This window comes from Phyllobates terribilis, unplaced genomic scaffold (genome assembly GCF_046119375.1).
Source record: "Phyllobates terribilis strain yellow unplaced genomic scaffold, ASM4611937v1 Scaffold_99__1_contigs__length_5935540, whole genome shotgun sequence".
NCBI classification, from domain to species: Eukaryota; Metazoa; Chordata; class Amphibia; order Anura; family Dendrobatidae; genus Phyllobates; species Phyllobates terribilis.
This window is the reverse complement of record NW_027362859.1, coordinates 309,089-450,908: the sequence shown is the minus strand read 5'-3', so window position 1 is coordinate 450,908 and position 141,820 is coordinate 309,089. Positions and strand designations below refer to the sequence as shown.

The 141,820-nt window shown below is 54.0% G+C and overlaps 2 protein-coding genes across 4 annotated transcripts; one reads left to right on the top strand and one right to left on the bottom strand.

Moving 5' to 3' along the window:
* Positions 1–86,299: 86,299 nt before the first annotated feature.
* Positions 86,300–137,043, bottom strand: LOC141198693 (uncharacterized). 2 transcript variants are annotated; one of them, XM_073663098.1, is made up of 4 exons: positions 136,823–136,866; positions 92,214–92,311; positions 88,412–88,503; positions 86,300–88,329 (listed from the first exon to the last, which is right to left on the bottom strand). In XM_073663098.1, exon 4 carries the CDS (start codon positions 88,039–88,041, stop codon positions 87,046–87,048), a length of 996 nt encoding a protein of 331 aa, XP_073519199.1. In that variant the 5' UTR covers positions 88,042–88,329; positions 88,412–88,503; positions 92,214–92,311; positions 136,823–136,866; the 3' UTR covers positions 86,300–87,045. The 2 variants fall into 2 exon arrangements, with proteins under 2 accessions (XP_073519199.1, XP_073519198.1); XM_073663097.1 differs by lacking the exon at positions 92,214–92,311 and having other exon boundaries at positions 136,823–137,043.
* Positions 92,016–116,096, top strand: LOC141198692 (uncharacterized). Of its 2 annotated transcripts, none has more exons than XM_073663095.1 (7): positions 92,016–92,076; positions 94,704–94,842; positions 94,972–95,151; positions 95,235–95,358; positions 95,442–95,539; positions 95,738–95,828; positions 114,184–116,095. In XM_073663095.1, exons 1-7 carry the CDS (start codon positions 92,051–92,053, stop codon positions 115,854–115,856), a joined length of 2,331 nt encoding a protein of 776 aa, XP_073519196.1. In that variant the 5' UTR covers positions 92,016–92,050; the 3' UTR covers positions 115,857–116,095. The 2 variants fall into 2 exon arrangements, with proteins under 2 accessions (XP_073519196.1, XP_073519197.1); XM_073663096.1 differs by lacking the exon at positions 92,016–92,076 and adding an exon at positions 93,638–94,453 and having other exon boundaries at positions 114,184–116,096.
* Positions 137,044–141,820: the final 4,777 nt, after the last annotated feature.

Below are 141,820 nucleotides of genomic sequence, written 5' to 3'. Positions count from 1 at the left end.
TTCGAGGTGTACGGAGTGGAGCAGCGTGTGTACGGAGCAGAGCCGCGTGTGTACGTAGCAGAGCCGCGTGTGTACAAGGTGTACGGAGCGGAGCTACGTGTGTACGAGGTTTACGGAGCAGAGCAGTGTGTGTACGAGGTGTACGGAGCGGAGCCGCGTGTGTACGAGGTGTACTTAGCGAAGCCTCGTGTGTGCGAGGTGTATGGAGCGGAGCCGTGTGTGTACGAGGTGGTGTACAGAGCGGAGCCGCGTGTGTACGGAGCAGAGCCGCGTGTGTACGAAGTGTACGGAGCGGAGCCGCGTGTGTACGAGGTGTACGGAGCAGAGCTGCGTGTGTACGAAGCGGAGCCGCGTGTGTACGAAGCGGAGCCGCGTGTGTACGAAGTGTATGGAGCGGAGCAGCGTGTGTACGGAGCAGAGCCGTGTGTGTACGAGGTGTACGGAGCGGAGCCGCGTGTGTACGAGGTGTACGCAGTGGATCCGCGTGTGTACGAGGTGTACGGAGCGGAGCCGCGAGTGTACGAGGTGTATGGAGCGGAGCCTCGCGTGTACGAGGTGTACGGAGCGGAGCCGCGCGTGTACGAGGTGTACAGAGCAGAGCCGCGCGTGTACGAGGTGTAAGGAGCGGAGCCGCGCGTGTGCGAGGTGTACAGAGCGGAGCCGCGCGTGTATGAGGTGTAAGGAGCGGAGCCGCGCGTGTACGAGGTGTACAGAGCGGAGCCGCGCGTGTACGAGGTGTAAGGAGCGGAGCCGCGCGTGTGCGAGGTGTACGGAGCGGAGCAGCGCGTGTACGAGGTGTAAGGAGCGGAGCCGCGCGTGTACGAGGTGTACAGAGCGGAGCCGCGCGTGTACGAGGTGTAAGGAGCGGAGCCACGCGTGTACGATGTGTACGGAGCGGAGCCGCGCGTGTGCGAGGTGTACGGAGCGGACCCCGTGTGTACGAGGTGTGCGGAGCCACGTGTGTACGAAGTGTATGGAGCGGAGCCGTGTGTGTACGAGGTGTACGGAGCGAATCCGCGTGTGTACGAGGTTTACGGAGCAGAGCCGCGTGTGTATGGAGCAGAGCCGTGTGTGTACGAGGTGTACGGAGCGGAGCCACGTGTGTACGAGGTGTACGGAGCAGAGCCGTGTGTGTTCGAGGTGTACGGAGTGGAGCAGCGTGTGTACGGAGCAGAGCCGCGTGTGTACGTAGCAGAGCCGCGTGTGTACAAGGTGTACGGAGCGGAGCTACGTGTGTACGAGGTTTACGGAGCAGAGCAGTGTGTGTACGAGGTGTACGGAGCGGAGCCGCGTGTGTACGAGGTGTACTTAGCGAAGCCTCGTGTGTGCGAGGTGTATGGAGCGGAGCCGTGTGTGTACGAGGTGGTGTACAGAGCGGAGCCGCGTGTGTACGGAGCAGAGCCGCGTGTGTACGAAGTGTACGGAGCGGAGCCGCGTGTGTACGAGGTGTACGGAGCAGAGCTGCGTGTGTACGAAGCGGAGCCGCGTGTGTACGAAGCGGAGCCGCGTGTGTACGAAGTGTATGGAGCGGAGCAGCGTGTGTACGGAGCAGAGCCGTGTGTGTACGAGGTGTACGGAGCGGAGCCGCGTGTGTACGAGGTGTACGCAGTGGATCCGCGTGTGTACGAGGTGTACGGAGCGGAGCCGCGAGTGTACGAGGTGTATGGAGCGGAGCCTCGCGTGTACGAGGTGTACGGAGCGGAGCCGCGCGTGTACGAGGTGTACAGAGCAGAGCCGCGCGTGTACGAGGTGTAAGGAGCGGAGCCGCGCGTGTGCGAGGTGTACAGAGCGGAGCCGCGCGTGTATGAGGTGTAAGGAGCGGAGCCGCGCGTGTACGAGGTGTACAGAGCGGAGCCGCGCGTGTACGAGGTGTAAGGAGCGGAGCCGCGCGTGTGCGAGGTGTACGGAGCGGAGCCGCGCGTGTACGAGGTGTAAGGAGCGGAGCCGCGCGTGTACGAGGTGTACAGAGCGGAGCCGCGCGTGTACGAGGTGTAAGGAGCGGAGCCACGCGTGTACGATGTGTACGGAGCGGAGCCGCGCGTGTGCGAGGTGTACGGAGCGGACCCCGTGTGTACGAGGTGTGCGGAGCCACGTGTGTACGAAGTGTATGGAGCGGAGCCGTGTGTGTACGAGGTGTACGGAGCGGAGCCGCGTGTGTACGGAGCAGAGCCGCGTGTGTACGAGGTGTATGGAGCGGAGCCGCGTGTGTACGAGGTGTACGGAGTGGAGCCGCGTGTGTACGAGGCGTTCGGAGCGGAGCAGGGTGTGTACGAGGTGTACTTAGCGGAGCCGCGTGTGTACGAGGTGTACGGAGCGGAGCCGCGTGTGTACGAGGTGTACTTAGCGGAGCCGTGTGTGTACGAGGTGTACTTAGCGGAACCGTGTGTGTACGAGGTGTACTTAGCGGAGCCGTGTGTGTAAAAGGTGTACTTAGCGGAGCCGTGTGTGTACGAGGTGTACGGAGCGGAGCCGTGTGTGTACAAGGTGTAAGGAGTGGAGCCGCGTGTGTACGAAGTGTACGGAGCAGAGCCGTGTGTGTACAAGGTGTACGGAGTGGAGCCGCGTGTGAACGGAGCGGAGCCGCGCATGTACGAGGTGTATGGAGCGGAGCCGCGCGTGTACGAGGTGTACGGAGCGGAGCCGCGCGTGTACGAGGGGTAGGGAGCGGAGCCGCGCGTGTACGAAGTGTGCGAAGCGGAGCCGCGCGTGTACGTGGTGTACGGAGCTGAGCCACGTGTGTACGAGGTGTACGGAGCAGAGCCGCGTGTGTACGAAGTGTATGGAGCGGAGCCGCGTGTGTACGGAGCAGAGCCGTGTGTGTACGAGGTGTACGGAGCGGAGCCACGTGTGTACGAGGTGTACGGAGCAGAGCCGCGTGTGTACGAAGTGTATGGAGCGGAGCCGCGTGTGTACGGAGCAGAGCCGTGTGTGTACGAGGTGTACGGAGCGGAGCCGCATGTGTACGAGGTGTACGCAGCGGAGCCGCGTGTGTACGAGGTGTACGGAGCGGAGACGCGCGTGTACGAGGTGTACGGAGCGGAGCCGCGCGTGTACGAGGTGTACGGAGCGGAGCCGCGCGTGTACGAGGTGTACGGAGCGGAGCCGCGCGTGTACGAGAGGTACGGAGCGGAGCCGCACGTGTACGAGGTGTACGGAGCGGAGCCGCACGTGTACGAGGTGTACGGAGCGGAACCGCGCGTGTACGAGGTGTACGGAGCGGAGCCGCGCGTGTACGAGGTGTACGGAGGGGAGCCGCGCGTGTGCGAGGTGTACGGAGCGGAGCCGCGCGTGTGCGAGGTGTACGGAGCGGAGCCGCACGTGTGCGAGGTGTACGGAGCTGAGCTGCGCGTGTACGAGGTGTACGGAGCAGAGCCGCGTGTGTACGGAGCAGAGCCGCGTGTGTACGGAGCAGAGCCGCATGTGTACAAGGTGTACGGAGCGGAGCCGCCTGTGTACAAGGTTTACGGTTCGGAGCCGCGTGTGTACGAGGTTTACGGAGCAAAGCCGCGTGTGTATGGAGCAGAGCCGTGTGTGTACGAGGTGTACGGAGCGGAGCCACGTGTGTACGAGGTGTACGGAGCAGAGCCGTGTGTGTATGAGGTGTAGGGAGCGGAGCCGCGTGTGTACGGAGCAGAGCCGCGTGTGTACGAAGCAAAGCCGCGTGTGTACGGAGCAGAGCCGCGTGTGTACAAGGTGTACGGAGCGGAGCCGCGTGTGTACGAGGTTTACGGAGCCGAGCCGCGTGTGTACGAGGTTTACGGAGCCGAGCAGCGTGTGTACGAGGTTTACGGAGCGGAGCCGATTGTGTATGGAGCAGAACCGTGTGTGTACGGAGCAGAGCTGCGTGTGTATGGAGCAGAGCCGCGTGTGTATGATGTGTAAGGAGCAGAGCCGCGTGTGTACAAGGTGTAAGGAGCGGAGCCGCGTGTGTACGAAGTGTACGGAGCAGAGCCGTGTGTGTACAAGGTGTACGGAGTGGAGCCGCGTGTGTACGGAGCGGAGCCGCGCGTGTACGAGGTGTACGGAGCGGAGCCGCGCGTGTACGAGGTGTACGGAGCGGAGCCGCGCGTGTACGAGGTGTACGGAGTGGAGCCGCGCGTGTACGAGGGGTAGGGAGCGGAGCTGCGCGTGTACGAGGTGTACGTAGCGGAGCCGTGTGTGTACGAGGTGTACTTAGCGGAACCGTGTGTGTACGAGGTGTACTTAGCGGAGCCGTGTGTGTAAAAGGTGTACTTAGCGGAGCCGTGTGTGTACGAGGTGTACGGAGCGGAGCCGTGTGTGTACAAGGTGTAAGGAGTGGAGCCGCGTGTGTACGAAGTGTACGGAGCAGAGCCGTGTGTGTACAAGGTGTACGGAGTGGAGCCGCGTGTGAACGGAGCGGAGCCGCGCGTGTACGAGGTGTACGGAGCGGAGCCGCGCGTGTACGAGGGGTAGGGAGCGGAGCCGCGCGTGTACGAAGTGTGCGAAGCGGAGCCGCGCGTGTACGTGGTGTACGGAGCTGAGCCACGTGTGTACGAGGTGTACGGAGCAGAGCCGCGTGTGTACGAAGTGTATGGAGCGGAGCCGCGTGTGTACGGAGCAGAGCCGTGTGTGTACGAGGTGTACGGAGCGGAGCCACGTGTGTACGAGGTGTACGGAGCAGAGCCGCGTGTGTACAAAGTGTATGGAGCGGAGCCGCGTGTGTACGGAGCAGAGCCGTGTGTGTACGAGGTGTACGGAGCGGAGCCGCATGTGTACGAGGTGTACGCAGCGGAGCCGCGTGTGTACGAGGTGTACGGAGCGGAGACGCGCGTGTACGAGGTGTACGGAGCGGAGCCGTGTGTGTACGAGGTGTACGGAGAGGAGCCGCGCGTGTACGAGAGGTACGGAGCGGAGCCGCACGTGTACGAGGTGTACGGAGCGGAGCCGCACGTGTACGAGGTGTACGGAGTGGAACCGCGCGTGTACGAGGTGTACGGAGCGGAGCCGCGCGTGTACGAGGTGTACGGAGGGGAGCCGCGCGTGTGCGAGGTGTACGGAGCGGAGCCGCGCGTGTGCGAGGTGTACGGAGCGGAGCCGCGCGTGTGCGAGGTGTACGGAGCTGAGCTGCGCGTGTACGAGGTGTACGGAGTGGAGCCGCCCGTGTACGAGGTGTACTTAGCGGAGCCGTGTGTGTACGAGGTGTAGGGAGCAGAGCCGCGTGTGTACGGAGCAGAGCCGCGTGTGTACGGAGCAGAGCCGCATGTGTACAAGGTGTACGGAGCGGAGCCGCCTGTGTACAAGGTTTACGGAGCGGAGCCGCGTGTGTACGAGGTTTACGGAGCAAAGCCGCGTGTGTATGGAGCAGAGCCGTGTGTGTACGAGGTGTACGGAGCGGAGCCACGTGTGTACGAGGTGTACGGAGCAGAGCCGTGTGTGTATGAGGTGTAGGGAGCGGAGCCGCGTGTGTACGGAGCAGAGCCGCGTGTGTACGAAGCAAAGCCGCGTGTGTACGGAGCAGAGCCGCGTGTGTACAAGGTGTACGGAGCGGAGCCGCGTGTGTACGAGGTTTACGGAGCCGAGCCGCGTGTGTACGAGGTTTACGGAGCCGAGCAGCGTGTGTACGAGGTTTACGGAGCGGAGCCGCGTGTGTATGGAGCAGAACCGTGTGTGTACGGAGCAGAGCTGCGTGTGTATGGAGCAGAGCCGCGTGTGTATGACGTGTAAGGAGCAGAGCCGCGTGTGTACAAGGTGTAAGGAGCGGAGCCGCGTGTGTACGAAGTGTACGGAGCAGAGCCGTGTGTGTACAAGGTGTACGGAGAGGAGCCGCGTGTGTACGGAGCGGAGCCGCGCGTGTACGAGGTGTACGGAGCGGAGCCGCGCGTGTACGAGGTGTACGGAGCGGAGCCGCGCGTGTACGAGGTGTACGGAGTGGAGCCGCGCGTGTACGAGGGGTAGGGAGCGGAGCCGCGCGTGTACAAAGTGTGCTAAGCGGAGCCGCGCGTGTACGAGGTGTACGGAGCGGAGCCGCGCGTGTACGAGGTGTACGTAGCGGAGTCGCTTGTGTACGAGGTGTACGGAGCGGAGCCGCGTGTGTACGAGGTGCACGGAGCGGAGCCGCTTGTGTACGAGGTGTACGGAGCGGAGCCGCGTGTGTACGAGGTGTACGTAGCGGAGCCGCTTGTGTACGAGGTGTACGGAGCGGAGCCGCGTGTGTACGAGGTGCACGGAGCGGAGCCGCGTGTGTACGAGGTGCACGGAGCGGAGCCGCGTGTGTACGAGTTGTACGGAGCGGAGCAGAGCTGCGTGTGTACGGAGCGGAGCCGCGTGTGTACGAGGTGTACGGAGCAGAGCCGCGTGTGTACGAGGTGTACGGAGCGGAGCCGCGTGTGTACGAGTTGTACGGAGCGGAGCCGCGTGTGTACGAGGTGTACGGAGCGAAGCCGCGTGTGTACGAGGTTTACGGAGCGGAGCCGCGTGTGTATGGAGCAGAGCCGTGTGTGTACGAGGTGTACGGAGCGGAGCCACGTGTGTACGAGGTGTACGGAGCAGAGCCGTGTGTGTTCGAGGTGTACGGAGCGGAGCCGCGTGTGTACGGAGCAGAGCCGCATGTGTACAAGGTGTACGGAGCGGAGCCGCCTGTGTACAAGGTTTACGGAGCGGAGCCGCGTGTGTACGAGGTTTACGGAGCAAAGCCGCGTGTGTATGGAGCAGAGCCGTGTGTGTACGAGGTGTACGGAGCGGAGCCACGTGTGTACGAGGTGTACGGAGCAGAGCCGTGTGTGTATGAGGTGTAGGGAGCGGAGCCGCGTGTGTACGGAGCAGAGCCGCGTGTGTACGAAGCAAAGCCGCGTGTGTACGGAGCAGAGCCGCGTGTGTACAAGGTGTACGGAGCGGAGCCGCGTGTGTACGAGGTTTACGGAGCCGAGCCGCGTGTGTACGAGGTTTACGGAGACGAGCAGCGTGTGTACGAGGTTTACGGAGCGGAGCCGCGTGTGTATGGAGCAGAACCGTGTGTGTACGGAGCAGAGCTGCGTGTGTATGGAGCAGAGCCGCGTGTGTATGACGTGTAAGGAGCAGAGCCGCGTGTGTACAAGGTGTAAGGAGCGGAGCCGCGTGTGTACGAAGTGTACGGAGCAGAGCCGTGTGTGTACAAGGTGTACGGAGTGGAGCCGCGTGTGTACGGAGCGGAGCCGCGCGTGTACGAGGTGTACGGAGCGGAGCCGCGCGTGTACGAGGTGTACGGAGCGGAGCCGCGCGTGTACGAGGTGTACGGAGTGGAGCCGCGCGTGTACGAGGGGTAGGGAGCGGAGCCGCGCGTGTACGAAGTGTGCTAAGCGGAGCCGCGCGTGTACGAGGTGTACGGAGCGGAGCCGCGCGTGTACGAGGTGTACGTAGCGGAGCCGCTTGTGTACGAGGTGTACGGAGCGGAGCCGCGTGTGTACGAGGTGCACGGAGCGGAGCCGCTTGTGTACGAGGTGTACGGAGCGGAGCCGCGTGTGTACGAGGTGTACGTAGCGTAGCCGCTTGTGTACGAGGTGTACGGAGCGGAGCCGCGTGTGTACGAGGTGCACGGAGCGGAGCCGGGTGTGTACGAGGTGCACGGAGCTGAGTCGCGTGTGTACGAGTTGTACGGAGCGGAGCAGAGCTGCGTGTGTACGGAGCGGAGCCGCGTGTGTACGAGGTGTACGGAGCAGAGCCGCGTGTGTACGAGGTGTACGGAGCGGAGCCGCGTGTGTACGAGTTGTACGGAGCGGAGCCGCGTGTGTACGAGGTGTACGGAGCGAATCCGCGTGTGTACGAGGTTTACGGAGCAGAGCCGCGTGTGTATGGAGCAGAGCCGTGTGTGTACGAGGTGTACGGAGCGGAGCCACGTGTGTACGAGGTGTACGGAGCAGAGCCGTGTGTGTTCGAGGTGTACGGAGCGGAGCAGCGTGTGTACGGAGCAGAGCCGCGTGTGTACGTAGCAGAGCCGCGTGTGTACAAGGTGTACGGAGCGGAGCTACGTGTGTACGAGGTTTACGGAGCAGAGCAGTGTGTGTACGAGGTGTACGGAGCGGAGCCGCGTGTGTACGAGGTGTACTTAGCGAAGCCTCGTGTGTGCGAGGTGTATGGAGCGGAGCCGTGTGTGTACGAGGTGGTGTACAGAGCGGAGCCGCGTGTGTACGGAGCAGAGCCGCGTGTGTACGAAGTGTACGGAGCGGAGCCGCGTGTGTACGAGGTGTACGGAGCAGAGCTGCGTGTGTACGAAGCGGAGCCGCGTGTGTACGAAGCGGAGCCGCGTGTGTACGAAGTGTATGGAGCGGAGCAGCGTGTGTACGGAGCAGAGCCGTGTGTGTACGAGGTGTACGGAGCGGAGCCGCGTGTGTACGAGGTGTACGCAGTGGATCCGCGTGTGTACGAGGTGTACGGAGCGGAGCCGCGAGTGTACGAGGTGTATGGAGCGGAGCCTCGCGTGTACGAGGTGTACAGAGCAGAGCCGCGCGTGTACGAGGTGTAAGGAGCGGAGCCGCGCGTGTGCGAGGTGTACAGAGCGGAGCCGCGCGTGTATGAGGTGTAAGGAGCGGAGCCGCGCGTGTACGAGGTGTACAGAGCGGAGCCGCGCGTGTACGAGGTGTAAGGAGCGGAGCCGCGTGTGTACGAGGTGTACGGAGCAGAGCCGCGTGTGTACGAGGTGTACGGAGCGGAGCCGCGTGTGTACGAGTTGTACGGAGCGGAGCCGCGTGTGTACGAGGTGTACGGAGCGAAGCCGCGTGTGTACGAGGTTTACGGAGCGGAGCCGCGTGTGTATGGAGCAGAGCCGTGTGTGTACGAGGTGTACGGAGCGGAGCCACGTGTGTACGAGATGTACGGAGCAGAGCCGTGTGTGTTCGAGGTGTACGGAGCGGAGCCGCGTGTGTACGGAGCAGAGCCGCATGTGTACAAGGTGTACGGAGCGGAGCCGCCTGTGTACAAGGTTTACGGAGCGGAGCCGCGTGTGTACGAGGTTTACGGAGCAAAGCCGCGTGTGTATGGAGCAGAGCCGTGTGTGTACGAGGTGTACGGAGCGGAGCCACGTGTGTACGAGGTGTACGGAGCAGAGCCGTGTGTGTATGAGGTGTAGGGAGCGGAGCCGCGTGTGTACGGAGCAGAGTCGCGTGTGTACGAAGCAAAGCCGCGTGTGTACGGAGCAGAGCCGCGTGTGTACAAGGTGTACGGAGCGGAGCCGCGTGTGTACGAGGTTTACGGAGCCGAGCCGCGTGTGTACGAGGTTTACGGAGCCGAGCAGCGTGTGTACGAGGTTTACGGAGCGGAGCCGCGTGTGTATGGAGCAGAACCGTGTGTGTACGGAGCAGAGCTGCGTGTGTATGGAGCAGAGCCGCGTGTGTATGACGTGTAAGGAGCAGAGCCGCGTGTGTACAAGGTGTAAGGAGCGGAGCCGCGTGTGTACGAAGTGTACGGAGCAGAGCCGTGTGTGTACAAGGTGTACGGAGTGGAGCCGCGCGTGTACGAGGTGTACGGAGCGGAGCCGCGCGTGTACGAGGTGTACGGAGCGGAGCCGCGCGTGTACGAGGTGTACGGAGTGGAGCCGCGCGTGTACGAGGGGTAGGGAGCGGAGCCGCGCGTGTACGAAGTGTGCTAAGCGGAGCCGCGCGTGTACGAGGTGTACGGAGCGGAGCCGCGCGTGTACGAGGTGTACGTAGCGGAGCCGCTTGTGTACGAGGTGTACGGAGCGGAGCCGCGTGTGTACGAGGTGCACGGAGCGGAGCCGCTTGTGTACGAGGTGTACGGAGCGGAGCCACGTGTGTACGAGGTGTACGGAGCAGAGCCGTGTGTGTTCGAGGTGTACGGAGCGGAGCAGCGTGTGTACGGAGCAGAGCCGCGTGTGTACGTAGCAGAGCCGCGTGTGTACAAGGTGTACGGAGCGGAGCTACGTGTGTACGAGGTTTACGGAGCAGAGCAGTGTGTGTACGAGGTGTACGGAGCGGAGCCGCGTGTGTACGAGGTGTACTTAGCGAAGCCTCGTGTGTGCGAGGTGTATGGAGCGGAGCCGTGTGTGTACGAGGTGGTGTACAGAGCGGAGCCGCGTGTGTACGGAGCAGAGCCGCGTGTGTACGAAGTGTACGGAGCGGAGCCGCGTGTGTACGAGGTGTACGGAGCAGAGCTGCGTGTGTACGAAGCGGAGCCGCGTGTGTACGAAGCGGAGCCGCGTGTGTACGAAGTGTATGGAGCGGAGCAGCGTGTGTACGGAGCAGAGCCGTGTGTGTACGAGGTGTACGGAGCGGAGCCGCGTGTGTACGAGGTGTACGCAGTGGATCCGCGTGTGTACGAGGTGTACGGAGCGGAGCCGCGAGTGTACGAGGTGTATGGAGCGGAGCCTCGCGTGTACGAGGTGTACGGAGCGGAGCCGCGCGTGTACGAGGTGTACAGAGCAGAGCCGCGCGTGTACGAGGTGTAAGGAGCGGAGCCGCGCGTGTGCGAGGTGTACAGAGCGGAGCCGCGCGTGTATGAGGTGTAAGGAGCGGAGCCGCGCGTGTACGAGGTGTACAGAGCGGAGCCGCGCGTGTACGAGGTGTAAGGAGCGGAGCCGCGCGTGTACGAGGTGTACAGAGCGGAGCCGCGCGTGTACGAGGTGTAAGGAGCGGAGCCGCGCGTGTGCGAGGTGTACGGAGCGGAGCCGCGCGTGTACGAGGTGTAAGGAGCGGAGCCGCGCGTGTACGAGGTGTACGGAGCGGAGCCGCGCGTGTACGAGGTGTAAGGAGCGGAGCCACGCGTGTACGATGTGTACGGAGCGGAGCCGCTCGTGTGCGAGGTGTACGGAGCGGAGCCGCGCGTGTGCGAGGTGTACGGAGCGGACCCCGTGTGTACGAGGTGTGCGGAGCCACGTGTGTACGAAGTGTATGGAGCGGAGCCGTGTGTGTACGAGGTGTACGGAGCGGAGCCGCGTGTGTACGGAGCAGAGCCGCGTGTGTACGAGGTGTATGGAGCGGAGTCGCATGTGTACGAGGTGTACGGAGTGGAGCCGCGTGTGTTCGAGGCGTTCGGAGCGGAGCAGGGTGTGTACGAGGTGTACTTAGCGGAGCCGCGTGTGTACGAGGTGTACGGAGCGGAGCCGCGTGTGTACGAGGTGTACTTAGCGGAGCCGTGTGTGTACGAGGTGTACTTAGCGGAACCGTGTGTGTACGAGGTGTACTTAGCGGAGCCGTGTGTGTAAAAGGTGTACTTAGCGGAGCCGTGTGTGTACGAGGTGTACGGAGCGGAGCCGCGTGTGTACGGAGCAGAGCCGCGTGTGTACGAGGTGTACGGAGCGGAGCCGTGTGTGTACAAGGTGTAAGGAGTGGAGCCGCGTGTGTACGAAGTGTACGGAGCAGAGCCGTGTGTGTACAAGGTGTACGGAGTGGAGCCGCGTGTGAACGGAGCGGAGCCGCGCATGTACGAGGTGTATGGAGCGGAGCCGCGCGTGTACGAGGTGTACGGAGCGGAGCCGCGCGTGTACGAGGGGTAGGGAGCGGAGCCGCGCGTGTACGAAGTGTGTGAAGCGGAGCCGCGCGTGTACGTGGTGTACGGAGCTGAGCCACGTGTGTACGAGGTGTACGGAGCAGAGCCGCGTGTGTACGAAGTGTATGGAGCGGAGCCGCGTGTGTACGGAGCAGAGCCGTGTGTGTACGAGGTGTACGGAGCGGAGCCACGTGTGTACGAGGTGTACGGAGCAGAGCCGCGTGTGTACGAAGTGTATGGAGCGGAGCCGCGTGTGTACGGAGCAGAGCCGTGTGTGTACGAGGTGTACGGAGCGGAGCCGCATGTGTACGAGGTGTACGCAGCGGAGCCGCGTGTGTACGAGGTGTACGGAGCGGAGACGCGCGTGTACGAGGTGTACGGAGCGGAGCCGCGCGTGTACGAGGTGTACGGAGCGGAGCCGCGCGTGTACGAGGTGTACGGAGCGGAGCCGCGCGTGTACGAGAGGTACGGAGTGGAGCCGCACGTGTACGAGGTGTACGGAGCGGAGCCGCACGTGTACGAGGTGTACGGAGCGGAACCGCGCGTGTACGAGGTGTACGGAGCGGAGCCGCGCGTGTACGAGGTGTACGGAGGGGAGCCGCGCGTGTGCGAGGTGTACGGAGCGGAGCCGCGCGTGTGCGAGGTGTACGGAGCGGAGCCGCGCGTGTGCGAGGTGTACGGAGCTGAGCTGCGCGTGTACGAGGTGTACGGAGCAGAGCCGCGTGTGTACGGAGCAGAGCCGCATGTGTACAAGGTGTACGGAGCGGAGCCGCCTATGTACAAGGTTTACGGTTCGGAGCCGCGTGTGTACGAGGTTTACGGAGCAAAGCCGCGTGTGTATGGAGCAGAGCCGTGTGTGTACGAGGTGTACGGAGCGGAGCCACGTGTGTACGAGGTGTACGGAGCAGAGCCGTGTGTGTATGAGGTGTAGGGAGCGGAGCCGCGTGTGTACGGAGCAGAGCCGCGTGTGTACGAAGCAAAGCCGCGTGTGTACGGAGCAGAGCCGCGTGTGTACAAGGTGTACGGAGCGGAGCCGCGTGTGTACGAGGTTTACGGAGCCGAGCCGCGTGTGTACGAGGTTTACGGAGCCGAGCAGCGTGTGTACGAGGTTTACGGAGCGGAGCCGCGTGTGTATGGAGCAGAACCGTGTGTGTACGGAGCAGAGCTGCGTGTGTATGGAGCAGAGCCGCGTGTGTATGATGTGTAAGGAGCAGAGCCGCGTGTGTACAAGGTGTAAGGAGCGGAGCCGCGTGTGTACGAAGTGTACGGAGCAGAGCCGTGTGTGTACAAGGTGTACGAAGTGGAGCCGCGTGTGTACGGAGCGGAGCCGCGCGTGTACGAGGTGTACGGAGCGGAGCCGCGCGTGTACGAGGTGTACGGAGCGGAGCCGCGCGTGTACGAGGTGTACGGAGTGGAGCCGCGCGTGTACGAGGGGTAGGGAGCGGAGCCGCGCGTGTACGAGGTGTACGTAGCGGAGCCGCTTGTGTACGAGGTGTACGGAGCGGAGCCGCGTGTGTACGAGTTGCACGGAGCGGAGCCGCTTGTGTACGAGGTGTACGGAGCGGAGCCGCGTGTGTACGAGGTGTACGTAGCGGAGCCGCTTGTGTACGAGGTGTACGGAGCGGAGCCGCGTGTGTACGAGGTGCACGGAGCGGAGCCGCGTGTGTACGAGGTGCACGGAGCGGAGCCGCGTGTGTACGAGTTGTACGGAGCGGAGCAGAGCTGCGTGTGTACGGAGTGGAGCCGCGTGTGTACGAGGTGTACGGAGCAGAGCCGCGTGTGTACGAGGTGTACGGAGCGGAGCCGCGTGTGTACGAGTTGTACGGAGCGGAGCCGCGTGTGTACGAGGTGTACGGAGCGGAGCCGCGTGTGTACGAGGTGTACGGAGCGGAGCCGCGTGTGTACGAGGTGTACGGAGCAGAGCCGAGTGTGTACGAGGTGTACGCAGCGGAGCCGCGTGTGTACGAGGTGTACGGAGCGGAGACGCGCGTGTACGAGGTGTACGGAGCGGAGCCGCGCGTGTACGAGGTGTACGGAGCGGAGCGGCGCGTGTACGAGGTGTACGGAGCGGAGCCGCGCTTGTACGAGGTGTACGGAGCGGAGCGGAGCCGCGCGTGTACGAGGTGTACGGAGCGGAGCCGCGCGTGTGCGACGTGTACGGAGCGGAGCCGCGCGTGTGCGAGGTGTACGGAGCGGAGCCGCGCGTGTGCGAGGTGTACGGAGCTGAGCTGCGCGTGTACGAGGTGTACGGAGCAGAGCCGCGTGTGTACGGAGCAGAGCCGCGTGTGTACGGAGCAGAGCCGCATGTGTACAAGGTGTACGGAGCGGAGCCGCCTGTGTACAAGGTTTACGGTTCGGAGCCGCGTGTGTACGAGGTTTACGGAGCAAAGCCGCGTGTGTATGGAGCAGAGCCGTGTGTGTACGAGGTGTACGGAGCGGAGCCACGTGTGTACGAGGTGTACGGAGCAGAGCCGTGTGTGTATGAGGTGTAGGGAGCGGAGCCGCGTGTGTACGGAGCAGAGCCGCGTGTGTACGAAGCAAAGCCGCGTGTGTACGGAGCAGAGCCGCGTGTGTACAAGGTGTACGGAGCGGAGCCGCGTGTGTACGAGGTTTACGGAGCCGAGCCGCGTGTGTACGAGGTTTACGGAGCCGAGCAGCGTGTGTACGAGGTTTACGGAGCGGAGCCGCGTGTGTATGGAGCAGAACCGTGTGTGTACGGAGCAGAGCTGCGTGTGTATGGAGCAGAGCCGCGTGTGTATGATGTGTAAGGAGCAGAGCCGCGTGTGTACAAGGTGTAAGGAGCGGAGCCGCGTGTGTACGAAGTGTACGGAGCAGAGCCGTGTGTGTACAAGGTGTACGGAGTGGAGCCGCGTGTGTACGGAGCGGAGCCGCGCGTGTACGAGGTGTACGGAGCGGAGCCGCGCGTGTACGAGGTGTACGGAGCGGAGCCGCGCGTGTACGAGGTGTACGGAGTGGAGCCGCGCGTGTACGAGGGGTAGGTAGCGGAGCCGCGCGTGTACGAGGTGTACGTAGCGGAGCCGCTTGTGTACGAGGTGTACGGAGCGGAGCCGCATGTGTACGAGTTGCACGGAGCGGAGCCGCTTGTGTACGAGGTGTACGGAGCGGAGCCGCGTGTGTACGAGGTGTACGTAGCGGAGCCGCTTGTGTACGAGGTGTACGGAGCGGAGCCGCGTGTGTACGAGGTGCACGGAGCGGAGCCGCGTGTGTACGAGGTGCACGGAGCGGAGCCGCGTGTGTACGAGTTGTACGGAGCGGAGCAGAGCTGCGTGTGTACGGAGTGGAGCCGCGTGTGTACGAGGTGTACGGAGCAGAGCCGCGTGTGTACGAGGTGTACGGAGCGGAGCCGCGTGTGTACGAGTTGTACGGAGCGGAGCCGCGTGTGTACGAGGTGTACGGAGCGGAGCCGCGTGTGTACGAGGTGTACGGAGCAGAGCCGAGTGTGTACGAGGTGTACGCAGCGGAGCCGCGTGTGTACGAGGTGTACGGAGCGGAGACGCGCGTGTACGAGGTGTACGGAGCGGAGCCGCGCGTGTACGAGGTGTACGGAGCGGAGCGGCGCGTGTACGAGGTGTACGGAGCGGAGCCGCGCTTGTACGAGGTGTACGGAGCGGAGCGGAGCCGCGCGTGTACGAGGTGTACGGAGCGGAGCCGCGCGTGTGCGAGGTGTACGGAGCGTAGCCGCGCGTGTGCGAGGTGTACGGAGCGGAGCCGCGCGTGTGCGAGGTGTACGGAGCGGAGCCGCGCGTGTGCGAGGTGTACGGACCTTAGCCGCGCGTGTACGAGATGTACGGAGCGGAGCCGCCCGTGTACGAGGTGTACTTAGCGGAGCCGTGTGTGTACGAGGTGTAGGGAGCAGAGCCGCGTGTGTACGGAGCAGAGCCGCATGTGTACAAGGTGTACGGAGCGGAGTCGCGTGTGTACGAGGTTTACGGAGCGGAGCCGCGTGTGTACGAGGTTTACGGATCAAAGCCGCGTGTGTATGGAGCAGAGCCGTGTGTGTACGAGATGTACGGAGCGGAGCCACGTGTGTACGAGGTGTACGGAGCAGAGCCGTGTGTGTATGAGGTGTAAGGAGCGGAGCCGCGTGTGTACGGAGCAGAGCCGCGTGTGTACGGAGCAGAGCCGCGTGTGTACAAGGTGTACGGAGCGGAGCCGCGTGTGTACGAGGTTTACGGAGCGGAGCCGCGTGTGTACGAGGTTTACGGAGCGGAGCCGCGTGTGTACGAGGTTTACGGAGCGGAGCCGCGTGTGTACAAGGTGTACGGAGCAGAGCCGCGTGTGTACGAGGTGTACGGAGCGGAGCCGTGTGTGTACGAGGTGTACGGAGCGGAGACGCGCGTGTACGAGGTGTACGGAGCGGAGACGCGCGTGTACGAGGTGTACGGAGCGGAGCCGCGCGTGTACGAGAGGTACGGAGCGGAGCCTGCGCGTGTACGAGAGGTACGGAGCGGAGCCGCGCGTGTACGAGGTGTACGGAGCGGAGCCGCGCGTGTACGAGGTGTACAGAGCGGAGCCGCGCGTGTACGAGGTGTACGGAGGGGAGCCGCGCGTGTGCGAGATGTACGGAGCGGACCCGCGCGTGTGCGAGGTGTACGGAGTGGAGCCGCGCGTGTGCGAGGTGTACGGAGCTGAGCCGTGTGTGTACGAGGTGTAATTAGCGGAGCCGTGTGTGTACGAGGTGTACTTAGCGGAGCCGCGCGTGTACGAGGTGTACGGAGAGGAGCCGCGCGTGTACGAGGTGTACGGAGCGGAGCCGCGTGAGTACGAGGTGTACTTAGCGGAGCCGTGTGTACGAGGTGTAGGGAGCGGAGCCGCGTCTGTACGAAGCAGAGCGGCGTGTGTACGGAGCAGAGCCGCGTGTGTACAAGGTGTACGGAGCGGAGCCGCGTGTGTACGAGGTTTACGGAGCGGAGCCGCGTGTGTATGGAGCAGCGCCGTGTGTGTACGAGGTGTACGGAGCGGAGCCACGTGTGTACGAGGTGTACGGAGCAGAGCCGTGTGTGTACGAGGTGTACGGAGCGGAACCGCGTGTGTACGAGGTGTACTTAGCAGATCCGTGTGTGTACGAGGTGTAGGGAGCGGAGCCGCGTGTGTACGGAGCAGAGCCGCGTGTGTACGGAGCAGAGCCGCGTGTGTACGGAGCAGAGCCGCGTGTGTACAAGGTGTACGGAGCGGAGCCACGTGTGTACGAGGTTTACGGAGCAGAGCCGTGTGTGTACGAGGTGTACGGAGCGGAGCCGCGTGTGTACGAGGTGTACTTAGCGGAGCCGCGTGTGTGCAAGGTGTATGGAGCGGAGCCGTGTGTGTACGAGGTGGTGTACAGAGCGGAGCCGCGTGTGTACAGAGCAGAGCCGCGTGTGTACGAGGTGTACGGTGCGGAACCGCGTGTGTACGAGGTGTGCGGAGCCACGTGTGTACGAAGTGTACGGAGCGGAGCAGTGTGTGTACGAGGTGTACGGAGCGGAGCCGCGTGTGTACGGAGCAGAGCCGCGTGTGTACGAGGTGTACGGAGCGGAGCCGCGTGTGTACGGAGTGGAGTCGCGTGTGTACGAGGCGTTCGGAGCAGAGCAGCGTGTGTACGAGGTGTACTTCGCGGAGCCGCGTGTGTACGAGGTGTACGGAGCGGAGCCGCGTGTGTACGAGGTGTACTTAGCGGAGCCGTGTGTGTACGAGGTGTACTTAGCTGAGCCGCGTGTGTACGAGGTGTATGGAGCGGAGCCGTGTGTGTACGAGGTGGTGTACAGAGCGGAGCCGCGTGTGTGCGAGGTGTACGGAGCGGGGCCGCGCGTGTGCGAGGTGTACGGAGCGGAGCCACGCGTGTGCGAGGTGTACGGAGCGGAGCCGCGCGTGTTCGAGGTGTACGGAGCGGAGCCGCGCGTGTGCGAGGTGTACTGAGCGGAGCCGCGTGTGTACGAGGTGTACGGAGCGGAGCCGCATGTGTACGAGGTGTACGGAGCGGAGCCGCGCATGTACGAGGTGTACGGAGCGGAGCCGCGCATGTACGAGGTGTACGGAGCGGAACCGCATGTGTAAGAGGTGTACGGAGCGGAGCCGAATGTGTACGAGGTGTACTTAGCAGAGCCACGTGTGTACGGAGCGGAGCCGCGCGTGTACGAGGTGTACGGAGCGGAGCCGCGCGTGTACGAGGTGTACGGAGCGGAGCCGCGCGTGTACGAGGTGTACGGAGCGGAGCCGCGCGTGTACGAGGTGTACGGAGCGGAGCCGCGCGTGTACGAGGTGTACGGAGCGGAGCTGCGCGTGTACTAGGTGTACGGAGCGGAGCCGCGCGTGTACGAGGTGTACGGAGCGGAGCCGCACGTGTACGAGGTGTACGGAGCGGAGCCGCGTGTGTACGAGGTGTACGGAGCGGAGCCGTGAGTGTACGAGGTGTAGGGAGCAGAGCCGCGTGTGTACGGAGCAGAGCCGCGTGTGTACGGAGCAGAGCCGCGTGTGTACAAGGTGTACGGAGCAGAGCCGCTTGTGTACGAGGTTTACGGAGCGGAGCCGCGTGTGTACGAGGTTTACGGAGCGGAGCCGCGTGTATGGAGCAGAGCCGTGTGTGTACGAGGTGTACGGAGCGGAGCCACGTGTGTACGAGGTGTACGGAGCAGAGCCGTGTGTGTACGAGGTGTAGGGAGCGGAGTCGCGTGTGTACGGAGCAGAGCCGCGTGTGTATGAGGTGTACGGAGCGGAGCCGCGTGTGTACGAGGTGTACGGAGCGGAGCCGTGTGTGTACGAAGCGGAGCCGCGTGTGTACGAGGTGTACTTAGCGGAGCCGTGTGTGTACGAGGTGTATGGAGCGGAGCCGCGTGTGTACGGAGCAGAGCCGCGTGGGTGCAAGGTGTACGGAGCGGAGCCGCGTGTGAACGAGGTGTACGGAGCGGAGCCACGTGTGTACGAGGTGTACGGAGTGGAGCCGTGTGAGTACGAGGCGTTCGGAGCGGAGCAGCGTGTGTACGAGGTGTACGGAGCGGAACCGCATGTGTATGAGGTGTACTTAACGGAGCTGTGTGTGTACGAGGTGTACTTAGCAGATCCGCCTGTGTACGAGGTGTACCTAGCGGAGCCGTGTGTGTACGAGGTGTACTTAGCGGAGCCGTGTGTGTACGAGGTGTACTTAGCGGAGCCGTGTGTGTACGAGGTGTACTTAGCGGAGCCGTGTGTGTACGAGGTGTACTTAGCGGAGCCACGCGTGTACGAGGTGTACGGAGTGGAGCCGCGCGTGTACGAGGTGTACGGAGCGGAGCCGCGTGTGTATGGAGCAGAGCAGTGTGTGTACGAGGTGTACGGAGCGGAGGCACGTGTGTACGAGGTGTACGGAGCAGAGTCGTGTGTGTACGAGGTGTACGGAGCGGAGCCGCGTGTGTACGAGGTGTACTTAGCAGATCCGTGTGTGTACGAGGTGTAGGGAGCGGAGCCGCGTGTGTACGGAGCAGAGCCGCGTGTGTACGAGGTGTACGGAGCGGAGCCGCGTGTGTACGAGGTGTACTTAGCGGAGCCGTGTGTGTACGAGGTGTACTTAGCTGAGCCGCGTGTGTACGAGGTGTATGGAGCGGAGCCGTGTGTGTACGAGGTGGTGTACAGAGCGGAGCCGCGTGTGTACGGAGCGGAGCCGCGCGTGTACGAGGTGTACGGAGCGGAGCCGCGCGTGTACGAGGTGTACGGAGCGGAGCCGCGCGTGTACGAGGTGTACGGAGCGGAGCCGCGCGTGTACGAGGTGTACGGAGCGGAGCCGCGCGTGTACGAGGTGTACGGAGCGGAGCCGCGCCTGTGCGAGGTGTAAGGAGCGGAGCCGCGCCTGTGCGAGGTGTACGGAGCGGAGCCACGCGTGTGCGAGGTGTACGGAGCGGAGCCGCGCGTGTTCGAGGTGTACGGAGCGGAGCCGCGCGTGTACGAGGTGTACTGAGCGGAGCCGCATGTGTACGAGGTGTACGGAGCGGAGCCGCATGTGTACGAGGTGTACGGAGCGGAGCCGCGCATGTACGAGGTGTACGGAGCGGAGCCGCGCATGTACGAGGTGTACGGAGCGGAACCGCATGTGTAAGAGGTGTACGGAGCGGAGCCGAATGTGTACGAGGTGTACTTAGCAGAGCCACGTGTGTACGAGGTGTACGGAGCGGAGCCGCGCGTGTACGAGGTGTACGGAGCGGAGCCGCGCGTGTACGAGGTGTACGGAGCGTGCCGCGCGTGTACGAGGTGTACGGAGCGGAGCCGCGTGTGTACGAGGTGTACGGAGCGGAGCCGCGCGTGTACTAGGTGTACGGAGCGGAGCCGCGCGTGTACGAGGTGTACGGAGCGGAGCCGCACGTGTACGAGGTGTACGGAGCGGAGCCGCGTGTGTACGAGGTGTACGGAGTGGAGCCGTGAGTGTACGAGGTGTAGGGAGCAGAGCCGCGTGTGTACGGAGCAGAGCCGCGTGTGTATGGAGCAGAGCCGCGTGTGTACAAGGTGTACGGAGCGGAGCCGCTTGTGTACGAGGTTTACGGAGCGGAGCCGCGTGTGTACGAGGTTTACGGAGCGGAGCCGCGTGTATGGAGCAGAGCCGTGTGTGTACGAGGTGTACGGAGCGGAGCCACGTGTGTACGAGGTGTACGGAGCAGAGCCGTGTGTGTACGAGGTGTAGGGAGCGGAGTCGCGTGTGTACGGAGCAGAGCCGCGTGTGTATGAGGTGTACGGAGCGGAGCCGCGTGTGTACGAGGTGTACGGAGCGGAGCCGTGTGTGTACGAAGCGGAGCCGCGTGTGTACGAGGTGTACTTAGCGGAGCCGTGTGTGTACGAGGTGTACGGAGCGGAGCCGCGTGTGTACGGAGCAGAGCCGCGTGGGTGCAAGGTGTACGGAGCGGAGCCGCGTGTGAACGAGGTGTACGGAGCGGAGCCACGTGTGTACGAAGTGTACAGAGCGGAGCCGTGTGTGTACGAGGTGTACGGAGCGGAACCGCGCGTGTACGGAGCAGAGCCGCGTGTGTACGAGGTGTACGGAGTGGAGCCGTGTGAGTACGAGGCGTTCGGAGCGGAGCAGCGTGTGTACGAGGTGTACGGAGCGGAACCGCATGTGTATGAGGTGTACTTAACGGAGCTGTGTGTGTACGAGGTGTACTTAGCAGATCCGCCTGTGTACGAGGTGTACTTAGCGGAGCCGTGTGTGTACGAGGTGTACTTAGCGGAGCCGTGTGTGTACGAGGTGTACTTAGCGGAGCCGTGTGTGTACGAGGTGTACTTAGCGGAGCCGTGTGTGTACGAGGTGTACTTAGCGGAGCCACGCGTGTACGAGGTGTACGGAGTGGAGCCGCGCGTGTACGAGGTGTACGGAGCGGAGCCGCGTGTGTATGGAGCAGAGCAGTGTGTGTACGAGGTGTACGGAGCGGAGGCACGTGTGTACGAGGTGTACGGAGCAGAGTCGTGTGTGTACGAGGTGTACGGAGCGGAGCCGCGTGTGTACGAGGTGTACTTAGCAGATCCGTGTGTGTACGAGGTGTAGGGAGCAGAGCCGCGTGTGTACGGAGCAGAGCCGCGTGTGTACGAGGTGTACAGAGCGGAGCCGCGTGTGTACGAAGCGGAGCCGCGTGTGTACGAGGTGTACTTAGCGGAGCCGTGTGTGTACGAGGTGTACGGAGCGGAGCCGTGTGTGTACGAGGTGTACGGAGCGGAGCCGCGTGTGTACGAAGCGGAGCCGCGTGTGTACGAGGTGTACTTAGCGGAGCCGTGTGTGTACGAGGTGTACGGAGCGGAGCCGCGTGTGTACGGAGCGGAGCCGTGTGTGTACGGAGCAGAGCCGCGTGTGTACAAGGTGTACGGAGCGGAGCCGTGTGTGTACGAGGTGTACGGAGCGGAGCCGCGAGTGTACGAAGCGGAGCCGCGTGTGTACGAGGTGTACTTAGCGGAGCCGTGTGTGTACGAGGTGTACGGAGCGGAGCCGCGTGTGTACGGAGCGGAGCCGTGTGTGTACGGAGCAGAGCCGCGTGTGTACAAGGTGTACGGAGCGGAGGCACGTGTGTACGAGGTGTACGGAGCAGAGTCGTGTGTGTACGAGGTGTACGGAGCGGAGCCGCGTGTGTACGAGGTGTACTTAGCAGATCCGTGTGTGTACGAGGTGTAGGGAGCGGAGCCGCGTGTGTACGGAGCAGAGCCACGTGTGTACGGAGCAGAGCCACGTGTGTACGGAGCAGAGCCGCGTGTGTACAAGGTGTACGGAGCGGAGCCGCGTGTGTACAAGGTTTACGGAGCGGAGCCGCGTGTGTATGTAGCAGAGCCGTGTGTGTACGAGGTGTACGGAGCGGAGCCACGTGTGTACGAGGTGTACGGAGCAGAGCCGTGTGTGTACGAGGTGTACGGAGCGGAACCGCGTGTGTACGAGGTGTACTTAGCGGAGCCGCGTGTGTGCGAGGTGTATGGAGCGGAGCCGTGTGTGTATGAGGTGGTGTACAGAGCGGAGCCGCGTGTGTATGGAGTAGAGCCGCGTGTGTACGACGTGTACGAAGCGGAGCCGCGTGTGTACGAGGTGTACTTAGCGGAGCCGTGTGTGTACGAGGTGTACGGAGCGGAGCCACGTTTGTACGGAGCGGAGCCGTGTGTGTACGGAGCAGAGCCGCGTGTGTACAAGATGTACGGAGCCGAGCCGCATGTGTACGAGGTGTGCGGGGCCACTTGTGTACAAAGTGTACGGAGCGGAGCCGTGTGTGTACGAGGTGTACGGAGCGGAGCCGCGTGTGTACGGAGCAGAGCCGCGTGTGTACGAGGTGTACGGAGCGGAGCCTCTTGTGTACGAGGTGTACGGAGTGGAGCCGCGTGTGTACGAGGCGTTCGGAGCGGAGCAGCGTGTGTACGAGGTGTACTTAGCGGAGCCGCGTGTGTATGAGGTGTACGGAGCGGAGCCGCGTGTGTATGAGGTGTACGGAGCGGAGCCGCGTGTGTACGAGGTGTACTTAGCTGAGCCGCGTGTGTATGAGGTGTACTTAGCGGAGCCGCGTGTGTATGAGGTGTACGGAGCGGAGCCGTGTGTGTACGAGGTGTACTTAGCTGAGCCGCGTGTGTACGAGGTGTACTTAGCGGAGCCGCGTGTGTATGAGGTGTACGGAGCGGAGCCGTGTGTGTACGAGGTGTACTTAGCTGAGCCGCGTGTGTACGAGGTGTATGGAGCGGAGTCGTGTGTGTACGAAGTGGTGTACAGAGCGGAGCCGCGTGTGTACGGAGCAGAGCCGCATGTGTACAAGGTGTACGGAGCGGAGCCGCGTGTGTACGAGGTGTACGGTGCGGAGCCACGTCTGTATGAGGTGTACGGAGCAGAGCCGTGTGTGTACGAGGTGTACGGTGCGGAGCCACGTCTGTATGAGGTGTACGGAGCAGAGCCGTGTGTGTACGAGGTGTACGGAGTGGAGCCGCGTGTGTACGAGGTGTACTTAGCTGAGCCGCGTGTGTACGAGGTGTATGGAGCGGAGCCGTGTGTGTACAAGGTGGTGTACAGAGCGGAGCCGCGTGTGTACGGAGCAGAGCCGCGTGTGTACGAGGTGTACGGAGCGGAGCCGCGTGTGTACGAGGTGTACGGAGCGGAGCCGCGTGTGTACGAAGCGAAGCCGCGTGTGTACGAGGTGTACTTAGCAGAGCCATGTGTGTTCGGGGTGTACGGAGCGGAGCCGCGTGTGTACGGAGCAGAGCCGCATGTGTACGAGGTGTACGGAGCGGAGCCGCGTGTGTACAAGGTGTACGGAGCGGAGCCGCGTGTGTACGAAGCGGAGCCGCGTGTGTACGAGGTGTACTTAGCGGAGCCGTGTGTGTACGAGGTGTACGGAGCGGAGCCTCATGTGTACGGAGCAGAGCCGCGTGTGTACAAGGTGTACGGAGCGGAGCCGCGTGTGTACGAGGTGTACGGAGCGGAGCAGCGTGTGTATGGAGCAGAGCCGTGTGTGTACGAGGTGTACGGAGCGGAGCCACGTGTGTACGAGGTGTACGGAGCAGAGCCGTGTGTGTACGAGGTGTACGGAGTGGAGCCGCGTGTGTACGAGGTGTACTTAGCTGAGCCGCGTGTGTACGAGGTGTATGGAGCGGAGCCGTGTGTGTATTAGGTGGTGTACAGAGCGGAGCCACGTGTGTACGGAGCAGAGCCGCGTGTGTACGAGGTGTACGGAGCGGAGCCGCGTGTGTACGAGGTGTACGGAGCGGAGCCGCGTGTGTACGAAGCGGAGCCGCGTGTGTACGAGGTGTACTTAGCAGAGCCGTGTGTGTACGAGGTGTACGGAGCGGAGCTGCGTGTGTACGGAGCAGAGCTGCGTGTGTACAAGGTGTACGGAGCGGAGCCGCGTGTGTACGAGGTGTACGGAGCGGAGCCACGTGTGTACGAAGTGTACAGAGCAGACCCGTGTGTGTACGAGGTGTACGGAGCGGAGGCGCGCGTGTACGGAGCAGAGCCGCGGGTGTACGAGGTGTACGGAGCGGAGCCGCGTGTGTACGAGGTGTACGGAGCGGAGCCGCGTGTGTACGAGGTGTACGGAGCGGAACCGCGTGTGTATGAGGTGTACTTAGCGGAGCTGTGTGTGTACGAGGTGTACTTAGCGGAGCCGTGTGTGTACGAGGTGTACGGAGCGGAGCCGCATGTGTACGGAGCAGAGCTGCGTGTGTACAAGGTGTACGGAGCGGAGCCGCGTGTGTACGAGGTGTACGGAGCGGAGCCACGTGTGTACGAAGCGGAGCCGCGTGTGTACGAGGTGTACTTAGCAGAGCCGTGTGTGTACGAGGTGTACGGAGCGGAGCCGCGTGTGTACGGAGCAGAGCTGCGTGTATACAAGGTGTACGGAGCGGAGCCGCGTGTGTACGAGGTGTACGGAGCGGAGCCACGTGTGTACGAAGTGTACAGAGCAGAGCCGTGTGTGTACGAGGTGTACGGAGCGGAGGCGCGCGTGTACGGAGCAGAGCCGCGTGTGTACGAGGTGTACGGAGCGGAGCCGCGTGTGTACGAGGTGTACGGAGTGGAGCCGCGTGTGTACGAGGTGTACGGAGCGGAACCGCGTGTGTATGAGGTGTACTTAGCGGAGCTGTGTGTGTACGAGGTGTACTTAGCTGAGCCGCGTGTGTATGAGGTGTACTTAGCGGAGCTGTGTGTGTACGAGGTGTACTTAGCGGAGCTGTGTGTCTACGCGGTGTACTTAGCGGAGCCGCATGTGTACGAGGTGTACGGAGCGGAGCCGCGTGTGTAGGAGGTGTACTTAGCGGATCTGTGTGTGTACTAGGTGTACTTAGCGGAGCCGTGTGTGTACGAGGTGTACGGAGCGGAGCCGCGTGTGTAGGAGGTGTACTTAGCGGATCTGTGTGTGTACTAGGTGTACTTAGCAGAGCCGTGTGTGTACGAGGTGTACTTAGCGGAGCCGTGTATGTACGAGGTGTACTTAGCGGAGCCGAGCGTGTACGAGGTGTACGGAGCGGAGCCGCGCGTGTACGAGGTGTACGGAGCGGAGCCGCGTGAGTACGAGGTGTACTTAGCGGAGCCGTGTGTGTACGAGGTGTAGGGAGCGGAGCCGCGTGTGTACGGAGCAGAGCCGCGTGTGTACGGAGCAGAGCCGCGTGTGTACAAGGTGTACGGAGCGGAGCCGCGTGTGTACGAGGTTTACGGAGCGAAGCCGCGTGTGTACGAGGTTTAAGGAGCGAAGCCGCGTGTGTACGAGGTTTACGGAGCGTAGCTGCGTGTGTATGGAACAGAGCCGTGTGTGTACGAGGTGTACGGAGCGGAGCCACGTGTGTACGAGGTGTACGGAGCAGAGCCGTGTGTGTACGAGGTGTACGGAGCGGAGCCGCGTGTGTACGAGGTGTACTTAGCGGAGCCGTGTGTGTACGAGGTGTACAGAGCGGAGCCGCGTGTGTACGGAGCAGAGCCGCGTGTGTACAAGGTGTACGGAGCGGAGCCACGTGTGTACGACGTTTACGGAGCAGAGCCGTGTGTGTACGAGGTGTACGGAGCGGAGCCGCGTGTGTACGAGGTGTACTTAGCGGAGCCGCGTGTGTGCGAGGTGTATGGAGCGGAGCCGTGTGTGTACGAGGTGGTGTACAGAGCGGAGCCACGTGTGTACGGAGCGGAGCCGCGTGTGTACGAGGTGTACCGAGCGGAGCCGCGTGTGTACGAAGCGGAGCCGCGTGTGTACGAGGTGTACTTAGCGGAGCCGTGTGTGTACGAGGTGTACGGAGCGGAGCCGCGTGTGTACGGAGCGGAGCCGCGTGTGTACGGAGCAGAGCCGCGTGTGTACAAGGTGTACGGAGCAGAGCCGCGTGTGTACAAGGTCTGCGGAGCCACGTGTGTACGAAGTGTACGGAGCGGAGCCATGTGTGTACGAGGTGAACGGAGCGGAGCCGCGTGTGTACGGAGCAGAGCCCCGTGTGTACGAGGTGTACGGAGCCGCGTGTGTACGAGGCGTTCGGAGCGGAGCAGCGTGTGTACGAGGTGTTCGGAGCGGAGCCGCGTGTGTACGAGGTGTACTTAGCGGAGCCGCGTGTGTACGAGGTGTACGGAGCTGAGCCGCGTGTGTACGAGGTGTAAGGAGCGGAGCCGCGTGTGTACGAGGTGTACTTAGTGGAGCCGTGTGTGTACGAGGTGTACTTAGCTGAGCCGCGTGTGTACGAGGTGTACGGAGCGGAGCCGCGCGTTTACGAGGTGTGCGGAGCGGAGCCGCGCGTGTATGAGGTGTACGGAGCGGAGCCGCGCGTGTACGAGGTGTACGGAGCGGAGCCGCGCCTGTACGAGGTGTACGGAGCGGAGCCGCGCGTGTAAGAGGTGTACGGAGCGGAGACACGCGTGTGCGAGGTGTACGGAGCGGAGCCGCGCGTGTACTAGGTGTACGGAGCGGAGCCGCGCGTGTACTAGGTGTACGGAGCGGAGCCGCGCGTGTACGAGGTGTACGGAGCGGAGCCGCGCGTGTACGAGGTGTACGGAGCGGAGCCGCGCGTGTGCGAGGTGTACGGAGCGGAGCCGCGCGTGTGCGAGGTGTACGGAGCGGAGCCGCGCGTGTGCGAGGTGTACGGAGCGGAGCCGCGCATGTGCGTGGTGTACTGAGCAGCGCCGAGTGTGTACGAGGTGTACTTAGCGGAGCCGTGTGTGTACGAGGAGTAGGGAGCAGAGCCGCGTGTGTACGGAGCAGAGCCGCGTGTGTACAAGGTGTACGGAGCGGAGCCGCGTGTGTACGAGGTTTACGGTGCGGAGCCGCGTGTGTACGAGGTTTACGGAGCGGAGCCGCATGTGTATGGAGCAGAGCCGTGTGTGTACGAGGTGTACGGAGCGGAGCCACGTGTGTACGAGGTGTACGGAGCAGAGCCGTGTGGGTACGCGGTGTAGGGAGCGGAGTAGCGTGTGTACGGAGCAGAGCCACGTGTGTACGGAGCAGAGCCGCGTGTGTACAAGGTGTACGGAGCGGAGCCGCGTGTGTACGAGGTGTACGGAGCGGAGCCGCGTGTGTACGAGGTTTACTGAGCGGAGCCGCGTGTGTATGGAGCAGAGCCATGTGTGTACGAGGTGTACGGAGCGGAGCCGCGCGTGTACGAGGTGTACGGAGCGGAACCGCGCGTGTACGAGGTGTACGGAGCGGAGCCGCGCGTGTACGAGGTGTACGGAGCGGAGCCGCGTGTGTACGAGGTGGACGGAGCGGAGCCGCGTGTGTACGAGGTGTACTTAGCGGAGCCGTGTGTGTACGAGGTGTAGGGAGCAGAGCCGCGTGTGTACGGAGCAGAGCCGCGTGTGTACGGAGCAGAGCCGCGTGTGTACGGAGCAGAGCCGCGTGTGTACGAGGTGTACGGAGCGGAGCCGCGTGTGTACGAGGTGTACGGAGCGGAGCCGCGTGTGTATGGAGCAGAGCAGTGTGTGTACGAGGTGTACGGAGCGGAGCAACGTGTGTACGAGGTGTAGGAGCAGAGCCGTGTGTGTACGGAGTGGAGCCGCGTGTGTACGAGGTGTACTTAGCAGATCCGTGTGTGTACGAGGTGTAGGGAGCGAAGCCGCGTATGTACGGAGCAGAGCCGCGTGTGTACGGAGCAGAGCCGCGTGTGTACAAGGTGTACGGAGCGGAGCCGCATGTGTACGAGGTGTACGGAGCGGAGCCACGTGTGTACGAGGTGTTCGGAGCGGAGCCGTGTGTGTACGAGGTGTACGGAGCGGAGACGCGCGTGTACGGAGCAGAGCCGCGTGTACGAGGTGTACAGAGCGGAGCCGCGTGTGTACGAGGTGTACGGAGTGGAGCCGCGTGTGTACGAGGCGTACGGAGCGGAGCTGTGTGTGTACGAGGTGTACTTAGCGGAGCCGCGTGTGTATGAGGTGTACTTAGCGGAGCTGTGTGTGTACGAGGTGTAGGGAGCGAAGCCGCGTGTGTACGGAGCAGAGCCGCGTGTGTATGGAGCAGAGCCTTGTGTGTACGAGGTGTACGGAGCGGAGCCGCGCGTGTACGAGGTGTACTTAGCGGAGCCACGCGTGTACGAGGTGTACTTAGCGGAGCCGCGCGTGTACGAGGTGTACGGAGCGGAGCCGGGCGTGTACGAGGTGTACGGAGCGGAGCCGGGCGTGTACGAGGTGTACGGAGCGGAGCCGGGCGTGTACGAGGTGTACGGAGCGGAGCCGCGCGTGTACGAGGTGTACGGAGCGGAGCCGCGTGTGTATGAGGTGTACGGAGCGGAGCCGCGTGTGTACGAGGTGTACGGAGCGGAGCCGCGTGTGTACGAGTTGTACGGAACGGAGCCGCGTATGTACGAGGTGTACCGAGCGGAGCCGCGTGAGTACGAGGTGTACTTAGCAGAGCCGTGTGTGTACGAGGTGTAGGGAGCGGAGCCGCGTGTGTACGGAGCAGAGCCGCGTGTGTACGGAGCAGAGCCGCGTGTGTACAAGGTGTACGGAGCGGAGCCGCGTGTGTAGGAGGTTTACGGAGCGGAGCCGCGTGTGTATGGAGCAGAGCCGTGTGTGTACGAGGTGTACTGAGCGGAGCCACGTGTGTACGAGGTGTACGGAGCAGAGCCGTGTGTACGAGGTGTACGGAGCGGAGCCGCGTGTGTACGAGGTGTACGGAGCGGAGCCGCGTGTGTATGGAGCAGAGCAGTGTGTGTACGAGGTGTACGGAGCGGAGCCACGTGTGTACGAGGTGTACGGAGCAGAGCCGTGTGTGTACGGAGTGGAGCCGCGTGTGTACGAGGTGTACGGAGCAGAGCCGTGTGTACGAGGTGTACGGAGCGGAGCCGCGTGTGAACGAGGTGTGCTTAGCAGATCCGTGTGTGTACGAGGTGTAGGGAGCGGAGCCGCGTATGTACGGAGCAGAGCCACGTGTATACGGAGCAGAGATGCGTGTGTACAAGGTGTACGGAGCGGAGCCGCGTGTGTACGAGGTTTACGGAAAGGAGCCGCGTGTGTATGGAGCAGAGCCGTGTGTGTACGAGGTGTACGGAGCGGAGCCACGTGTGTACGAGGTGTACGGAGCAGAGCCGTGTGTGTACGAGGTGTACCGAGCGGAGCCGCGTGTGTACGAGGTGTACTTAGCGGAGCCGCGTGTGTACGAAGTGTATGGAGCGGAGCCGTGTGTGTACGAGGTGGTGTACAGAGCGGAGCCGCGTGTGTATGAAGCGGAGCCTCGTGTGTACGAGGTGTACTTAGCGAGGCCGCGTGTGTACGAGGTTTATGGAGCGGAGCCGCGTGTCTATGGAGCCGCGTGTGTACGGAGCAGAGCTGCGTGTGTACAAGGTGTACAGAGCGGAGCCGCGTGTGTACGAGGTGTGCGGAGCCACGTGTGTACGAAGTGTACGGAGCGGAGCCGTGTGTGTACGAGGTGTACGGAGCGGAGCCTCGTGTGTACGGAGCAGAGCCGCGTGTGTACGAGGTGTACGGAGCGGAGCCGCGTGTGTACGAGGTGTACGGAGTGGAGCCGCGTTTGTACGAGGCGTTCGGAGCGGAGCAGCGTGTGTACGAGGTGTACGGAGCGGAGCCGCGTGTGTACGAGTTGTACTGAGTGGAGCCGCGTATGTACGAGGTGTACCGAGCGGAGCCGCGTGAGTACGAGGTGTACTTAGCAGAGCCGTGTGTGTACGAGGTGTAGGGAGCGGAGCCGCGTGTGTACGGAGCAGAGCCGCGTGTGTACGGAGCAGAGCCGCATGTGTACAAGGTGTACGGAGCGGAGCCGCGTGTGTAGGAGGTTTACGGAGCGAAGCCGCGTGTGTACGAGGTTTACGGAGCGGAGCCGCGTGTGTATGGAGCAGAGCCGTGTGTGTACGAGGTGTACGGAGCGGAGCCACATGTGTACGTGGTGTACGGAGCAGAGCCGTGTGTACGAGGTGTACGGAGCGGAGCGGCGTGTGTACGAGGTGTACAGAGCGGAGCCGCGTGTGTATGGAGCAGAGCAGTGTGTGTACGAGGTGTACGGAGCGGAGCCACGTGTGTACGAGGTGTACGGAGCAGAGCCGTGTGTGTACGGAGTGGAGCCGCGTGTGTACGAGGTGTACTTAGCAGATCCGTATGTGTACGAGGTGTAGGGAGCGAAGCCGCGTGTGTACGGAGCAGAACCGCGTGTGTACGGAGCAGAGCCGCGTGTGTACAAGGTGTACGGAGCGGAGCCGCATGTGTACGAGGTGTACGGAGCGGAGCCACGTGTGTACGAGGTGTACGGAGCGGAGCCGTGTGTGTACGAGGTGTACGGAGCGGAGACGCGCTTGTACGGAGCAGAGCCGCGTGTACGAGGTGTACGGAGCGGAGCTGTGTGTGTACGAGGCGTAAGGAGCGGAGCTGTGTGTGTACGAGGTGTACTTAGCGGAGCCGCGCGTGTATGAGGTGTACTTAGCGGAGCTGTGTGTGTACGAGGTGTAGGGAGCGAAGCCGCGTGTGTACGGAGCAGAGCCGCGTGTGTATGGAGCAGAGCCGTGTGTGTACGAGGTGTACGGAGCGGAGCCGCGCGTGTACGAGGTGTACTTAGCGGAGCCGCGCGTGTACGAGGTGTACTTAGCGGAGCCGCGCGTGTACGAGGTGTACGGAGCGGAGCCGGGCGTGTACGAGGTGTACGGAGCGGAGCCGCACGTGTACGAGGTGTACGGAGTGGAGCCGCGCGTGTACGAGTTGTACGGAGCGGAGCCGCATGTGTACGAGGTGTACGGAGCGGGGCCGCGTGTGTACGAGGTGTACGGAGCGGAGCCGCGTGTGTACGAGTTGTACGGAGCGGAGCCGCGTATGTACGAGGTGTACGGAGCGGAGCCGCGTGAGTACGAGGTGTACTTAGCAGAGCCGTGTGTGTACGAGGTGTAGGGAGCGGAGCCGCGTGTGTACGGAGCAGAGCCGCGTGTGTACGGAGCAGAGCCGCGTGTGTACAAGGTGTACGGAGCGGAGCCGCGTGTGTAGGAGGTTTACGGAGCGAAGCCGCGTGTGTACGAGGTTTACGGAGCGGAGCGGCGTGTGTATGGAGCAGAACCGTGTGTGTACGAGGTGTACGGAGCGGAGCCACGTGTGTACGAGGTGTACGGAGCAGAGCCGTGTGTACGAGGTGTACGGAGCGGAGCCGCGTGTGTACGAGGTGTACTTAGCAGATCCGTGTGTGTACGAGGTGTAGGGAGCGGAGACGCGTGTGTACGGAGCAGAGCCACGTGTGTACGGAGCAGAGATGCGTGTGTACAAGGTGTACGGAGCGGAGCCGCGTGTGTACGAGGTTTACGGAGCGGAGCCGCGTGTGTATGGAGCAGAGCCGTGTGTGTACGAGGTGTACGGAGCGGAGCCACGTGTGTACGAGGTGTACGGAGCAGAGCCGTGTGTGTACGAGGTGTACCGAGCGGAGCCGCGTGTGTACGAGGTGTACTTAGCGGAGCCGCGTGTGTACGAAGTGTATGGAGCGGAGCCGTGTGTGTACGAGGTGGTGTACAGAGCGGAGCCGCGTGTGTACGAAGCGGAGCCTCGTGTGTACGAGGTGTACTTAGCGGAGCCGCGTGTGTACGAGGTTTACGGAGCGGAGCCGCGTGTGTATGGAGCCGCGTGTGTACGGAGCAGAGCTGCGTGTGTACAAGGTGTACGGAGCGGAGCCGCGTGTGTACAAGGTGTGCGGAGCCACGTGTGTACGAAGTGTACGGAGCGGAGCCGTGTGTGTACGAGGTGTACGGAGCGGAGCCGCGTGTGTACGGAGCAGAGCCGCGTGTGTACGAGGTGTACGGAGCGGAGCCGCGTGTGTACGAGGTGTACGGAGTGGAGCCGCGTTTGTACGAGGCGTTCGGAGCGGAGCAGCGTGTGTACGAGGTGTACTTAGCGGAGCCGCGTGTGTACGAGGTGTATGGAGCGGAGCCGCTTGTGTACGAGGTGTACTTAGCGGAGCCGTGTGTGTACGAGGTGTACTTAGCTGAGCCGCGTGTGTACGAGGTGTATGGAGCGGAGCCGTGTGTGTATGAGGTGGTGTACAGAGCGGAGCCGCGTGTGTACGGAGCAGAGCCGCGTGTGTACGAGGTGTATGGAGCGGAGCCACGTGTGTACGAAGCGGAGCCGCGTGTGTACGAGGAGTACTTAGCGGAGCCGTGTGTGTACGAGGTGTACTTAGCGGAGCCGCGTGTGTACGGAGCAGAGCCGCGTGTGTACAAAGTGTACGGAGCGGAGCCGCGTGTGTATTAGGTGTACGGAGCGGAGCCACGTGTGTACGAGGTGTATGGAGCGGAGCCGTGTGTGTACGAGGTGTACGGAGCGGAGCCGCGCGTGTACGGAGCAGAGCCGCGTGTGTACGAGGTGTACGGAGCGTAGCCGCGTGTGTACGAGGTGTACGGAGTGGAGCCGCGTGTGTACGAGGCGTTCGGAGCGGAGCTGTGTGTGTACGAGGTGTACTTAGCGGAGCCGCGTGTGTATGAGGTGTACTTAGCGGAGCTGTGTGTGTACGAGGTGTACGGAGTGGAGCCGCGTGTGTACGGAGCAGAGCCGTGTGTTTACGAGGTGTACGGAGCGGAGCCGCGTGTGTACGAGGTGTACGGAGCGGAGCCGCGTGTGTACGAGGTGTACGGAGCGGAGCCGCGCGTGTGCGAGGTGTATGGAGCGGAGCTGCGTGTGTACGAGGTGTACGGAGCGGAGCCGCGTGTGTACGAGGTGTACGGGGAGGAGCCGCGTATGTACGAGGTGTACCGAGCGGAGCCACGTGAGTACGAGGTGTACTTAGCGGAGCCGTGTTTGTACGAGGTGTAGGGAGCGGAGCCGCGTGTGTACGGAGCAGAGCCGCGTGTGTACAAGGTGTACAGAGCGGAGCCGCGTGTGTACGAGGTTTACGGAGCGAAGCCGCGTGTGTACGAGGTTTACGGAGCGGAGCCGCGTGTGTATGGAGCAGAGCCGTGTGTGTACGAGGTGTACGGAGCGGAGCCACGTGTGTACGAGGTGTATGGAGCAGAGCCGTGTGTGTACGAGGTGTACGGAGCGGAGCCGCGTGTGTACGAGGTGTACTTAGCAGATCCGTGTGTGTGCGAGGTGTAGGGAGCGGAGCCGCGTGTGTACGGAGCAGAGCCGCATGTGTACAGAGCAGAGATGCGTGTGTACAAGGTGTACGGAGCGGAGCCGCGTGTGTACGAGGTTTACGGAGCGGAGCCGCGTGTGTAAGGAGCAGAGCCGTGTGTGTACGAGGTGTACGGAGCGGAGCCACGTGTGTACGAGGTGTACGGAGCAGAGCTGTGTGCGTACGAGGTGTACGGAGCGGAGCCGTGTGTGTACGAGGTGTACGGAGTGGAGCCGCGTGTGTACGAGGCGTTCGGAGAGGAGCTGTGTGTGTACGAGGTGTATGGAGCGGAGCCGTGTCTGTACGAGGTGGTGTACAGAGCGGAGCCGCGTGTGTACGGAGCAGAGCCGCGTGTGTACGATGTGTACGGAGCGGAGCCGCGTGTGTACGAGGTGTACGGAGCGGAGCCGCGTGTGTACGAAGCGGAGCCACGTGTGTACGAGGTGTACTTAGCGGAGCCGTGTGTGTACGAGGTGTACGGAGCGGAGCCGCGTGTGTACAGAGCGGAGCCGCGTGTGTACGGAGCAGGGCCGCGTGTGTACAAGGTGTGCGGAGCAGAGCCGCGTGTGTACGAGGTGTGCGGAGCCACGTGTGTACGAAGTGTACGGAGCGGAGCCGTATGTGTACGAGGTGTACTTAGCGGAGCCGCGTGTGTATGAGGTGTACTTAGCGGAGCTGTGTGTGTACGAGGTGTAAGGAGCGAAGCCGCGTGTGTACGGAGCAGAGCCGCGTGTGTATGGAGCAGAGCCGTGTGTGTACGAGGTGTACGGAGCGGAGCCGCGCGTGTACGAGGTGTACTTAGCGGAGCCGCGCGTGTACGAGGTGTACGGAGCAGAGCCGCGCGTGTACGAGGTGTACGGAGCGGAGCCGGGCGTGTACGAGGTGTACGGAGCGGAGCCGCGCGTGTACGAGGTGTACGGAGCGGAGCCGCGCGTGTACGAGGTGTACGAAGCGGAGCCGCGTGTGTACGAGGTGTACGGAGCGGAGCCGCGTGTGTACGAGGTGTACGGAGCGGAGCCGCGTGTGTACGAGTTGTACGGAGCGGAGCCGCGTATGTACGAGGTGTACCGAGCGGAGCCGCGTGAGTACGAGGTGTACTTAGCAGAGCCGTGTGTGTACGAGGTGTAGGGAGCGGAGCCGCGTGTGTACGGAGCAGAGTCGCGTGTGTACGGAGCAGAGCCGCGTGTGTACAAGGTGTACGGAGCGGAGCCGCGTGTGTAGGAGGTTTACGGAGCGAAGCCGCGTGTGTACGAGGTTTACGGAGCGGAGCCGCGTGTGTATGGAGCAGAGCCGTGTGTGTACGAGGTGTACGGAGCGGAGCCACGTGTGTACGAGGTGTACGGAGCAGAGCCGTGTGTACGAGGTGTACGGAGCGGAGCCGCGTGTTTACGAGGTGTACTTAGCAGATCCGTGTGTGTACGAGGTGTAGGGAGCGGAGCCGCGTGTGTACGGAGCAGAGCCACGTGTGTACGGAGAAGAGATGCGTGTGTACAAGGTGTACGGAGCGGAGCCGCGTGTGTACGAGGTTTACGGAGCGGAGCCGCGTGTGTATGGAGCAGAGCCGTGTGTGTACGAGGTGTACGGAGCGGAGCCACGTGTGTACGAGGTGTACGGAGCGGAGCCTTGTGTGTACGAGGTGTACGGAGCGGAGACGCGAGTGTACGGAGCAGAGCCGCGTGTGTACAAGGTGTACGGAGCGGAGCAGCATGTGTACGAGGTGTATGGAGCGGAGCCACGTGTGTACGAGGTGTACGGAGCAGAGCCGTGTGTGTACGAGGTGTACCGAGCGGAGCCGCGTGTGTACGAGGTGTACTTAGCGGAGCCGCGTGTGTACGAAGTGTATGGAGCGGAGCCGTGTGTGTACGAGGTGGTGTACAGAGCGGAGCCGCGTGTGTACGAAGCGGTGCCGCGTGTGTACGAGGTGTGCGGAGCCACGTGTGTACGAAGTGTACGGAGCGGAGCCGTGTGTGTACGAGGTGTACGGAGCGGAGCCGCGTGTGTACGGAGCAGAGCCGCGTGTGTACGAGGTGTACGGAGCTTAGCCGCGTGTGTACGAGGTGTACGGAGTGGAGCCGCGTTTGTACGAGGCGTTCGGAACGGAGCAGCGTGTGTACGAGGTGTACTTAGCGGAGCCGCGTGTGTACGAGGTGTATGGAGCGGAGCCGCTTGTGTACGAGGTGTACTTAGCGGAGCCGTGTGTGTACGAGGTGTACTTAGCTGAGCCGCGTGTGTACGAGGTGTATGGAGCGGAGCCGTGTGTGTATGAGGTGGTGTACAGAGCGGAGCCGCGTGTGTACGGAGCAGAGCCGCTTGTGTACGAGGTGTATGGAGCGGAGCCACGTGAGTACGAAGCGGAGCCGCGTGTGTACGAGGAGTACTTAGCGGAGCCGTGTGTGTACGAGGTGTACTTAGCGGAGCCGCGTGTGTACGGAGCAGAGCCGCGTGTCTACAAAGTGTACGGAGCGGAGCCGCGTGTGTATGAGGTGTACGGAGTGGAGCCACGTGTGTACGAGGTGTATGGAGCGGAGCCGTGTGTGTACGAGGTGTACGGAGCGGAGCCGCGCGTGTACGGAGCAGAGCCGCGTGTGTACGAGGTGTACGGAGCGGAGCCGCGTGTGTACGAGGTGTACGGAGTGGAGCCGCGTGTGTACAAGGCGTTCGGAGCGGAGCTGTGTGTGTACGAGGTGTACTTAGCGGAGCCGCGTGTGTATGAGGTGTACTTAGCGGAGCTGTGTGTGTACGAGGAGTACGGAGTGTAGCCGCGTGTGTGCGGAGCAGAGCCGTGTGTTTACGAGGTGTACGGAGCGGAGCCGCGTGTGTACGAGGTGTACGGAGCCGCGCGTGACGAGGTGTATGGAGCGGAGCCGCGTATGTACGAGGTGTACGGAGCGGAGCCGCGCGTGTACGAGGTGTACTTAGCGGAGCCGTGTGTGTACGAGGTGTACGGAGCGGAGCCGCGTGTGTACGAGGTGTACGGAGCGGAGCCGCGTGTGTACGAGGTGTACGGAGCGGAGCCGCGTGTGTACGAGGTGTACGGGGAGGAGCCGCGTATGTACGAGGTGTACCGAGCGGAGCCGCGTGAGTACGAGGTGTACTTAGCGGAGCCGTGTGTGTACGAGGTGTAGGGAGCGGAGCCGCGTGTGTACGGAGCAGAGCCGCGTGTGTACGATGTGTACGGAGCGGAGCCGTGTGTGTACGAGGTGTACGGAGCGGAGACGCGCGTGTACGGAGCAGAGCCGCGTGTGTACGAGGTGTACGGGGAGGAGCCGCGTATGTACGAGGTGTACCGAGCGGAGCCGCGTGAGTACGAGGTGTACTTAGCGGAGCCGTGTGTGTACGAGTTGTAGGGAGCGGAGCCGCGGGTGTAAGGAGCAGAGCCGTGTGTGTACGAGGTGTACGGAGCGGAGCCACGTGTGTACGAGGTGTACGGAGCAGAGCCGTGTGCGTACGAGGTGTACGGAGCGGAGCCGCGTGTGTACGAGGTGTACTTAGGGGAGTCGCGTGTGTACGAGGTGTATGGAGCGGAGCCGTGTGTGTACGAGGTGGTGTACAGAGCGGAGCCGCGTGTGTACGGAGCAGAGCCGCGTGTGTACGATGTGTACGGAGCGGAGCCGCGTGTGTACGAGGTGTACGGAGCGGAGCCGCGTGTGTACGGAGCGGAGCCGCGTGTGTACGGAGCAGAGCCGCGTTTGTACGGAGCAGAGCCGCGTGTGTACAAGGTTTACGGAGCGGAGCCGCGTGTGTACGAGGTGTGCAGAGCCACGTGTGTACGAAGTGTACGGAGCGGAGCCGTATGTGTACGAGGTGTACGGAGTGGAGCCACGTGTGTACGGAACAGAGCCGCGTGTGTACGGAGCAGAGCCGCGTGTGTACAAGGTGTACGGAGCGGAGCCGCGTGTGTAGGAGGTTTACGGAGCGAAGCCGCGTGTGTACGAGGTTTACGGAGCGGAGCCGCGTGTGTATGGAGCACAGCCGTGTGTGTACGAGGTGTACGGAGCGGAGCCACGTGTGTACGAGGTGTACGGAGCAGAGCCGTGTGTACGAGGTGTACGGAGCAGAGCCGTGTGTACGAGGTGTACGGAGCGGAGCCGCGTGTGTACGAGGTGTACTTAGCAGATCCGTGTGTGTACGAGGTGTAGGGAGCGGAGCCGCGTGTGTACGGAGCAGAGTCACGTGTGTACGGAGCAGAGATGCGTGTGTACAAGGTGTACGGAGCGGAGCCGCGTGTGTACGAGGTTTACGGAGCGGAGCCGCGTGTGTATGGAGCAGAGCCGTGTGTGTACGAGGTGTACGGAGCGGAGCCACGTGTGTACGAGGTGTACGGAGCGGAGCCGTGTGTGTACGAGGTGTACGGAGCGGAGACGCGCGTGTACGGAGCAGAGCCGCGTGTGTACAAGGTGTACGGAGCGGAGCCGCATGTGTACGAGGTGTACGGAGCGGAGCCACGTGTGTACGAGGTGTACGGAGCGGAGCCGTGTGTGTACGAGGTGTACGGAGCAGAGCCGCGTGTACGAGGTGTACGGAGCGGAGCCGCGTGTGTACGAGGTGTACGGAGTGGAGCCGCGTGTGTACGAGGCGTACGGAGCGGAGCTGTGTGTGTACGAGGTGTACTTAGCGGAGCCGCGTGTGTATGAGGTGTACTTAGCGGAGTTGTGTGTGTACGAGGTGTAGGGAGCGAAGCCGCGTGTGTACGGAGCAGAGCCGTGTGTGTACGAGGTGTACGGAGCGGAGCCGCGCGTGTACGAGGTGTACTTAGCGGAGCCGCGCGTGTACGAGGTGTACTTAGCGGAGCCGCGCGTGTACGAGGTGTACGGAGCGGAGCCGGGCGTGTACGAGGTGTACGGAGCGGAGCCGCGCGTGTACGAGGTGTACGGAGCGGAGCCGCGCGTGTACGAGGTGTACGGAGCGGAGCCGCGTGTGTACGAGGTGTACGGAGCGGAGCCGCGTGTGTACGAGGTGTACGGAGCGGAGCCGCGTGTGTACGAGTTGTACGGAGCGGAGCCGCGTATGTACGAGGTGTACAGAGCGGAGCCGCGTGAGTACGAGGTGTACTTAGCAGAGCCGTGTGTGTACGAGGTGTAGGGAGCGGAGCCGCGTGTGTACGGAGCAGAGCCGCGTGTGTACGGAGCAGAGCCACGTGTGTACAAGGTGTACGGAGCGGAGCCGCGTGTGTAGGAGGTTTACGGAGCGAAGCCGCGTGTGTACGACGTTTACGGAGCGGAGCCGCGTGTGTATGGAGCAGAGCCGTGTGTTTACGAGGTGTACGGAGCGGAGCCACATGTGTACGAGGTGTACGGAGCAGAGCCGTGTGTACGAGGTGTACGGAGCGGAGCCGCGTGTGTACGAGGTGTACTTAGCAGATCCGTGTGTGTACGAGGTGTAGGGAGCGGATCCGCGTCTGTACGGAGCAGAGCCACGTGTGTACGGAGCAGAGATGCGTGTGTACAAGGTGTACGGAGCGGAGCCGCGTGTGTACGAGGTTTACGGAGCGGAGCCGCGTGTGTATGGAGCAGAGCCGTGTGTGTACGAGGTGTACGGAGCGGAGCCACATGTGTACGAGGTGTACGGAGCAGAGCCGTGTGTGTACGAGGTGTACCGAGCGGAGCCGCGTGTGTACGAGGTGTACTTAGCGGAGCCGCGTGTGTACGAAGTGTATGGAGCGGAGCCGTGTGTGTACGAGGTGGTGTACAGAGCGGAGCCGCGTGTGTACGAAGCGGATCCTCGTGTGTACGAGGTGTACTTAGCGGAGCCGCGTGTGTACGAGGTTTACGGAGCGGAGCCGCGTGTGTATGGAGCCGCGTGTGTACGGAGCAGAGCTGCGTGTGTACAAGGTGTACGGAGCGGAGCCGCGTGTGTACGAGGTGTGCGGAGCCACGTGTGTACGAAGTGTACGGAGCGGAGCCGTGTGTGTACGAGGTGTACGGAGCGGAGCCGCGTGTGTACGGAGCAGAGCCGCGTGTGTACGAGGTGTACGGAGCGGAGCCGCGTGTGTACGAGGTGTACGGAGTGGAGCCGCGTTTGTACGAGGCGTTCGGAGCGGAGCAGCTTGTGTACGAGGTGTACTTAGCGGAGCCGAGTGTGTACGAGGTGTATGGAGCGGAGCCGCTTGTGTACGAGGTGTACTTAGCGGAGCCGTGTGTGTACGAGGTGTACTTAGCTGAGCCGCGTGTGTACGAGGTGTATGGAGCGGAGCCGTGTGTGTATGAGGTGGTGTACAGAGCGGAGCCGCGTGTGTACGGAGCAGAGCCGCTTGTGTACGAGGTGTATGGAGCGGAGCCACGTGTGTACGAAGCGGAGCCGCGTGTGTACGAGGAGTACTTAGCGGAGCCGTGTGTGTAGGAGGTGTACTTAGCGGAGCCGCGTGTGTACGGAGCAGAGCCGCGTGTCTACAAACTGTACGGAGCGGAGCCGCGTGTGTATGAGGTGTACGGAGCGGAGCCACGTGTGTACGAGGTGTATGGAGCGGAGCCGTGTGTGTACGAGGTGTACGGAGCGGAGCCGCGCGTGTACGGAGCAGAGCCGCGTGTGTACGAGGTGTATGGAGCGGAGCCGCGTGTGTACGAGGTGTTCGGAGTGGAGCCGCGTGTGTACGAGGCGTTCGGAGCGGAGCTGTGTGTGTACGAGGTGTACTTAGCGGAGCCGCGTGTGTATGAGGTGTACTTAGCGGAGCTGTGTGTGTACGAGGTGTACGGAGTGGAGCCGCGTGTGTACGGAGCAGAGCCGTGTGTTTACGAGGTGTACGGAGCGGAGCCGCGTGTGTACGAGGTGTACGGAGCGGAGCCACGCGTGTACGAGGTGTATGGAGCCGAGCCGCGTATGTACAAGGTGTACGGAGCGGAGCCGCGCGTGTACGAGGTGTACTTAGCGGAGCCGTGTGTGTACGAGGTGTACGGAGCGGAGCCGCGTGTGTACGAGGTGTACGGAGCGGAGCCGCGTGTGTACGAGGTGTACGGAGCGGAGCCGCGTGTGTACGAGGTGTACGGGGAGGAGCCGCGTATGTACGAGGTGTACCGAGCGGAGCCGCGTGAGTACGAGGTGTACTTAGCGGAGCCGTGTGTGTACGAGGTGTAGGGAGCGGAGCCGCGTGTGTACGGAGCAGAGCCACGTGTGTACGGAGCAGAGATGCGTGTGTACAAGGTGTACGGAGCGGAGCCGCGTGTGTACGAGGTTTACGGAGCGGAGCCGCGTGTGTACGAGGCGTACGGAGCGGAGCTGTGTGTGTACGAGGTGTAGGGAGCGAAGCCGCGTGTGTACGGAGCAGAGCCGCGTGTGTATGGAGCAGAGCCGTGTGTGTACGAGGTGTACGGAGCGGAGCCGCGCGTGTACGAGGTGTACTTAGCGGAGCCACGCGTGTACGAGGTGTACTTAGCGGAGACGCGCGTGTACGAGGTGTACGGAGCGGAGCCGGGCGTGTACGAGGTGTACGGAGCGGAGCCGCGCGTGTACGAGGTGTACGGAGCGGAGCCGCGCGTGTACGAGGTGTACGGAGCGGAGCCGCGCATGTACGAGGTGTACGGAGCGGAGCCGCGTGTGTAAGAGGTGTACGGAGCGGAGCCGCGTGTGTACGAGTTGTACTGAGTGGAGTCGCGTATGTACGAGGTGTACCGAGCAGAGCCGCGTGAGTACGAGGTGTACTTAGCAGAGCCGTGTGTGTACGAGGTGTAGGGAGCGGAGCCGCGTGTGTACGGAGCAGAGCCGCGTGTGTACGGAGCAGAGCCGCGTGTGTACAAGGTGTACGGAGCGGAGCCGCGTGTGTAGGAGGTTTACGGAGCGAAGCCGCGTGTGTACGAGGTTTACGGAGCGGAGCCGCGTGTGTATGGAGCAGAGCCGTGTGTGTACGAGGTGTACGGAGCGGAGCCACGTGTGTACGTGGTGTACGGAGCAGAGCCGTGTGTACGAGGTGTACGGAGCGGAGCCGCGTGTGTACGAGGTGTACGGAGCGGAGCCGCGTGTGTATGGAGCAGAGCAGTGTGTGTACGAGGTGTACGGAGCGGAGCCACGTGTGTACGAGGTGTACGGAGCAGAGCCGTGTGTGTACGGAGTGGAGCCGCGTGTGTACGAGGTGTACTTAGCAGATCCGTGTGTGTACGAGGTGTAGGGAGCGAAGCCGCGTGTGTACGGAGCAGAGCCGCGTGTGTACGGAGCAGAGCCGCGTGTGTACAAGGTGTACGGAGCGGAGCCGCATGTGTACGAGGTGTACGGAGAGGAGCCACGTGTGTACGAGGTGTACGGAGCGGAGCCGTGTGTGTACGAGGTGTACGGAGCGGAGACGCGCTTGTACGGAGCAGAGCCGCGTGTACGAGGTGTACGGAGCGGAGCTGTGTGTGTACGAGGCGTACGGAGCGGAGCTGTGTGTGTACGAGGTGTTCTTAGCGGAGCCGCGCGTGTATGAGGTGTACTTAGCGGAGCTATGTGTATACGAGGTGTAGGGAGCGAAGCCGCGTGTGTATGGAGCAGAGCCGCGTGTGTATGGAGCAGAGCCGTGTGTGTGCGAGGTGTACGGAGCGGAGCCGCGCGTGTACGAGGTGTACTTAGCGGAGCCGCGCGTGTACGAGGTGTACTTAGCGGAGCCGCGCGTGTACGAGGTGTACTTAGTGAAGCCGCGCGTGTACGAGGTGTACGGAGCGGAGCCGGGCGTGTACGAGGTGTACGGAGCGGAGCCGCGCGTGTACGAGGTGTACGGAGCGGAGCCGCGCGTGTACGAGGTGTACGGAGCGGAGCCGCGTGTGTACGAGGTGTACGGAGCGGGGCCGCGTGTGTACGAGGTGTACGGAGCGGAGCCGCGTGTGTACGAGTTGTACGGAGCGGAGCCGCGTATGTACGAGGTGTACGGAGCGGAGCCGCGTGAGTACGAGGTGTACTTAGCAGAGCCGTGTGTGTACGAGGTGTAGGGAGCGGAGCCGCGTGTGTACGGAGCAGAGCCGCGTGTGTACGGAGCAGAGCCGCGTGTGTACAAGGTGTACGGAGCGGAGCCGCGTGTGTAGGAGGTTTACGGAGCGAAGCCGCGTGTGTACGAGGTTTACGGAGCGGAGCCGCGTGTGTATGGAGCAGAACCGTGTGTGTACGAGGTGTACGGAGCGGAGCCACGTGTGTACGAGGTGTACGGAGCAGAGCCGTGTGTACGAGGTGTAAGGAGCGGAGCCGCGTGTGTACGAGGTGTACTTAGCAGATCCGTGTGTGTACGAGGTGTAGGGAGCGGAGCCCCGTGTGTACGGAGCAGAGCCACGTGTGTACGGAGAAGAGATGCGTGTGTACAAGGTGTACGGAGCGGAGCCGCGTGTGTTCGAGGTTTACGGAGCGGAGCCGCGTGTGTATGGAGCAGAGCCGTGTGTGTACGAGGTGTACGGAGCGGAGCCACGTGTGTACGAGGTGTACGGAGCAGAGCCGTGTGTGTACGAGGTGTACCGAGCGGAGCCGCGTGTGTACGAGGTGTACTTAGCGGAGCCGCGTGTGTACGAAGTGTATGGAGCGGAGCCGTGTGTGTACGAGGTGGTGTACAGAGCGGAGCCGCGTGTGTACGAAGCGGAGCCTCGTGTGTACGAGGTGTACTTAGCGGAGCCGCGTGTGTACGAGGTTTACGGAGCGGAGCTGCGTGTGTATGGAGCCGCGTGTGTACGGAGCAGAGCTGCGTGTGTACAAGGTGTACGGAGCGGAGCTGCGTGTGTACAAGGTGTGCGGAGCCACGTGTGTACGAAGTGTACGGAGCGAAGCCGTGTGTGTACGAGGTGTACGGAGCGGAGCCGCGTGTGTACGGAGCAGAGCCGCGTGTGTACGAGGTGTACGGAGCGGAGCCGCGTGTGTACGAGGTGTACGGAGTGGAGCCGCGTTTGTACGAGGCGTTCGGAGCGGAGCAGCGTGTGTACGAGGTGTACTTAGCGGAGCCGCGTGTGTACGAGGTGTATGAAGCGGAGCCGCTTGTGTACGAGGTGTACTTAGCGGAGCCGTGTGTGTACGAGGTGTACTTAGCTGAGCCGCGTGTGTACGAGGTGTATGGAGCGGAGCCGTGTGTGTATGAGGTGGTGTACAGAGCGGAGCCGCGTGTGTACGGAGCAGAGCCGCGTGTGTACGAGGTGTATGGAGCGGAGCCACGTGTGTACGAAGCGGAGCCGCGTGTGTACGAGGAGTACTTAGCGGAGCCGTGTGTGTACGAGGTCTACTTAGCGGAGCCGCGTGTGTACGGAGCAGAGCCGCGTGTGTACAAAGTGTACGGAGCGGAGCCGCGTGTGTATTAGGTGTACGGAGCGGAGCCACGTGTGTACGAGGTGTATGGAGCGGAGCCGTGTGTGTACGAGGTGTACGGAGCGGAGCCGCGCGTGTACGGAGCAGAGCCGCGTGTGTACGGAGCGGAGCCGCGTGTGTACGAGGTGTACGGAGTGGAGCCGCGTGTGTACGAGGCGTTCGGAGCGGAGCTGTGTGTGTACGAGGTGTACTTAGCGGAGCCGCGTGTGTATGAGGTGTACTTAGCGGAGCTGTGTGTTTACGAGGTGTACGGAGTGGAGCCGCGTGTGTACGGAGCAGAGCCGTGTGTTTACGAGGTGTACGGAGCGGAGCCGCGTGTGTACGAGGTGTACGGAGCGGAGCCGCGTGTGTACGAGGTGTACGGAGCGGAGCCGCGCGTGTGCGAGGTGTATGGAGCGGAGCCGCGTGTGTACGAGGTGTACGGAGCGGAGCCGCGTGTGTACGAGGTGTACGGGGAGGAGCCGCGTATGTACGAGGTGTACCGAGCGGAGCCGCGTGAGTACGAGGTGTACTTAGCGGAGCCGTGTTTGTACGAGGTGTAGGGAGCGGAGCCGCGTGTGTACGGAGCAGAGCCGCGTGTGTACAAGGTGTACAGAGCGGAGCCGCGTGTGTACGAAGTTTACGGAGCGAAGCCGCGTGTGTACGAGGTTTACGGAGCGGAGCCGCATGTGTATGGAGCAGAGCCGTGTGTGTACGAGGTGTACGGAGCGGAGCCACGTGTGTACGAGGTGTATGGAGCAGAGCCTTGTGTGTACGAGGTGTACGGAGCGGAGCCGCGTGTGTACGAGGTGTACTTAGCAGATCCGTGTGTGTGCGAGGTGTAGGGAGCGGAGCCGCGTGTGTACGGAGCAGAGCCGCATGTGTACAGAGCAGAGATGCGTGTGTACAAGGTGTACGGAGCGGAGCCGCGTGTGTACGAGGTTTACGGAGCGGAGCCGCGTGTGTAAGGAGCAGAGCCGTGTGTGTACGAGGTGTACGGAGCGGAGCCACGTGTGTACGAGGTGTACGGAGCAGAGCTGTGTGCGTACGAGGTGTACGGAGCGGAGCCGCGTGTGTACGAGGTGTATGGAGCGGAGCCGTGTCTGTACGAGGTGGTGTACAGAGCGGAGCCGCGTGTGTACGGAGCAGAGCCGCGTGTGTACGATGTGTACGGAGCGAAGCCGCGTGTGTACGAGGTGTACGGAGCGTAGCCGCGTGTGTACGAAGCGGAGCCGCGTGTGTACGAGGTGTACTTAGCGGAGCCGTGTGTGTACGAGGTGTACGGAGCGGAGCCGCGTGTGTACAGAGCGGAGCCGCATGTGTACGGAGCAGGGCCGCGTGTGTACAAGGTGTACGGAGCGGAGCCGCGTGTGTACGAGGTGTGCGGAGCCACGTGTGTACGAAGTGTACGGAGCGGAGCCGTATGTGTACGAGGTGTACGGAGTGGAGCCGCGTGTGTACGGAACAGAGCCGCGTGTGTACGAGGTGTACGGAGCGGATCCGCGTGTGTACGAGTTGTACGGAGTGGAGCCGCGTGTGTACGAGGCGTTCGGAGCGGAGCAGCGTGTGTACGAGGTGTACTTAGCGGAGCCGCGTGTGTACGAGGTGTACTTAGCGGAGCCGTGTGTGTACGAGGTGTACTTAGCGGAGCCGTGTGTGTACAAGGTGTACGGAGCGGAGCCGCGTGTGTACGGAGCAGAGCTGCGTGTGTACGGAGCGGAGCCGTGTGTGTACGAGGTGGTGTACAGAGCGGAGCCGCGTGTGTACGGAGCAGAGCCGCGTGTGTACGAGGTGTATGGAGCGGAGCCGCGTGTGTACGAAGCGGAGCCGCGTGTGTACGAGGTGTACTTAGCGGAGCCGTGTGTGTACGAGGTGTATGGAGCGGAGCCGCGTATGTACGAGGTGTACCGAGCGGAGCCGCGTGAGTACGAGGTGTACTTAGCAGAGCCGTGTGTGTACGAGGTGTAGGGAGCGGAGCCGTGTGTGTACGAGGTGTAGGGAGCGGAGCCGCGTGTGTACGGAGCAGAGCCGCGTGTGTACGGAGCAGAGCCGCGTGTGTACAAGGTGTACGGAGCGGAGCCGCGTGTGTAGGAGGTTTACGGAGCGAAGCCGCGTGTGTACGAGGTTTACGGAGCGGAGCCGCGTGTGTATGGAGCAGAGCCGTGTGTGTACGAGGTGTGCGGAGCGGAGCCACGTGTGTACGAGGTGTACGGAGCAGAGCCGTGTGTACGAGGTGTACGGAGCGGAGCCGCGTGTGTACGAGGTGTACGGAGCGGAGCCGCGTGTGTATGGAGCAGAGCAGTGTGTGTACGAGGTGTACGGAGCGGATCCACGTGTGTACGAGGTGTACGGAGCAGAGCCGTGTGTGTACGGAGTGGAGCCGCGTGTGTACGAGGTGTACTTAGCAGATCCGTGTGTGTACGAGGTGTAGGGAGCGAAGCCGCGTGTGTACGGAGCAGAGCCGCGTGTGTACGGAGCAGAGCCGCGTGTGTACAAGGTGTACGGAGCGGAGCCGCATGTGTACGAGGTGTACGGAGCGGAGCCACGTGTGTACGAGGTGTACGGAGCGGAGCCGTGTGTGTACGAGGTGTACGGAGCGGAGACGCGCGTGTACGGAGCAGAGCCACGTGTACGAGGTGTACGGAGCGGAGCCGCGTGTGTACGAGGTGTACGGAGCGGAGCCGCGTGTGTACGAGGTGTACGGAGTGGAGCCGCATGTGTACAAGGCGTACGGAGCGGAGCTGTGTGTGTACGAGGTGTACTTAGCGGAGCCGCGTGTGTATGAGGTGTACTTAGCGGAGCTGTGTGTGTACGAGGTGTAGGGAGCGAAGCCGCGTGTGTACGGAGCAGAGCCGCGTGTGTATGGAGCAGAGCCGTGTGTGTACGAGGTGTACGGAGCGGAGCCGCGCGTGTACGAGGTGTACTTAGCGGAGCCGCGCGTGTACGAGGTGTACTTAGCGGAGCCGCGCGTGTACGAGGTGTACGGAGCGGAGCCGGGCGTGTACGAGGTGTACGGAGCGGAGCCGCGCGTGTACGAGGTGTACGGAGCGGAGCCGCGTGTGTACGAGGTGTACGGAGCGGAGCCGCGTGTGTACGAGGTGTACGGAGCGGAGCCGCGTGTGTACGAGTTGTACGGAGCGGAGCAGCGTATGTACGAGGTGTACCGAGCGGAGCCGCGTGAGTACGAGGTGTACTTAGCAGAGCCGTGTGTGTACGAGGTGTAGGGAGCGGAGCCGAGTGTGTACGGAGCAGAGTCGCGTGTGTACGGAGCAGAGCCGCGTGTGTACAAGGTGTACGGAGCGGAGCCGCGTGTGTAGGAGGTTTACGGAGCGAAGCCGCGTGTGTACGAGGTTTACGGAGCGGAGCCGCGTGTGTATTGGGCAGAGCCGTGTGTGTACGAGGTGTACGGAGCGGAGCCACATGTGTACGAGGTGTACGGAGCAGAGCCGTGTGTACGAGGTGTACGGAGCGGAGCCACGTGTTTACGAGGTGTACTTAGCAGATCCGTGTGTGTACGAGGTGTAGGGAGCGGAGCCGCGTCTGTACGGAGCAGAGCCGCGTGTGTACGAGGTGTACGGAGCGGAGCCGTGTGTGTACGAGGTGTACGGAGCGGAGACGCGCGTGTACGGAGCAGAGCCGCGTGTGTACAAGGTGTACGGAGCGGAGCAGCATGTGTACGAGGTGTACGGAGCGGAGCCACGTGTTTTCGAGGTGTACGGAGCAGAGCCGTGTGTGTACGAGGTGTACCGAGCGGAGCCGCGTGTGTACGAGGTGTACTTAGCGGAGCCGCGTGTGTACGAAGTGTATGGAGCGGAGCCGTGTGTGTACGAGGTGGTGTACAGAGCGGAGCCGCGTGTGTACGAAGCGGAGCCTCGTGTGTACGAGGTGTACTTAGCGGAGCCGCGTGTGTACGAGGTTTACGGAGCGGAGCCGCGTGTGTATGGAGCCGCGTGTGTACGGAGCAGAGCTGCGTGTGTACAAGGTGTACGGAGCGGAGCCGCGTGTGTACGAGGTGTGCGGAGCCACGTGTGTACGAAGTGTACGGAGCGGAGCCGTGTGTGTACGAGGTGTACGGAGCGGAGCTGCGTGTGTACGGAGCAGAGCCGCGTGTGTACGATGTGTACGGAGCGGAGCCGCGTGTGTACGAGGTGTACGGAGTGGAGCCGCGTTTGTACGAGGCGTTCGGAGCGGAGCAGCGTGTGTACGAGGTGTACTTAGCGGAGCCGCGTGTGTACGAGGTGTATGGAGCGGAGCCGCTTGTGTACGAGGTGTACTTAGCGGAGCCGTGTGTGTACGAGGTGTACTTAGCTGAGCCGCGTGTGTACGAGGTGTATGGAGCGGAGCCGTGTGTGTATGAGGTGGTGTACAGAGCGGAGCCGCGTGTGTACGGAGCAGAGCCGCTTGTGTACGAGGTGTATGGAGCGGAGCCACGTGTGTACGAAGCGGAGCCGCGTGTGTACGAGGAGTACTTAGCGGAGCCGTGTGTGTACGAGGTGTACTTAGCGGAGCCGCGTGTGTACGGAGCAGAGCCGCGTGTCTACAAAGTGTACGGAGCGGAGCCGCGTGTGTATGAGGTGTACGGAGCGGAGCCACGTGTGTACGAGGTGTATGGAGCGGAGCCGTGTGTGTACGAGGTGTACGGAGCGGAGCCGCGCGTGTACGGAGCAGAGCCGCGTGTGTACGAGGTGTACGGAGCGGAGCCGCGTGTGTACGAGGTGTACGGAGTGGAGCCGCGTGTGTACGAGGCGTTCGGAGCGGAGCTGTGTGTGTACGAGGTGTACTTAGCGGAGCCGCGTGTGTATGAGGTGTACTTAGCGGAGCTGTGTGTGTACGAGGTGTACGGAGTGTAGCCGCGTGTGTACGGAGCAGAGCCGTGTGTTTACGAGGTGTACGGAGCGGAGCCGCGTGTGTACGAGGTGTACGGAGCCGCGCGTGACGAGGTGTATGGAGCGGAGCCGCGTATGTACGAGGTGTACGGAGCGGAGCCGCGCGTGTACGAGGTGTACTTAGCGGAGCCGTGTGTGTACGAGGTGTACGGAGCGGAGCCGCGTGTGTACGAGGTGTACGGAGCGGAGCCGCGTGTGTACGAGGTGTACGGGGAGGAGCCGCGTATGTACGAGGTGTACCGAGCGGAGCCGCGTGAGTACGCGGTGTACTTAGCGGAGCCGTGTGTGTACGAGGTGTAGGGAGCGGAGCCGCGTGTGTACGGAGCAGAGCCGCGTGTGTACAAGGTGTACAGAGCGGAGCCGCGTGTGTACGAGGTTTACGGAGCGAAGCCGCGTGTTTATGGAGCAGAGCCGTGTGTGTACGAGGTGTACGGAGCGGAGCCACGTGTGTACGAGGTGTACGGAGCAGAGCCGTGTGTGTACGAGGTGTACGGAGCGGAGCCGCGTGTGTACGAGGTGTACTTAGCAGATCCGTGTGTGTACGAGCTGTAGGGAGCGGAGCCGCGTGTGTACGGAGCAGAGCCGCGTGTGTACAGAGCAGAGATGCGTGTGTACAAGGTGTACGGAGCGGAGCCGCGTGTGTACGAGGTTTACGGAGCGGAGCCGCGTTTGTAAGGAGCAGAGCCGTGTGTGTACGAGGTGTACGGAGCGGAGCCACGTGTGTACGAGGTGTACGGAGCGGAGCCGCGTGTGTACGAGGTGTACTTAGGGGAGTCGCGTGTGTACGAGGTGTATGGAGCGGAGCCGTGTGTGTACGAGGTGGTGTACAGAGTGGAGCCGCGTGTGTACGGAGCAGAGCCGCGTGTGTACGATGTGTACGGAGCGGAGCCGCGTGTGTACGAGGTGTACCGAGCGGAGCCGCGTGAGTACGAGGTGTACTTAGCGGAGCCGTGTGTGTACGAGGTGTAGGGAGCGGAGCCGCGTGTGTACGAGGTGGTGTACAGAGCGGAGCCGCGTGTGTACGGAGCAGAGCCGCGTGTGTACGATGTGTACGGAGCGGAGCCGCGTGCGTACGAGGTGTACGGAGCGGAGCCGCGTGTGTACGAGGTGTACTTAGGGGAGTCGCGTGTGTACGAGGTGTATGGAGCGGAGCCGTGTGTGTACGAGGTGGTGTACAGAGCGGAGCCGCGTGTGTACGGAGCAGAGCCGCGTGTGTACGATGTGTACGGAGCGTAGCCGTGTGTGTACGAGGTGTACGGAGCGGAGCCGCGTGTGTACGAACCGGAGCCGCGTGTGTACGAGGTGTACTTAGCGGAGCCGTGTGTGTACGAGGTGTACGGAGCGGAGCCGCGTGTGTACGGAGCGGAGCCGCGTGTGTACGGAGCAGAGCCGCGTGTGTACGGAGCAGAGCCGCGTGTGTACAAGGTTTACGGAGCGGAGCCGCGTGTGTACGAGGTGTGCGGAGCCACGTGTGTACGAAGTGTACGGAGCGGAGCCGTATGTGTACGAGGTGTACGGAGTGGAGCCGCGTGTGTACGGAACAGAGCCGCGTGTGTACGGAGCAGAGCCGCGTGTGTACAAGGTGTACGGAGCGGAGCCGCGTGTGTAGGAGGTTTACGGAGCGAAGCCGCTTGTGTACGAGGTTTACGGAGCGGAGCCGCGTGTGTATGGAGCAGAGCCGTGTGTGTACGAGGTATACGGAGCGGAGCCACGTGTGTACGAGGTGTACGGAGCAGAGCCGTGTGTACGAGGTGTACGGAGCAGAGCCGTGTGTATGAGGTGTACGGAGCGGAGCCGCGTGTGTACGAGGTGTACTTAGCAGATCCGTGTGTGTACGAGGTGTAGGGAGCGGAGCCGCGTGTGTACGGAGCAGAGTCACGTGTGTACGGAGCAGAGATGCGTGTGTACAAGGTGTACGGAGCGGAGCCGCGTGTGTACGAGGTTTACGGAGCGGAGCCGCGTGTGTATGGAGCAGAGCCGTGTGTGTGCGAGGTGTACGGAGCGGAGCCACGTGTGTACGAGGTGTACGGAGCGGAGCCGTGTGTGTACGAGGTGTACGGAGCGGAGACGCGCGTGTACGGAGCAGAGCCGCGTGTGTACAAGGTGTACGGAGCGGAGCCGCATGTGTACGAGGTGTACGGAGCGGAGCCACGTGTGTACGAGGTGTACGGAGCGGAGCCGTGTGTGTACGAGGTGTACGGAGCGGAGACGCGCGTGTACGGAGCAGAGCCGCGTGTACGAGGTGTACGGAGCGGAGCCGCGTGTGTACGAGGTGTACGGAGTGGAGCCGCGTGTGTACGAGGCGTACGGAGCAGAGCTGTGTGTGTACGAGGTGTACTTAGCGGAGCCGCGTGTGTATGAGGTGTACTTAGCGGAGTTGTGTGTGTACGAGGTGTAGGGAGCGAAGCCGCGTGTGTATGGAGCAGAGCCGTGTGTGTACGAGGTGTACGGAGCGGAGCCGCGCGTGTACGAGGTGTACTTAGCGGAGCCGCGCGTGTACGAGGTGTACTTAGCGGAGCCATGTGTGTACGAGGTGTACGGAGCAGAGCCGTGTGTACGAGGTGTACGGAGCGGAGCCGCGCGTGTACGAGGTGTACGGAGCGGAGCCGCGTGTGTACGAGGTGTACGGAGCGGAGCCGCGTGTGTACGAGGTGTACGGAGCGGAGCCGCGTATGTACGAGTTGTACGGAGCGGAGCCGCGTATGTACGAGGTGTACAGAGCGGAGCCGCGTGAGTACGAGGTGTACTTAGCAGAGCCGTGTGTGTACGAGGTGTAGGGAGCGGAGCCGCGTGTGTACGGAGCAGAGCCACGTGTGTACAAGGTGTACGGAGCGGAGCCGCGTGTGTAGGAGGTTTACGGAGCGAAGCCGCGTGTGTACGACGTTTACGGAGCGGAGCCGCGTGTGTATGGAGCAGAGCCGTGTGTGTACGAGGTGTACGGAGCGGAGCCACGTGTGTACGAGGTGTACGGAGCAGAGCCGTGTGTACGAGGTGTACGGAGCGGAGCCGCGTGTGTACGAGGTGTACTTAGCAGATCCGTGTGTGTACGAGGTGTAGGGAGCGGAGCCGCGTGTGTACGGAGCAGAGCCACGTGTGTACGGAGCAGAGATGCGTGTGTACAAGGTGTACGGAGCGGAGCCGCGTGTGTACGAGGTTTACGGAGCGGAGCCGCGTGTGTATGGAGCAGAGTCGTGTGTGTACGAGGTGTACGGAGCGGAGCCACATGTGTACGAGGTGTACGGAGCAGAGCCGTGTCTGTACGAGGTGTACCGAGCGGAGCCGCGTGTGTACGAGGTGTACTTAGCGGAGCCGCGTGTGTACGAAGTGTATGGAGCGGAGCCGTGTGTGTACGAGGTGGTGTACAGAGCGGAGCCGCGTGTGTACGAAGCGGAGCCTCGTGTGTACGAGGTGTACTTAGCGGAGCCGCGTGTGTACGAGGTTTACGGAGCGGAGCCGCGTGTGTATGGAGCCGCGTGTGTACGGAGCAGAGCTGCGTGTGTACAAGGTGTACGGAGCGGAGCCGCGTGTGTACGAGGTGTGCGGAACCACGTGTGTACGAAGTGTACGGAGCAGAGCCGTGTGTGTACGAGGTGTACGGAGCGGAGCCGCGTGTGTACGGAGCAGAGCCGCGTGTGTACGAGGTGTACGGAGCGGAGCCGCGTGTGTACGAGGTGTACGGAGTGGAGCCGCGTTTGTACGAGGCGTTCGGAGCGGAGCAGCGTGTGTACGAGGTGTACTTAGCGGAGCCGAGTGTGTACGAGGTGTATGGAGCGGAGCCGCTTGTGTACGAGGTGTACTTAGCGGAGCCGTGTGTGTACGAGGTGTACTTAGCTGAGCCGCGTGTGTACGAGGTGTATGGAGCGGAGCCGTGTGTGTATGAGGTGGTGTACAGAGCGGAGCCGCGTGTGTACGGAGCAGAGCCGCTTGTGTACGAGGTGTATGGAGCGGAGCCACGTGTGTACGAAGCGGAGCCGCGTGTGTACGAGGAGTACTTAGCGGAGCCGTGTGTGTAGGAGGTCTACTTAGCGGAGCCGCGTGTGTACGGAGCAGAGCCGCGTGTCTACAAAGTGTACGGAGCGGAGCCGCGTGTGTATGAGGTGTACGGAGCGGAGCCACGTGTGTACGAGGTGTATGGAGCGGAGCCGTGTGTGTACGAGGTGTACGGAGCGGAGCCGCGCGTGTACGGAGCAGAGCCGCGTGTGTACGAGGTGTATGGAGCGGAGCCGCGTGTGTACGAGGTGTACGGAGTGGAGCCGCGTGTGTACGAGGCGTTCGGAGCGGAGCTGTGTGTGTACGAGGTGTACGGAGCGGAGCCGCGTGTGTACGAGGTGTACGGAGTGGAGCCGCGTGTGTACGAGGCGTTCGGAGCGGAGCTGTGTGTGTACGAGGTGTACTTAGCGGAGCCGCGTGTGTATGAGGTGTACTTAGCGGAGCTGTGTGTGTACGAGGTGTACGGAGTGGAGCCGCGTGTGTACGAGGCGTTCGGAGCGGAGCTGTGTGTGTACGAGGTGTATGGAGCGGAGCCGCGTGTGTACGAGGTGTACGGAGTGGAGCCGCGTGTGTACGAGGCGTTCGGAGCGGAGCTGTGTGTGTACGAGGTGTACTTAGCGGAGCCGCGTGTGTATGAGGTGTACTTAGCGGAGCTGTGTGTGTACGAGGTGTACGGAGTGGAGCCGCGTGTGTACGGAGCAGAGCCGTGTGTTTACGAGGTGTACGGAGCGGAGCCGCGTGTGTACGAGGTGTACGGAGCGGAGCCGCGCGTGTACGAGGTGTATGGAGCCGAGCCGCGTATGTACGAGGTGTACGGAGCGGAGCCGCGCGTGTACGAGGTGTACTTAGCGGAGCCGTGTGTGTACGAGGTGTACGGAGCGGAGCCGCGTGTGTACGAGGTGTACGGAGCGGAGCCGCGTGTGTACAAGGTGTACGGAGCGGAGCCGCGTGTGTACGAGGTGTACGGGGAGGAGCCGCGTATGTACGAGGTGTACCGAGCGGAGCCGCGTGAGTACGAGGTGTACTTAGCGGAGCCGTGTGTGTACGAGGTGTAGGGAGCGGAGCCGCGTGTGTACGGAGCAGAGCCGCGTGTGTACAAGGTGTACAGAGCGGAGCCGCGTGTGTACGAGGTTTACGGAGCGGAGCCGCGTGTGTACGAGATTTACGGAGCGGAGCCGCGTGTGTATGGAGCAGAGCCGTTTGTGTACGAGGTGTACGGAGCGGAGCCACGTGTGTACGAGGTGTACGGAGCAGAGCCGTGTGTGTACGAGGTGTACGGAGCGGAGCCGCGTGTGTACGAGGTGTACTTAGCAGATCCGTGTGTGTACGAGGTGTAGGGAGCGGAGCCGCGTGTGTACGGAGCAGAGCCGCGTGTGTACAGAGCAGAGATGCGTGTGTACAAGGTGTACGGAGCGGAGCAGCGTGTGTACGAGGTTTACGGAGCGGAGCCGCGTGTGTAAGGAGCAGCGCCGTGTGTGTACGAGGTGTACGGAGCGGAGCCACGTGTGTACGAGGTGTACGGAGCAGAGCCGTGTGCGTACGAGGTGTACGGAGCGGAGCTGCGTGTGTACGAGGTGTACTTAGGGGAGTCGCGTGTGTACGAGGTGTATGGAGCGGAGCCGTGTGTGTACGAGGTGGTGTACAGAGCGGAGCCGCGTGTGTACGGAGCAGAGCCGCGTGTGTACGATGTGTACGGAGCGGAGCCGCGTGTGTACGAGGTGTACGGAGCGGAGCCGCGTGTGTACGAAGCGGAGCCGCGTGTGTACGAAGCGGAGCCGCGTGTGTACGAGGTGTACTTAGCGGAGCCGTGTGTGTACGAGGTGTACGGAGCGGAGCCGCGTGTGTACGGAGCGGAGCCGCGTGTGTACGGAGCAGAGCCGCGTGTGGACAAGGTGTACGGAGCGGAGCCGCGTGTGTACGAGGTGTGCGGAGCCACGTGTGTACGAAGTGTACGGAGCGGAGCCGTATGTGTACGAGGTGTACGGAGTGGAGCCGCGTGTGTACGGAACAGAGCCGCGTGTGTACGAGGTGTACGGAGCGGATCCGCGTGTGTACGAGGTGTACGGAGTGGAGCCGCGTGTGTACGAGGCGTTCGGAGCGGAGCAGCGTGTGTACGAGGTGTACTTAGCGGAGCCGCATGTGTACGAGGTGTACGGAGCGGAGCCGCGTGTGTGCGAGGTGTACTTAGCGGAGCCGTGTGTACGAGGTGTACTTAGCGGAGCCGTGTGTGTACGAGGTGTACTTAGCGGAGCCGTGTGTGTACAAGGTGTACGGAGCGGAGCCGCGTGTGTACGGAGCAGAGCTGCGTGTGTACGGAGCGGAGCCGCGTGTGTACGAGGTGTACGGAGTGGAGCCGCGTGTGTACGAGGCGTTCGGAGCGGAGCTGTGTGTGTACGAGGTGTACTTAGCGGAGCCGCGTGTGTATGAGGTGTACTTAGCGGAGCTGTGTGTGTACGAGGTGTACGGAGTGGAGCCGCGTGTGTACGGAGCAGAGCCGTGTGTTTACGAGGTGTACGGAGCGGAGCCGCGTGTGTACGAGGTGTACGGAGCGGAGCCGCGCGTGTACGAGGTGTATGGAGCCGAGCCGCGTATGTACGAGGTGTACGGAGCGGAGCCGCGCGTGTACGAGGTGTACTTAGCGGAGCCGTGTGTGTACGAGGTGTACGGAGCAGAGCAGCGTGTGTACGAGGTGTACGGAGCGGAGCCGCGTGTGTACAAGGTGTACGGAGCGGAGCCGCGTGTGTACGAGGTGTACGGGGAGGAGCCGCGTATGTACGAGGTGTACCGAGCGGAGCCGCGTGAGTACGAGGTGTACTTAGCGGAGCCGTGTGTGTACGAGGTGTAGGGAGCGGAGCCGCGTGTGTACGGAGCAGAGCCGCGTGTGTACAAGGTGTACAGAGCGGAGCCGCGTGTGTACGAGGTTTACGGAGCGGAGCCGCGTGTGTACGAGATTTACGGAGCGGAGCCGCGTGTGTATGGAGCAGAGCCGTTTGTGTACGAGGTGTACGGAGCGGAGCCACGTGTGTACGAGGTGTACGGAGCAGAGCCGTGTGTGTACGAGGTGTACGGAGCGGAGCCGCGTGTATACGAGGTGTACTTAGCAGATCCGTGTGTGTACGAGGTGTAGGGAGCGGAGCCGCGTGTGTACGGAGCAGAGCCGCGTGTGTACAGAGCAGAGATGCGTGTGTACAAGGTGTACGGAGCGGAGCCGCGTGTGTACGAGGTTTACGGAGCGGAGCCGCGTGTGTAAGGAGCAGAGCCGTGTGTGTACGAGGTGTACGGAGCGGAGCCACGTGTGTACGAGGTGTACGGAGCAGAGCCGTGTGCGTACGAGGTGTACGGAGCGGAGCTGCGTGTGTACGAGGTGTACTTAGGGGAGTCGCGTGTGTACGAGGTGTATGGAGCGGAGCCGTGTGTGTACGAGGTGGTGTACAGAGCGGAGCCGCGTGTGTACGGAGCAGAGCCGCGTGTGTACGATGTGTACGGAGCGGAGCCGCGTGTGTACGAGGTGTACGGAGCGGAGCCGCGTGTGTACGAAGCGGAGCTGCGTGTGTACGAAGCGGAGCCGCGTGTGTACGAGGTGTACTTAGCGGAGCCGTGTGTGTACGAGGTGTACGGAGCGGAGCCGCGTGTGTACGGAGCGGAGCCGCGTGTGTACGGAGCAGAGCCGCGTGTGGACAAGGTGTACGGAGCGGAGCCGCGTGTGTACGAGGTGTGCGGAGCCACGTGTGTACGAAGTGTACGGAGCGGAGCCGTATGTGTACGAGGTGTACGGAGTGGAGCCGCGTGTGTACGGAACAGAGCCGCGTGTGTACGAGGTGTACGGAGCGGATCCGCGTGTGTACGAGGTGTACGGAGTGGAGCCGCGTGTGTACGAGGCGTTCGGAGCGGAGCAGCGTGTGTACGAGGTGTACTTAGCGGAGCCGCATGTGTACGAGGTGTACGGAGCGGAGCCGCGTGTGTGCGAGGTGTACTTAGCGGAGCCGTGTGTGTACGAGGTGTACTTAGCGGAGCCGTGTGTACGAGGTGTACTTAGCGGAGCCGTGTGTGTACGAGGTGTACTTAGCGGAGCCGTGTGTGTACAAGGTGTACGGAGCGGAGCCGCGTGTGTACGGAGCAGAGCTGCGTGTGTACGGAGCGGAGCCGCGTGTGTACGAGGTGTACGGAGTGGAGCCACTTGTGAACGAGGTGTACGGAGCGGAGCCGCGTGTGTACGAGGTGTACGGAGCGGAGCCGCGTGTGTACGGAGCAGAGCTGCGTGTGTACGGAGCAGAGCCGCGTGTGTACGAGGTGTACGGAGCAGAGCCGCGTGTGTACAAGGTGTACTTAGCGGAGCCGCGTGTGTACGAGGTGTATGGAGCGGAGCCGTGTGTGTACGAGGTGGTGTACAGAGCGGAGCCGCATGTGTACGGAGCAGAGCCGCGTGTGTACGAGGTGAATGGAGCGGAGCCGCGTGTGTACGAAGCGGAGCCGCGTGTGTACGAGGTGTACTTAGCGGAGCCGTGTGTGTACGAGGTGTATGGAGCGGAGCCGCGTGTGTACGGAGCAGAGCTGCGTGTGTACGGAGCAGAGCCGCGTGTGTACGAGGTGTACGGAGCGGAGCCACGTGTGTACGAGGTGTACGGAGCAGAGCCGTGTGTGTACGGAGTGTACGGAGCGGAGCCACGTGTGTACAAGGTGTGCGGAGCCACGTGTGTACGAAGTGTACGGAGCGGAGCCGTGTGTGTACGAGGTGTACTTAGCGGAGCCGCGTGTGTACGGAGCAGAGCCGCGTGTGTACGAGGTGTACGGAGCGGAGCCGCGTGTGTACGAGGTGTACGGAGTGGAGCCGCGTTTGTACGAGGCGTTCGGAGCGGAGCAGCGTGTGTACGAGGTGTACTTAGCGGAGCCGCGTGTGTACGAGGTGTATGGAGCGGAGCCGCTTGTGTACGAGGTGTACTTAGTGGAGCCGTGTGTGTACGAGGTGTACTTAGCTGAGCCGCGTGTGTACGAGGTGTATGGAGCGGAGCCGTGTGTGTATGAGGTGGTGTACAGAGCGGAGCCGCGTGTGTACGGAGCAGAGCCGCGTGTGTACGAGGTGTATGGAGCGGAGCCACGTGTGTACGAAGCGGAGCCGCGTGTGTACGAGGAGTACTTAGCGGAGCCGTGTGTGTACGAGGTGTACTTAGCGGAGCCGCGTGTGTACGGAGCAGAGCCGCGTGTGTACAAAGTGTACGGAGCGGAGCCGCGTGTGTATTAGGTGTACGGAGCGGAGCCACGTGTGTACGAGGTGTATGGAGCGGAGCCGTGTGTGTACGAGGTGTACGGAGCGGAGCCGCGCGTGTACGGAGCAGAGCCGTGTGTGTACGGAGCGGAGCCGCGTGTGTACGAGGTGTACGGAGTGGAGCCGCGTGTGTACGAGGCGTTCGGAGCGGAGCTGTGTGTGTACGAGGTGTACTTAGCGGAGCCGCGTGTGTATGAGGTGTACTTAGCGGAGCTGTGTGTTTACGAGGTGTACGGAGTGGAGCCGCGTGTGTACGGATCAGAGCCGTGTGTTTACGAGGTGTACGGAGCGGAGCCGCGTGTGTACGAGGTGTACGGAGCGGAGCCGCGTGTGTACGAGGTGTACGGAGCGGAGCCGCGCGTGTGCGAGGTGTATGGAGCGGAGCCGCGTGTGTACGAGGTGTACGGAGCGGAGCCGCGTGTGTACGAGGTGTACGGAGCGGAGCCGCGTGTGTACGAGGTGTACGGGGAGGAGCCGCGTATGTACGAGGTGTACCGAGCGGAGCCGCGTGAGTACGAGGTGTACTTAGCGGAGCCGTGTTTGTACGAGGTGTAGGGAGCGGAGCCGCGTGTGTACGGAGCAGAGCCGCGTGTGTACAAGGTGTACAGAGCGGAGCCGCGTGTGTACGAAGTTTACGGAGCGAAGCCGCGTGTGTACGAGGTTTACGGAGCGGAGCCGCGTGTGTATGGAGCAGAGCCGTGTGTGTACGAGGTGTACGGAGCGGAGCCACGTGTGTACGAGGTGTATGGAGCAGAGCCGTGTGTGTACGAGGTGTACGGAGCGGAGCCGCGTGTGTACGAGGTGTACTTAGCAGATCCGTGTGTGTGCGAGGTGTAGGGAGCGGAGCCGCGTGTGTACGGAGCAGAGCCGCATGTGTACAGAGCAGAGATGCGTGTGTACAAGGTGTACGGAGCGGAGCCGCGTGTGTACGAGGTTTACGGAGCGGAGCCGCGTGTGTAAGGAGCAGAGCCGTGTGTGTACGAGGTGTACGGAGCGGAGCCACGTGTGTACGAGGTGTACGGAGCAGAGCTGTGTGCGTACGAGGTGTACGGAGCGGAGCCGCGTGTGTACGAGGTGTATGGAGCGGAGCCGTGTCTGTACGAGGTGGTGTACAGAGCGGAGCCGCGTGTGTACGGAGCAGAGCCGCGTGTGTACGATGTGTACGGAGCGGAGCCGCGTGTGTACGAGGTGTACGGAGCGTAGCCGCGTGTGTACGAAGCGGAGCCGCGTGTGTACGAGGTGTACTTAGCGGAGCCGTGTGTGTACGAGGTGTACGGAGCGGAGCCGCGTGTGTACAGAGCGGAGCCGCGTGTGTACGGAGCAGGGCCGCGTGTGTACAAGGTGTACGGAGCGGAGCCGCGTGTGTACGAGGTGTGCGGAGCCACGTGTGTACGAAGTGTACGGAGCGGAGCCGTATGTGTACGAGGTGTACGGAGTGGAGCCGCGTGTGTACGGAACAGAGCCGCGTGTGTACGAGGTGTACGGAGCGGATCCGCGTGTGTACGAGGTGTACGGAGTGGAGCCGCGTGTGTACGAGGCGTTCGGAGCGGAGCAGCGTGTGTACGAGGTGTACTTAGCGGAGCCGCGTGTGTACGAGGTGTACTTAGCGGAGCCGTGTGTGTACGAGGTGTACTTAGCGGAGCCGTGTGTGTACAAGGTGTACGGAGCGGAGCCGCGTATGTACGGAGCAGAGCTGCGTGTGTACGGAGCGGAGCCGTGTGTGTACGAGGTGGTGTACAGAGCGGAGCCGCGTGTGTACGGAGCAGAGCCGCGTGTGTACGAGGTGTATGGAGCGGAGCCGCGTGTGTACGAAGCGGAGCCGCGTGTGTACGAGGTGTACTTAGCGGAGCCGTGTGTGTACGAGGTGTATGGAGCGGAGCCGCGTATGTACGAGGTGTACCGAGCGGAGCCGCGTGAGTACGAGGTGTACTTAGCAGAGCCGTGTGTGTACGAGGTGTAGGGAGCGGAGCCGCGTGTGTACGGAGCAGAGCCGCGTGTGTACGGAGCAGAGCCGCGTGTGTACAAGGTGTACGGAGCGGAGACGCGTGTGTAGGAGGTTTACGGAGCGAAGCCGCGTGTGTACGAGGTTTACGGAGCGGAGCCGCGTGTGTATGGAGCAGAGCCGTGTGTGTACGAGGTGTGCGGAGCGGAGCCACGTGTGTACGAGGTGTACGGAGCAGAGCCGTGTGTACGAGGTGTACGGAGCGGAGCCGCGTGTGTACGAGGTGTACGGAGCGGAGCCGCGTGTGTATGGAGCAGAGCAGTGTGTGTACGAGGTGTACGGAGCGGATCCACGTGTGTACGAGGTGTACGGAGCAGAGCCGTGTGTGTACGGAGTGGAGCCGCGTGTGTACGAGGTGTACTTAGCAGATCCGTGTGTGTACGAGGTGTAGGGAGCGAAGCCGCGTGTGTACGGAGCAGAGCCGCGTGTGTACGGAGCAGAGCCGCGTGTGTACAAGGTGTACGGAGCGGAGCCGCATGTGTACGAGGTGTACGGAGCGGAGCCACGTGTGTACGAGGTGTACGGAGCGGAGCCGTGTGTGTACGAGGTGTACGGAGCGGAGACGCGCGTGTACGGAGCAGAGCCGCGTGTACGAGGTGTACGGAGCGGAGCCGCGTGTGTACGAGGTGTACGGAGCAGAGCCGTGTGTGTACGAGGTGTACGGAGCGGAGCCGCGTGTGTACGAGGTGTACTTAGCAGATCCGTGTGTGTACGAGGTGTAGGGAGCGGAGCCGCGTGTGTACGGAGCAGAGCCGCGTGTGTACAGAGCAGAGATGCGTGTGTACAAGGTGTACGGAGCGGAGCCGCGTGTGTACGAGGTTTACGGAGCGGAGCCGCGTGTGTAAGGAGCAGAGCCGTGTGTGTACGAGGTGTACGGAGCGGAGCCACGTGTGTACGAGGTGTACGGAGCGGAGCCGCGTGTGTACGAGGTGTACTTAGGGGAGTCGCGTGTGTACGAGGTGTATGGAGCGGAGCCGTGTGTGTACGAGGTGGTGTACAGAGCGGAGCCGCGTGTGTACGGAGCAGAGCCGCGTGTGTACGATGTGTACGGAGCGGAGCCGCGTGTGTACGAGGTGTACTGAGCGGAGCCGCGTGAGTACGAGGTGTACTTAGCGGAGCCGTGTGTGTACGAGGTGTAGGGAGCGGAGCCGCGTGTGTACGAGGTGGTGTACAGAGCGGAGCCGCGTGTGTACGGAGCAGAGCCGCGTGTGTACGATGTGTACGGAGCGGAGCCGCGTGCGTACGAGGTGTACGGAGCGGAGCCGCGTGTGTACGAGGTGTACTTAGGGGAGTCGCGTGTGTACGAGGTGTATGGAGCGGAGCCGTGTGTGTACGAGGTGGTGTACAGAGCGGAGCCGCGTGTGTACGGAGCAGAGCCGCGTGTGTACGATGTGTACGGAGCGGAGCCGCGTGTGTACGAGGTGTACGGAGCGGAGCCGCGTGTGTACGAAGCGGAGCAGCGTGTGTACGAGGTGTACTTAGCGGAGCCGTGTGTGTACGAGGTGTACGGAGCGGAGCCGCGTGTGTACGGAGCGGAGCCGCGTGTGTACGGAGCAGAGCCGCGTGTGTACGGAGCAGAGCCGCGTGTGTACAAGGTTTACGGAGCGGAGCCGCGTGTGTACGAGGTGTGCGGAGCCACGTGTGTACGAAGTGTACGGAGCGGAGCCGTATGTGTACGAGGTGTACGGAGTGGAGCCGCATGTGTACGGAACAGAGCCGCGTGTGTACGGAGCAGAGCCGCGTGTGTACAAGGTGTACGGAGCGGAGCCGCGTGTGTAGGAGGTTTACGGAGCGAAGCCGCTTGTGTACGAGGTTTACGGAGCGGAGCCGCGTGTGTATGGAGCAGAGCCGTGTGTGTACGAGGTGTACGGAGCGGAGCCACGTGTGTACGAGGTGTACGGAGCAGAGCCGTGTGTACGAGGTGTACGGAGCAGAGCCGTGTGTACGAGGTGTACGGAGCGGAGCCGCGTGTGTACGAGGTGTACTTAGCAGATCCGTGTGTGTACGAGGTGTAGGGAGCGGAGCCGCGTGTGTACGGAGCAGAGTCACGTGTGTACGGAGCAGAGATGCGTGTGTACAAGGTGTACGGAGCGGAGCCGCGTGTGTACGAGGTTTACGGAGCGGAGCCGCGTGTGTATGGAGCAGAGCCGTGTGTGTACGAGGTGTACGGAGCGGAGCCACGTGTGTACGAGGTGTACGGAGCGGAGCCGTGTGTGTACGAGGTGTACGGAGCGGAGACGCGCGTGTACGGAGCAGAGCCGCGTGTGTACAAGGTGTACGGAGCGGAGCCGCATGTGTACGAGGTGTACGGAGCGGAGCCACGTGTGTACGAGGTGTACGGAGCGGAGCCGTGTGTGTACGAGGTGTACGGAGCGGAGACGCGCGTGTACGGAGCAGAGCCGCGTGTACGAGGTGTACGGAGCGGAGCCGCGTGTGTACGAGGTGTACGGAGTGGAGCCGCGTGTGTACGAGGCGTACGGAGCGGAGCTGTGTGTGTACGAGGTGTACTTAGCGGAGCCGCGTGTGTATGAGGTGTACTTAGCGGAGTTGTGTGTGTACGAGGTGTAGGGAGCGAAGCCGCGTGTGTATGGAGCAGAGCCGTGTGTGTACGAGGTGTACGGAGCGGAGCCGCGCGTGTACGAGGTGTACTTAGCGGAGCCGCGCGTGTACGAGGTGTACTTAGCGGAGCCACGTGTGTACGAGGTGTACGGAGCGGAGCCGCGTGTGTACGAGGTGTACGGAGCGGAGCCGCGTGTGTACGAGGTGTACGGAGCGGAGCCGCGTGTGTACGAGTTGTACGGAGCGGAGCCGCGTATGTACGAGGTGTACAGAGCGGAGCCGCGTGAGTACGAGGTGTACTTAGCAGAGCCGTGTGTGTACGAGGTGTAGGGAGCGGAGCCGCGTGTGTACGGAGCAGAGCCGCGTGTGTACGGAGCAGAGCCACGTGTGTACAAGGTGTACGGAGCGGAGCCGCGTGTGTAGGAGGTTTACGGAGCGAAGCCGCGTGTGTACGACGTTTACGGAGCGGAGCCGCGTGTGTATGGAGCAGAGCCGTGTGTGTACGAGGTGTACGGAGCGGAGCCACGTGTGTACGAGGTGTACGGAGCAGAGCCGTGTGTACGAGGTGTACGGAGCGGAGCCGCGTGTGTACGAGGTGTACTTAGCAGATCCGTGTGTGTACGAGGTGTAGGGAGCGGAGCCGCATGTGTACGGAGCAGAGCCACGTGTGTACGGAGCAGAGATGCGTGTGTACAAGGTGTACGGAGCGGAGCCGCGTGTGTACGAGGTTTACGGAGCGGAGCCGCGTGTGTATGGAGCAGAGTCGTGTGTGTACGAGGTGTACGGAGCGGAGCCACATGTGTACGAGGTGTACAGAGCGGAACCGCGTGTGTACGAAGCGGAGCCTCGTGTGTACGAGGTGTACTTAGCGGAGCCGCGTGTGTACGAGGTTTACGGAGCGGAGCCGCGTGTGTATGGAGCCGCGTGTGTACGGAGCAGAGCTGCGTGTGTACAAGGTGTACGGAGCGGAGCCGCGTGTGTACGAGGTGTGCGGAACCACGTGTGTACGAAGTGTACGGAGCAGAGCCGTGTGTGTACGAGGTGTACGGAGCGGAGCCGCGTGTGTACGGAGCAGAGCCGCGTGTGTACGAGGTGTACGGAGCGGAGCCGCGTGTGTACGAGGTGTACGGAGTGGAGCCGCGTTTGTACGAGGCGTTCGGAGCGGAGCAGCGTGTGTACGAGGTGTACTTAGCGGAGCCGAGTGTGTACGAGGTGTATGGAGCGGAGCCGCTTGTGTACGAGGTGTACTTAGCGGAGCCGTGTGTGTACGAGGTGTACTTAGCTGAGCCGCGTGTGTACGAGGTGTATGGAGCGGAGCCGTGTGTGTATGAGGTGGTGTACAGAGCGGAGCCGCGTGTGTACGGAGCAGAGCCGCTTGTGTACGAGGTGTATGGAGCGGAGCCACGTGTGTACGAAGCGGAGCCGCGTGTGTACGAGGAGTACTTAGCGGAGCCGTGTGTGTAGGAGGTGTACTTAGCGGAGCCGCGTGTGTACGGAGCAGAGCCGCGTGTCTACAAAGTGTACGGAGCGGAGCCGCGTGTGTATGAGGTGTACGGAGCGGAGCCATGTGTGTACGAGGTGTATGGAGCGGAGCCGTGTGTGTACGAGGTGTACGGAGCGGAGCCGCGCGTGTACGGAGCAGAGCCGCGTGTGTACGAGGTGTATGGAGCGGAGCCGCGTGTGTACGAGGTGTACGGAGTGGAGCCGCGTGTGTACGAGGCGTTCGGAGCGGAGCTGTGTGTGTACGAGGTGTACTTAGCGGAGCCGCGTGTGTATGAGGTGTACTTAGCGGAGCTGTGTGTGTACGAGGTGTACGGAGTGGAGCCGCGTGTGTACGGAGCAGAGCCGTGTGTTTACGAGGTGTACGGAGCGGAGCCGCGTGTGTACGAGGTGTACGGAGCGGAGCCGCGCGTGTACGAGGTGTATGGAGCCGAGCCGCGTATGTACGAGGTGTACGGAGCGGAGCCGCGCGTGTACGAGGTGTACTTAGCGGAGCCGTGTGTGTACGAGGTGTACGGAGCGGAGCCGCGTGTGTACGAGGTGTACGGAGCGGAGCCGCGTGTGTACAAGGTGTACGGAGCGGAGCCGCGTGTGTACGAGGTGTACAGGGAGGAGCCGCGTATGTACGAGGTGTACCGAGCGGAGCCGCGTGAGTACGAGGGGTACTTAGCGGAGCCGTGTGTGTACGAGGTGTAGGGAGCGGAGCCGCGTGTGTACGGAGCAGAGCCGCGTGTGTACAAGGTGTACAGAGCGGAGCCGCGTGTGTACGAGGTTTACGGAGCGGAGCCGCGTGTGTACGAGATTTACGGAGCGGAGCCGCGTGTGTATGGAGCAGAGCCGTTTGTGTACGAGGTGTACGGAGCGGAGCCACGTGTGTACGAGGTGTACGGAGCAGAGCCGTGTGTGTACGAGGTGTACGGAGCGGAGCCGCGTGTGTACGAGGTGTACTTAGCAGATCCGTGTGTGTACGAGGTGTAGGGAGCGGAGCCGCGTGTGTACGGAGCAGAGCCGCGTGTGTACAGAGCAGAGATGCGTGTGTACAAGGTGTACGGAGCGGAGCCGCGTGTGTACGAGGTTTACGGAGCGGAGCCGCGTGTGTAAGGAGCAGAGCCGTGTGTGTACGAGGTGTACGGAGCGGAGCCACGTGTGTACGAGGTGTACGGAGCAGAGCCGTGTGCGTACGAGGTGTACGGAGCGGAGCTGCGTGTGTACGAGGTGTACTTAGGGGAGTCGCGTGTGTACGAGGTGTATGGAGCGGAGCCGTGTGTGTACGAGGTGGTGTACAGAGCGGAGCCGCGTGTGTACGGAGCAGAGCCGCGTGTGTACGATGTGTACGGAGCGGAGCCGCGTGTGTACGAGGTGTACGGAGCGGAGCCGCGTGTGTACGAAGCGGAGCCGCGTGTGTACGAGGTGTACTTAGCGGAGCCGTGTGTGTACGAGGTGTACGGAGCGGAGCCGCGTGTGTACGGAGCGGAGCCGCGTGTGTACGGAGCAGAGCCGCGTGTGGACAAGGTGTACGGAGCGGAGCCGCGTGTGTACGAGGTGTGCGGAGCCACGTGTGTACGAAGTGTACGGAGCGGAGCCGTATGTGTACGAGGTGTACGGAGTGGAGCCGCGTGTGTACGGAACAGAGCCGCGTGTGTACGAGGTGTACGGAGCGGATCCGCGTGTGTACGAGGTGTTCGGAGTGGAGCCGCGTGTGTACGAGGCGTTCGGAGCGGAGCAGCGTGTGTACGAGGTGTACTTAGCGGAGCCGCATGTGTACGAGGTGTACAGAGCGGAGCCGCGTGTGTGCGAGGTGTACTTAGCGGAGCCGTGTGTGTACGAGGTGTACTTAGCGGAGCCGTGTGTACGAGGTGTACTTAGCGGAGCCGTGTGTGTACGAGGTGTACTTAGCGGAGCCGTGTGTGTACAAGGTGTACGGAGCGGAGCCGCGTGTGTACGGAGCAGAGCTGCGTGTGTACGGAGCGGAGCCGCGTGTGTACGAGGTGTACGGAGTGGAGCCACTTGTGAACGAGGTGTACGGAGCGGAGCCGCGTGTGTACGAGGTGTACGGAGCGGAGCCGCGTGTGTACGGAGCAGAGCTGCGTGTGTACGGAGCAGAGCCGCGTGTGTACGAGGTGTACGGAGCAGAGCCGCGTGTGTACAAGGTGTACTTAGCGGAGCCGCGTGTGTACGAGGTGTATGGAGCGGAGCCGTGTGTGTACGAGGTGGTGTACAGAGCGGAGCCGCATGTGTACGGAGCAGAGCCGCGTGTGTACGAGGTGAATGGAGCGGAGCCGCGTGTGTACGAAGCGGAGCCGCGTGTGTACGAGGTGTACTTAGCGGAGCCGTGTGTGTACGAGGTGTATGGAGCGGAGCCGCGTGTGTACGGAGCAGAGCTGCGTGTGTACGGAGCAGAGCCGCGTGTGTACGAGGTGTACGGAGCGGAGCCACGTGTGTACGAGGTGTACGGAGCAGAGCCGTGTGTGTACGGAGTGGAGCCGCGTGTGTACGAGGTGTACTTAGCAGATCCGTGTGTGTACGAGGTGTAGGGATCGAAGCCGCGTGTGTACGGAGCAGAGCCGCGTGTGTACGGAGCAGAGCCGCGTGTGTACAAGGTGTACGGAGCGGAGCCGCATGTGTACGAGGTGTATGGAGCGGAGCCGCGTGTGTACGAAGCGGAGCCGCGTGTGTACGAGGTGTACTTAGCGGAGCCGTGTGTGTACGAGGTGTATGGAGCGGAGCCGCTTGAGTACGAGGTGTACTTAGCGGAGCCGTGTGTGTACGAGGTGTAGGGAGCGGAGCCGCGTGTGTACGGAGCAGAGCCGCGTGTGTACAAGGTGTACAGAGCGGAGCCGCGTGTGTACGAGGTTTACGGAGCGGAGCCGCGTGTGTACGAGATTTACGGAGCGGAGCCGCGTGTGTATGGAGCAGAGCCGTTTGTGTACGAGGTGTACGGAGCGGAGCCACGTGTGTACGAGGTGTACGGAGCAGAGCCGTGTGTGTACGAGGTGTACGGAGCGGAGCCGCGTGTGTACGAGGTGTACTTAGCAGATCCGTGTGTGTACGAGGTGTAGGGAGCGGAGCCGCGTGTGTACGGAGCAGAGCCGCGTGTGTACAGAGCAGAGATGCGTGTGTACAAGGTGTACGGAGCGGAGCCGCGTGTGTACGAGGTTTACGGAGCGGAGCCGCGTGTGTAAGGAGCAGAGCCGTGTGTGTACGAGGTGTACGGAGCGGAGCCACGTGTGTACGAGGTGTACGGAGCAGAGCCGTGTGCGTACGAGGTGTACGGAGCGGAGCTGCGTGTGTACGAGGTGTACTTAGGGGAGTCGCGTGTGTACGAGGTGTATGGAGCGGAGCCGTGTGTGTACGAGGTGGTGTACAGAGCGGAGCCGCGTGTGTACGGAGCAGAGCCGCGTGTGTACGATGTGTACGGAGCGGATCCGCGTGTGTACGAGGTGTACGGAGCGGAGCCGCGTGTGTACGAAGCGGAGCCGCGTGTGTACGAAGCGGAGCCGCGTGTGTACGAGGTGTACTTAGCGGAGCCGTGTGTGTACGAGGTGTACGGAGCGGAGCCGCGTGTGTACGGAGCGGAGCCGCGTGTGTACGGAGCAGAGCCGCGTGTGGACAAGGTGTACGGAGCGGAGCCGCGTGTGTACGAGGTGTGCGGAGCCACGTGTGTACGAAGTGTACGGAGCGGAGCCGTATGTGTACGAGGTGTACGGAGTGGAGCCGCGTGTGTACGGAACAGAGCCGCGTGTGTACGAGGTGTACGGAGCGGATCCGCGTGTGTACGAGGTGTACGGAGTGGAGCCGCGTGTGTACGAGGCGTTCGGAGCGGAGCAGCGTGTGTACGAGGTGTACTTAGCGGAGCCGCATGTGTACGAGGTGTACGGAGCGGAGCCGCGTGTGTGCGAGGTGTACTTAGCGGAGCCGTGTGTGTACGAGGTGTACTTAGCGGAGCCGTGTGTACGAGGTGTACTTAGCGGAGCCGTGTGTGTACGAGGTGTACTTAGCGGAGCCGTGTGTGTACAAGGTGTACGGAGCGGAGCCGCGTGTGTACGGAGCAGAGCTGCGTGTGTACGGAGCGGAGCCGCGTGTGTACGAGGTGTACGGAGTGGAGCCACTTGTGAACGAGGTGTACGGAGCGGAGCCGCGTGTGTACGAGGTGTACGGAGCGGAGCCGCGTGTGTACGGAGCAGAGCTGCGTGTGTACGGAGCAGAGCCGCGTATGTACGAGGTGTACGGAGCAGAGCCGCGTGTGTACAAGGTGTACTTAGCGGAGCCGCGTGTGTACGAGGTGTATGGAGCGGAGCCGTGTGTGTACGAGGTGGTGTACAGAGCGGAGCCGCATGTGTACGGAGCAGAGCCGCGTGTGTACGAGGTGAATGGAGCGGAGCCGCGTGTGTACGAAGCGGAGCCGCGTGTGTACGAGGTGTACTTAGCGGAGCCGTGTGTGTACGAGGTGTATGGAGCGGAGCCGCGTGTGTACGGAGCAGAGCTGCGTGTGTACGGAGCAGAGCCGCGTGTGTACGAGGTGTACGGAGCGGAGCCACGTGTGTACGAGGTGTACGGAGCAGAGCCGTGTGTGTACGGAGTGGAGCCGCGTGTGTACGAGGTGTACTTAGCAGATCCGTGTGTGTACGAGGTGTAGGGATCGAAGCCGCGTGTGTACGGAGCAGAGCCGCGTGTGTACGGAGCAGAGCCGCGTGTGTACAAGGTGTACGGAGCGGAGCCGCATGTGTACGAGGTGTATGGAGCGGAGCCGCGTGTGTACGAAGCGGAGCCGCGTGTGTACGAGGTGTACTTAGCGGAGCCGTGTGTGTACGAGGTGTATGGAGCGGAGCCGCGTGTGTACGGAGCAGAGCCGCGTGTGTACGGAGCAGAGCCGCGTGTGTACGAGGTGTACGGAGCAGAGCCGCGTGTGTACAAGGTGTACTTAGCGGACCCGCGTGTGTACGAGGTGTATGGAGCGGAGCCGTGTGTGTACGAGGTGGTGTACAGAGCGGAGCCGCGTGTGTACGGAGCAGAGCCGCGTGTGTACGAGGTGTATGGCGCGGAGCCGCGTGTGTACGAAGCGGAGCCGCGTGTGTACGAGGTGTACTTAGCGGAGCCGTGTGTGTACGAGGTGTATGGAGCGGAGCCGCGTGTGTACGGAGCAGAGCTGCGTGTGTACGGAGCAGAGCCGCGTGTGTACGAGGTGTACGGAGCAGAGCCGCGTGTGTACAAGGTGTACTTAGCGGACCCGCGTGTGTACGAGGTGTATGGAGCGGAGCCGTGTGTGTACGAGGTGGTGTACAGAGCGGAGCCGCGTGTGTACGGAGCAGAGCCGCGTGTGTACGAAGCGGAGCCGCATGTGTACGAGGTGTACTTAGCGGAGCCGTGTGTGTACGAGGTGGTGTACAGAGCGGAGCCGCGTGTGTACGGAGCAGAGCCGCGTGTGTACGATGTGTACGGAGCGGAGCCGCGTGTGTACGAGGTGTACGGAGCGGAGCCGCGTGTGTACGAAGCGGAGCCGCGTGTGTACGAAGCGGAGCCGCGTGTGTACGAGGTGTACTTAGCGGAGCCGTGTGTGTACGAGGTGTACGGAGCGGAGCCGCGTGTGTACGGAGCGGAGCCGCGTGTGTACGGAGCAGAGCCGCGTGTGGACAAGGTGTACGGAGCGGAGCCGCGTGTGTACGAGGTGTGCGGAGCCACGTGTGTACGAAGTGTACGGAGCGGAGCCGTATGTGTACGAGGTGTACGGAGTGGAGCCGCGTGTGTACGGAACAGAGCCGCGTGTGTACGAGGTGTACGGAGCGGATCCGCGTGTGTACGAGGTGTACGGAGTGGAGCCGCGTGTGTACGAGGCGTTCGGAGCGGAGCAGCGTGTGTACGAGGTGTACTTAGCGGAGCCGCATGTGTACGAGGTGTACGGAGCGGAGCCGCGTGTGTGCGAGGTGTACTTAGCGGAGCCGTGTGTGTACGAGGTGTACTTAGCGGAGCCGTGTGTACGAGGTGTACTTAGCGGAGCCGTGTGTGTACGAGGTGTACTTAGCGGAGCCGTGTGTGTACAAGGTGTACGGAGCGGAGCCGCGTGTGTACGGAGCAGAGCTGCGTGTGTACGGAGCGGAGCCGCGTGTGTACGAGGTGTACGGAGTGGAGCCACTTGTGAACGAGGTGTACGGAGCGGAGCCGCGTGTGTACGAGGTGTACGGAGCGGAGCCGCGTGTGTACGGAGCAGAGCTGCGTGTGTACGGAGCAGAGCCGCGTATGTACGAGGTGTACGGAGCAGAGCCGCGTGTGTACAAGGTGTACTTAGCGGAGCCGCGTGTGTACGAGGTGTATGGAGCGGAGCCGTGTGTGTACGAGGTGGTGTACAGAGCGGAGCCGCATGTGTACGGAGCAGAGCCGCGTGTGTACGAGGTGAATGGAGCGGAGCCGCGTGTGTACGAAGCGGAGCCGCGTGTGTACGAGGTGTACTTAGCGGAGCCGTGTGTGTACGAGGTGTATGGAGCGGAGCCGCGTGTGTACGGAGCAGAGCTGCGTGTGTACGGAGCAGAGCCGCGTGTGTACGAGGTGTACGGAGCGGAGCCACGTGTGTACGAGGTGTACGGAGCAGAGCCGTGTGTGTACGGAGTGGAGCCGCGTGTGTACGAGGTGTACTTAGCAGATCCGTGTGTGTACGAGGTGTAGGGATCGAAGCCGCGTGTGTACGGAGCAGAGCCGCGTGTGTACGGAGCAGAGCCGCGTGTGTACAAGGTGTACGGAGCGGAGCCGCATGTGTACGAGGTGTATGGAGCGGAGCCGCGTGTGTACGAAGCGGAGCCGCGTGTGTACGAGGTGTACTTAGCGGAGCCGTGTGTGTACGAGGTGTATGGAGCGGAGCCGCGTGTGTACGGAGCAGAGCCGCGTGTGTACGGAGCAGAGCCGCGTGTGTACGAGGTGTACGGAGCAGAGCCGCGTGTGTACAAGGTGTACTTAGCGGACCCGCGTGTGTACGAGGTGTATGGAGCGGAGCCGTGTGTGTACGAGGTGGTGTACAGAGCGGAGCCGCGTGTGTACGGAGCAGAGCCGCGTGTGTACGAGGTGTATGGCGCGGAGCCGCGTGTGTACGAAGCGGAGCCGCGTGTGTACGAGGTGTACTTAGCGGAGCCGTGTGTGTACGAGGTGTATGGAGCGGAGCCGCGTGTGTACGGAGCAGAGCTGCGTGTGTACGGAGCAGAGCCGCGTGTGTACGAGGTGTACGGAGCAGAGCCGCGTGTGTACAAGGTGTACTTAGCGGACCCGCGTGTGTACGAGGTGTATGGAGCGGAGCCGTGTGTGTACGAGGTGGTGTACAGAGCGGAGCCGCGTGTGTACGGAGCAGAGCCGCGTGTGTACGAAGCGGAGCCGCATGTGTACGAGGTGTACTTAGCGGAGCCGTGTGTGTACGAAGTGTATGAAGCGGAGCCGCGTGTGTACGAGGTGTACGGAGCAGAGCCGCGTGTGTACGAAGCGGAGCCGCGCGTGTACGAGGTGTACGGAGCGGAGCCGCGCGTTTACGAGGTGTACGGAGCGGAGCCGCGCGTGTACGAGGTGTACGGAGCGGAGCCGCGCGTGTACGAGGTGTACGGAGCGGAGGCGCTTGTGTACGAGGTGTACGGAGCGGAGCCGCTTGTGTACGAGGTGTACGGAGCGGAGCCGCGTGTGTACGAGGTGTACGGAGCGGACCTGCTTGTGTTCGAGGTGTAAGGAGCGGAGCCGCGTGTGTACGAGGACTACGGAGCGGAGCCGCGTGGGTACGGAGAAGAGATGCGTGTGTACGGAGCGGAGCCGCGTGTGTACGAGGTGTACGGAGCAGAGCCGCGTGTGTACAAGGTGTACGGAGCGGAGCCGTGTGTGTACGAGGTGTACGGAGCGGAGCCGCGTGTGTACGAGGTGTACGGAGCGGAGCCGCGTGTGTATGGAGCAGAGCCGTGTGTGTACGAGGTGTACGGAGCGGAGCCACGTGTGTACGAGGTGTACGGAGCAGAGCCGCGTGTGTACGAAGTGTATGGAGCGGAGCCGCGTGTGTACGGAGCAGAGCTGTGTGTGTACGAGGTGTACGGAGCGGAGCCGCGTGTGTACGAGGTGTACGCAGCGGAGCCGTGTGTGTACGAGGTGTACGGAGTGGAGCCGCGTGTGTACGGAGCAGAGCCGTGTGTGTACGAGGTGTACGGAGCGGAGCCGCGTGTGTACGAGGTGTACGCAGCGGAGCCGTGTGTGTACGAGGTGTACGGAGTGGAGCCGCGTGTGTACGGAGCGGAGCCGCGTGTGTACGGAGTGGAGCCGCGTGTGTACGATGCTTACGGAGCGGAGCCGCGCGTGTACGAGGCTTACGGAGCGGAACTGTGTGTATGAGGCGTATGGAGCGGAGCCGTGTGTATGAGGTGTACGGAGTAGAGAACTGCGGAGCAGAGACGCACGTGTATGAGTTGTAGGGAGCAGAGCCGCGTGTTTACGAGGTGTACGGAGCGGAGCTGTGTGTACGGAGCGGAGTCAGGTGTGTACGAGGTGTACGGAGCGGCCAAAAGCAAAGCCCTCGAGGTGTGAAGAACATACGACCCTCTAAAGCAGGGGTCTCAAACACGCGGCCCGCGGGCCGCATGCGGCCCCTGAGTTTGCTTTATGCGGCCCGCAGGCACAGACCCCTTGATGATCCCGACCAGGTCCAGGAGGAGCCGCCGACAGCAGCGCTGCATTGCCGCACAGAGACTGTTTCCCAGCACTGCATTTCCAATGCCAGCCGCCGGCCAATCAGAGGCCAGCAGCTGATATCTGCGTGTCGGCGCAGCGAGTAGGACGTCATTGCCATACGCAGATATCAGCTGCTGGCCTCTGATTGGCCGGCGGCTGGCATTGGAAATGCAGTGCTGGGAAACAGTCTCTGTGCGGCAATGCAGCGCTGCTGTCGGCGGCTCCTCCTGGACCTGGTCGGGATCGTCAAGGGGTCGGACTCTGTGGTGCCTGTGGGCCACATCTGCAGGAAGGCCGCCGAGGGAACGGAGGACAGGTGAGAATCATCTTTTTTTTTTTCTATTTTATGTGTGTGAAGAACAGGGGGCACATAGCCACAAGAGGGGACCTGAATGGGGCACATAGCCACAGGATGGGGACCAGGATGGGGCACATAGCCACAAGATGGGGACCTGGATGGGGCACATAGCCACAAGATGGGGACCTGGATGGGGCACATAGCCACAGGATGGGGACCTGGATGGGGCACATAGCCACAAGATGCGGACCTGGATGGGGCACATAGCCACAAGATGGGAACCTGGGTGGGGCACATAGCCACAGGATGGGGACCTGGATGGGGCACATAGCCACAAGATGGGGACCTGGGTGGGGCACATAGCCACAAGATGGGGACCTGGATGGGGCACATAGCCACAAGATGGGGACCTGGATGGGGCACATAGCCAGAGGATGGGGACCTGGATGGGGCACAGAGCCACAAGATGGGGACCTGGATGGGGCACAGAGCCACAAGATGGGGACCTGGATGGGGCACATAGCCACAAGATGGGGACCTGGATGGGGCACATAGCCACAAGAGGGGACCTGGATGGGGCACATAGCCACAGGATGGGGACCTGGATGGGGCACATAGCCACAAGATGCGGACCTGGATGGGGCACATAGCCACAAGATGGGGACCTGGGTGGGGCACATAGCCACAGGATGGGGACCTGGATGGGGCACATAGCCACAAGATGGAGACCTGGGTGGGGCACATAGCCACAAGATGGGGACCTGGGTGGGGCACATAGCCACAGGATGGGGACCTGGATGGGGCACATAGCCACAAGATGGGGACCTGGGTGGGGCACATAGCCACAAGATGGGGACCTGGATGGGGCACATAGCCACAAGATGCGGACCTGGATGGGGCACATAGCCACAAGATGGGGACCTGGATGGGGCACAGAGTCACAAGATGGGGACCTGGATGGGGCACAGAGCCACAAGATGGGGACCTGGATGGGGCACATAGCCACAAGATGGGGACCTGGGTGGGGCACATAGCCACAAGATGGGGACCTGGATGGGGCACATAGCCACAAGATGGGGATCTGGATGGGGCACATAGCCACAAGATGGGGATCTGGATGGGGCACATAGCCACAAGATGGGGACCTGGATGAGGCACATTAGTACAAGATGGGGGCCAGGATGGGGAACATTGACACAAGATGGGGACCTGGATGGGGCACATAGCCACAAGATGGGGACCTGGATCGGGAACATTGCCACAGGATGGGGACCTGGATGGGGCACATAGCCACAAGATGGGGACCTGGATGGGGCAAATAGCCACAAGATGGGGATCTGGATGGGGCAAATAGCCACAGGATGGGGACCTGGATGGGGTACATAGCCACAAGATGGGGATCTGGATGGGGCAAATAGCCACAGGATGGGGACCTGGATGGGCTACATAGCCACAAGATGGAGACCTGGATGGGGCACATAGCCACAAGATGGAGACCTGGATGGGGCACATAGCCACAGGATGGGGACCTGGATGGGGCACATTAGTACAAGATGGGGACTTGGATGGGGAACATTACTACAAGATGTTTGCCATTATTACTATATGATGCTAATTGTAAGACAATATTACTGAATGTGGCCAATTGGGGGAAACAAAATTGTAAAAATCAAAAAAATAAAAATAAAGCATGAAAAAATATTGGGCACTAAAAATGCTGTTTTATATGTAAACTAAAGTAAACACAAAAAAGTGCACGTTTATTATCGCCACATCCATAACGACCCAAGCCATAAAAAAATAAACACGGAAAAAATGTTCAAAAGGTGTATACAAAAAAAATGGTATCACTAAAAATGTCACATTGAACAAAGAATGCGGCCCCCCAAATTCAAATTTTTTCCATGTGCGGCCCATATACCCAGCCGAGTTTGAGACCCCTGCTCTAAAGTGACCCCATTTCGGACACTGTACCCACGAGGGAAGTCATCTGAGGGTGTAATGGGCGTTCTTACGTTTTTATCCCACAGGTGTGTCACTGATTTCTTTACCACTCGGTTGTGTGTAAATAATATTACATTTGTTCAGAGCCGCAGCGAGGGGTTCAGCCAGGGGTGGACACACTGTCGATGCAGCTGCATCCGGGCCCAGAGGTGGAGGAGGGCCCATGCAGGAAGGGGCGTACTGCTCAGGCAGTAGACCACGCAGCTGCTATGGGGCCCCTTGACTGAGGGCTGATGCTGCTTAACCCCGTCCACTCCCACCCGTAATGATTTTTGATACCCTGGGCAGAGTGCGGGCATTGAAAAATGGGGCATGTCATGCAGGAGAGAGGCTGCTGGCCAATGAACGCTTCCCCATCAGACTGATAAGAGCGCTCATTGGCTGCTGTGTCTGTCCTCCTGCAGGGTCTTACAGTGGGTCTTCTGTCTCCTGCTGTTCCTTTCCCAGCAGCATTTCCTCAAAGAGTAGAGGGTGAGGGAGGAGAGTCCACAGCATCGGACAGCACGCAGGGGCAGGAAGCTGAAATCAGTCCTGTCTGCTGTGTCCTCTCCTCCACAGTGGGCTCTACAGCCCTCTCCAGAAGACCGTGATATCATGAAAGATTAGTATATAAGTGTATGTATATGTGTGCAGGGCTGCCGCCAGGAATTTCAGGCCCCATACTGGCAAAAAAATTTCGGGCACCCTTGAGACTCCGCCCAGGCTCCACCCCAGCCCCATCTCCATTCCTCAAACCTTCCACAGTCACACCGCCCACTCTTGGAGAAACTCCACTTCTGCACCACATCCTTATCAATCACACATTAAGGGTATCCCGAAGCTGCGGGATAGCCGTGCAGCTTCTGCCCTCAATTTATGCAATTGAGTGGCGCGATTTTTTTTTTTGTACATGCGGAGTTTTCTCATAGATGTTAATCTGTGGAGAAAGTCCACATGTGGACCCGCAAGAGAAATTGACATGCTGCAGGTCTAAAAGATGCGCCACATGTCAGTTTTCGTGGGTGATCCACAGGTGCACAGAGTCGCATAGTGGACATGGGATTTCTAGAAATCCCATCCACTATGCTGTAACACCTGGCCACTGCAGGTATGATGCTACATAAGCTGCAGTGTCAAACTCGCAGCTGCTACGACCATGAGCACATACCCCAACAGTTCCCATAGAACACCAGATCACATACATAGCCAGCAGCTTTTGTTTTGGCCAAAAGAATTTGTAAGCTGCCACGACAAGGTAAACTCTTCTGGCCGGGCCCTACTCTAACCTATTAAACATTCTTAAAATATCCAGTACTCTATTTAGGTATATTTTTCTTAAAGGGAATGTGTTACATACATTTTTTAAAATAATATCACATACAAGGGACAAATACTGTTACACCATGGCTGGACTACATATTACCACCACATAGTGACCGAATAACACCACATACAAAGAATACCGACACATCATGACTAGACCACATATTATCACCACATAGTGACCGAATAATACTACATACAAGGAACAAATACCACCACACCATGGCCGGACTACATATTACTACCACATAGTGACCGAATAACACCACATACAAAGAACAAATACCACCACACCATGACCAGACCACACATTACCACCAGATAGTGACCAAATAATACTACATACAAGGAACATATAATTAAACCTCATACTCTTGTTCATGCATATTTGTATCCCACCCTGTATATAAACTGTTTATTGCAGGAAATTTGTGTGAAAACCACCGATGTTAGGAAAAACACCCGCATCTGATCTGGTGCAAAGCATAATATCCTGGCAAAGGATCATAGAGCCGCAGATATACCGAGCATTATCTGTCATATCAATGGGAGGCAAATAGATGCATCATTGTAAAACAGACGAGAACAAGTACAAAACACTGGTGAGATTACTGTGGAGCATTGTAATGGCGAATCAGATTAGATGGAGCATACAAATCCATGCCATCCAGGAGTTGGATGTATAACAGATCAATTGCAATGGATACGTCTGCATAGAGTCTGATGCAAAACTTTATCATGAGGCTATAGGTATTGCAAGCATTTCTATCTGTATCAATGAAAAACAGATTGTCATGGAAATATTGAAAATCTTTTCTTCTCCCCTGTCATAGATATTAAGAAGTCTCTCTCAGACTCCTCTTCCCTCCTCCCCTATAGTAATTGTCCACGGGAGAAGAGCTGACACTTTGGCCAGTGGCCTCTATGCAAATCAACACACACATGAGAAGGGCCTTGCAAGCAAATGCTGGCCCAAAAGCTGCTACCAAACCCAATTAACACAGGCTTGTGATAGATTTACAGCTAACTGAGGAGGTTGTATTCCCAGTGCTTCAAAGGGAATGTAACAAAGGCCTGCAGACGGCCGAATCCAATATGGAATAACTAAAGTTCCATATGTCCGATAATAATGGGGCCTATATTTTGGGTGGCAGGGTCAGCTAAGGAACCATATGGATATTTTCATGTTGCTGTAAGCCCCTCCGGGAAGCTGTGGAGCAAAAGTAACAAAATAGCAGACGGCAGCTATACCGTCTGTGGTCTCTGGAGAAAGGTAAAATCAAAAACGGAAAATATGGTATCACTTTCAAGCCTCGACGATCAACCCAAGATAAGTTATCGCAAAAAACAGATATCTAATAAAAATATGAAGGCTGGAGACCAGCCCCCGTGATGTCATCACAGGGGGTGTGTGGGCAGGTCTCCCCTTAGGCATAAAAGAATCCACGGAGGATGGATCAGCACTTATGTTGGAAGTTACGTATTTTGTGTAGCACGGGTCACATTCGCTGAACGGGCATCGGAGTGCTTCCCTCAACCTATACTAAGTCGTACCTGCTAACTGTATAGAGTAAGTTGAGAATTGGAAGACAACAGTAATGTGTTGCCTGACAAAGGTTTTCTATAGAGTGTGGTGTCCACTTTATGAGATGTTACTATCCCTGTCAGGAAAATATCCAGAAATGGAGTGGAAATCAAAGGTTCACCGACAGAGAATTTTAAATTTAAGGAATAGGAATTCAAATACAAAACAAATTGTGACACTAACTGGGGGTCACCTCTCCATACCAAAAGTACATCATCAACATATCTACCAAACCCAAAAATGTGCTCAAAAATGGATTATCATCAGAAAAAATGTAGATTTCTTCCCACCACGACATGTACAGAATAGCCAAAGATGGTGAGAATTTGGTGCCCATTGGGGCTCCCAGTACTTGTAAAAAATATTTAGAATCAAACATAAAATTGTTGTGGGGCAACAAATATTTTATGTTATAATGAACCTTTTTAAATTCACAGAATATCCACTATATTTATTTAAATGGTGTTGAACGGCAATGATGGCCAATGCGTGAGGGATGGAGGAATACAGGTTGACAACATTGCTGGTGACAAACTTATATTCTTCCTGCCACACGAACCTGTCAAAAACCCTCAGGACAGACGTAGAATCTTTCACATGGCCTGGTGTTTGAATAACCAGAGGATACAAATGTTCACCAGCGATTGGCTTAAATTCTCATTCAATGAACCCATACCCGAGATAATAGGGCGAAGGGTGTGGGAGGGGAGATACCCTTGTGTGTTTTGGGGAGACCATAAAAAATGGGTAAAATGGGATAATCAGGTAACAGCCAGTGCTGAATTTTGTTATTAAACACCGACAAATAAATGCCTTCCTCCAGAATAGTGGACAACATTGTTTTATACAAATTGGTAGGATTCATAGAGAGCACCGGAGCAGATTTACAATATCAGCAGTTCTAATATCACATACTCCGGGGGAACAAAACATTTTGTGTCCATACAGAATAAAGATCTCACACATTGTTCTTTCTTTGGTCTTGAAAAAGTTAATTATCCGGTAAGGGGTGGAAACAGACAGAAACACCTTAATATGCGTGAAGCCTTCTGGATCTGACCTGTAAATACTAAATACCCTTCGGGTAATGAATTTCCGCAATGACCGGTTTTACATCTATTGATGAAATTCATACTGGTTTATTCCCAGCAGACATCTATATGGTGACATTCCAGGTTTTCTGAATTTATTTTGTGTTTTTCCGGTTATTATTTGCCGGTGTACTTATTTGCCTTTCTGTATATTGCGCTATCATCGCTGATTCATCTTCGCAGAACGCACATAAATGATGCAAATATCTTAAAGATTTTGCAGCAATGACGGAGTATTTCCATTGCAATGTTCTGCAGCTTATTTATCCATTACTCATATATTTATTCTTATCAGTTTTTTTCGCAATATAATTCAATGATTTGTTTTTCGTTGATACAGATAGAAATTCCCGCTACATCCACAGCTTCACGATTCAGTTCTGCATCAGATATTTGTTTTTGTCAGTTTTATTATAATGTAATTACCTGTTTTTCGTTGATACAGATAGAAATGCTTCCTCCATCTATAGCCTCATGATCAGGTTTTCCATCAGACTCTATGCCAGGGGTCTCAAACACGCGGCCCGCGGGCTGCATGCGGCCCCTGAGGTTGCTTTATGTGGCCCGCAGGCACAGACCCCTTGATGATCCCGACCAGGTCCAGGAGGAGCCGCCGACAGCAGCGCTGCATTGCCGCACAGAGACTGTCTCCCAGCACTGCATTTCCAATGCCAGCCGCCGGCCAATCAGAGGCCAGCAGCTGATATCTGCGTGTCGGCGCAGCGAGTATGACGTCATTGCCATACGCAGCTATCAGCTGCTGGCCTCTGATTGGCCGGCGGCTGGCATTGGAAATGCAGTGCTGGGAGACAGTCTCTGTGCGGCAATGCAGCGCTGCTGTCGGCGGCTCCTCCTGGACCAGGTCGGGATCGTCAAGGGGTCGGACTCTGTGGTGCCTGCGGGCCACATCTGCAGGAAGGCCGCCGAGGGAACGGAGGACAGGTGAGAATCATCTTTTTTTATTTCTATTTTATGTGTGTGAAGAACAGCACAGGGGGCACATAGCCACAAGAGGGGACCTGAATGGGGCACATAGCCACAGGATGGGGACCTGGATGGGGCACATAGCCACAAGATGGGGACCTGGATGGGGCACATAGCCACAGGATGGGGACCTGGATGGGGCACATAGCCACAGGATGGGGACCTGGATGGGACACATAGCCACAGGATGGGGACCTGGATGGGGCACATAGCCACAGGATGGGGACCTGCATGGGGCACATAACCACAAGATGGGGACCTGCATGGGGCACATAACCACAAGATGGAGACCTGGATGGGGCACATAGCCACAGGATGGGGACCTGGATGGGGCACATAGCCACAGGATGGGGACCTGGATGGGGCACATAGCCACAAGATGGGGACCTGGATGGGGCACATAGCCACAGGATGGGGACCTGGATGGGGCACATAGCCACAGGATGGGGACCTGGATGGGGCACATAGCCACAGGATGGGGACCTGGATGGGGCACATAGCCACAGGATGGGGACCTGGATGGGGCACATAGCCACAAGATGGGGACCTGGATGGGGCACATAGCCACAGGATGGGGACCTGGATGGGGCACATAGCCACAAGATGGGGACCTGGATGGGGCACATAGCCACAAGATGGGGACCTGGATGGGGCACATTACTACAAGATGTTTGCCATTATTACTATATGATGCTAATTGTAAGACAATATTACTGAATGTGGCCAATTGGGGGAAACAAAATTGTAAAAATCAAAAAAATAAAAATAAAGCATGAAAAAATATTGGGCACTAAAAATGCTGTTTTATATGTAAACTAAAGTAAACACAAAAAAGTGCACGTTTATTATCGCCACATCCATAACGACCCAAGCTATAAAAAAATAAACACGGAAAAAATGTTCAAAAGGTGTATACAAAAAAAAATGGTATCACTAAAAATGTCACATTGAACAAAGAATGCGGCCCCCCAAATTCAAATTTTTTCCATGTGCGGCCCATATACCCAGCCGAGTTTGAGACCCCTGCTCTATGCAGACGTCTCCCATTGCCATTGATCTGTTATACATTCAGCTCTTGGATATCATGGATTTGTACGCTCCATCTAATCTGATTCGCCATTACAATGCTCCACAGTAATCTGATTCGCCATTACAATGCTCCACAGTAATCTGATTCGCCATTACAATGCTCCACAGTAATCTGATACGCCATTACAATGCTCCACAGTAATCTGATTCGCCATTACAATGCTCCACAGTAATCTGATTCGCCATTACAATGCTCCACAGTAATCTCACCAGTGTTCTGTACTTGTTCTCGTCTGTTTTACAATGATGCATCTATTTGCCTCCCGGTGATATGACAGATAATGCTCGGTATATCTGCGGCTCTATGATCCTTTGCCAGGATATTATACTTTGCACCAGATCAGATGCGGGTGGATTTCCTTGTAAATCTGCTACTATATAATCAATTTTGATTTGCATATTTTTTTTCCCCTTTATATGTTCATTGTTATAGGTTTATAGTTTCTCCATATTGGTTATTGTGCATATTATTTTATATTATATTTTTACGTGTGTCAGATCGATAAGAACAATATTTCTATTCACAATTTAGACATTGATGCTTTTTCTCTGTTTATTGGACATTGTTATTGCGATGCTCTATACTGAATCTATCATCCATCTCATGCATACATGTTCCTGTCCCTCTATAATCAGTATATCCTCCCACCTTCCGTTGCTATAGTTGATGGCATTTGCCATGTTCTGACCCTGTGATCTCACACCTGTACACTTAATCCCGGTGTTGTGTTCCTATATGGGATAATCCCCTGGCAGCTAACACCGGTGGTCTTCACACAAATGTCCTGCAATAAACAGTTTATATACAGAGGGGGATACGGATATGCATGAATAAGAGGATGAGGTCTAATTCTATCTTATTTTTCACCATCATGGTGTTTTGCATTTCTGGCTTGTTGTGTGACGCTTGTAATGATCATCTTGTCTGTATTTGATCTCGTTGCCTTCAGTGTGAACTGTGGCTGGGATTTTCTTCACATCTTTTGCATGTCTAATTGATTTCTCATTTCATGTCATGTGACTCCATTGTTCTTGTATATATATGACTTCATTGTCCTTTTCTCATCTGCTATAACTAAGGGCGCAACCCTAGCGCCAGAAATGTGTAAGAATTTTACATGTTTTTTTTTTTTTTTTAAATGATCCAATATATTTTTTTCATATTTTACCTGTTGGGGTGCTGATTTTCTCCTTTTTGTTTTCTTCATATGTCTGTGCTCACCAGCCGGACCGGCACCCTTCAGTGGACTATCTTCACCCTGTTTGGATTCAGTGTTGCAACTCCCTAACCCTCCCTCCTGTTTCTTCACAATATTGTAACACGTATCCTAGGCCTCGATGTTCCCCATACAAACTTGCTGTTAGAATTGTTGAGACGGGAGAAAAAGGTTTGAGGAACGCAGACCGGAACGGTCTGAAATATATAAAGAAGATCTGGTAAAATGTCCATTTTGATCACACTAATACGACCAAACCAGGACAAGGGTTTCAAGTTATAATTCATTCGATTTTTAACCATTTGTTCAAGGTTGGAGGATATAATTTAAACGATACAGATCATCCAAGTTCCCCAGAATTTGTATACCCAGGTACTTAATTGTGTCTTTCTGCCACTTAAAGGGGAAGTTAGAAATGAGTTATTGTGTCAGTTCAAGGTTAAAAGTTATGTTCATGGCTTCTGTTTTAGAGTAGTTGACTTTAAAATTGCTTTCATGGCCGAGTTATTCAAATTCCTTTATTATAGAGGGAAATGAGATCATTGGGTTTGACACATAGAGCAACAGGTCGTCTGCGTATAGAGCTAGTTTATAATGATCTGAGTCTATAGTAACTTCACTAATATCTGGATTTTTGTGTAATGCTACCGCAAAATGGTCCATCACCAATGTGTATAGGAGAGGTGATAAGGGACACCCTTGTCTCGTCCCCTTTTTAATAGAAAATGTGTCATATAGAAGGCCGTTTACCCTATCGCTTTAGGGTCAGTGTATAAGGATAGAATTTTAGATAACAAGAAAGAGTCCAACCTAATTTGTGGTAGGGTGCTCTTCAAGAAAGTCCAATGCACTGTGTCAAACGCTTTTTTAGCGTAGGCAGAAACAAGGCACATTGGGATCCCCTGTTTTTTGCATGTGAAATTAACAACGTTTTATTTTTATTATCACGAGCTTCTCTGCCCTTAATGAAGCCAACCTGATCGTTGCTAACAATTGAGGGTAGATAGTGGGAGAGCCGTGTTGTAATTACTTTAGAGAATATTTTGACGTCTACATTATTTAATGATATTGGATGAATATTAGGGCAGGTATTTGGTTCTTTTCCAGGCTTTGATGAAACCATTATATGAGCCTTAAGTGATTGGGGGGCAAAAGGGGGAGTCTTCTGAGATATAATTGAACAATTTGGCTAAAAATGGTAATGACAGAGGTGTAAACATCTTATAAAATCTATTATTGAATCCATCTGCCCCAGGGCTCTTCCCGACAGGAGAGGCCAATAAATCATTCCCTATCTCTTGTTCAGTGAAAGCTTTGTCTAGTATCTCCTGCTCAGGGGTCTGTAAGGAAGGAACGGCAGTGTCCATAATATATTTGTCATTTTTAGTTTCAAGAATATTAGGTGGCATGTCGTGGTATTGTCCATGAATATTATATAGCGAACTATAAAAGAAACTAAATGCTTCCGCTATGCCAATGGGGTTATGAATTTCTGGCCCGGGTGCCCCTTTTATTTTGGATATGTATGTCCTTTACATGTGTGGATGTAACCTCCTTGCCAATCAGCAACCACATTTACCTGCAAATTCCTACGAGAACCTTCACATGTGATCTTGATATTTTGTATATGTTTGATCTAGTAAAGACCTTCCCTCCTTTCTTTTTTTCAATCAGATCATTTTTATTTAACAAAACAAAGAATTACCAACATTTCTTTTTTTAAATAAACTTTGTGACAAAAAAAATAAAAAGAAAAAACAGTAAAGAATACAAGAACCGGTTTACAATGATATAAATCCCAATATCGCTCTATAGTACAAAGTTTTGGAACAGTAATTTTACATTTGTACATAAATATCTGAATACTTCCTGACGGCTTCTTTTTTTTCCTATTGAGACATCAAAAGAAAAAGAATATATCTAAGAAGGGGCAATTGTGTGGACTGAGACAATTATTATTTGCTGACATCTTGGGTATAAGGATATAAATTCCTGGTTTACTGTAAGGAAATGGACAAACGATCCAGGATAGTATTTCTGTGAAGGTTCTTTGAAGCAATACCTGGGGTAATTAACCATTGCTCCCATATTTGTATGAATTTCTTGAGAGCGTTCCTTTAATATAAGATTCTCTTTTTAAGCATAGAGTGTTATTTATCCTGGATTTTAGTTCTGTTACCATTGGAGGATAATTGTCTATCCAATGTATTTCCAACAATTTTCTGGCTTGGAATAATATTCTTGAGCTAGCTATTGCCATATGGGAGTCTGGGTCTACTTCCTCTCCCAGTAGTCCTAGGATACAGATTTTAGGTTGCAACTGAAGTTGTATCCCAAATACAGATAGTACAAGAGTGATCACCACCCTTCCAGTAGTCGCCTATATTCCCACATCATATGCATCAGGTGGGCGTCATTTTGACCACATCTAGGACATGTGTCATCCGTTTGTATTTCAATTTTAAATAAAATACTTGGAGATTTATATACCCTATGAATGAGAAGAATTCGGGACAATCTTTGTGACTCTGACAATGAAAGTGTCGGCGTCAAATCCAGTATTTCCCCATTGCTCCTCAGATAACGGACCCACATCCTCCTCCCATTTTGTCTTAACTATCAATATTATCCAAATGTAGGGCCAGTAACTGCCTATAAATAAGGGTTAATAGACCTTTTGTATCCACTGCTTTAGCAAAGGTATCTATTGGGTGATGTCTATCAATCAGTATGATGTTTATTCTAGTACCCCTATCCTCCCACTCACTAATATTTTTTTAGTTTATGTAGCTCTGGTAAGTTATAGTTGTGCCATAAAGAAGTATAATTTGTGTACTTTCCAATTCCCAGAATATTTTTACCCCTGTCCCATGCCTTATATATTAACTTTAGTGTACAACATTTTAAATAATTTTCTCGAGGAGGCCCCATATCTAGTACCGAGAATGGAAGCTTCCACTTGGTTCCTTCCATAAATAGGTGCCCTGAAATACCACAATATTTATCCCATCCATGAAACTACTTTAGCTCCATTCTAGCGTTAAGCAGGTCTGCGTATACCTGGAGGGAAGCACATCGTTTATGTTGTTTGTCAAGTAGATCAATCCGCTCAAGCAAATGAGGACTTTAGCTGTTCTCTCCATATTTTAGCTTTTATCTATGTTTTATTATTATACTTCTGAGGACACATGTGAGTGCTTCCCATTTAAATGGTAAGGCAGTTTCATCATGCTCATATATTTGAAGGAGTCTATAGTCTCAAGAAGCTCTGAGACACAGAGTAAGTCTTTCAGCAGATTATCATTTAGGTTCCAACATCTGAAGCCTTGGTGGAGTCTGGCATAGTCAGATCTATAATATAACGGGAGATGCATGTCTCTGTCTGAAGCCTTTATAGACTGTGCCGTTACAGGTAAGAGGAGTGTGTATGGCACCGGAGATCACGGTATGCGTAGACACTGAACGCATACTGCGATCTCCCGGCGCCATACTTACCTGACCGGAAGGAGCGTAGCCGCGTCGCCTCTCTTCGCCGGAGACCGGGGCAGGAGTGAAGGAGTCGGAATCAGCACATGCACATAGCGCTATCCGGCGCCATTTTACTGAAGACACATTTGCAGTGTGTCTTGAGCAAAATGGCGCCGGACAGCGCGATATGGGCATGTGCGTACTCCGGAGCTGCACTCCTTCCCCAGCCTCCAGCAGAACAGAATACTTCAGCGCTGGAGCACAGAGAAGAAAGGTAAGATTAAGTGTTTATTTTTTGTATGTGTGCAGCGTGAAAGGGATGAGGGGTGCCATACATACCAGGATCGGGGGGTGATGGGGCCACACATATCAGGATTGGGGGATGAGGGGTACCAAGCATACCAGGATTGGGGGATGAGGAGTACCATGCATACCAGGATGAGGGGTACCACACATACCAGGATTGGGGGGGGTGAGGAGTGCCATACATACCAGTATAGGGATGAGGAGTGCCATGCATACAAGGATTGGTGGGTGAGGGGTGCCATGCATACCAGAATAGGGATGAGGGGTACCATACATACCAGGATAGGGATGGGGTACCATGCATACCAGGATAGGGACGAGGGGTACCCTACATACAAAGATAGGAATGCGGGATACCATGCATACCAGGATAGGGATGAATGCGGGGTACCATGCATACCAGGATAGGGATAAGGGGTACCATGCATACCAGGATAGGAATGCGGGGTACCATGCATACCAGGATGAAGGGTACCATGCATACCAGAATAAGGATGAGGGGTACCATGCATACCAGTATAGGGATGAGGGGTGTCATACATACCAGGATAGGGGATAGGGCACCATGCATACCAGGATAGGGATGAGGGAGTCATATATACCATGATTGGGGATGAGGCGTGCCATGCATACCAGGATGAGGAATTGGGTGCCATGCATACCAGGTTTCTGGCAGGGCTGTGGAGTCGGTAAGCCACAGTTGTGACTCCGACTCCGGCTCCGACTCCTTCATAAATAGCCAATTCGTAACAATAAATTTACTGTTGTAAAATATTAACATCGTGCTTATTCAGTTTCTCACCATCATATAAGTAATCAGACCACTTAGAGCAAAGACTATATTTATTAGAATACAATTAGAATATAGCAAATAACTTTTATAAGCTTTTCTAAACTCTTGTAAGTAAATATGCAATAAACACTGTTATGCAGTTAATAAGAAGCAATCTATAAATTTGTCCTCAGAAAAAGTATTGCCTCTGTCAGATCCTCCTTCATGGATGCCCTCAAATCTGATCTAATTATTTTGAGAGCAGAGAACAACCTCTCTACACTAACTTGGGTTGGTGGCAAAGCAGTAACCACTCGGGCAACATCTCTGACAATGTCAGGATACAGAGGAATCGCTTGTTGCACTGTTATTTTTGATGAACGGTCAAATTTCTCAATTTCTTTTAGTGCACATGAAAAATTCTGCTGAAATGTACTGGCTGTGTTCTTTGATGGGGATGACTCTTCTTCTATGCGGGAACGCTTTGCACGGTCCTTGTGATCCAAATATTTTTCGAAATTAAATTCTTCATCAGTTGATGATGAGGGTGAAGATGTGGCAGGACGACCAAATTCTTCTTGTTCCTCCTGACTGTTCTGCAACCCTTTCATCCTTACTGCTATTTCAAACACAGCTTCTTTTCCTTTAGTTAGCTGTTGATCATCTAGAAGAATCCGATGCATTGGGTCTACATAAACAGCTGCCAAAAGAATGTTATTTTGTAATAGTAGCTCCTCTCTCTGTTTCATTGATGTAGCAATGCCACTTGCAATTAACCCTCCTCTTTGGGACAGGCGAAACATCAGGTTCTTCCACTCCTTTAAGAAAATACCTGGAGTTAAGTCCTCTGCTTGTAATTTTTTAGTCACTGTAAATGGGTGCTCTAGCAATTTTTCCAGCTCAGTCACCTGATTCCACTGACTTTCATTTAGCGTCAGTTAAGGGTTAGCCATGTCTACAAGAAAGGTTTTCAGTTCAACCAAGCGCTGAATCATTAAGTAAGTACTGCCCCATCGTGTGGCTTGATCAATAACTGCCCCTTTTCCAGCACGTCTCTTCAAAATTGAGTCAACTTTAGGGGTTCTGGCAACAGTAGCCAATTTTCTCACCTTGCCAATCAGTGCAGCAGCATGTCCTTCTTGCAGACTGTCTCTTATAGCCAGCTGTAGCGTATGCACAACACAGCGCATGTGATGAATGAAAGAACGTATTGACACAGTTTCAACAAGATCATCTAAACTATCATGTTGCTGTTCATCTGAAGCAACTTCAGTTTGCTCCTCAGTTACAATACTGTGTTCCTCTATTTCAAACATTTCTGTGTCTGTGGACCCAGAATGTTCTTCTAGCTGCAGGTCACCATCATTTCTCTCATTCATTAGCTTAATAGTACTTATCATATTTGAAGCATTGTCAGTTACGACAGAAAGAACTTGCTCTTTTTTAAGTTCATAGTCTGGAAGAACCTTTTCCACCAAGACCTGGAGAAACTCACTGGTGTGAGGAGCTTTGGTGTCTTTTACTGCCAATGTCTTGGTAACTATTTCATTTTTGTCACAAACAAATCGGACATTGATGGCAAAATAGTTCACTCTGTGACGTGTGCAGGCATCCATTTTAAGAAACAGAAAGCGTCCCTTGAGAGTTTTTTTAAGTTCTTCCTTTTGTTTAAAAGCTTCTTCGATTACTAATTTTCTAATACTCTCTCTCTCCAGAGAAACACCGAGCTTGCGGGCTATTTCCCCATTCAGACACATAAAATCTGGTCGAGAAAATAATGAAATAGGCACACTATCCTTTACAACAAGCTCTATGATCTGTTTTTTAAATGTATCTACTGTCATTGTCACAGTAACTTTGTCACTGACAAAATATCTTGCAACTGATGGCTGCAAAGTTCTCTGCTCCTTTGTTTGGCTGGAAGAGCTGGGCATTGGTTCATTGGTTTGGATGCAGTCTTTCTCATCCACTGAAAGCGCTGTAAATGTCTCTTTAGATTAGAAGCTCTGGTAGGAGCATTTTTATCTTTGCCTGAATATGCACTGATCTTGGCTTCACAGCATTTGTTTTCATCTGGATCATTTGTCATACACTGACAGACATAATGTTTTCTATCTTGAGTGATGGTGAAATGTTGAAATACAGCTGATTTAATATGACGCTTCTTTGACATTCTCAGGTTTTTAATTCTGCATTCACAATCCAAATGACAATTGTTTTTCCTAAAAACAATTGTACAAAATTATTGCCAGGTCGTACAACTGATATAGTGGTCAGTAATGCTGTTATTCCTCATGTACTCACAGTTAACTGATGCAAAGTTTGTTGAAAGGATAATACTTCTTACAGTCTTCCTCTTCTGAGTAGCAGCTGTGAGATTCTTGGAAGACGCACACCTAGAAAACATCTAGTCTTTACTACTAAGAATTTGCAACACATTTTCACTTTCAGTTTCATACATTGTAAGTAGGGGGGTTGGGGCAGAATGAGGTTAACCAAGTATAAGATTAGATAAGGGCAATGGAGAACAGTGACACACAAGAAGTAAAGCCCCCGTCTCACATAGCAATATCGCTAGCGAGATCGCTGCTGTGTCACGGTTTTGGTGACTCACCAGCGATGTCGCTATGTGTGACACTTTGCAACGATCAGGCCCCTGCTGTGAGGTCGCTGATCGCTGCAAAGTGTCCTGGACCATTTTTTGATCGTTGGCCTCCCGCTGGCCAGCACACATCACTGTGTGTGACCAGCGGGACCAACGATCTGGCTGGTAACCATGGTAAATATCGGGTTACTAGGGGCACGCGCGCACTTAGTAACCCGCTGTTTACCATGGATACCACTCTGCTACTGTGCGCGGAGGCTCCCGCGCACCGTAGCAGAGTGGTATCCATGGTAAACAGCGGGTTACTAGGGGCACACGCGCACTTAGTAACCCGATGTTTTCCATAGTTACCAGCCTGCTCCTGCTTAAGCAGCAGGCTGGTAACGGGAGCAGGACATCGTGGAACGATTCTTTCCACGATATCGCTGCTCCCCTGATCGCTGGTGAGCCTGCCTGTTTGACAGCTCACCAGCGATGTATTAGCGATGCAGCAACGATCCCTGACAGGTCGTATCGTTGTCGGGATCGCTGCTGCATCGCTTAGTGTAACGGGGCCTTAAGAAATGTCTCTATCTCCAGCAGAACTGCTTATCACTGTTGTTCTTAGTTTGATAGAACATATATATTTGAGTAACATTTATAAAATTCATATGAAAGTTCAATTATGAAATATTAATACATTTTTTTTAAAGCTGGAGTCGGAGTCGGTACATTTCTACCGACTCCGACTCCAACCAAAACTAACTCCGACTCCAACTCCACGACTCCGACTCCACAGCCCTGCTTCTGATGCAGCAGATCCAACAGCAGCAAAGACAAATGAAAATTTTGGCAGAGCAGATCCGTGGCAGGACAACCGCCACATCCTCAGATCCAGGTGATGACACATACGTCAGGAAGACGGTAAGAAGAGCATTACAAAAGATGACCCCGGGTGATGACGTTGAGGCGTTCCTGACTGTCTTTGAGAGGGTGGCAGAGCGGGAAAAATTGTCTCCGGAGCAGTAGGCGGAGATGCTGGCGCCATATTTGACAGGCGAGCCGCAGAAGGCATATTATGACTTGGCCTTGCAGGACGCGAAAGAGTACGCTAAGTTGAAAACTGAGATTCTGGCATGCTTAGGAGTGACTCTGACTGTCAGGGCGCAACGGGTGCACCACTGGGCCTATTGCAGTGACAAACCTCCCCAGTCCCAGATGTTCGACCTCCTACACCTGGTCCAAAAGTGGTTGCAACCTGAATCTTCTTCCCCAGCACAGATGGTGGAGAAGGTCATTATAGACAGGTTTATACACTCTCTTCCGAAGTCGGTGAAATCCTGGGTTGCCCAGGGAGATCCCCATAATGCCGATGACTTGGTGGGGTTGGTAGAAAGATACCAGGCGGTTGAGAGTCCGTTGGGAAAACAAGGGGTCGTAGCCTCTCAATACTGGGGTTCTCAAAAGGCAGCGGACACCCAAAAGAAGGGAGCTAGCGCCACAACTGGGGGGCGTCATAGAGTTCAGGAGGGGTCTGAGTTGCTGCCCAATTTCCCACCCCATAATATAGTGTGTTGGAGATGTCATACCCCTGGCCATACTGCGCCCGGTGTCCCATAAACTCTGAGCCAATGGACTGCAACATGGGCCGACGTTGCTCTTATTTTGCCTACCCCGCCTGCAGCGCGGTTTCTCTACATGGCAAGGGCCCTCAGGCATGCTCAGTGTCAGTAAACGGGGCACAAGTCTCTGGACTATTGGACTCAGGAAGTTTGATGACCCTGATAAGGGCCACACTCCCTCATCGACTGATTCCTGGGAAGGTGGTGGGTGTCCGGTGTATCCATGGAGACGCTAAGAACTATCCTGTGGCTACGGTGGATGTAAACACGGACTGTGGCACCACATCTCATGAAGTGGCGGTCGTTAAGGACCTATTTCATCCCATAATAATTGGACGTGACTTTGCATTATTCTAGGAAATGTGGGGGAAAGCGGGAACACACGTGGCTCTGCTCCGTACACCTCATACACACACACGGCTCCGCTCCGCACGCCTCGTACACACGCAGTTTCGCTCCGTACACCTCGTACACATGCAGTTTCGCTCCGTACACCTCGTACACGCGCGGCTCCGCTCCGTACACCTCATACACACACACGGCTCCGCTCCGTACGCCTCGTAGACACGTAGTTTCGCTCCGTACACCTCGTACATGCGCAGCTCCGCTCCGTACGCCTCGTACATGCGCGGCTCCACTCCGTATGCCTCGTACACGTGCGGCTCTGCTCCGTACGCCTCTTACATGCGCGGCTCCGCTCCGTACGCCTCTTACACGCGCGGCTCCGCTCCATACGCCTCGTACACGCGCGGCTCCGCTCCGTACGCCTCATACACACGGCTCCGTTCCGCACGCCTCGTACACATGCGGCTCGGCTCCGTACACCTCGTACACACGCGGCTTGGCTCCGTACACCTCGTACACACGCGGCTCTGCTCCGTACACCTCGTACACACGCGGCTCTGCTCCGTACACCTCGTACACACGCGGCTCTGCTCCGTACACCTCGTACACACGCGGCTCTGCTCCGTACACCTCGTACACACGCGGCTCTGCTCCGTACACCTCGTACACACGCGGCTCTGCTCCGTACACCTCGTACACACGCGGCTCTGCTCCGTACACCTCGTACACACGCGGCTCCGCTCCGTACACCTCGTATACACGCGGCTCCGATCCGTACACCTCGTACACACGGCTTCGCTCCGTACACCTCGTACACACGTGGCTCCGCTCCGTACACCTCGTACACACGCGGCTCCTCTCCGTACACCTCGTACACACGCGGCTCCGCTCCGTACACCTCGTACACACGCGGCTCTGCTCCGTACACCTCGTACACACGCGGCTCTGCTCCGTACACCTCGTACACACGCGGCTCTGCTCCGTACACCTCGTACACACGCGGCTCTGCTCCGTACACCTCGTACACACACGGCTCTGCTCCGTACACCTCGTACACACGCGGCTCCGCTCCGTACACCTCGTACACACGCGGCTCCGCTCCGTACACCTCGTACACACGTGGCTCCGCTCCGTACACCTCGTACACACGCGGCTCCGCTCCGTACACCTCGTACACACGCGGCTCTGCTCCGTACACCTCGTACACACGCGGCTCTGCTACATCCACACTGTAAACCCCTCCTGACCCCACACATAAACTTCAGCTCATCCAGCACCATGACAACCAGCACAGCAGAGTCCTGCATCCACTGAGGCCCCTGATCATGTGACCCCTGACTCCTCCCCTCCTGTGACCTCATCACAGTTCCTGTGCTCACAGAGCAGTCATATATGTGGTGGCGGCTCTGCAGGTGGAGGTATGTGGAGATCCCCCATTACTGGAGCATTAATACTAGATATATATTGCACAGGGGATATCGCAGCCGATTCCCTCTAGAATAATCCTGGAATCGCAGCATTAGATGATTATTTCTCAGCAGTTTCTATGGCAGACCTCCCAGCGTCCCGTACTCTGTGGGACTGTCCCGTCCCGTCACGTCTCAGCTGTTCTCCGGCTTATACTCCCCTCTCGGACATCTTCGTAGCTCCTCCCTGTGAAGCGCATAAATTACACTTATAATATTCACTTCACTTTACGGGAATCTGTAAATGCCGTGATTGATATTTTTTCTCTATTAAACTTATAAGAAATGTATTAAAAGCTTAACGCTGTGGCCGTGTTCACACGTAGATTAAGTGTGGCATTTTCTTTAATGCTCTTTTCTGCACGTTTTCTGTAGATGTCTGCAGCACACGACGCAGTAACAATCTTCTCTGATTATTGGTGTTTGCTGCGTTTCTTTTATGCGTTTTCCTGCTTATTTGATGCAGATGTGAAGACGCGTTTTTAACGCTTTTTTCTAAGTACAGAAAAGCTTTGATTCTGCACTTAAAAATGCAACTGTTTTTTTCTTCATGCTTTTTTTTTCAGAAGAAGCCTATAGAGAAAAAATGCACCAAAACCGCATATTTCAGCAGCGTCTTCAGGCCACAGAGGGCGGAGATTTCATGGAATCACATTCCGGAGCGTGTGTCCGTGTGATCCACGTGTAGACATGTCCGTTTTTGGCCATCAGCACGGATCACACAGCTCCATTCAAGTCAAAGGATCCATATAAACACATACCGCACACGGATGCCATCCATGTGACACATACCGGCAGTTGGGAATTAGTGTACAGTTAGCGCTGTTCCCAAGCGCCGGGTGCTGAACGTTGCCCTCATCATTGTTCCCTGCTGGAGCTGCGATCAACACCAGCAGGGACAATGATGAGAGTAGTAGTCTGCTCCCGGTTTCTCCACCTGTAAAAATAAAATAAAAAAATCCATATTCTCACCTAAGTGTCCTCCGCTGTAATCCATGCGACCGATCACACCGAGGAACTGAAGAGAATGACTCCTGCAGCGAGTGGGCCCCGGAGCTGCGCTGAGCTCATGAGCAGTTTCCTGTCACTTGCTGAGGGCAGCTCTGGGGCCCGCTCGCTGTTGGAGTGATCGGTCCCATGGATTACAGCTACTACTCTCATCATTGTCCCTGCTGGTGCTGATCACAGCGCCAGCAGGAAACAATGATGAGGAACAGCGCTAACTGTACACTGATTCCCAAGCGCCGATATGTGTGCTCCTGATGCGGCACACGGGCAGCACATGGTTGCCACACGTGTGCCACACACGGACACTGATATCTCCGGTACTGGTTTTTCCTGTACCGGAAATATCCAGACGTGTGAAACCGGCCTAACTGTCCAAGCAAAGTGGATGTGATTTCATGAGAATTGTGCCCCCTTGTGATAAATAAGGTGGAAAAGTCCTAAAAAATGCGGCAATAATTAGAGAAGATTGTTATTCTGTAGTTTGGTGCGAATCTTGCAGAACGCCAAAAACACAGTATTTCTGCACTATGTGAACACGGCCTTACAGAAAAGCCGGATGTCGTATAGTGAAGCTACAAAAAAATGAGAAAGTTCTGCCGGCTCCGACTGTGAATGAAGGAACAAAAAAATAATCTACAGGTCCCAACAAGAGATGAGCAGGACGCACAGATGACGGCGCGCTGCCCTGGGTGATCAAAAGTCGCGCTGGGGACTAATTGGTGGGAAAACTATCACCTTTAATGATCCTCCAACAGTTCTGGCATGAAAAACACGGAAAAGTGCCCCTTTATGGATTTGAAAGAAAGTCTGTTTAGAAACTTTAGCTTAATAGTATCAGCTCTAATCAAATGGTTAGATTGTGATTTACCCTGAAGATTCACAAATTGTGGGGTGTTTTTTGTGCAGGAATCATGCATTGCTCCCATAGTACAGTGCCCCTTTCTTGGTTCCCACACACAGTATAATGTTCCCCCAGTACCTCCATCCCCAATTTTATTTTTTTGGGGTGTTTTTCATGCAATGTAGGGAAACCTACGTGAAAATGTTAAAAAATATCCCATCATATCCAGAGAAAGAAAAATACATATGGAGAATTTGGAATTAAATATCTCTTGTCTCCATGCTTTTTCAAACAAGCTTTTATAAAAGCCTCAAACTTCTGAGTGTGAATCAAACCTGAGATCTAACGTGATAGAAAATTACAGTCCAGTGAAGACGGGAAACATATAGATGGCCGGTGGTGATGTAATCAGTGACGGACTCTGGCCAAATACGTTTATAGAGACGTAGTAGAAGATGAAGATGTCATCCTCATCATGAAGTAATTATTTTTCATTTAGCTTTATGGAAGATGAGTCTATGAGAAACGTATTCAGCTGCAGACTCAGAGGAAGAAACTGCTTGTTGTCTGTGGCCTAAAATATAAAGGTTTTATTACTAGATGTAAAGAAGAAAACTAGATACTGTAAAATAATAAATCTCCTGATATGTTTCCCCTCATTATTTCCAGCAATTGTATTATTACACAGGATTTTTATGATGTTACATCGGCTCATCATCTTCTCATTCAGGTCTCTACAATATCGGATCCTCTCAGTGAAGATCTTCTGTATAAGAGAATTTTCCTCAAGGATGAATATGGACAGGGACAAGATGGCGGAGAGGATATTACACCTCACCCTAGAGATCCTCTTCCGGATTACTGGAGAGGTGAGAGATTCTGATGACGTCACATTACATCATTCTTATCTATGGGAATAACATATGGACAGAACTGGAGAGGTGAGGACTCTGGAAATGTCTGGAGGGAGATTTATTAATGTGTCTCTCCATAACCAGGATTACATAGTAGTGAAGAAGACCTCTAGTGAGCGCTGTCAGGACCCTGTGTCTGAGGGATGGGGAAGACCTCTGAGCCCAATCACGGGGCCGCCACCTCACCCCCTGATACATGAGGACATCAATGACCAGAAGATCCTAGAACTCACCTACAAGATGATTGAGCTGCTGACTGGAGAGGTGACACTGCTGGGAATGCTGGGATATTATACAGTAACACTATGAAGGGATCGGGGGTATGACGGTATCATTGTATGTGTCAGGTTCCTATAAGGTGTCAGGATGTCACCGTCTATTTCTCCATGGAAGAGTGGGAGTATTTAGAAGGACATAAAGATCTGTACAAGGACATCATGATGGAGGTTCTCCAGCCCCTCACATCACCAGGTAATAGACAGGACTAAATACACACGGCCTATAATTATCTGTATGTAAAGAATGAATTCAGTCCCTGTATGTGTTTCCTCCAGATCTATCCAGTAAGAGGACAACACCAGAGAGATGTCCCTGTCCTCTTCTTCCACATGACTGTAAACAAGAAGACCCCAATGTTCCTCAGGATCATCAGGTAGATGGAGAGAAGGTGTCATGAGATCTCCCCTATGATGTGTAGACGGCTGTGAAGGTCTTGTGTTCAGTCTTGTTTTATCCCCCAGTATTATATGGTTTATACTTGTGTAATGAGGACGGTGGAGATGACAGGATTAGAGCTGATCATAGATGTGACTTCTCCATCTGTCTGTGACTTTTACAATATTTGTTTCAGGGTGAAGATCTGACCCATATTAATACTACAGAGACATATGTGAGGGGTGATGAGCGGTGTAAAGAGGAGATTCCTACATATGACTACCCAGGTGAGTAGTAACCACTAAATGCAGAGAAGTCACAGATTCTTCTCCGTCACCGTCTGTGTCTGCTTTATCGGTGGTGTAGTCCGGCCGTATCACAATCATGTTATCACCATTTTGCCGCTAGACCACAACATTCTCCTCCACCCCAAAACTGTTCAAATGACTTAGGGTAAGGGTGGGCAATTCATTTTCCCGAGGGGCCACATTAGAGATCGTAACTGTTGTGAAGGGCCGAACCAATTGGCTGAAATTAATTCTGCTCAATATTAATATCAATATATTAATGATAATATTAATATAATTAATAATTAATTGCATCAATTAATTGCATTAATATGGAGCTGAATTAAGTATGCTGACCTCTAACTATATACCACTTAAACCTGAATACAGCCCCTTCTATATATCGTATGAGCCCCCACACAGCCTCCCCATATACAGCATGAGCCCCCACACAGCCTCCCCATATACAGCATGAGCCCCCACACAGCCTCCCCATATACAGCATGAGCCCCCACACAGCCTCCCCATATACAGCATGAGCCCCCACACAGCCTCCCCAAATAAAGCATGAGCCCCACACAGCCTGCTCATATGCAGTATGAGCCCCACACAGCCACCCCATATACAGCATGAGCCCCACACAGCCTGCTCATATGCAGTATGAGCCCACACAGCCTCCTCATATGCAGTATGAGCCCCACACAGCCTCCCCATATACAGCATGAGTTCAACACAGCTTCCCCATATACGGCATGAGCCCCCACCCAGCCTCCCCATATACGGCATGAGCCCCACACAGCCTCCCCATATACAGCATGAGCCTCCACACAGCCTCCCCATATACAGCATGAGCCCCCACACAGCCTCCCCATATACAGCATGAGCCCCCACACAGCCTCCCCATATACAACATGAGCCCCCACAAAGCCTCACCATATACAACATGAGCCCCCACACAGCCTCCCCATATACAGCATGAGCCCCCACACAGCCTCCCCATATACAGCATGAGCCCCCTCACAGCCTCCCCATATACAGCATGAGCCCCCACACAGCCTCCCCATATACAGCATGAGCCCCCACACAGCCTCCCCATATTCATCGTGAGCCCCACACTGCCTCCCCATATTCAGCATGAGCCCCACACAGCCTCCTCATATACAGCATGAGCTCCACACAGCCTGCCCATATGCAGCATGAGCCCCACACAGCCTACCCCATGCACAGCCAGAGAGCCCCATAGCCTGCCCCATGCACAGCCAGAGAGCCCCATAGCCTGCCCCATGCACAGCCAGAGAGCCCCATAGCCTGCCCCATGCACAGCCAGAGAGCCCCATAGCCTGCCCCATGTACAGCCAAAGAGCAGAGAGCCTCATGGCCTGCCCCATGCTCAGCATGAGAGCCTCATGGCCTGCCCCATGCTCGGCATGAGAGCCCCATGGCCTGCCCCATGCTTGGCATGAGAGCCCCATGGCCTGCCCCATGCTCGGCATGAGAGCCCCATGGCCTGCCCCATGCTCGGCATGAGAGCCCCATGGCCTGCCCCATGCTCGGCATGAGAGCCCCATGGCCTGCCCCATGCTCGGCATGAGAGCCCCATAGCCTGCCCCATGCACAGCCAGAGAGCCCCATAGCCTGCCCCATGTACAGCCAAAGAGCAGAGAGCCACATGGCCTGCCCCATGCTCAGCATGAGAGCCTCATGGCCTGCCCCATGCTCGGCATGAGAGCCCCATGGCCTGCCCCATGCTCGGCATGAGAGCCCCATGGCCTGCCCCATGCTCGGCATGAGAGCCCCATGGCCTGCCCCATGCTCGGCATGAGAGCCCCATGGCCTGCCCCATGCTCGGCATGAGAGCCCCATGGCCTGCCCCATGCTCGGCATGAGAGCCCCATGGCCTGCCCCATGCTCGGCATGAGAGCCCCATGGCCTGCCCCATGCTCGGCATGAGAGCCCCATGGCCTGCCCCATGCTCGGCATGAGAGCCCCATGGCCTGCCCCATGCTCGGCATGAGAGCCCCATGGCCTGCCCCATGCTCGGCATGAGAGCCCATGCTCACCTCGCTTCACCCGACGCTCTGCCTCTGTTGCTCTCTCTGCTGCTTCACATACTGATTTGTGGAGGAAGGGGCCAAAGGCCCCTCCTCCACCAATGTATTCGGCGCGGATGGAGAGTTTGGAGACAGCAGACGGCCGGCGAGCAGGCGGTGGGGGAGGGCGTGGTGCGTCCCGTAGGCCACTGTTTTCCAGCCCCTCGGCCATTTCAGTCCGCAGGCTGGACTCGAGCAGCCAGAGGGCCGGATGTGCGGGCCGCACTTTGCCCAGGTTTGGCTTAGGGCAGTGAAAGCCCTTTTCTAGAGAACTTGCAACCTGGAGGATCCACCTACCCCCTGGGATTAGAAGACGCTGACCGTTACCTGCCCAGATCTGTAAACTACAAAACCAAATGACAGCGTACGTAGAATGTGCTGACAAGCGAGAAAAATCACTTGAAAAATAAATAGACAGTTTAGATTGCCAAGAGCCACCGAGCCCCATACTCCAATTACCCCAGAGAGGTTTCACCACTAGTTACTTATTTATTACTGATGGAGACTGCTGAGTTTGATCATTTCAGTAGATGTGTTATTGTCTATACTCACAGTTTTGACTATAGTACTTAGTGCCCAAAATACTCTGATTTAACCCCTTCTTGCAGCCAGTTTTATGTTCCTAATTAGGCCCCATTTTTCAAATCTGACGTGTGTCACTTTATGTGGTGATAACTTTGGAATTCTTCACTAAGGATACATTGACATCCATCGCAGCATTTAGAAGACAGGCAGAGGGACAGAGCCCCCTCTGCCATCCGATCGGATTGCAAAAATCGGTGGTGGGCTCAGTGGCGTTTTTTTTTCCAGCACTGATTAGATTACGATCGGGCTGAAAAAAAATCGCAGCATGCTGGATTCAGATCGCACACACATATATAAGACTTTGGGTGCATGTGAAACATTGCACTGCACTCGGATATCACCCGAGCGCAGTTCGATTCCCGCCGACACCAGCAACAGAGGAGTTGGAGAAATTGATTTCTCCATTCCCTCCGCAGCTGTGCTGCGATCCTCTCTGTGCGAGAGGATCGGAGCACAGAGCACTGACATTCGGCTCCCGCTCGCAGCAAGCATGAGCTGAATGTCATTAGCATATCGGATCAGATACCTTATGCTAGTGGGCTCCCGGCCTTTCAGAGCATTTAGTGTGGAGAGGGCCTGGAAGCACGAGCTCTGGAGCTGTGATGTTCATGTTAAGCAAAGCTAAACCTTTGGTTGTTTATACTGAAGCGTGGCAAGGCAGGCACAGATCTGGCCAAGGTTACAAAAGAATTTCTGCATTACTCAAGGTTCTTAAGAGCACAATGTCCTCCATAATCCTTAAATGGAAGAAGTTTGGGACCACCAGAAGCCTTCCTAGACCTGGCCGCCCAGCCAAACTGAGCAATCGTGGGACAAGAACCTTGGTGAGAGAGGTAAAGAAAAACCCCAAGATCACTGTGTCTGAGATCCAGAGATGCAGTAGGGAGATGGGAGAAAGTTCCACAAAGTCACTGCAGTCCTCCACCAGTGGACCGACATAAGTCTCTCCTCAGTGCAAGACATGAAATCCTGCATAGAGTTTGCTCAAAAACACATGAAGGAATCCCAGACTATGAGAAATAAGATTCTATGGTTTGATGAGGCGAAGGTAGAACTTTTTGGTGATAATTCTAAGCGGTATGTGTGGAGAAAACCAGGCACTGCTCATCACCTGCCCAATACAATCCCAACAGTGAAACATGGTGGTCGCAGCATCATGTTATGGGGGTGTTTTTCCAGCTGCACGGACAGGACGACTGGTTGCAATTGAAGGAAACATGAATGCGGCCAAGTACAGAGATATCCTGGATGAAAACCTCTTCCAGACTTGGCCGAAGGTTCCCCTTCCAACAAGACAATGACCCTAAGCACACAGCTAAAATAACAAAGGAGTGGCTTCAGAACAACTCTGTGACCATTCTTGACTGGCCCAGCCAGAGCCCTGACCTAAACCCAATTGAGCATCCCTGGAGAGACCTGAAAATGGCTGTCCACCAACGTACACCATCCAACCTGACGGAACTGGAGAAGATCTGCAAGGAAGAATGGCAGAGGATCCCCAAATCCAAGTGTGAAAAACTTGTTGCATCATTCCTGAGAAGACTCATTGCTGTACTACATCAAAACAGGGCTTCTACTCAATACTGAGCAAAGGGTCTGAATACTTATGACCATGTGATATTTCAGTTTTTAAATAAAGTTGCAAAAATTTCTAGGGAAAAAAAAATGAACTTTTTAGAATTTACCAAATGGCCTTAATGAAACAAAGAGTGAAAAATTTAAAGGGGTCTGAACACTTTCCGCACCCACTGTGTGTGTGTGTGTGTGTGTGTATGTGTGAGTGTGTATGTGTGTGTGTGTGTGTGTGTGTGTGTATATATATATATATATATATATATATATATATATATATATATGTACCCGTAAATATTGTTATGAAAAAACAAAGAAAACCACATGCACTATATATACAGTACAGACCAAAAGTTTGGACACACCTTCTCATTTAAAGATTTTTCTGTATTTTCATGACTATGAGAATTGTACATTCACACTGAAGGCATCAAAACTATGAATTAACACATGTGGAATTATATACTTAACAAAAAAGTGTGAAACAACTGAAAATATGTCTTATATTCTAGGTTCTTCAAAGTAGCCACCTTTTGCTTTGATGACTGGAACGAAATTTATTGGATATTTTAAACTTTAACAAATTAAAAACTGAAAAGTGGGGAGTGCAATATTATCCGGCCCCCTTGAGTTAATACTTTGTAGTGCCACCTTTTGCTGTGATTACAGCTGCAAGTCGCTTGGGGTATGTCTCTATCAGTTTTGCACATTGAGAGACTGAAATTCTTGCCCATTCTTCCTTGCAAAACAGCTCAAGCTCATTGAGGTTGGATGGAGGGCGTTTGTGAACAGCAGTTTTCAGCTCTTTCCACAGATTCCCGATTGGATTCAGGTCTGGACTTTGACTTGGCCATTCTGTATACTTTTATTTTTGAACCATTCCATTGTAGATTTTGCTTTATGTTTGGGATCATTGTCTTGTTGGAAGATAAATCTCTGTCCCAGTCTCAGGTCTTTTGCAGACTCCAACAGGTTTTCTTCCAGAATGGTCCTGTATTTGGCTCCTTCAATCTTCTCATCAATTTTAACCATCTTCCCTGTCTCTGCTGAATTAAAGCAGGCCCAAACCATGATGCTGCCACCACCATGTTTGACAGTGGGTATGGTGTTTTGAGGGTGATGAGCTGTGTTGCTTTTACGCCAAACATATCGTTTTGCATTGTGACCAAAAAGTTCGATTTTGGTTTCATCTGACCAGAGCACCTTATTCCACATGTTTGGTGTGTCTCCCAGGTGGCTTGTGGCAAACTTAAAACGAGAATTTTTATGGATATCTTTGAGAAATGGCTTTCTTCTTGTCACTCTTCCATAAAGGCCAGATTTGTGCAGTGTATGACTGATTGTTGTCCTATGGACAGACTCTCCCACCTCAGCTGTAGATCTCTGCAGTTCATCCAGAGTGATCATGGGCCTTTTGGCTGCATCTTTCATCAGTCTTCTCCTTGTTCGAGATGAAAGTTTAGAAGGACGGCTGGGTCTTGGTAGATTTGCAGTGGTCTGATACTCCTTCCATTTCAATATGATCGCTTGCACAGTGCTCCTTGAGATGTTTAAAACTTGGGAAATCTTTTTGTATCCAAATCCGGCTTTAAACTTCGCCACAACAGTATCTCGGACCTGCCTGGTGTGTTCCTTGGTCTTCATGATGCTATCTGCACTTGAAACAGAACCCTGAGACTATCACAGAGCAGGTGCATTGGAGGCAAATAGCGCTCCGTCCCTCCCGAGTCTCGCCGTATGGCTAAGCTGTACTGTACAGCCACATATGGGGTATTTCTACATTGGGCTGTGTGCCCACGATGCGTTTTTAATGCGTTTCCGCCGCATTTTTGCAGCTGCGGAAACGCATTAAAAACACATGGTAGAAGGGCAGCAATGTTCCCCAATGATAATCCGCATGTGCTGTGCCCATGCTGCGGATTTTTCCGCAGCGTTTATGCTGCGCTCAAAAATCCGCAGCATGTCCATTAATTTTGCGGAAATGCGGCGTTTTCGCCGCCATTGACTTACATTAGAACGCGCCAATTCCGCAAGACTGCATCTGTACTTGGGTAATTGGCGCGTTCTAATGTGCGGATGGTACCCAAGTCTGGAGGAGAGGACACTCTCATCCAGACCTGGGTACCATAGAATCTGTAAAAAAAGAATAAAATAAAAAATAAAGATTATATTCACCTTCTGACCGCCCCCGGTCTCCTTCCCTGTGCTTGCGAGCAGATCGCGTTGAACTGAAGGACCTGCGGTGACATCACAGTCATGTGACCGCAGGCTCTTCAGTGCAGTGTCTCGCGATATCCCGGCAGCCAGGAATGAGCGCAGCAGCACACCCCACGCCATCGGAAGGTAAGTATAGGTTTATTTTTTTATTTTTAACCATTCTAAAGGTCACACTATATAAATCCATGCCGTTTGCATGGATTTATATAGTGTGACCTGGTTGTCAAGCACTTTCCAAGTGATGCTAAAATCGCGTGGAAAGCGCTTGTCAATCCGCATGCGGAAACACATGTGAATCCGCATGTATTCCGCAGGAAAAACACATGTACAATCCGCATGCGTTTTTTCTGTCAGGGAGATGCACAAATTTTCTGCTTCATTTCTGCATCGTGGGCACATAGCCTTAACCCCTTAATAACATCTGACGTACTAATACGCGTCTGTGCCCTGGGACTTAAGAGCCAGACCCGTATTAGTACGTCATCGCGATCGCGCGCGCACACAGGCTGTGCGGGCGCGATCGCCGCCGGGTGTCAGCTGATTGTCACAGCTGACACCCGGTACTATGTGCTCCCAGCACATTAACCCCCGCGATGCTGCGATCGAAGTCGATCGAAGTCGATCGCGGCATTGCGGGGGCAAGGGGAGGTGATCGGCGATACTCACCTCCTCTTCCGGCTTCCAGCGCAGTCTGCAAAGGCTTCCCGGGTGTTGCCATGACGACCCGATGTCGTCATGACAACATCCGGGTCACCAGAGAGCAGGAAGATTGCTTGGACATGCGCAGTGCATCTCCAAGCAATCTTCACACTGTGCACTTCTGACAGCCTTCATGGCATAGGGATGGTGCTCCATTCCTGTGCCATGCAGGCGATCAGAAAAAAAAAAGTGAAAGTCCCAGAGTGGGACAAAGTAATAAAGTATATAAACTGTGTGAAAGTGAAAAAATAAAAATAAAAAAAATGTGCAAAAATATTATAAAAAAATTAAAAAAATAATACACCAAAAATAAAAATATAATGCACCCATCAATAAATATTATTATAAAAAAAATTAAAAAAAAACAATAAAAGTACACATATTTGGTATCGCCGCGTCCGGAACAACCTGACCTATAAAACTGTCCCACTGGTTAACCCCTTCAGTGAACACGGTAAAAAAAAAAAAAAAAAAACGAAGCAACAAACAATGCTTTATCACCATACCGCCGAACAAAAAGTGGAATAACACGCGATCAAAAAGACGCATATAAATAAAAATGATACCGCTGAAAACGTCATCTCGTCCCGCAAAAAACAAGCTGCCATACAGCTCCATCAGCCGAAAAATAAAAAAGTTATAGCTCTCAGAATAAAGCGATACTAAAAAATATTTTTTTCTATAAAATAGCTTTTATTGTGTATAAGCGCCAAAACATAGAAAAATGATACAAATGTGGTACCGCTGTAAACGTACTGACCCGAAGAGTAAAGCTACCTCATCAATTTTACCACACGCGGAACAGAATAAAAAAAAAAAAAAAAAAACAATTCCTGAATTGTTGGTTTTTGTTTATTCTGCCTCCCAAAAATCGGAATAGAAAGCGATCAAAAAATGTCACGTGCCTGAAAATGGCACCAATAACAACGTCAAGTCATCCCGCAAAAAACGAGCCGTCACATGACTGTCTGCCAAAATCTGGAAAAATTATAGCTCTCAAAATATGGCGATGCAAAAACTAGATTTTACAAAAAATGCGTCTTTTAGTGTGTGACAGCTGTCAGTCATAAAAACCCCATATGATTCTGGCATTGCTGTAATCGCACCGACCCGAAGAATAAAGTCGTCTAATCACATATACCGCACAAGGAACGGCGTCAAAAATAAACTCTTGGGTTAGGATTGGGCTAGGGTTAGGGCTGGGTTTGGGGCTAGGGTTGTGCTGGGGCTAGGGTTGTGCTGGGGCTAGGGTTGTGCAAGAGCTAGGGTTGTGCTGGGGCTAGGGTTGTGCTAGGGTTAGGGCTGGGGTTGGGATTTTTTTCAAAAGTAAGAAAAAAAGATGACGATATGGCGACTAGTGTTGAGAGCAAGTGCTTGCTACTTGAGTTTGCATCGGGTGCTCTGGTATGCATTGAGTATCGTGGGTATTTGAGTGACACGCTCGAGTCTCTGCCCCATATGCTTCGCGGCCAAAAAACTTTACGGGGATTGCCTGCCATGCACGAGCGATCCCCGCATGTTTTTTTTGGGTGTCTAATAACTGTGAAACATGCGGAGCAGGGACTCGAGCATGTCACTCGAGCACACGCTGTACATGGTGCATACCTGAGTACCCGATGCAAACTCAAGTAGCGAGCACTTGCGCTCAAGAATAATGACAACTTATTCAATATGATGACCTAATGTAAACAAATAATGTGCTGTACCTCTGGGTCCAAAATGTTCACTATACACCTTAATAAAATCCTTGAGGGGTATAGTTTCCAAAATGGGGACACTTGTGGGGGAGCTCCACTGTTTAGGCACATCACGGGCTCTCCAAACGCGACATGGTGTCCGCTAACAAATTGAATGGAAAATCGGCTCAAATTGTTAGCGGACGCCATGTTGCGTTTGGAGAGCCCCTGTGTGCCCAAACATTGGAGCTCCCCCACAAGTGACCCCATTTTGGAAACTAGACCCCCCAAGGCACCTATCTAGATGCATAGTGAGCACTTGGAACCCTCAGGTGCTTCACAAATTGATTCGTAAAAATGAAAAAGTGAAAAAAAAAACACTTTTTCATTTTTATGAATCAATTTGTGAAGCACCTGGGGTTCCAAGTGCTCACTATGAATCTAGATAGGTGCCTTGGGGGGTCTAGTTTCCAAAATGGGGTCACTTGTGGGGGAGCTCCAATGTTTGGGCACACAGGGACTCTCTAAATGCAACATGGTATCCGCTAACAAATTGAATGGAAAATCGGCTCAAATTGTTAGCGGACACCACATTGCGTTTGGAGAGCCCCTCTGTGCCCAAACTTTGGAGCTCCCCCACAAGTGACCCCATTTTGGAAACTAGACCCCCCAAGGCACCTTTCTAGATGCATAGTGAGCACTTGGAACCCCCAGGTGCTTCACAAATTGATTCGTAAAAATGAAAAAGTGAAAAAAAAAACACTTTTTCATTTTTATGAATCAATTTGTGAAGCACCTGGGGTTCCAAGTGCTCACTATGAATCTAGATAGGTGCCTTGGGGGGTCTAGTTTCCAAAATGGGGTCACTTGTGGGGGAGCTCCAATGTTTGGGCACACAGGGACTCTCCAAATGCAACATGATATCCGCTAACAAATTGTCGGCTCAAATTGTTAGCGGATATCATGTTGCATTTGGAGAGTCCCTGTGTGCCCAAACATTGGAGCTCCCCCACAAGAGACCCCATTTTGGAAACTAGACCCCCCAAGGCACCTATCTAGATGCATAGTGAGCACTTGGAACCCCAGGTGCTTCACAAATTGATTCATAAAAATGAAAAAGTGTTTTTTTTTTCACTTTTTCATTATTACGAATCAATTTGTGAAGCACCTGGGGGTTCCAAGTGCTCACTATGCATCTAGAAAGGTGCCTTGGGGGGTCTAGTTTCCAAAATGGGGTCACTTGTGGGGGAGCTCCAAAGTTTGGGCACAGAGGGGCTCTCCAAACGCAATGTGGCGTCCGCTAACAATTTGAGCCGATTTTCCATTCAATTTGTTAGCGGATACCATGTTGCATTTAGAGAGTCCCTGTGTGCCCAAACATTGGAGCTCCCCCACAAGTGACCCCATTTTGGAAACTAGACCCCCCAAGGCACCTATCTAGATGCATAGTGAGCACTTGGAACCCCTAGGTGCTTCACAAATTGATTCGTAAAAATGAAAAAGGGTTTTTTTTTTCACTTTTTCATTATTACGAATCAATTTGTGAAGCACCTGGGGGTTCCAAGTGCTCACTATGCATCTAGAAAGGTGCCTTGGGGGGTCTAGTTTCCAAAATGGGGTCACTTGTGGGGGAGCTCCAAAGTTTGGGCACAGAGGGGCTCTCCAAACGCAATGTGGCGTCCGCTAACAATTTGAGCCGATTTTCCATTCAATTTGTTAGCGGATACCATGTTGCATTTAGAGAGTCCCTGTGTGCCCAAACATTGGAGCTCCCCCACAAGTGACCCCATTTTGGAAACTAGACCCCCCAAGGCACCTATCTAGATGCATAGTGAGCAGTTGGAACCCCCAGGTGCTTCACAAATTGATTCATAAAAATGAAAAAGTGTTTTTTTTTTCACTTTTTCATTGTTACTAATCAATTTGTGAAGCACCTGGGGGTTCCAAGTGCTCACTATGCATCTAGATAGGTGCCTTGGGGGGTCTAGTTTCCAAAATGGGGTCACTTGTGGGGGAGCTCCAATGTTTGGGCACACAGCAGCTCTCCAAACACAACATGGTGTCGCTAACAATTTGAGCCAATTTTGCGTTAAATTTGTTAGCGGACACCATGTTGCATTTAGAGAGCCGCTGTGTGCCCAAATATTGGAGCTCCCCCACAAGTGACCCCATTTTGGAAACTAGACCACCCAAGGCACCTATCTAGATGCATAGTGAGCACTTGGAACCCCCAGGTGCTTCACAAATTGATTAGTAACAATGAAAAAGTGAAAAAAAAAACACTTTTCCATTTTTATGAATCAATTTGTGAAGCACTTGGTGGTTCCAAGTGCTCACTATGCATCTAGATAGGTGCCTTGGGGGGTCTAGTTTCCAAAATGGGGTCATTTGTGGGGGAGCTCCAATGTTTGGGCACACAGGGACTCTCTAAATGCAACATGGTGTCCTCTAACAAATTTAACGGAAAATCGTCTCAAATTGTTAGCGACACCATGTTGCGTTTGGAGAGCCGCTGTGTGCCCAAACATTGGAGCTCCCCCACAAGTGACCCCATTTCGGAAACTAGACCCCCCAAGGCACCTATCTAGATGCATTGTGAGCACTTGGAACCCTCAGGTGCTTCACAAATTGATTCATAAAAATGAAAAAGTGTTTTTTTTTTTCACTTTTTCATTGTTACGAATCAATTTGTGAAGCACCTGGGGGTTCCAAGTGCTCACTATGCATCTAGAAAGGTGCCTTGGGGGGTCTAGTTTCCAAAATGGGGTCACTTGTGGGGGAGCTCCAAAGTTTGGGCACACATGGGCTCTTCAAACACAACATGGCGTCCGCTAATTATTCAAGCAAATTTTACAATCAAAAAGTCAAATGGCGCTCCTTCCCTTCCGAGCCCTGCTGTGCGCCCAAACAGTGTTTTTTCCCCAAATATTGGGTATCTGCGTGCCCAGGGGAAATTGCACAACAAATTTTGGGGTCCATTTTTTATTGTTACCCCTGTGAAAATAAAAAAAATTGGGTCTAAAGTAACATTTTTGTGAAAAAAGTTAAATGTTAATTTTTTTCTTCCACATTCAAAAAATTCCTGTGAAGCACCTGAAGGGTTAATAAAGTTCTTGAATGTGGTTTTGAGCACCTTGAGGGGTGCAGTTTTTAGAATGGTGTCACTTTTGGGTATTTTCTGTCATAAAGACCTCTCAAAATGACTTCAAATGTGATGTGGTCCCTAAAAAAATGGTTTTGTAAATTTTGTTGGAAAAATGAGAAATCGCTGGTCAACTTTTAACCCTTATAGCTCCCTAACAAAAAAAAATTTTGGTTCCAAAATTGTGCTGATGTAAAGTAGACATGTGGGAAATGTTATTTATTAACTCTTTTGTGTGACATATCGCTCTGATTTCAGGGCTTAAAAATTCAAATTTTGAAAATTGCAAAATTTTCAAAATTTTCGCCAAATTTCCGTTTTTTTCACAAATAAACGCAAGTGATATCGAAGAAATTTTTCCACAATCATGAAGTACAATATGTCACGAAAAAACAATCTCAGAATCAGGGGGATCCGTTGAAGCGTTCCAGAGTAATTACCTCATAAAGTGACAGTGGTCAGAATTGTAAAAATTGGCCCGGTCATTAACGTGCAAACCACCCGCGGGGCTTAAGGGGTTAAGCAGAAATTGTGGGATAAATATTGGTGCCATTTTTACCCAATTCCTAGTGTGAAAATGTAATATCTGCTACTAAAACAAAATTTGGGTGGTAAAAATGTAATTGTTTTTCTTCTCTGCCCAATGTAGGCACCCCTATATAGGGGTGCAGTGATCATATTAACAACTGCACCCCTAGATGAATTCATTGAGTGGCGTCATTTGTAACATGGGGTCTCTTAAGCTGGGGTTCTGTTGTTCTGGCACCGCAGGGGTTCTGCCAATGTGCCCTCAAACCAGTCCAACAAAATCTGAACTCCAATATGGCGCTTCTTCCCTTCTGAGCCACGGCCCCATTATCAGTATTCGGTCAGTATTCAGTCAGTATTTTTCTCAGGAGTGGGATCCAAAACCAGGTGAGGAACAATTATAGAAAAGGTATAATAGAAAAACAAGTCACCAATTCTGCATTTATCACCCTCTCCTGGTTTGGCTCCCACTCCTGAGAAAAAATACTGACCGAATACTGATAGTGGGGCCATGGCCTTACACTGTGTCTTAAAAGTAGTTTTCGACCACATATGGGGTATAATTGTACTCAGAAGAAATTGCACAACAAATTTGGGGTCCTTTTTCTCCTGTTACCCTTTCTGAAAATAAAAATTGGGGGCTAAAATTTTAAAAAAACGCAACGGTATAAACTTCTGTGAAGCACCTGGGGGTTCAAGGTGCTCCCCACATATTTAGATACATTTCTTGAGGGGTCTAGTTTCCAAAATGGGGTCACTTGTGGGGTTTCCACTGTTTAGACACATCAGGGGCTCTCCAAACGCGACATAGCGTCCACTAATCCAGCAAATTTTGCATTCAAAAAGTCAAATGGCACTCCTTCCCTTCCAAGCCCTGCCGTGCGCCCAAACGGGAGATTTCGTCCACATATTGGGTATCGATTTACTCAGAAGAAATTGTTCAACAAATTGTATGGCTAAAAAAAACATTTTTGTGGGAAAAATTTGATTTTTTTTTATTTTTACGGCTCAAGATTATAAACTTCTGTGAAGCACCTGTGGGTTGAAGGTGCTCACCACACATCTGATAAATTCCTTGAGGGGGTCTAGTTTCCAACATGGGGTCACTTGTGGTGGTTTTCCTCCGTTTAGGCACATCAGGGGCTTTCCAAACGCAATATTACACCTGAGGACCATTCCCATCAAAGTCTGCGTTCCAAAAGTCACTCTTCCTTTCTGAGCCCTGCCGTGCGCCCAAACGGTAGTTTTTATCCACATATGGGGTGTCTGCATACTCAGAAGAAATTGCAAAACAAATTGTATGGTTGCATTTTTCCTCTTACCCTTGTGAAAATGCAAAATTTGGGGCTAAAAAACATTTTTGTGGGGAAAAATTAGATTTTTCTGTGAAGTCCTTGGGAGTCCAAGGTTCTTACCATACTTCTAGATAAATTCCCCTGAGGGTCTAGGTTCCAGAATGGTGTCACTTGTGGGGGTTTCCACTGTTTAGGCACTTTAGGGGCTCTCCAAACACAACATGGCATCTGCTAATTATTCCAACAAATTTTACATTTAAAAAGTCAAATAGCGCTCCTTCCCTTCCGAGCCCAAACAGTGGTTCTCCTCCACAAATGGGGTATGGGCGTTGTGAGGACACAGCTTCTTATTTTAATTAGCAAGACGACTAGATTTGTTGGGCCAGAAGAACTACACTATTGTGTGTGTGTGCGTTGACTTTTGAAGAAATGTGTTTTTCTTTCTTCGGGTGGAACAAGAAACATGGACTTTTGTCATAAGTCTGAATGTTGACTTCTCTTGATCTGTGAACAATGAATATTTGCTAAATATGTTGATTAACCTTTGTGTGGACCCTGTGGCTTGTTGACTCACAGAGCACAAATGTATAAGTTATGGAAATTGATTAAATGCTCAAACAATGAGACATGAGCCCTGCACCTTCCCCCCTGACCTGTGAATGATGACCTGAGCCACAGATGTATAAATAAAAAGCTATTTCTATGGTGCTGCAGGAAGTATCAGAGAGACTCTTCAGGGCAGCAGCTTGGTAGCATGGCTCCATCCAGAGGGACACAGATTTAGATTCTTCAGGAATCTAGCCTAAGGGAACACTGCCCTGGCTGTAAGGATACAGATCTGCTCCATTGACCATCACTGACCCTATGGAAATGTTTGAGGTAACCAGGTTTGTGACCATCCGGTCACCTGGTCCCGTGGATATGTTCTGAGACGCCAGGTTGGGACCATCTGATCGCCTGGTCCCATGGAGACGTTTGGGGAAGGCCAGGATTGTGACCCTCCGGTCACCTGGTCCAATGGATATGTTTGGGTTAGCCAGGTTGGGACCATCCGGTCACCTGGAACTCATGGATACACCCGGAGAAACCCAGATTGGGACCATCCGGTCACCTGGATCCATGGATATGTTTGGAGAAAGCCAGGGTGGGATCTTCGGGCCTCCTTGCAACGTACCTCAATGGACTGTCAGCTTCCTAAACTTGCTGCTACCTCCGCTCTGTGGGTGCCCGCAAAAAAGCGGGGGCCACTGGTTGAGGTAGTTGTCTCTGGAAGTCCCAAAGTCGCAGTTGCTCTATTCCCAGTGAGCCAGCGAATGGGTGAGACTGCGTAATTTTGCACCATCTTGTGTGTTTGCTGGGACTGTTCAATAAAGTATTGCCACACAGTTTAACCTTCACCCTGTGTGGTTTGAGTAGTATTATGCCCACGGAAGACCCAGTGTCTCCACAAGCGTGCTCAGGAGGAAATGCACAACAAATTTTGGGGTCCATTTTCTCCTGATACCTTTGTGAAAATAAAAAAAATTGGGTCTAAATTTAAATTTTTGTGAAAAAAAGTTAAATGTTAATTTTTTCTTTCCATTCCATTAATTCCTGTGAAGCATCGGAAGGGTTACTAAATTTCTTGAATGTGGTTTTGAGCACCTTGAGGGTTGCAGTTTTTAGAATGGTGTCACTATTAGGTATTTTCTGTCATATAGACCCCCAAAGTCACTTCAAATGTGATGTGGTCACTAAAAAAAATGGTTTTGTAAATTTTGTTGGAAAAATGAGAAATCGCTGGACAACTTTTAATCCTTATAACTTGCTTACAAAAAAAAAAATCAAAAATTGTGCTGATGTAATGTAGACATATGGAAAATTTTGTTTACAACTGTGATTTAAGGGCATAAAAATTAAGTTTGAAAATTGCTAAATTTACAAAATTTACGTTAAATTTCCATTTTTTTTAAACAAATAAACACAAGTCATATTGAAGAAATTTTACCACAATCATGAAGTATAATATGTTACGAAAAAAAATCTCAGAATCAGTGGGATCCTTGGAAGCGTTCCAGAGATATTTACCAATGGAAAAAAGGGTAAACGAGAGAGACACCCGCGCTAACTAGTGTGTCATTGTATCAAGTATGTCAGCAGCTAGTGACAACCAACATCCCTGGATTGATGAATACTTGAATTGCCAAATAAAAACTGGAAAATGCCCAAAAAATACCCACTTCAGTGTACCATAAATGATGACCAATTAGGAGCAAACCTAAAGTGTCCACAACTAATATTTTACTAACAAAAAGTGATCCAGATATATGTTGTGGAGGATCCTGCAGTCTGATCCGTATTGGTCAATCTAGACTGTATAAATGACATCAATGCAGTTTAATAGCCATATAATAGCAATCTGTATATCAAAAAACAATACCTCACTGGTTATGCTATATCATATATAATCAATCCAGTGACCGCACAAATGAAGAAAAATTTGCATATAAACCGATAAAAAATATATATATATATATATATATATATATATATATATAACCAATGAGGTTTACATGGACATAGACGATTTTGCATATACACCATACACACCATGTGTTTAGAGCTTGTATGCAATTTAGAAGTTACTTACCGTCCATTAACATTCCTGACTGACAGTCCACGAGAGACGAGCAGTGGGACCTATGTGAGAAGGTCCGCAATAACTCACTGTGTCAGCGTTTTATTGCCCGATGCTTGTATGCAAGTTAGAAGTTAATTACCGTCCATTAACATTCCTGACTGACAGTCCACGAGAGACGAGCAGCGGGATCTATGTGAGAAGGTCCGCAATAACTCGTTGCGTCGGCGTTTTGATGTCCGATGCTTGAAGCTGTCAGTGCTGATTACTTGGATGTGGAGCTGGCGGCATGAGCACGCAGGGAGCCCCGGCCGGTGGCTTGCCTGCGACTGAACTTGCCGCGTGTGAAGGAGCAGTGGCATTTTCCAGTTTTTATTTGTCAGTTCCACAGTTATTACCTCATAAAGTAATACTTGTCAGAATTGTAAAATTTGGACTGGTCATGAAGGTGAAAACAGGCTTTGGGGGGGTAAAGGAGTTAACCCCTACACATATATCTGGACTTACACAGAGACCTCAAGGCTTGGGCCACGGTGTAAGGCCACGGCCCCACTATCATTAGTTGGTCAGTATTTTCTCAGGAGTGGGAGCCAAAACCAGGAGTGGGTGATAAATGCAGAATTGGTGACTTGTTTCTATTATACCTTTTCTCTGATTGTTCCTCACCTTGTTTTGGCTCCCACTCCTGAGAAAAAATACTGACCGAATACTGAACAAATACTGATAGTGGAGCCGTGGCCTTACCTGCAGTTCTGTGGAGTGAGACGGCAAGAAGAATAGTCAGGTAGCCGGGTCAGAACCAGCAGGGCCGAGAAAATACAAAATCATAAGACACCAGTAGTCAGTAAACAGGCCGGGGTCACAACAGGAAACAAATACACAAGCCGGGAGGTGAGGCAATATGCTTCCAGCTTTAGTAGGGTGCGGTGCTTTCCAATTGGCTGAAGTAGGAAGCAGATTACTCCAGCTGGACAGCACACACCCATACTGCCAGACTGGATGGTACTACTGGTCCCAGGCACCCTAATCTTAGTGGCTGGACAGAGCCTGCGCCGCCCAGAGCTTCTGGTTCTGACGTCTCCTCCATCACCAGCGCCACCTGCAGAATGAATAAGGCGGCTCCTAGTGACGTCACAGGAGCAGATCCCGGAGGAGATGGGACACAATTACAGAAGCCCTAATATAACAAAATGGCATAAAACCAGAGCAGTAGAAATCCCCATAAAGTGACTCAATTTTGGAAATTATAACCCTCAGTGAATTAATCTATAGGAGTAGTGACTATTTTGACTCCACAGACACTTTCCAGAAATTAGCACGCAGTGGATGTTAGAGAGTGAAAATTGCACATTTGCCATTTTATTACCCAACACATAGTGTCCAGATTGTGCTCCAGGAGACACACACCATCAATTAAGTGAGTTCTTCTCACTATAGTAATGCCAAATACATGGAGGCTAAATGTGGTTTGGGCGCACTGCAAGGCTCAGAAGTGAGGGGGAGATTTGACTTTGGGAGAGCAGATATTGTTGGATTGGTTTATGGAAGCCATGTTGCTTTTCAAAAGTCTTTGAGCCACTAATAATGTGGAAACCTCTGTTTTTCCATTGACAGATGATGGATCTGAGTGGGGGCTTGTTTTTTGCGGGATGAATAGAAGTTTTTATTGGTATTATTTTTGCCTACATAACATTGTTTGGTGGCTTTTTATTCCATATTTGGCAGGCAGAATGAACAATCAGTTGAAAACCACGGTCTACTGCTTCATGCTATGAGGTTTTCTATTAGACTGTGAACTATCAGTGTCTTGGTGAATAATTAAATTTTTTTTACATAACTTACCATTTTTACGGACAGTTTAAGTAGAAATGTTCAAAAATATAAAAGTCAAGGATATTTTATTAAAAAATAATAATTTGCTTTCTTCTTGGCAGATGATTGTAACAGGAGATCAGAGGGACAGCTGACATCTTCAATTTTCAAATCAGATGATTTTGAGATCCCACATTATACAGTTGAAGTGAATGCCATTACTCCAGATATACCATCATCCCTTCACAGCAAAGATCTGTCATCTGATCCTTTGAAACAGGTCCTGTCTTCTGATTCATTACCGACTACTAAGGAAAATCAAAGTCACAAAATATGCTTTAAAAAACTAATTGCTTCTAAAGCAAAAAAGCCATTTCCACATTCAGAATATGGAAATCGTTTTCCCCTCGAAAAGTCTTTTCTTAAACATCAAAAAATTCACACAGCAGAGAATAGATTTTCTTGTTCCAAGTGTGGGAGATGTTTTAACCAGAAATCAGATCTTGTTAGTCACCAGAGAATTCACACAGGGGAGAAGCCATTTTCATGTTCAGAATGTGGGAAATGTTTTGTGAAGAATATATCTCTTCTCAATCACCAGAGAGTCCACACAGGGGAGAAGCCTTTTTCATGTTCAGAATGTGGGAAATGTTTTAAATGGAAAACAAATCTTGATAGCCACCAGAGAACCCACACAGGGGAGAAGCCTTTTTCATGTTCAGAATGTGGGAAATGTTTTAAATGGAAAACAAATCTTGATAGCCACCAGAGAATCCACAGAAGCGGGAAGCCATTTTCATGTTCAGAATGTGAGAAATCTTTTACAGAGAAAACACATCTCATCACACATCAGAGAACTCACACAGGGGAGAAGCCATTTTCATGTTCAGAATGTGGGAAATGTTTTGCAAAGAAATCAACTCTTAATACACATCAGAGGACTCACACAGGGGAGAAGCCATTTTCATGTTCAGAATGTGGAAAATGTTTTACAGAGAAATCAAAGCTTATCAGACATCAGATAACTCACACAGGGAAGATGCCTTTTTCATGTTCAGAATGTGGAAAATGTTTTCTAGATAAATCAACTCTTTTTACACATCAAAGAACTCACACAGGGGAGAAGCCTTTTTCATGTTCAGAATGTGGGAAATGTTTTAACCAGAAATCAGATTTTGTTAAGCACCAGAGAATCCACACAGGGGAGAAGCCTTTTTCATGTTCAGAATGTGGGAAATGTTTTAACCAGAAATCAGATTTTGTTAAGCACCAGAGAACCCACACAGGGGAGAAGCCTTTTTCATGTTCAGATTGTGGGAAAAGTTTTGTACAGAAATCACATCTTAATGTACATCAGAGAACTCACACAGGTAAGAAGCCTTTTTCATGTTCAGAATGTGAGATATATTTTACACGGAAATCAACTCTTAAAACACATCAGAAAAGTCACACAGGGGTGAAGCGTTTTTCATGTTCAGAATGTGAGAAATATTTTACACGGAAATCATCTCTTAAGAAACATCAGAGAAGTCACACAGGGGAGAAGCCTTTTTCATGTTCAAAATGTGGGAAATGTTTTGCAGATAAATCAACTCTTGTTATACATCAGAGACGTCACACAGGGGAGAAGCCTTTTTCATGTTCAGAATGTGGGAAATATTTTACACGGAAATCATCTCTTAAGAAACATCAGATAAGTCACACAGGGGAGAAGCCTTTTTCATGTTCAGAATGTGGGAAATGTTTTGTAGATAAATTATCTCTTATTAGTCACCAGAGAAGTTACACAGGGTAAAAGCCTTTTTTATTTCCTTAAATTATATTCTTATTGTTCAGAATGTAGGAAATATTTCATACAGAAATCAAATTTTGTTCAGCACCAGACTGAGCTGTCACACAGGTGAGAAGCTTTTTTCCTGTTCTTAATGTGGGAAATGTTTTACTTGGAAATCAATTCTTAATAAACTTCAAAGAAATCACACAGAGGAGAAGCTTTTTTCATGTTCAGAATGTTGAAAACGTTTTAACCGAAAATTGGATCTTGTTAAAGGGGTTGTTCACTACTAGAACAACCCTTTCTTCATGTTTGGCCTTGATAAAATAAAAAAACTCATACTCAGGTCCCGTGCTGGTGCTGTTCCAGCAGTGTTGTGGCTCACGTCATTTTACACGGAAATCAACTCTTAATACACATCAGAAAAGTCACACAGTGGTGAAACTTTTTCATGTTCAGAGTGTGGGAAATATATTACATGGAAATCATCTCTTAAGAAACATCAGTGAAGTCACACAGGGGAGAAGCCTTTTTCATGTTCAAAATGTGAGAAATGTTTTAACTAGAAAGTGCATCTTGATAGCCACGGGAGAACCCACATAGAGGAGAATGCAGCGACTACACCCTACTGGTCTCTGTACAGACTAGAAAGGCCATAGCTGCACAACTAAAAACACAAACTAGGACCTAACTCTTAAATAGGCATTTGAGGAGTTTCTCGTATCAGAGAGGAGGCCGCAACACACTGTCAATAAAGGGAAAGAAAAGTGTGAAGTAAGATATGAAAAACCCTTAGTGAGAAACACATTCATATAGGGCAAAGAAGGCAAGCTAATGAGAACCAAAAATAAAAGGAATAAGTAGAACTTCCCAGAAACCTAACAGTGGTAGAAAGAAAAGGTATTGGGAGGGAAAGCAAACAGACAAGGAGGATTGTTTCACATTTGTCTTGAAACTTACAAAATTCATCCTCACCCACAATTATTTGAATTTGATAACAACATATATCTACATGAGACTGGTACAGCAATGGGAAGTAAAATGGCTCCACAGTATGCAAATCTTTTCATGGCCAAGCTTGAAAGTGACTTCTTGTCCTCATGTACCATCAGGCCTCTTGCCTACTACTATTACATTGACAATATTTTAATAATCTGGATGGAATCTGAGCAACAGCTTAAGACATTCCATGAATACTGTAAGGTTGCAGCCGAACAGGTCATGGACGGGAGGTATGTGTCCCCGACATGCCAAGCCTTGGTGATGTAGGACTCGGAAAAGCAGGCTCCAGCACACATAGTGCTGAAAGGTATTTAATGTACTCGGATTAGAGGGCCGGGTTTTACGAGCAGCTGAAAGAGCTAGGTGGGATCAGCTGCTCACTTACCTCCAGTTTAGGTCTTGGAAGGCCTGATTTAAGACAGCTGCGCCTGTCTCAGTCTGGCTGTCTGTGTGTGTTGTACAAGGTGAGCAGGCTTACATGTGCTGCTCAGATCTTGCTGAAGGCAGAGAAAGGCATCTGCATTTAAACGATTGAGGGCGTGCTGTATGGACTGGTTATTTTATGTTTTGTTCTGTTTGGAACCTGAAAGAGGCTGAGATATTTTTGTTTCCTTCCTGGTTTATGGACATTTAATAAACCACCAGTTTGTTTGAACCTGCGGACTGCATCCCTGTGTGAACCAGCTCCTACCACAGAGTTGACCCCTCACAAATTGGTGCTAGAAGTGTGGGCATGAATCCCAAGGGGCAGTATGATTGCTATAGGAAACTGTATATGTGTTATGATCTGCTACAGGGACTAAGGAAAGACAGGAGATCTGTCCCTACAATAGAACTAAACTAGATCCCTACGATGTAACGGGGAACCTGATCCTGCGATCAGACCCGCTAAAGTCCTCGGCTAGTCTGTACGAAGACCTATAGATGTGAGGGAGGGATCCCTACAAGAACTAGGGACTGGGATAAGTTGGACGCCTCCTAGCAGAAATAGTAGCAGTCAAAGACAAACACACAACAAAACGCATAGAGGTCAGAAGACCTAGCAAAACTAACAGAGAACGGCAACAGAGCACCAAGCTAGCTCAAGAGTAGTAAATACAATGAAGTCCAGCAAGGCCAGGAGGGCGGAGCCAGATTAAATAGGCAAAAATGGTCATGTGACCAGCAAACTAAAAAAAAAATAACAGGAGAGTTCTAACAGTACCCCCTCTTCTAAGAGGATCCTCCGGATCCCCTAGGCCCAGGCTTACCAGGAAACCTCCTGTGAAACGCTCTGACAAGTCTGGAAGCAGAAACATCATCCGCCCTCACCCATGAGTTATCCTCAGGTCCGAAACCCTTCCAAGCGACGAGATACTGCAAACTCCCTCTATACCGTCTAGAATTTAGGATGCGGGAAATTTCATATTCCCCGTCCTCCACCACCGGAGGAACAGTGGCAGAGGCGTCACCATCCGACACATCAGCTTTTTTCAACAGAGAAACATGAAACACCGGGTTAATCTTCCAGGACGTAGGAACCTCCAACCTAACAGCAGATTGGTTAACTATCTGAAGCACCTTAAAGGGCCCTACGAACTTGGGACCCAATTTTTTAGAAGGAATCCTCAATCGCAGATTCTTAGAGGACAACCAAACCATGTCACCAACAGCAAACAAAACCTCTTGCCGTTTCCTATCAAAGTACCTCTTAGATTTTTTGTTAGCCTCCTGAAGATTACCACGCACATCCGTCCAAACTCTCTCCAAATTACCGGAAAAACTCTCCTCCTCAGGCACAGCCGAAACCAATTTGGAGAATGACCCAAAAGACGGATGTCTCCCAGAACAACAAAAAAAAGGCGAACACCCAGCAGAAGAGGATGTATGGTTGTTAAGAGCAAATTCAGCAAGTGGCAGAAACTCAGACCACCCCTCTTGTCTGCCACAAAACAACGCAAGAACTGCTCAACATCCTGGTTCTTCCTTTCTGTCTGGCCATTAGACTCAGGATGATATCCGGATGAAAACGACAAATGAACTCCCAACCTGTCACAAAAGGCACGCCAAAAACGAGCCACGAACTGAGGTCCCCTATCAGAAACAATGTCAGTAGGAACACCATGTAGTCTGACAATTTCCTTGACAAAGGCCTTAGCGAGTGTCTTAGCGCAAGGCAGTTTGATGAAGGGAACCAAGTAACACATCTTGCTAAAACGGTCCACGATCACCCAGATGACCGTGAAACCTTCAGAGGGGGGAAGGTCAGTAATAAAGTCCATAGCCAGATGTGTCCAAGGTGCACTAGGAACCTCCAGAGGGCAAAGCAACCCCGCAGCAGGAGCATGCGAAGACTTGGATCTAGCACACACAGTACATTGGCGCACCCACTTAATGACTTCCTTCTGCCATCCAGGCCACCAAAAACTGCGACCCACAAGTCTCTTGGTCTCAGAAATTCCTGGATGACCTGCCAACCGAGACTCATGACACTCAACAAACAAATCTCTCCTAAAGGTCCTAGGCACAAACAACCTCCCATGGGGAGTGTTAGATGGGGCATTCTCCTGAGCTTTAAGAATCTCATCCTCCAAAACGGAGTCCAAAGCAGCAATCACAACACCTTCTTGTAAAATGCTCTCCTCTTCCTCCTCAACACCGACCATGGGAGAAAAGCTGCGAGACAAAGCATCCGCTTTAACATTCTTGGTACCCGGGATGTAAGTAACGGAAAAATTAAACCGCGAGAAAAAAAGTGCCCACCTAGCCTGACGGGCATTCAAGCGCTTGGCAGCATCAAGATAGATCAGATTTTTATGATCAGTGAAAACCTGAATGGGAAATTCAGCACCTTCCAAGAGGTGACGCCAGTGTTCAAATGCGAGTTTAATCGCCAGCAATTCCCGATTACCAATATCGTAATTAAGTTCAGTCTCAGAAAATTTTTTTGAAAAAAAGGCACAGGGATGTACTCCATCCTTGTTTTCCTGAGACAACACTGCACCGACCCCCACCGAAGAAGCATCAACCTCAACCAAAAACGGCTTAGTCACAACAGGCTGCATAAGGATGGGAGCAGAGGTGAACCTCTCCTTTAGAAACACAAAAGCTTCAATGGCCTCAGAAGTCCACTGAACCGCATTAGCACCTTTCCTGGTGAGATCGGTCAGCGGTTTGACAATAATAGAAATTTTTTTTATGAATTTTCTGTAATAATTGGCGAAACCCAAAAACCTCTGTATCGATTTCAAACCAATAGGCCTAGGCCATTCCTGCACAGCTTGAACTTTAACCGGGTCCATCTCAAAACCTTCACTGGAGATAATGTAGCCCAAAAAACTAATTCTCTGTACAGCGAACTCACATTTCTCCAGCTTAGCAAAAAGCGAATTGTCCATTAATAACTGTAATACCTCACGTACGCTCCGCCAATGAGACTCCAGATCAGGCGAATAAATCAGAATGTCATCCAAATACACAACCACATTTTTGCCGATTAAAGGTCTAAGGATGTCATTAATAAGATTCTGAAAAAATGCTGGAGCATTGGTAAGACCAAAAGGCATCACCAGATTCTCAAAATGACCCACAGGAGTGTTAAAAGCAGTCTTCCATTCATCACCCTCCTTCATGCGCAACAAATTGTATGCCCCCCGGAGATCAATTTTAGAGAACCACTTGGCCCCCACTAACCGGTTAAATAAATCAGGAATCAATGGCAGTGGGTAAGGATTGCGTACAGTAATTTTATTAATCTCACGAAAGTCCAAACAAGGACGTAAACCGCCATCTTTTTTTTTTTTACAAAAAAAAATCCAACAGCCACAGGAGACTTGGAAGGCCTAATGTGACCGGCGGCCAAGCTTGTCTGTATGTATTCCTCCAAAGCCTTTCTCTCAGGAATAGTAAGATTAAATAAACGACTTTTAGGAAGAGTCACTCCAGGGACAAATTCAATGGTACAATCATAGTCTCTATGGGGAGGCAAAATTTGTGACTCATCCTCAGAAAAAACTCTCCAAAAATCCTGAATAGGTACAGGTAATTCCCCTTTTTCCACCGCAGCAATACGTCCGTTACAACACTTGTCATAACACTTAGGGCTCCAGGACTTAATTTCATTGGTAGACCAATCCAGTACAGGATTGTGCAATTTTAACCAGGGTAACCTCAATATTACTGGAGAAGGCAAATTATCCAATACCACCAAATCCAAATTCTCTTGATGAATACCATTAATAGTGAGGGGAAATTCACAGACCTTATGAGTAACACTCTTCAAGGGAGAGCCATCAACAGAAACCACAGCAATAGGGGATGACAAAGTTTTAGGTTCTAATCTAAGTTTTTCCAAGAATCCCCCATCAATCACATTCAGAGTAGAACCACAATCCACAAATACCCAAAATTCAATTAATTCATCCTGAGCAGCAGTAGTGGCAGATAGGAATACTCCCTTAGAATTTAAACAGGCAATACGTGCATGACTGACCATTTTTTTTTCTTTCTTCATACGAAGCACACAGTTCTTAATAAAATGACCAGAATTTCCGCAATAGAAGCACAAGCCTTCAGAAAGCCTGCGGTCTTTTTCCTGAGAGCGGGGTGCCATCGCCCCAATCTCCATCGGCTCTCCATTGTCAGCACAGACCCTCTCAGGACTCGGAGCTGACATAGCAGAGGATTTGCTCTCATTAACCCTTGCACGCAGTCTCCTGTCCACCCGTATAGCTAATTGCATTGCCTCCTGCAAGTTTCCAGGTGTGGGATAAGCAATCAGTAAATCCTTAACCCTTTCACCTAACCCTGCAAGAAACAAGCTTTTCAAAGCTGAATCGTTCCACCCCACCTGGGCAGACCACCGACGGAAGTGAGAACAATATTTTTCCACATTACCTGATCCCTGCCTCAAACGTCTCAATTCAGACTCAGCAGATGAGACACGATCAGGATCATCGTACAACAAACCCAAAGCAGAAAAAAAACTATCCACTGATCTAAAGCACGGATCACTAGGTTGGAGAGAGAAGGCCCATCCTTGAGGATCTTTGCGCAAAAGTGACATTATGAACCCTATGCACTGTGATTCATCACCAGAGGATCCGGGTCTCAAACGAAAATACAATAAACAAGCATTTTTAAAAGAAAAAAAATCTTGTTGTTCGCCAAAAATTAAATCAGGCAAACGTACCTTTGGTTCCACAAAATGTGCTCCAGAACAGCTACTCACGTGTTGTTGGAGCTTGGCCACCTCCAGAGAGAGTCCCTGCAAGCGTTGAGCCAAATCTTGAACTGAGACCATGATGGAAAACTGGAGGTCTTTCCTTAGAGAAAATTTTTTTTTTTTCTTTTAGGGCTGGACTTACTGTTATGATCTGCTACAGGGACTAAGGAAAGACAGGAGATCTGTCCCTACAATAGAACTAAACTAGATCCCTACAATGTAACGGGGAACCTGATCCTGCGATCAGACCCGCTAAAGTCCTCGGCTAGTCTGTACGAAGACCTATAGATGTGAGGGAGGGATCCCTACAAGAACTAGGGACTGGGATAAGTTGGACACCTCCTAGCAGAAATAGTAGCAGTCAAAGACAAACACACAACAAAAAGCATAGAGGTCAGAAGACCTAGCAAAACTAACAGAGAGCGGCAACAGAGCACCAAGCTAGCTCAAGAGTAGTAAATACAATGAAGTCCAGCAAGGCCAGGAGGGTAGAGCCAGATTAAATAGGCAAAAATGGTCATGTGACCAGCAAACTAAAAAAAACCTAACAGGATAGTTCTAACAGTATGTCCTGGGTGAAGGCTGCCAGCCAGCAAGTTTCGTCTGGCAGCAAGCATGGAGGAGCTGATTAAGCAACTGGTGCAGGCAAATATACATCAGCAGTAAGCTCAGCAGGAGACCAACAAATTGTTGATACAGCAATTCCAGGTTCAACAGCAACAGATGCAGCAGCGACAGCAGCAGGAACTGATGACGCTCCTGGCGGAGGCCGTCCGTATCAGAGAAGCCGCACCACCTCGAGGCCAAAACGACAAGACCCAGGTAAGGAAAACCGTGAGACGGGTGTTGCAAAAGATGACTCAAGGGGATGACGTCGAGGCGTTCCTGGCCGTGTTTGAGAGGGTGGCGGACTGTGAGCGACTACTACCGGAGAAGTGGGCGGAGGTTCTAGCTCCATATCTGACCAATGAAACCACAGAAGGCGTATTTTGATCTGGCCCTATAGGACGCTAAGGAGTATAGCAAGCTTAAGGCTGAGAGCCTGGCGCGACTGGGAGTAACCCTCGCAGTCAGGGCACAACAAGTTCACATCTGGAACTTCCACAGGGGCAAACCTCCTCGGTCACAAATGTTTGATCTTTTGCACCTGGTACAGAAGTGGCTGCAGCCAGAGACTTGTTCCCCAGCCCAGATGGTCGAGAGAGTGGTCATGGATCGGTTTATCCACTCACTGCCTAAGCCAATTTAGTCCTGGGCTGCCCAGGGAGATCTCCAAAATGCAGACTACCCGGTGGGCCTAGTAGAGGTACCAGGCGGTAAAGGGTTCCCTGGGTGGTTAAGCAGTGGTTATGTCACCTTTCTAGGGCTCCCAGAAGAAGAGGACTAAATCTTCACTGGGTGGGCATCCAAAGTCCCAGGAGGCAGCTGAATCGCAGCTGGGAAATCAGTCCCATTCTATCCTCTGCTGGAGGTGTCATGCCCCTGGCCATATAGCCACTCGGTGTCCCATGTACTCTGAGCAAATGGACTGCAACTTGGGCTGGCGTTGCTCTTATTTTGCCTACCCCGCCTGTAGCGCGGTTCCTCAGCATGGCGAGGGTGCTCAGGCATGCTCATTGTCCATAAACGGGGTGCAAGTGTCTGGACTGTTGGACTCAGGAAGTTTGGTAACCCTGATAAGCGCCAAACTCCCTCATCAGCTGGTTTCTGGGAAGGTGGTGGGTGTCTGGTGTATCCATGGGGACGCTAAAAACTATCCTGTGGCCTGGGTGGATGTAAACATGGACTGTGGCACCTCATCTCAGGAAGTGGGGGTCGTTAAAGACTTGATGCACCCGATAATAATCAGACAGGACTTTGCTTTATTCTGGGATATGTGGGGGAAAGCGGGGACACCTGGTTGCTCGGACGTCAGCCAGATCATCCCTGAAGACACCTCGCCGCAGGCTGTAATGGACGAGTTTCCCATGTGTGTGTTTGTGGGCGATGAGGATGAGGTAGCATCCCCTGAGGTCAATATCCCTGAGCAGGGGGTGTCCGAGGGAAAATTTGGAACTGCCCAACTCATGGATTTAACTTTGAAAGGGGCGTTCAAAAATGTTACCGTGTTAAATGGAGTGCCTCAGGAGCCAGGGGGCCGACAGTGGGTTCCCTCATTTTGCTGTGAATGGGGAACTGCTGTACATAGTAACCAAGTCAAGGGGTGAGGTAATAGAGCAGTTGCTAGTGCCAGGGCCCTTTAGACGCAGGGCACTTGACATGGCTCATTCCCATGTGTTGGGTGGTCACCTGGCGCAGATAAGACTTAGGAACGGATTCTCAAGAGGTTCTGCTGGCCTGGGTGCTACAGAGAAATAATGAGATACTTGCAATGACTATAGGAAGCTGAACAAGGTCTCGAAGTTCGACGCCTACCCAATGCCTAAGGTATATGAGCTTATCGAAAGGCTAGGACCCACTCGGTACATCACCACCCTGGACCTCACCAAAGGATACTGGCAAATTCCCCGGTCCAAAGAGGCCAAGGAGAAGACAGCCTTCTCGACGCCAGATGGATGTTATCAATATGTCAGGATGCCGTTTGGGTTTCAGGGAGATCCGGCCACTTTACAGAGAGCCATGGACCGGATCTTAGCACCCCATAATAAGTACGCAGTAGCCTTCCTAGTTGACATCGTCATATTCAGCCAGGACTAGGAAAGTCATCTTGGCAAAGTTCAAGCAATACTTGACGCCCTAAGGAAGGTGGGCTTTACCATCAACCTGAAGAAATGTGCTATGGGGATGGAGGAAGCCAGGTATCTGGACTACGTGGTTGATAGAGGGGAAATAAAACCATAAATAAATAAGGTTGAGGCGATTCTGAACTGGCCACAGCCCCTCACGAAGAAGCAGGTCAGGGCATTTCTAGGCATTGTGGCGACTATCGAAGGATGTCCATAACTTTGCCCTGATAGCAGCCCCGCTGATGGATCTTCTGAAAGGCTGGGTGCCCACGTAGCGTTTTTCAAGCGTTTATGCTGCGGAATTTCCGCAGCATAAACGCTTGTGAAACGCTAGGTAATCCGCACCCCATGGTCCCCAAGGGGATTCCGCATGTTCTATGTACATGCTGCGGATTTTTCCGCAGCGTTTATGCTGCGTACAAAAATCCGCAGCATGTCATTTAATTTTGCGGAAGCGCAGCGTAACTCCCGCCATTGACTTGCATTGAGACGCATAGAAACCGCGACTGTACATTTTTACAAGCGGCTTCTATGCGTCTCTATGTGCGGATGGTACCCAGTTCTGGAGGAGAGGAGACTCTCATCTAGACCTGGGTACCATTGTACCTGTAAATAAAGAATAAAATAACAAATAAAGTTTATACTCACCTTACCGAAGGCTTCTCTCTGAATGCCGGCATCGCTTGAGGACCTGCGGTGACGTCACAGTCATGTGACCGCAGGCCCTTCACCGCTCTGTCTCGCGATATGCCGGCAGCCGGGAACAAGCCAGGAAGCAGAGCTGCAGCCACGCCGGGCATCGGGGGTGAGTATAGCTTTATTTGTTTTAATTTTTACGGTTCACACTGTATAAATCCATGCTGTTTTCATGGATTTATACAGTGTGACCTAGTTGTCAAGCACTTTCCAAGTGATGCTATCGCCTGGAAAGCGCTTGTCAATCTGCATGCGGAAACGCATGTGAATCCGCATGTGGATCCGCATGTATTCTGCAGGAAAAACGCATGCACAATCTGCATGCGTTTTTTCTGCCAGGGAGATTCAGAAATGCTGCAGAAATTTTCTGCTTCATTTCTGCATCGTGGGCACATAGCCAAAGGGACGAAGTCGGCTATGGCTAAGTGGCCCCGGAAGCTGAAGCGGCCTTCCAGGATTTAAAACTGACCCTCTGTAAACAGCCTGTCTTGGTGGTGCAAAATTTCTCCAAAGAGTCTGTGGTCCAGACGGACGCATTGGATGTCAGACTTGGAGCAGTCTTGTCCCAGGATATTAAAGGAGAGGAACACCCAATAATGTACCTCAGTTGGAAACTGTCCATGTGTGAGAAGAACTACTCCATAGTAGAAAAAGAATGTTTAGCCATCAAGTGGGCGTTAGACTCTCTGAGGTATCACCTGTTAGGTAGAAGGTTCAGGTTAGTGTCGGACCATCCCCACTAAGGTGGATGCGAGAAAAGAAGGGAAACAATGCCCGAGTAGCTAGGTGGTTCCTAGCCCTACAAGATTTAGTTTCCAGGTAGCCAGAAAGGATAGGCGTGGTGCCAATTAAATCCGCACTCCTCCACACATGGATAAGGAATCAAAGGTTCAATTAAAGTCCATCTTTTATTTAAGGCTTTATTTATTTTGGACTTTAATTGAACCTTTGATTCCTTATCCATGTGTGGAGGAGCGCAGAGTTATTTGGCACCATTACTATTCTTTCTGGCTTTCTGTTGTTTATCCCTCTGTGGATTCAGTGCTGCCTGCAGCCCTCCATTATACATACCACATGTGTTATGCATTTAACAACCCAAAAAGGTGAGAAATTTCTGTTTTCTCATGACTTAATCTGGTAACAGCGCTATTTGCGCTCCCCTTTTTATTTATTTTTATTTTCCAGGTGGAGCATAGGCCTGGGAAAAAAACATGGGAATGATGATGCCTTATCAAGGGTCTTTGTATGGTGGCAGAAGGTGCCAAGCCCACCGGCTTTGGGCAGAGGGGGGGTATGTAAGGTTGCAGCTGGACATGTCATGGACGGGAGGTATGTGTACTCAAGGTGCCAAGCTTTGGTGATGTACGGAAGACTAATTTTCCTCTTTACTCTCCAAATCACACCCCACCACCTGTGAACTTGACCCAATCCCGTCCCATCTCATCCCCAACCTTAACACAGTCTTCATCCCAACCCTTACCCACCTTTTCAACCTGTCACTAACAACTGGTGTCTTCCCCTCATGCTTCAAACATGCCTCGATCACACCCATCCTCAAAAAGCCCTCCCTTGACCCATCCTCTCTGACTAGCTATTGCCCCATATCACTTCTCCCTTACGTCTCAAAACTACTGGAACAACACATCAATTCTGAACTGTCTTCCCACCTCTCCTCCTGCTCTCTCTTTGACCGCCTCCAATCTGGCTTCCGACCGCACCATTCTACTGAGACTGCTCTGACTAAAGTCACCAACGACCAACTAACCGCCAAATCCAAGCGACACTACTAGGTCCTCCTCCTCCTAGACCTGTCATCTGCCTTCGACACAGTGGACCATTCCCTCTTACTACAGATTCTCTCATCTGTTGGCCGTATCTTGGATCTCCTCATGCTTAACAGACAGGACATTCAGTGTCTCCCACTCACACATCACCTCCTCATCTCACCCCCTATCTGTCGATGTCCCCAAAGGTTCAGACCTAAGACCCCTGCTCTTCTCCATCTACACCTTTGGCCTGGGACAACTCATAGAATCTCATGGCTTTCAGTACCACCTCTATGCTGACGACACACAGATCTACCTTTCAGGACCCGATATCTCCTCCCTACTAACCAAAATCCCACAATGTCTGTCCACTATCTCATCCTTCTCTGACAGATTTCTAAAACTTAACATGGATAAAACAGAATTCATTGTCTTTCCACCATCTCATTCACCCCCCCCACCTGATCTATCTATCAACGTCAATGGCTGCCCACTCTCCCCAGTCCCTCAAGCTCGCTGCCCGACTAATCCACCTGTCCCCACTCTATTCCCTGGCCTCTCCCCTCTGTCAATCCCTTCACTGGCTCCCCATTGCCCATAGAATCCAGTTCAAAACCCTAACCCTGACATACATAGCCATCCACAACCTGTCTCCTTATATCTTTGACCTAGTCTCCTGGTACATACCCGTACGCAACCTCCGATCCTCACAAGATCTCCTTCTCTACTCCCCTCTTATCTCCTCTTCTCACAATCGCATACAAGATTTCTCCCGTGCATCCCCCCTACTCTGGAATTCTCTACCCCAACATATCAGACTCTCACCTACCATGGAAACTTTCAAAAGGAAACTGAAGACTCACCTCTTCCGACAAGCCTACAACCTGCAGTAACCATTGCTCCACCATACTGGTGCACGACCAGCTCTACCCTCACTTACTGTATGCTCAACTATCCCTTGTAGATTGTGAGCCCTCGCGGGCATGGTCCTCGTTCCTCCTGTACCAGTTGTCGTCACGTTTTGTTAAAGATCTTTTGTAATAGTTCATGTATGTATACCCCTTTTTCACATATAAAGCGCCATGGAATAAATGGTGCTGTAATAATAAATAATAATAATAATGTAAGACTCGGAAAAGTAGGCTGCAGCACACACAGTGCTGAGAGGTATTTAATGGCTCGGATTATAGGGCCGTGTTTTACGAGCAGCTGAAAGAGCTGGGGTGATCAGCTGCTCACTTACCATTAGTCCAGGTCTTGGAAGGCCTGATTTAAGACAGCTGGGCTTGCCTCAGTCTGTCTGTGTGTTGTGCACGGTGAGCAGACCTTGCATGTGCTGCTCAGACCTTGCTGAAGGCAGAGAATGGCATTTGCATTTAAACGACTGAGGCCGTGCTGTATGGACTAGTTATTTTGTGTTTTGTTCTATTATACCTTTTTGGAACCTGAAATAGGCTGTTATGTTTTGTTTCCTGGCTGGTTTATGGACATTTAATAACACACCAGTTTGTTTGAACCTGCGGACTGCATCCCTGTGTGAACCAGCGCTTACCACAGAGCAGACCCCTCACAACACTTTAATAAATTTCACCCCACCATCAACTCATCACTCCTGTACTGAAATTAACTTTTTAGACACCTTCAAGCTATTGAACAATGAAATAGAGATGTCCCTGACCCTCTACATGGGTCAGTTTCCATCCAAAACACATAATAAAACTCTATTGTCTACAACCAACCCATTAGATATGTGATGGTGTGATATGATATGTGGGTATCTTTTTGTGTATAGTTATATTTTACTGCCCCATTACCCCGGTTTGCTCTCCCGGAGAAATTTTCTGGGGATAGTAAACTCTGCAGGGGTTTTATTAATGTATGCTCCATTCATTTGGAGATGATGGAGGCATGGTTCCCCTTCGAAAGAGCCAAAGTGGGATTTATCATCTCATTGCTTTCTCACAGGGCTCTGGAGTGGGCTACTCCTCTATGGGAGCGGAACGACCCGGTGGTAGCAAATGCGGGTGTCTTCCTTAAGACTCTAAAAAGTGTTTTCCTGGGTCCTCAGGTCACGCATGATACGGCTCTTAAGCTCCTTGCGTTGGTCCAGGGTTCTGTCACCGCCAGTCACTATGCCGTCCTGTTCAGAACCTTCGCAGCTGAACTGGATTGGTCTGAGCGGTCGCTTATCCCGGTGTTCTGGAAGGGTCTGGCTGGGCATATTAAAGATGCTTTATCTACCAGAGAGATTCCAACCTCCCTGGAGGAGTTAATATCTCTCGCTGACCGTATAGACTTGCGTCATGCAGAACACAGGTTAGAGCTAGAGGTTGGCAGTCCCCAGTATCTGTTGGCACCAGGCGTCTTTAGACCCAAATCCAAGACCTCCGACCCGGAGCCCGAGGCTATGGATGTATCCCGGACTGAGTCTAGTCCCTCTCGTTCCCGTTCTGCACATCTCTTGGAGCACCCTGTAAATAAGGGTTCCAAGCAGTCGGTAAAACGAGTAGGTCTTACCACCGTTGGTGGAGGTACATTAAATTCCGGGACCTCTTCCTCCAAGTTATCATATAATGTGACTTTGTCCTTTGGTAAATCTGCAGTTACTGCCAAGGCGTGGGTGGACTCTGGTGCTGAGGGCAATTTTTTATCATCCACGTTTGCCCAGAGACATGCCATCTCTACTGAGCTACTCTCTAGTCCAATGAACATTAGTGTTGCCAATGGTTCACTCCTGGATGTGCAAATCACCCATCAGTCTATTCCTCTCACCATGTCATTTCCTCAGGGCCACCGGGAGGTTATCTCTTTTCTTATTATTCCCGGTGGATTAGACGAGGTGTTGTTGGGTCTCCCCTGGTTACGTTGTCATTCTCCACACATTGACTGGAATTTGGGGAGAATTTCTTCCTGGAGTGGGAATTGTGCATCTCAGTGTTTGGGCAAAGTCACCCGGAGGGTAGCCTCTGATCCTTCTATCATTGCGACATCCAGTACAGATTCCTTGTCTGTTTCCAGGACCCTGTCCTTGTCAGATTATGTCGCAAAGAACTCTCAGGAAGAGAGGGTGACTGCAGTGTCCTCCAACCCGGTTCCGTCAGGGAGGACGTTTGTTTCCCCTAATCTACGGAGTATGGTGCTCTCCTGGGCTCATGCCCCTAAGATCGGAGCTCACCTGGGGGTCAAACGTACCACTAAGTCCCTTCTACGGTCCTATTGGTGGCCCCGGTGGCGCCAGGACGTCAAGGACTTTGTCCTCGCGTGTCCCGTCTGTGCGAGAGATAAATCTTTTCGCCAGAGACCGGCGGGTTCTTCCTTCCTGTCACCCGTGAAGGATTCTACACATAGAGGACCAGTTGTCACTGCTTCCTGTCCTAAAAGAGGGTACCCTGTACACCGGAGGGGTCACTTTTTTGTGAATCCTCTCTGTGACCCGTTGGACCACTTCCTTGCCCCCTGGCTCATGGACGAAAATGAGCGTCAAGTGGAGGGGGATGTTAAAGGTGGGGATAATGTTAGGCGTCGGTCTGGTGCTGGATTCGAAATGGGTCCAGGACCTTCTGTGGTCTCCCATTTCAGTCCAGCCAGGACTGATGCTGCTCAGCATCACCATCAGCCCCAACACCTAGCTGGTCCGCCAGCACTGTTTGTCTCCCAGGTAGTTGTGCCTAGCAATGTTAAGCCTGGGTTGCAGAGGGAGACAGGGCTTGTGAAATCTAAGTCCAGGATTTGCCGCACTGAGCATGTCCGTGACCTGGCGGATCATGATTGGTGGGTTGGCACCCACCTGACCCGGTGACCTGGCACCGCCTGATTGGTCCACGGGTAACGTCACCAATGGCGCGTCGGTGGGCAGGGCTTAGTCTTTAAAAGGCCCGCCCACAAAGATGGCGACGCGCTCAGATCATTTGAGCTGGCTGTTTGTGGTGTGCACACTTACTCTTGGGCTCCTCGAAGAGCCATAGCTTTAGTTAGGCAGGCTAGAAAAAGTAGGCAGGTAGCTTCGCCTTGCAGACTGGCTCTGACCAGGGGGTTCGCCTTACACCCCGAGCCGTCTGCAGTAGCCGTTCTCCCTGTACCGCCTTTGAGCCATATAGAGCGGGTCTGCTCAGTCCGGTAGCACGCCGGCTGAGTGCAAGAATACCCGGCGGGAATCACACCCGCACGCTAGCGCCAACTCCTATAGCGTAGCGCCTGTATCGAAGACAGGGCTACTGCTTCTCCCACGGTCGCACGTCTCCCTGCGGTTCTTGGAGATTGTGCGAACCGTCTTACCCTTCTGTGTGCATTAACACGAAGGGCTAAGATAGTTGATAGGTGCGTCGCCGGTCGCTCTCCCTCCGTGCAGTTAACGGAGATAGAGCGCATCGCTTTACCCGGTCCGGTGTGCTGTTAACACGGACGGGTTATCAGTTTAGTTGTCGCTTTCCTTTCCACCCGGAAAGTGTTCGGCAGCAGTCCACCAGGCTGCATTGCGGACCCCAGGTTCGGTTGCGTTCCATTAAAATAAAGTTGTCTGCAACCGCCCTCCTAACACTAATGACATATTGAACCAGGCTAGCTTGTTGATTTTGCAAAGCAATGGAAGGACCAACAATGGGACCTTCCCCCCCTGACCTGTGAATGAGGAGAATGGACTTTTAAATATCACAGCCAGGAGAGACACTGGTGAGATTCTGTATGGGACGAGGATGTGAGGACAGCATGCCAGAGAGAATGGGAGAAGCCTGGATGACTTTGGAAATATTTCTTGAAGGAATATATATGGAGAAACATATGGACTATTTTATCCTCTGTCTGCTGGACTGTTGGACTCTCATCTCCCAGGACATTTGTACCATTATCGGACTGCATTCATGTTTCTGGACTATTTTTATCCTCTGTGTGGTGGATTGTATATGGACCTTTCAGTATTGCCTATAATAAAGGTCTTGGAATTGTTCAATCTTCTCTTGCTCTGTTGATTGTGTGATGTTGGAGAAGGACCCTGTGACCAGATACAATCGGATATGTTCCAACCCTATGGACAGAGACAACACCTTGGTGACCTCAGAAGGACTTTTTTGAACGAGGGATACCATACAAGAAGAATTGAAAACCAGATTGCAAGAGCCAACAGAATATCAAGGAATCATCTCCTACATTACAAAACTAAACAAGAAAGCAATCTGGTGCCTCTAATAGTCCCCTAAAATCCAAATCTGGAGGTGCTAAGTAGAGCTACATGGAAATTGCAACCATTATTACAAAAAGATGCCCGCTTACAATCTATATTTCCAGATCCCCCACTTCTGTGTTTTAGGCAGCCCCCAAAACTAAAAAGCATCATTGTCAGAAGCTCCATGTCCTAGCTACAGGAACCTTTCCCTGCAACCAGAAAAAAATGTAAAATCTGTCCATTTATAATGAACACAGACAAGATAAAGATTCCCAACTCAAATCAGGAGACAACCACAAGATCCCAAGTACTTTCAGCTGCATCACATCTAATGTAGTGTACTTTAATTATATGTAATAAATGTCCAGCTTGGGGGTCTGTATGTAGGGGAGACAGGGCAAAAACTTAGAACAAGGATGAATTGTTATCGCCACACAATAAAAGAAAAAGATTAGATCTACCTGTGGCCTAACATTTTTTTATCCCTGATCACAGCATCATGGACATGAAATTACTTGTATTAAAAGGTAACTTCAAATCTCAGACAGAAAAATTTGGAATTACAAACTTATGACAATCTTTGACACACTCACAGAGCAGGAATGAATGTGTCGCATGGATTTATGTCTTTCTACATCAACTAAGGAATGTGCTCCTCAGACCGTTTGGGGGCATCACAATCATGGACCAGACCTCAATCACAGGACAATAAAACTTTCATACTCCTTATCAATGAACTGTTCCAATATTCACAGCCACAACTGCTTCTCCCTCTCCCATACTAATAGTTCTGCTTCACATCACTTGTCTTATCTATTGCATTATTCCTGTGCCCTGTTGTGTATAAATATGTGACTCTTCAGATTTTGTGTTATACTATGTCTACTGAAGAGATCTGAGTAGTCTCGAAAGCTTGTAATTTGTTACCATATTTTCAGTTAACCAAAGGTATCAACCACTGAAGACTCTCAAATTTTAATATTTTTTTCCAAACATCAATTTTAAGATCTATACACAGGTGTTCAATGGGATTTAGATCCGGACTCATTGCTGGTCACTTCACAACTCTACAGCACTTTGTTTCCATCCATTTCTGGGTGCTTCTTGATGTATGCTTGGGGTCATTGTCATTCTGGAAGACTCATTACCTAGAACATAAACCCAGCTTTTTGACACTATGCACTTCATTGCCACACAAAATCCTTTCTTAATCTTCAGATTTCAGGATGCCTTGCACACAGTCAAGGCACCCAGTGCCAGAGGCAGCAAAAGAACTCAAGAACATCTTTGAACCTCCACCATATTTGACTGTAGTTACTGTGTTCTGTTCTTTTCTTTGTAGGCTTCATTTTGTTTAAACAGTAGAATGATGTGCTTTACCAAAAACTCTATATTGGTCTCATCTGTCCACAAGACGCTTCCCCAGAAGGATTTTGGCTTATTCATGTACATTTTGGCAAACTGCAGTGTAGCTTCTTTATGTCTCTGTGTCACTTTAGTGGGGCTGCTTATCCACCATCTGGACTATCCTGCATTGCAACCTTTCGTCAGTTTCTCTCTTCTGTCCACATCCAGAGAGATTAGCTACAGTTCCATGGGTTGTAAATGTGTTGATTATGTTGCGCACCATGGACAAAGGAACATCCAGATCTCTGGAGATGGACTTGAAAAATATCAACAATTTCAAGGTTACAACAATTTTGGTTCTCAAGTCCTCAAACAGTTCTCTTCTTCTCTTTCGTTCTCCATACTTAGTGTGGCACACACATGCACACAATGCAAAGATTGAATCAACTTCTCTCTTTTTTATCTGGTTTCAGGTGTAATTTTCATGTTGCCACAATTGAGTTTGAACGAGCTTCACATGCATGAAATAAAGTTGTTTACCCATACCCCACAATTTTGACAAGGTGCCAACAATTTTGTCCGGCGCATTTTTGGTGGTTTTGTGTGAAATTATGTTCAATTTGCCTTTTTTTCTCTTTTTTTTATTGTGTTGTTCCAATACACACAAAGGAAATAAACGTGTATAACAAAACATGTGTGATTGTAATAATTTTCTGGAACAATTTCAAGGGAGCCAACACTATGGCCATGACTTGTTTTTGTTGCCTTTTAAATGTGTTGCAGCATATCATCCTCTACGTGTTCAGCTATATTAGGAGGCTTGCAGCAATCGCAAATTAGCAGCTTTCCATTATTGCCATTTCCATGTACATTTACCCATACTGGCTCTTCATTGTCGTCATTGAGCACAGGTTATAAATTGGATTTAACGAAAATACCCATCCCTCTATCTTTTGTTTCTTTCCTAACTTTTTAAGTGTAGTGTAACCCTCTGTTTGTCACCCAGTCATGGCTTTCTAGCCAGGTTTCCGTAATGCCCACCACATTGTAATCTGTGGCTGACACAAGAGCCTCTAATTCATTCATTTTGTTTGCAAGTCTTATTGCATTTGCCAGCAGACATTTATTACTCCTACTCGCCTACTTAATTTCCTTGCATGTCCTAGCCCCCATAAATCCTCATTGACCCCTACTGTCTCTCTGTCTACTGTATGTCCTTATTTACACAAGTACCCTCCCTCCCCCCAGATCCTAGTTTAAAAGCTCCTTCATCCATCTGACCATTTTTTCCCGCAGCACAGCTGCACCCTCCCCGTTAAGGTGCAGCCTGTCCCTATCGTAGCGCCTGTAGCTGACAGAGAAGCTGGCCCAGTTCTCCATGAATCCAAACCCTTTCTTCCTGCCACTTATTTAACTCTTTAAGATCCAGTTAACTTTCTAGTGATGATAGTGGAATCTGCAGTATTTCTGAAGACACTTCCTTGGAGGCCCTGTACTTCAGCTTCTCTCCTAATTCCCTGTAATCATTTTCAAAGACCCTCCACCTCCCTCTAACTTTGTCATTGGTACCCATGTGTACCATGACTGCTGGATTTTCCCCAGCCCCACCCAATAATCTGTCTATCTGATCACATGAAGATCCCCAAATTAACTTAGGAGCTATCTTAAGGACCATAATCTTTCCACTTAACGAGATAATGCAGACGGCACCTGACCCACCTGGAACAAAGCACTCGCCCTACCTCATACTACTGATACCCTTCCAAATCCACCTCAATTATGTCTTGAGGCCCCATCAATTTTTTTTTTAAAAGAGAAGAATAGAAAGAATTATGATTTTCCAGGCAATAGGAAGTTGCAACTTAACTTACAGGATTTAACATTTTTATAATTTTATAAGGACCTACAAATTTAGGCACAAACTTTCTAGATGTGATCTTTAAGTGCAGATATTTTGAAGACAACCACACAAAATCTCCCTCCCTAAAGATAGAAGCCTTCCTACCTCTGTGGTTAGCACCACTTTTGGCCTGGTCACTAGCTACTTAAAGATCCCTTTTGACCTCCCTCCAGACCTTAATTAATTGGGGACAAAATCTCTCCTCCTCTGACATGGAGGATTGTAATCCTGAAAAATTCCCAAACACTACAAACTACAGCAGCTAAAAAAAAAGCAAGGTCCCGGTAGTCTTAGAGGAATGGTTATTTAGAGCACACTTGGTATGGGACAAAAATTCCACCCAGTCTTTCTGATTAGAGGAGACAAAACATCCCTAATACTGCTCTATTTCCAGGATCATCCTTTTCTGTTTGACTGTTAGTCTCGGGATGATACACTAAGAGAAAAAACAGATTGATACCCAATCTGGAGCAAAAACTAAGCCAAAAACTAGCCAGAAATTGAACTCCTCAATCGAAAATTATGTTTTTGGGAACACCATGAAGTTTAACGATTTGAGAAATTAACAAAGTTGCTAAGATCCTAGCAGTTTGCATGTTTTGAAGTGGGACCAAAAGAATGATTTTGCTAAAACGGTCTACCACCACCCACATGACAGTAATACCACCAGTTAAGCAAATCAGTGACAAAGTCCATAGACAAGTGGGTCCAGGTTTGTAATGGAACATCGTTAGGGAAGAGATAACTAGAGGCTTTAGCCCTGGCACAGACTTTCAGACTTTGCATTTTCAGACATACTCTTCAATATCCTTAAGAGCATTCTGCCACTAAAAAGACCTAGAAAGTGATCTTGAAGAGGCAGAAGAACCCACATGGCCAGCGAAAAAGGAATCATGTACTTCATTAACCGGTTCCCGACCGCCCACTGTAGATAAACGTCGGCGCTTGCTGGGCTCTGTGCAGCGCCGACGTTTAAAAACGGTGGGTGGTCTCGCAGCGCTCAGGACCCCCAGGGTCCTGCAAGCGCTGCGATTCCGGTGCAGAGCGTTAGCTCTGACAGGGTACATCATCGGGACCTGATTAGATCAGGTCCCAGTGATGTTAACCCTTAGCTGTCTTCTATATGCTGTGATCTATAGTGATCACGGCATATAGGAGACAGCAGGAGGAGAGGGGGTCGTCAACTTACCTCTCCGAAGACCTCCGTGTCCTTCCAGGACCTGGGGTTGCTATGGCAGCTGGAGGTCACATGACCGCCTCCAGCTCTGCCATATATGGTGTCCTGTCTGGCTCAGCTGCAGCTGTAGCCAGACAGGAGACTCTGACTGTAACAGTCAGGGAAGATCTCATGTAATGTAATATATGTCTATTACATTACATGAGATCAGAGATCAGAAAAATAAAAATTAATGTCCCATACAGGGACTAAGAAAAAATGTGAAAAAAAGTAAAAAAAAAGTTTTTAAACTATTAATAAAAAAATCACAAAATAAATAAAAATAAATAAATAAAATATTAAACCAATAAATCCGTATATTTTTACAAAACCAAAAAAAGTACACATATTTGGTATCGCCGCGTCCGAAACAACCCGAGCTATAAAACTGTCACACTAATTAACTCCTTCTGTGCACACCGTAATAAAAATAAATAAAAAACGGAGCAAAAAAATATGCTTTTTCATCATATTGCCAAACAAAAAGTGGAAAAAAATGCGATCAAAAAACAAAATAGAAATAAAAATGGTACCACTGAAAACGTCATCTTGTTACGCAAAAAAAAAGCCGCCATACAGCTCCATCAGCCGAAAAATAAAAAAGTTATAGCGCTCAGAATAAAGCAATGCAAAAAAAATATTTTTTTCTATAAAATAGTTTTATTGTGTAAAAACGCCAAAACATAAAAAAAATACAGTAAGTGTAGTATCGCTGTAAACGTACTGACCCGAAGAATAACGCTGCCTGATCACTTTTACCACACGCAGAACGGCATAAAAAAAAAACTCAAAAAACAATTCCTGAATTGTTTGTTTTTGTTAATTTTACCTCCCAAAAAACGGAATAGAAAGCGATCAAAAAATGTCACGTCCCCAAAAATGGTACCAATAAAAATGTCAACTCGTCCCGCAAAAAACAAGCCATCACATGACTCTGTCGGCCGAAATATGGAAAAATTATAGCTCTCAAAATATGGTGATGCAAAAACTAGATTTTGCAAAAAAAGCGTCTTTTAGTGTGTGACAGCTGTCAATCATAAAAACCCGATATCAATCTGGTATCTCTGTAATCACACCGACCCGAAGAATAAAGTAATCTAATCAGTTATATCACACTAGGAACGGCGTAAAAAATAAATAAAACCAATTCTTCACCTGCTACTGATTTGTTTATTATGTCCCCAAAGATCCCAGTAAGGCTCTGCCTGTTAGAACCTTGCTGTTAGGTTTTTTTTTCCTTTGCTGGTCACATGACCTTGTTGGCCTATTTAATCCTGCTCCGCCCTTCTGGCTTTGCTGGACTTCATTGTATATCTACTTTCTAGCTAGCCTGTGCTCTGTATCTAACTCTGTTAGTTTGCTTGGTCTACGGACCTCTATGTTCTATCTATTTTGTTTGTTCGTCTGTCTGCTACTATTTCTGTTAGGAGGTGTCCCATATTCCTCCCAGTCCTTAGTACTTGTAGGGATTCCCTCCCCACATCTATAGGTCTCCGTACAGACTAGATTAGGACTTTAGCAGGTCTGATCGCAGGATCAGGTTCCCTGTTACATCGTAGGGATTCAGCTGAGTCCTATAGTAGGGACAGATCTCCTCTCTTTCCTTAGCTTTGGTAGCAGAACATAACAGTAAGTCCAGCCTGCAAATTCTCTAAGGAAAGATTTTTTTTTGTTCCATCATGGTGTCGGTTCAGGATTTGGCTAAACACCTGCAGGGACTCTCTCTGGAAGTGGCCGAGCTCCGTCAGCACGTGAGTAACTGTCCTGGAGCATATTTCTTGGAGCCTAAGGTATGTTTGCCGGATTTATTTTTTGGTGAACATCGAGAATTTTTTTCATTTAAAAATGCTTGCTTATTGTATTTTCGTTTGAGACCCAAGTCCTCTGGGGATGAATCCCAGCGCGTAGGGTTCATAATGTCACTTTTGCTCAAAGAGCCTCAGGAGTGGGCCTTTTCTTTGCAACCTAGTGATACATGCTTCAGATCAGTGGATAGTTTTTTTTCTGCTTTAGGACTATTATATGATGATCCTGACCGTGTGGCATCAGCTGAGACTGAGTTGAGACGTTTGAAACAGGGATCAGGTAATGTGGAAAAATATTGTACACATTTCCGTCGTTGGTCGACTCAAACAGGGTGGAACGATTCTGCTCTGAAAAGTCTATTTCTTGCTGGGCTCAGTGAAAGGGTTAAAGACCTGCTAATTGCTTATCCTACACCTGAGGATTTGCAACAGGCTATGCAATTAGCTATACGGGTGGATAGAAGACTGCGTGCTAGGGTTAATGAGAGCAAATCCTCTGCTATGTCAGTTTCTGGTTATGATAATGTGTGTACTAACAGTGGTGAACCGATGGAGATTGGATCGGTGGCACCTCGCTCTCAAGAAAAAGACCGTCGTTTTTCGGAAGGCTTGTGTTTCTATTGCGGGAAATCTGGTCATTTGATTAAAGGCTGTGAGCTTCGTATGAAGAAAGAAAAAAAAATGGTCAGTCACGCCCGTATTGCCTGTTTAAATTCCAAGGGTATATTTTTAGCTGCTTCCACGATTGCTCAGGAAAAATTAATGGAATTTCGGGTGTTTGTTGATTGCGGGTCTACACTGAATGTAATTGATGGGGGATTCGTGGAAAAACTCAATTTAAAACCTGAACCTTTATCATCCCCCATTGCTGTGGTTTCTGTGGATGGCTCCCCTTTGAAGAATATTACTCTCAAAGTCAGTGAATTTCCTCTCACTATTAATGGTGTTCACCATGAGAAATTGGATTTGGTAGTGTTGAATAACTTGCCTTCTCCAGTAATATTGGGTTTGCCCTGGTTAAAATTTCACAATCCTGTACTGGATTGGTCTACCAGTGAAATTAAATCCTGGAGCCATAAATGTTATGACAAGTGTTGTAACGGGCGTATTGCAGCTTTGGATAGGGGAGAATTGCCTGTTCCTATTCAGGATTTTTGGAGAGTTTTTTCTGAGAAAGAATCGCAGGTTTTGCCTCCCCATAGAGACTATGATTGTTCTATTGAATTTGTCCCTGGAGCGACTCTTCCTAAGGGTATGTGCACACGATGCAGAAATGCTCAGGATTTTTTCCTGAGCGTTTCTGCATCTCTCTGGCAGGAAAAAACGCATGCGGATTGTACATGCGGTTTCCTGCCAGGGACATGCGGAAATGAAGCGGTCTTCACTTTCATTTCCGCATGCGGGTTGACAAGCGCTTCCCAAGCGATTTTAGCATCACTTGGAAAGTGCTTGTCAACTTCACACTATATAAATCCATGCAACCGGCATGGATTTATATAGTGTGTGATGTCAAAAAATAAAAAATAAATCTATACGTTACCCTCTGATGGCCCCCGGTGTCCGGCTTCATCGGTCCCGGCTGCCGGCAGTGAAGACTGTAGGACCTTCCGACGTCAGCGTCACGTGACCCGTCACATGACTCTGACGTCAGCGAAGGTCCTTCTTCATTCAACCGCGAAGTGCGCGGGAAGCCGGCAGGACGCAGCGCGGGCCGTCAGAAGGTGAGAATATATATATTTTTTGTTTTATTCTTTTTTTTTTAATGGTACCTGGGTCTGGATGAGAGTCCTCTCCTCCACACCCGGGTACCATCCGCACATTAGACCGCATGAAAAGCGCATCAACATATACAGTGATGCGGATTTCATGCGGTCTAATGCAAGTCAATGGCGGCGAAATCGCCGCGTTTCCGCAAAATTAATTGACATGCTGCGGATTTTTGACCGCAGCGTTAACGCTGCGGAAAAATCCGCATCATGGGCACAGCACATGCGGATTTCCATTGGGGAACATTGCTTCCCTTCTACCATGCGTTTTTCATGCGTTTCCGCGGCGTTTACGCAACTGCAAAAACGCCGCGGAAACGCATGAAAAACGCATCGTGTGAACTCAGCCTAAAAGTCGTTTATTTAACCTTACTATTCCTGAGAGGAAGGCTTTGGAGGAATACATACAGACAAGTTTGGCCGCCGGTCACATTAGGCCCTCTAAGTCTCCTGTGGCGGTTGGATTTTTTTTTGTAAAAAAAAAGGACGGCGGTTTACGTCCTTGTCTGGATTTTCGTGAGATTAACAAAATTACGGTACGCAATCCTTACCCACTGCCATTGATTCCTGATCTGTTTAACCAGTTATTGGGGGCCAAGTTTGTAGGGCCCTTTAAGGTGCTTCAGGTTGTCAACCAATCTGCTGTTAGGTTGGAGGTTCCTACCTCCTGGAGAATTAATCCGGTCTTTCATGTCTCTCTGTTAAAAAAAGCTGTTGTGTCGGATGGTGACGCCTCTGCCTCTGTTCCTCCGGTGGTGGAGGACGGGGAATATGAAATTTCTCGCATCCTTGACTCTAGACGGTATAGAGGTAGTTTGCAGTATCTTGTGGCCTGGAAAGGTTTCGGACCCGAGGATAACTCTTGGGTGAGGTCAGATGATGTTTCCGCGTCCAGACTTATCAGAGCGTTTCACAGGAGATTTCCTGATAAGCCTGGTCCTAGGGGATCCGGAGGATCCTCTTAGAAGGGGGGGTACTGTTAGAACCTTGCTGTTAGGTTTTTTTTTCCTTTGCTGGTCACATGACCTTGTTGGCCTATTTAATCCTGCTCCGCCCTTCTGGCTTTGCTGGACTTCATTGTATATCTACTTTCTAGCTAGCCTGTGCTCTGTATCTAACTCTGTTAGTTTGCTTGGTCTACGGACCTCTATGTTCTATCTATTTTGTTTGTTCGTCTGTCTGCTACTATTTCTGTTAGGAGGTGTCCCATATTCCTCCCAGTCCTTAGTACTTGTAGGGATTCCCTCCCCACATCTATAGGTCTCCGTACAGACTAGATTAGGACTTTAGCAGGTCTGATCGCAGGATCAGGTTCCCTGTTACATCGTAGGGATTCAGCTGAGTCCTATAGTAGGGACAGATCTCCTCTCTTTCCTTAGCTTTGGTAGCAGAACATAACA

What these genes read in the sequence shown, in the direction of transcription:
- LOC141198693 (XM_073663097.1), bottom strand. Translation starts at nt 88,041, where the DNA reads ATGCCCAGCTCTTCCAGCCAAACAAAGGAGCAGAGAACTTTGCAGCCA.
- LOC141198692 (XM_073663095.1), top strand. Translation starts at nt 92,051, where the DNA reads ATGTGGTGGCGGCTCTGCAGGTGGAG. An exon ending in TGGCGGCTCTGCAGGTGGAG is followed by an intron (nt 92,077 to 94,703) that starts GTATGTGGAGAT and finishes CTTCTCATTCAG; the next exon opens with GTCTCTACAATATCGGATCC. An exon ending in ATGTTCCTCAGGATCATCAG is followed by an intron (nt 95,540 to 95,737) that starts GTAGATGGAGAG and finishes TATTTGTTTCAG; the next exon opens with GGTGAAGATCTGACCCATAT.